The sequence below is a fragment of the Hibiscus syriacus genome, unplaced genomic scaffold (assembly GCF_006381635.1).
Source record: "Hibiscus syriacus cultivar Baekdansim isolate YM2019G1 unplaced genomic scaffold, ASM638163v2 tig00110788_pilon, whole genome shotgun sequence".
Classification (NCBI taxonomy): Eukaryota; Viridiplantae; Streptophyta; class Magnoliopsida; order Malvales; family Malvaceae; genus Hibiscus; species Hibiscus syriacus.
The window spans coordinates 2,392,627-2,534,307 of NW_024062863.1; the positions used below are offsets into that span (position 1 = coordinate 2,392,627).

The 141,681-nt window shown below is 35.5% G+C and overlaps 17 protein-coding genes, 2 long non-coding RNA genes and 3 pseudogenes across 24 annotated transcripts in view; 15 read left to right on the plus strand and 7 right to left on the minus strand.

Moving 5' to 3' along the window:
- Positions 1-5,687: 5,687 nt before the first annotated feature.
- On the plus strand, positions 5,688-7,445 carry LOC120140958 (annotated as a pseudogene).
- Positions 7,446-8,292: 847 nt separating this feature from the next.
- On the minus strand, positions 8,293-14,309 carry LOC120140901. Of its 2 annotated transcripts, none has more exons than XM_039155902.1 (10): positions 14,118-14,309; positions 12,880-13,236; positions 12,650-12,786; positions 12,271-12,384; positions 12,114-12,197; positions 11,608-11,784; positions 10,808-10,964; positions 10,335-10,495; positions 10,124-10,250; positions 8,293-9,940 (listed from the first exon to the last, which is right to left on the minus strand). In XM_039155902.1, the coding sequence occupies exons 2-10, from the start codon at positions 13,195-13,197 to the stop codon at positions 8,660-8,662; spliced, it is 2,556 nt and encodes an 851-aa protein (XP_039011833.1). In that variant the 5' UTR covers positions 13,198-13,236; positions 14,118-14,309; the 3' UTR covers positions 8,293-8,659. The 2 variants fall into 2 exon arrangements, with proteins under 2 accessions (XP_039011833.1, XP_039011832.1); XM_039155901.1 differs by having other exon boundaries at positions 8,293-9,973.
- Positions 14,310-18,206: 3,897 nt separating this feature from the next.
- Positions 18,207-19,824, plus strand: LOC120140959 (annotated as a pseudogene).
- Positions 19,825-20,198: 374 nt separating this feature from the next.
- Positions 20,199-21,007, minus strand: LOC120140960 (cytochrome b-c1 complex subunit Rieske-2, mitochondrial-like). The gene is made up of 3 exons (XM_039155936.1): positions 20,921-21,007; positions 20,518-20,688; positions 20,199-20,474 (listed from the first exon to the last, which is right to left on the minus strand). The coding sequence occupies exons 1-3, from the start codon at positions 21,005-21,007 to the stop codon at positions 20,199-20,201; spliced, it is 534 nt and encodes a 177-aa protein (XP_039011867.1).
- Positions 21,008-21,052: 45 nt separating this feature from the next.
- Positions 21,053-21,716, plus strand: LOC120140962 (annotated as a pseudogene).
- A 250-nt stretch (positions 21,717-21,966) lies between these two features.
- On the minus strand, positions 21,967-23,538 carry LOC120140687 (cysteine-rich and transmembrane domain-containing protein WIH1-like). Its single transcript, XM_039155659.1, has 3 exons — positions 23,428-23,538; positions 23,069-23,336; positions 21,967-22,142 (listed from the first exon to the last, which is right to left on the minus strand). Exons 1-3 carry the CDS (start codon positions 23,468-23,470, stop codon positions 22,088-22,090), a joined length of 366 nt encoding a protein of 121 aa, XP_039011590.1. The 5' UTR covers positions 23,471-23,538; the 3' UTR covers positions 21,967-22,087.
- Positions 23,539-27,322: 3,784 nt separating this feature from the next.
- Positions 27,323-29,851, plus strand: LOC120140963. The gene is made up of 6 exons (XM_039155938.1): positions 27,323-27,590; positions 27,869-28,670; positions 28,765-28,837; positions 28,970-29,107; positions 29,191-29,613; positions 29,694-29,851. The coding sequence occupies exons 2-6, from the start codon at positions 28,593-28,595 to the stop codon at positions 29,849-29,851; spliced, it is 870 nt and encodes a 289-aa protein (XP_039011869.1). The 5' UTR covers positions 27,323-27,590; positions 27,869-28,592.
- Positions 29,852-30,630: 779 nt separating this feature from the next.
- Positions 30,631-58,375, plus strand: LOC120140820. Its single transcript, XM_039155802.1, has 3 exons — positions 30,631-31,427; positions 56,602-57,832; positions 57,944-58,375. The coding sequence occupies exons 2-3, from the start codon at positions 56,647-56,649 to the stop codon at positions 58,300-58,302; spliced, it is 1,545 nt and encodes a 514-aa protein (XP_039011733.1). The 5' UTR covers positions 30,631-31,427; positions 56,602-56,646; the 3' UTR covers positions 58,303-58,375.
- On the plus strand, positions 32,409-33,517 carry LOC120140821. Its single transcript, XM_039155804.1, has 4 exons — positions 32,409-32,455; positions 32,528-32,627; positions 32,704-32,776; positions 32,976-33,517. The coding sequence occupies exons 3-4, from the start codon at positions 32,715-32,717 to the stop codon at positions 33,412-33,414; spliced, it is 501 nt and encodes a 166-aa protein (XP_039011735.1). The 5' UTR covers positions 32,409-32,455; positions 32,528-32,627; positions 32,704-32,714; the 3' UTR covers positions 33,415-33,517.
- Positions 52,584-56,633, plus strand: LOC120140964 (protein ESSENTIAL FOR POTEXVIRUS ACCUMULATION 1-like). The gene is made up of 8 exons (XM_039155939.1): positions 52,584-52,919; positions 53,057-53,154; positions 53,377-54,192; positions 54,287-54,311; positions 54,493-54,630; positions 54,714-55,490; positions 55,574-56,527; positions 56,608-56,633. Exons 1-8 carry the CDS (start codon positions 52,847-52,849, stop codon positions 56,631-56,633), a joined length of 2,907 nt encoding a protein of 968 aa, XP_039011870.1. The 5' UTR covers positions 52,584-52,846.
- Positions 58,376-59,706: 1,331 nt separating the features above from the next.
- Positions 59,707-60,767, plus strand: LOC120140614. The gene is made up of 3 exons (XM_039155578.1): positions 59,707-59,871; positions 59,982-60,119; positions 60,513-60,767. The coding sequence occupies exons 1-3, from the start codon at positions 59,781-59,783 to the stop codon at positions 60,524-60,526; spliced, it is 243 nt and encodes an 80-aa protein (XP_039011509.1). The 5' UTR covers positions 59,707-59,780; the 3' UTR covers positions 60,527-60,767.
- Positions 60,768-62,018: 1,251 nt separating this feature from the next.
- Positions 62,019-63,710, minus strand: LOC120140723. Its single transcript, XR_005517734.1, has 3 exons — positions 63,571-63,710; positions 62,198-62,299; positions 62,019-62,053 (listed from the first exon to the last, which is right to left on the minus strand). It is a non-coding gene; the product is annotated as an uncharacterized LOC120140723 (long non-coding RNA).
- A 437-nt stretch (positions 63,711-64,147) lies between these two features.
- On the minus strand, positions 64,148-64,645 carry LOC120140786. Its single transcript, XR_005517739.1, has 3 exons — positions 64,599-64,645; positions 64,309-64,376; positions 64,148-64,184 (listed from the first exon to the last, which is right to left on the minus strand). It is a non-coding gene; the product is annotated as an uncharacterized LOC120140786 (long non-coding RNA).
- A 12,096-nt stretch (positions 64,646-76,741) lies between these two features.
- On the plus strand, positions 76,742-77,775 carry LOC120140609. Its single transcript, XM_039155573.1, has one exon. The coding sequence runs from the start codon at positions 76,803-76,805 to the stop codon at positions 77,706-77,708; it is 906 nt and encodes a 301-aa protein (XP_039011504.1). The 5' UTR covers positions 76,742-76,802; the 3' UTR covers positions 77,709-77,775.
- A 5,544-nt stretch (positions 77,776-83,319) lies between these two features.
- On the plus strand, positions 83,320-87,714 carry LOC120140615 (probable magnesium transporter NIPA8). The gene is made up of 14 exons (XM_039155579.1): positions 83,320-83,466; positions 83,589-83,713; positions 84,204-84,291; positions 84,372-84,433; positions 85,030-85,115; positions 85,229-85,302; positions 85,597-85,699; positions 85,794-85,922; positions 86,009-86,108; positions 86,190-86,309; positions 86,740-86,830; positions 86,920-86,983; positions 87,116-87,212; positions 87,310-87,714. The coding sequence occupies exons 2-14, from the start codon at positions 83,621-83,623 to the stop codon at positions 87,529-87,531; spliced, it is 1,329 nt and encodes a 442-aa protein (XP_039011510.1). The 5' UTR covers positions 83,320-83,466; positions 83,589-83,620; the 3' UTR covers positions 87,532-87,714.
- A 5,232-nt stretch (positions 87,715-92,946) lies between these two features.
- On the plus strand, positions 92,947-95,629 carry LOC120140750 (ABC transporter B family member 25-like). Its single transcript, XM_039155732.1, has 8 exons — positions 92,947-93,324; positions 93,432-93,825; positions 93,943-94,018; positions 94,349-94,414; positions 94,524-94,631; positions 94,803-94,910; positions 94,993-95,190; positions 95,352-95,629. Exons 2-8 carry the CDS (start codon positions 93,737-93,739, stop codon positions 95,550-95,552), a joined length of 846 nt encoding a protein of 281 aa, XP_039011663.1. The 5' UTR covers positions 92,947-93,324; positions 93,432-93,736; the 3' UTR covers positions 95,553-95,629.
- Positions 95,630-101,857: 6,228 nt separating this feature from the next.
- LOC120140577 (AT-hook motif nuclear-localized protein 16-like) lies at positions 101,858-102,869 on the minus strand. The gene is made up of 2 exons (XM_039155543.1): positions 102,831-102,869; positions 101,858-102,733 (listed from the first exon to the last, which is right to left on the minus strand). Exon 2 carries the CDS (start codon positions 102,660-102,662, stop codon positions 101,907-101,909), a length of 756 nt encoding a protein of 251 aa, XP_039011474.1. The 5' UTR covers positions 102,663-102,733; positions 102,831-102,869; the 3' UTR covers positions 101,858-101,906.
- A 1,025-nt stretch (positions 102,870-103,894) lies between these two features.
- On the plus strand, positions 103,895-108,196 carry LOC120140575 (endoplasmic reticulum-Golgi intermediate compartment protein 3-like). Of its 2 annotated transcripts, none has more exons than XM_039155541.1 (12): positions 103,895-104,043; positions 104,268-104,381; positions 104,491-104,573; positions 105,357-105,432; positions 105,513-105,580; positions 105,751-105,835; positions 106,287-106,411; positions 106,559-106,642; positions 107,361-107,507; positions 107,629-107,737; positions 107,825-107,944; positions 108,044-108,196. In XM_039155541.1, the coding sequence occupies exons 2-12, from the start codon at positions 104,294-104,296 to the stop codon at positions 108,115-108,117; spliced, it is 1,059 nt and encodes a 352-aa protein (XP_039011472.1). In that variant the 5' UTR covers positions 103,895-104,043; positions 104,268-104,293; the 3' UTR covers positions 108,118-108,196. The 2 variants fall into 2 exon arrangements, with proteins under 2 accessions (XP_039011472.1, XP_039011473.1); XM_039155542.1 differs by having other exon boundaries at positions 104,274-104,381.
- Positions 108,197-131,411: 23,215 nt separating this feature from the next.
- On the plus strand, positions 131,412-132,010 carry LOC120140619 (transcription factor PAR2-like). Of its 2 annotated transcripts, XM_039155586.1 has the most exons (2): positions 131,412-131,636; positions 131,676-132,009. In XM_039155586.1, the coding sequence occupies exons 1-2, from the start codon at positions 131,474-131,476 to the stop codon at positions 131,876-131,878; spliced, it is 366 nt and encodes a 121-aa protein (XP_039011517.1). In that variant the 5' UTR covers positions 131,412-131,473; the 3' UTR covers positions 131,879-132,009. The 2 variants fall into 2 exon arrangements, with proteins under 2 accessions (XP_039011517.1, XP_039011516.1); XM_039155585.1 differs by having other exon boundaries at positions 131,412-132,010.
- Positions 132,011-132,509: 499 nt separating this feature from the next.
- LOC120140738 lies at positions 132,510-133,738 on the minus strand. The gene is made up of 2 exons (XM_039155720.1): positions 133,004-133,738; positions 132,510-132,913 (listed from the first exon to the last, which is right to left on the minus strand). Exons 1-2 carry the CDS (start codon positions 133,430-133,432, stop codon positions 132,821-132,823), a joined length of 522 nt encoding a protein of 173 aa, XP_039011651.1. The 5' UTR covers positions 133,433-133,738; the 3' UTR covers positions 132,510-132,820.
- Positions 133,739-135,768: 2,030 nt separating this feature from the next.
- Positions 135,769-140,667, plus strand: LOC120140628 (uncharacterized protein At1g03900-like). 3 transcript variants are annotated; one of them, XM_039155596.1, is made up of 8 exons: positions 135,772-135,974; positions 137,664-137,695; positions 138,215-138,315; positions 138,414-138,486; positions 138,588-138,619; positions 139,629-139,719; positions 139,873-139,984; positions 140,084-140,667. In XM_039155596.1, exons 1-8 carry the CDS (start codon positions 135,852-135,854, stop codon positions 140,459-140,461), a joined length of 942 nt encoding a protein of 313 aa, XP_039011527.1. In that variant the 5' UTR covers positions 135,772-135,851; the 3' UTR covers positions 140,462-140,667. The 3 variants fall into 3 exon arrangements, with proteins under 3 accessions (XP_039011528.1, XP_039011527.1, XP_039011529.1); XM_039155598.1 differs by lacking the exon at positions 137,664-137,695 and having other exon boundaries at positions 135,831-135,974; XM_039155597.1 differs by lacking the exons at positions 138,414-138,486; positions 138,588-138,619 and having other exon boundaries at positions 135,769-135,974.
- Positions 140,668-141,326: 659 nt separating this feature from the next.
- Positions 141,327-141,681, plus strand: part of LOC120140630 (seed biotin-containing protein SBP65-like) — a 1,243-nt gene continuing 888 nt past the window's right edge. Inside the window, exon 1 of the mRNA XM_039155599.1 lies at positions 141,327-141,681. This exon is cut by the window's right edge and continues 888 nt beyond it. Within this exon, the coding sequence (XP_039011530.1) occupies positions 141,543-141,681 (139 nt within the window). The 5' untranslated portion in view covers positions 141,327-141,542.

Below are 141,681 nucleotides of genomic sequence, written 5' to 3' on the forward strand. Positions count from 1 at the left end.
TGGGAGTCAGAGAACACTTCTAGCATAGAAGCATGCAAGCTACCCCATCAAACATTTGAACATCAAATGTCAAACCATTGAGCATCAAATGGACAAAAATGCCAAATCTTTGACCAAACACAATAACCTGAGACTTTTTATCCTTTCTTTGCTTGACCATTTCCCAAAGATAGCTTTGATCTTGGCACTTGTCAAATAGCTATAATTCATTGAAGGATTAACATTGTAATTAATTCTTTGATATCCGATGAACTCTAGTTTTATGATTCGTCTCAATTGTAAAATCGTGAAAGTGACAATATTTTCAAAATTTTGGACCAAACATCTTTCAGAACTCTTTTTTGATATTTTCAGAACTTTGAAAATAAAAGAAAAAGAAAAAAATATTTTCAAACAAGACAGTCTCTCTAAAGTGGATCTTGGTAAATGACATGTGACTCTTAGACACAAAACTCATGCTCATAATCAATGTTGAAGTAAGAAATGAGGAACATTCGGGGCATCTTTGAAGATTCAACATCAAATATTAGGGCATTTTTTATAGTGGGGTATCATTTGGGGATTCAACATCCTAATGTAAATTATCATACCTTTTTCAGGAGATAAAATATAACCAATTCATGTTACATGCATATTATGCATACATTTTAGAACATCATATTTATCATTTTTTCCCACATACATAATTTTTGCAGCTTTTACAGTCAAATTTCGACTTCAAGACGAATGATACTCGATTCAAAAGCACCTTTAAAGATTGATGTTGGTTGCTTAACTCAGCAGCAAGAAGCTACACTTCAACCAATTTGACATATTGAAAGATCAACAGATCTTAGAATCAACTTCAGGTGAGTTCGAGAGCTAATTCAGAACCAATCCAGTTCACATTTTCAAGTTGGATGTCAACTTCACGACGAAGGATATCCAATTCCTGGCTTAACTTCATGGCGAAGGGGCCACCCACGGTTTCAGCTTCACAACGAAGGGAATCGTGCTCACCATTGTCTCTCTTGAGACAGTTTCCCATGAAAAGAATCCTATCTCTTTCAAGACAACTTCTCTTGAAGCATCATCTGAATCGTTACACTCAGCTCAGGCACATACTTGGGATGGTCGAGAAGCATTTCTCAAATCAAAAATAGAATGTGCACATCAGATTTGAACATTTGAAGAATTTGAGATCAGGGATCAGAACTTGAAGATTCCAGAACTAAGATTTCAGAAAAGCAACCGGAGATTGAGATTTCTCTCATGTGCCCAAAAATAACATATGTTGCATATGCATTTGAGGCATACCTAAGAGCATTGCATCCATCTCATCACATATATGCATAACTTTTTCAGGTTTTAGCTAGAGTCAATTTCAACTTCGCAGCGAAGGAAATTGGACTCGAAGCGACACAATTTGCTCGAGAGTAGATTTCAACTTCACGACGAATGATATCTAGCTCGAAGCCAAACTTCATAATAAAGGGGTCTCCACGGTTTCAACTTCACGGCGAAGGGAATTATGTCTACCCGTAACATACAATACTTGGATTTCAACTTCACGACGAAGGATATTCAAGTCAAGGCTTAACTTCACGACGAAGGGGCTATCCGCGATTTCAACTCCACGACGAAGGGGCCATCCGCGATTTCAACTCCACGACGGAGGATATCGTACCACTCCAGACAACGCAAGTTCAACTTCACGACGAAGGGACCGCTGGTTGTCAATAAATAACTTTCCAATTGCAGAGCCAATTTCAACTTCACAGCGAAGGATATTGGACTCAAGACAACGCAAGTTCAACTTCACGACGAAGGGACCTCTGGTTGTCAATAAACAACTTCCCAACTTCACAACGAAGGATATTGGACTCAATACAACGCAAGTTCAACTTCACGACGAAGGGACCGCTGGTTGTCAAAAAACAACTTCCCAATTTCAAAGCCAATTTCAACTTCACAACGAAGGATATTGGACTCCAGACAACGCAAGTTCAACTTCACGACGAAGGGACCGCTGGTTGTCAACAAACAATTTCCTAATTTCAGAGCCAATTTTAACTTCACAGCGAAGGATATTGGACTCCAGACAACGCAAGTTCAACTTCACGACGAAGGGACCGCTGGTTGTCAACAAACAACTTCTCAATTTCAGAGCCAATTTCAACTTCACAGCGAAGGATATTGGACTCCAGACAACGCAAGTTCAACTTCACGACGAAGGGACCGCTGGTTGTCAATAAACAATTTCCCAATTTTAGAGCCAATTTCAACTTCACATCGAAGTATATTGGACTCCAGACAACACAAGTTCAACTTCAGGACGAAGGGACCGCTGGTTGTCAATAAACAACTTCCCAATTTCATAGCCAATTTTGACTTCTCAGCGAAGGATCTTGGACCCAAGACAACACAAGCTCAACTTCACGACGAAGGGGCGGCTGATTGTCAACAAAATTTCATTCAGAGTCAATTTCAACTTCACAGCGAAGTATATTGACATCGAAACATCACATTAGATTTTAACTTCACGACTCAACTTCATAACGAATGGGTCATCTACGACTTCGACTTCACGAAGAACGATATCGTACCCAAGGGATTGACTTAGTGTCACGGCAAACACTATTAAGTCTCAAGAGAACCGGACAAAAACTTGTTGTCTTTTTCATCTTTGTCATATTTTTGTTAACACAAAAATGTACAAAGAGGGGCAGCTGTAGACACCCGTTTTTGTCCGGATCTAAAAAACATTTTATCGTATAATTATTTTTTTATTTTTATTATTATTATTATTGTTAATAATATTTTTATTTTTTAATTTTACAGGCCCCATGTACAACCCCACTACCCCACCATTGTCTCAACCAAAAAACAACCCACTAAACCACCATCCAATTAGTTATTAACTCCACCCCACGTCTCAACTAAAACCACGCATGTTTCCTTCTTTTTCTTTCAAAAAATGAAAGTGGGAATCTTTATCAGGGGGCCTGTCTATTTATTTAAAGGATTTTTAGATTTGGAGGGGGGAGGAAGATGGAGATAAGTTTCGGACGCTCATACACAACATGGCAGTGATGTTATAGGCTTATAGCCTCCATCCTCGTTGCTAGAATCAATGCTGCGTAGCCCCGCCTTGTAGCCGTGAGATGCAAGCAATGAACTCGTTCTTAAACTCCATTCAACAAATCCATTTTCAAGGCCTTCAAATCAACGGCAACAGTGATCATCACCAGATGCAAGACCCACACTTGGAGCCCACATCATCACAAGATGACTTCTTGGAACAGATGCTCTCCGTTTTCCCTTCTTGCTCATGGTCGTCCGACCTCAAGTCACCTTGGGACCCTCTCAAGTGCGATGAAGCTGGAGCTTCTAATCGCGACGATAATGTCGGCTTCCACTACAATGAGATTCTGGCATCCAAGCTTAAACAACATCAACTCAACGGCGGTGGTGCCATGAAAATGATGATGCAACAGCAGATGATGTTACCTGAAAAAGGTGTTGCCGCTGCAGAAGGCGAGGTCGTATCCATGGCTGAGGAAGCAACGGAGAAAGAAAGGTTTGAAGTAATACGCTTTTGAATGGCGTGAATCTAACTCAAGGGTCTGATATGCTTTCCATTTCTTTTGTATTGGGAAAATTACTTGCTTGGTCACTTGGCATTTGATGAATTATGTTAGCTTTATTTTTCTTTTTAAGTTTGGCACTGTATTGTGCATACAATTCATTTTGATCCTAGAATTTTAAGTTTAAATTGAATCATTAGATTTAGATTTCAATTATTTTAGTCCTAATTTAGATTATCTTATTTAGTATCGTTTTCTTTATTATTATTATTTTTTTAAAAACCTTTTTTTCATGTTATATATATATATATATATATATATATATATTCTTCATGTTATTTTATTTTATTTTATTTTTATTTTTAACATTTTTACTTTATTATTTTTTTATTTTCTAACCTTTTTTATTCTTTTTGCTTCTCTTTAGTTTACTAAAATATTTAATTAATTAATTATTTTTATTTTACAATCTAACATTTTTTGACGTTTTCAGTAATAATTTCAATCGATCAAAGGTAAGCTATTCCAATTGAATTTTTAAATTTTAATTTTAATTTTAATTTTAATTTTTTCGCAATTAAGACAACTGACAAATTAATTGGTACCGAAAGGACACTACAAGGGTGCTAATCCTTCCTTGACCGTAACCGACTCCCGAACCCGACACGTTTCTGGTACAACGCAGATCCGTTTTAAAATAGTCGGTGGCGACTCTAACCCCAATTCACGTTTTTCCTAAGTCGAAGCCCGATTCCGGGGCCCTTACTGTTTTTATTACCATAATCACATTAATCCTATCATTGTGTTGGTGGAAATTAAATAAGCATGGAATATCACTTGTTTAAGAGCAGAGTACAACTTTTTTTTTTCTGGGGGGGGTTCCGTAGTAAGTAGGGGCGAATGTATATAGTATGGTGTCCTATTTATGCACTTACCACCTATGCAAAGATTCTCAATGTTGTAAAAATGGACCGAAATGGTGTTGATTTCAAGCATTCAAAAGTGGCACACACACACACACTGATGGAAGAAATGGGATTGTGAATAAAACATGTGATTGTGAAGTGTGAACCAACAAATTGCATAACCCTCAGACATCAAAGTCTATGTATTTTGTAAACATTGGAGCTTGTGGCGACAGACATTCAGCTCGGTTCCTGGCCCATGCCATGCCCCCTGAAGTTTCCAAGGGTATCATATTCATCGGGCTCTACCTAGTTTGTTTCTGGCAATTACCATTACTTATCTGTGTAGTGTAACATTAGTATGATATTACGAGGAGGAGAAAGAGGAAAATGAAATGGAATCAAGTTCATGGTCCATCCCATATAATGCATCTCAACATCTGATATGGATATGCTGCAGTGCAGAGCAGGCATGCACATGCTTCACTTGTCATCCCTTGTTATTTCTTCGCTGTTACATATATGATTTCCTTTTAAGTTTTAAATTTAAATTTTATAAACAAGATGAAATTGAAGGTTCGAATGATGATTGCTGCGAGTCTGCGACTTGTGTTGTGTGTGGTGGGTAATATTCTCCCACTAACAATAGTAATACTTTGCAACTAGAAAAAAAAACTATTTCCCAATCATACCTGAAAAGAGAAGTAACCTGTTGGTAAACATTTAGTTTAGGTTTCAATTTGATATCCTACCGTAAAAAAATTAACATAATTGTTAACGTGACATTTTTATTTTTTACTGATGATGTGCCATTACCTTATGATGACACATCAACATCACCATTAAGTTTTTAATGGTGGGATACCAAAATGAATATAAACTAAACGTTAAGTATGATTTTGAAAAAAAATAAAGTGTAGGTACCAAAAGAGAACAAAAGTAACGATTGAGGTACTAAATGTATAGTTTACCCTAGAAATATTATAAAAACAAAATTTATATATTTGATAAATTCAAAAATTCAATTTTATAAAAATAATGTCTAAATCCACATAATATATTATTAATTTGGTAAATTTTATAAAATTAATCTTAATTATTATTAATTTGATAAATTCAAAATATTCAATTTTATTAATATAATGTCTAAATCCACAGAATATATTATTAATTTGGTAAATTTTATAAAATTAATCTTAATTATTATTCAAAAGTAATGGTTTGTTATCAATTATTGGCAAGTAACAGTAAGTTTTCGTACAAGTTGCTACTGAATAATATGTTTAATGGTTCTTCTCATAGGGAGCTAATTTCTGATTGCGATCAGCTGCTGAGAGTCCGAGTTAACTTGAGTGAAAACAAAATCGTAGGTAGGATGGGGAAGGCATTTTTTCCTTGATTGTCTGCAGCTAATAGAGTATGAAGCAGCATTTAATCGGATCGAGGGATCCATAGATCCTGGTATATGCAACTTGACGATGCTTGAACGCCTCGACTTCAGAGGAAATAGACTCTCTGGATCTCTGCCAAATCAATTGGGGAAGTTGAAGAAACTGACATGGATATCTCTTGGAGAGAACAATTTAAGTGGAAAAATTCCACCTGAACTCAGTCAACTGCCGTTGTTTAAAGTTTATGATATTTTCCACAATGGTCTTACAGGATCGAACCCTGCTAGCCTAACAAACGCTACGAATCTTGAAACACTTTCTTTTAATGATCTTTCCGGTCCGATACCAAGTCTCGAACATCAGACTAATTGCAGTGCCTATAGAGGTAATGAACGTTTGCATGACAAATGTACATATACTGCACTGTCCCCGGAGAGGCCTGGCAGTCTGCCAAAATTTAAGAAAGGGGTGAATTTGAAACCTGTCATAATTGCAGCCATAACTTCCACTTTTGCTCTGCTTTGTATGGTTGCAGTGGCTGTAATCATCTGTCAACTTAGAAAGAAAAAGGTTAAAGACTTGCTGTGAAAGGAAAAGTGGTTGTGACTTTTGCAGATGCTCCTAATGAGCTGAAATATGATAATGTAGTTAGAGCTACAGGTAACTTTGGTCTCCGAAACCTTATTGGTACGGGTGGATTTGGTTCAACCTACAAAGAGGAGTTGGTCCCAGGATATCATGTAGCAGTAAAGAGGCTTTATATCGGTCGATTTCAAGGCATTCGGCAATCTGCTGCAGAGGTAAGAACGCTAGGAAGAATTCAACATAAGAACCTTGTAACTCTAATGGTATATTATGCTGGGTAAAATGAAATGTTTTTAATTTACAATTATCTTTCTGGCGGAAACCTTGAGACTTTCATTCATGACAAGTCCGGCAAAAATGAGCGGTGGCCCGTTATGTACAAGATAACCATGGACATTGCTCAGGCTCTTGCTTACCTTCATTATTCGTGTGTACCCCGAATAGTTCATCGAGACATCAAGCCAAGCAACATTTTTCTTGATGAGAATCTTAATGCCTTCCTTTCGGACTGGGTTAGCTACGCTTTTAGAAGTTTATGAGACCCATGCCACGACAGATGTTGCCGGCACATTTGGTTATGTAGCACCTGAAAATGCAACCACATGCAGGGTACCCGACAAGGCAGACGTGTACAGTTTTGGTGTTGTAATGTTAGAATTGCTGTTGGGGAAGTAGTCCCTCGATCCATCATTTTCCGATTATGGGAATGGATTCAACATTGTCGAATGGACCAATATGCTGATCAAGGAGGGCTGTCCCTCTGAGATTTTCTCAGCTGGATTGTGGGAAACTGGTCCTGGGGAGGATCTCTCGAGAATGCTATGGCTTGCATACGCCTGTACAGCGGAGACACTTTCGGCTAGGCCATCAATGAAGCAAGTTCTCGAAAAATTGAAGTAGTTGAAAACCTGAAAAAAGAGAAGCTGTGATACAACGCCGACAGGAAACACAAATTAGCTTTTCTCCTGCAGATTCTTTGGCTTCCATATGTTGAATTGAGATAATGCGGAATTCAAAGTATTGTAAATGCCAATTTGATATCCATTTCCGATACTGGGAAACTAAGGATTGAAGTTTTACATGGCGAAACACATTTTTAGGAAGGGAAATGAGAACATTATCTATTTTCATATTGCTACCTTTGACATGTAAAGGCATTGTGACTCTAATCCTTTCTTGGCTCGGATTGTTTGCAGATCGCATTGGAGTGGAGTACCATTGTCGGTCTTGCCCTGGCGTCATATTCATCAACGACCCTTTATCTCTTTGATTAAGGTTACATAACATTTCCATTATACTATTTCTTTTATTTCCTGGTGTTAAAAAAGGATAAAAACCTTCCATTTTGGGAGTAATTTGCTTTCATAAATTAATAAGTTCATATGTTTTTTTTTGCAGAATGCAGATTGTCATCATGAAAACATCTAATTGACATTGCAGTTAAAAAAAATTACCACTTGGCGTGTCACTAGAAATTTGATACAAAGTATATAGATGATTGGCTGATTGGCAGTACTAGAAGCATATGACATGCAAATGCAATGTTGGGGTTACAATCATTACTGCAAAGTTGTCAAATGTGGGAGCATCTCTATTGTTTCACTGAATTTTTTTTGTACATATTGCAAATGCCTTGTGGCATTTGAACTTTTGTATTTGCTGGTGTTACATTGTGTTCATGGCAATGTTCTCAAGTAGTAAATAGTCAACAGTTTTATTACCAAATTCCCAACATAAAAACTCATTATTCAACTAACACAGAGAAGAAGCATTTGCAGTTAGGGCCTCCAACATTATCGAATATACTTGATTGTCAATGACATCAAAAGAGTATTATGGAAAAAGAAAAAGAAAATAAAAAAGAAATCCAAACTGTGATGTGCAACACTACCAAATAAGAGATGCCATGCCAGGACATTTTCATCCTTCACACCTAACCTCCCATCATTCCACGTAATATCTACTTATATACAAAGAGTTTTTGTGCTGTGATGAGTTCAGTTGGCTCTTTGTATAGTATAGGTGTATGTACAGAAATCTATCTTGGAGTCTAGTAAGTCTCTTCTACCATTCCTCTATATATAATTATAAGAACGAACCTCGCATCAAATGAAGTGGTCATTCAGCATACCTCCAAATTATCTGAGAAAGCTCAAAAATGATAAACTTTAGTCCTTCCATTTCTCAGAAACAAATTAAAGAAAGAACCTCTTCATTGATTCCATGACCTCAAATATGGTTTTCCCATTGGATCATGCAAAGCAGAATTCTGATGTGTCAAGTTCATCCATCCTGTATCATCAGTGACCATCAGTGGGGTAGTTGTATCACACGAACCTAAAAAATCAAGCGGATGAGCAGCTTGCTGCATACTATTTCCAACTATTCCAGGAGTGCTCCCCCTCATCATTCCATTGTTCCTCTGCGGAATGAATTGCTCAGTAGAGCCCATTGTTTCATAAGGGATTCTTGAATGAAATTGGTTACTGTGAGATAGAACACTAAATAGGCTCTGATCTGCATTGCTTGCACTCAAAATATTCGGATTTTGGCCACTAAAACCTTCTGAACCAGCCCATCCACTACTAACTTGATGCTCTCCAGTAAACCAGTTTTGATTCAACATATCTCTACTATTCAACTGATGATGGAAAGGTGCCGGCATGGGGGCAGGAGGGATAGTCCAATCTTGCATATTTCCCAAAGGCAGGTGTTCTCGCCTTGGAGTCAAGGATCCGCCCCCAGCAGAGAAAATGTTTTGTGGCATATAAACCTCATTCTGCCTCTTTTGCCTCTGCTCTAACAGAAGTGATGACTGCAACTGCTCCGGAAATTGGCCGTTAAAATGATCATCTTCCATTAATAGATTCTTTGGGGGATGGAAATCTGCCCCTACCTGTTTCTGCTCACTATGATATGACGACACTCCCTGATCCTTGAAGAACAATTGAAGCAGCTCATTTCGGTCCTGATTTGTATAACTAAAGGGGCCATCTTCAGAATGACTATGCAACAATGCCTTCCCATTACTTCCTTTACGCAAGTCTGATTCTAGATCAGTCATTTGGTTCTGGTCTTCGGTGTCTTGATGAATGAATGGCAATCCACTGGTAGATGTGTATTTATGGTCAGCAGTGGAGTCATGGTAAGAGTGTGGCATGCTATCTGCTGACCAGACAATTTCTACAGAAGAGACAGGAACCTCCTGACTAACAGTTGCACCAGCAGTGTTCAAATCGTCCGAGTGTTCAGATTCATCCGAAGATGCAACATCTGGTTTTGAGATATTCTCGTTTTCAGACTCCACGTGATTGCACAGCTGGCCACTATCAATAGAAGAAATCTTCTGTGGGGACTGATTCAATGGTAAGGCCAGACCTGACTCCCCATCTTCCATGCTGGACTCACTTTCCGTGGCTTCAGTATCCTTCTCAGGATCCTCTTCCTCTACATCTAGAGCAGCCGAGTGTGTATCAACATCGTCTTCCTGATCCTGGAGCTTTAATTTATCTTCATCATCCTCATCCTAACACATTAGAAAAAAAATATCAAAATTACAGTAGCATAGAAAAATGTTCAAAGCTGCTAGCAATCCCACCCCAAAAACCAAATGCAAAAAAGAAGGGGAAAAAACCATACATATAAGAGGGGAGAGAGTTAAGAAAAAGAAACAAACCTCCAGCAGCGAATTTGGTTTTTCTTTCATCTCTTGCTCCAAAGACTTGGTCATTTTCCATTTCTGCAACTGTATTTCTCTCCAGTTTGCATATGATTCAGGGATATCTTCCTTTACCAGTTTCAACCTATTTAAACAACATTAATTTGAGAAGAGGTACAGAGAAAATTCTTATGAGTTTCAAGAAAGAATTGTCTGCTTCAACACTCACCAACGTTCATGCAACTTCCTCTGTTCTTCTTCTATGAATACTTCATACGGTTGCACATGTAAGGTATAAATGTCACCTAAAACACGGATGATAGACTTTGATTCAATGCTTCTACCAGATTGCTCCATATTCTTTAAAAGATCATGCTGCTTCTTGCTTATCTGAAACATATCAAAGGCAAATAAATAATCCCTTAATACCTTCACAAACATGAGAGAAAAGAGGACTGAACAGTAACAAACACTAAAAAAGACTCGGTTAAAGAATAAAACAGGACATGATACAAGATACTGGTAACTTGGAGTTCAAAATAAAGCTTCACCGCAGGCTTCTATCAGCCAATCCAAAGTTTAAATGATAATAAATCCTATATCCGAAAGGATATCTAATCCAAGGAGATATTTGAATAAGATGAAAGGCATCTACTCAATACAATCCTGGAATCTTTCAATTCAATTAAAGCCGCTTCTGACCTTAAAACATGACATGTATTTAGTACCATCACACTGCTGAATATTGCGCTTGCGTATCTTGTCACCTTTTTTGGGTCTTGCTTCCACAGTCGGCGCATAATCAGGAGTAGTAGAGAGCATTCGACCTTTTTCCTTGACTGTCCCTTTTTCATACAAACTATATCCATGACAATTAATAAGATTCATTCACCATGAAGTAAAATATACTGATTAAAACTAAAAGAAACGAGTCCAGCCACCATAAGACCTAACTGCTGCAAAAGTTTCTAGAACATATTTATGGTTCAAAATTTCTTATTCAGCAAAAATGACAAGATTGAGAACCACCTATACCACAGACAACGGTAAGAATGACGCAGTAAGCATCCTTGTAGCTCAAAATAACATTACGAACAGAGAAACTTCAACCAGGAAACTGCAATGTGATTCCCACAAACTCAACCAGCATGGAGCGTAAATTTTCTTGCATGGGATATAAACATTTTAATACTTGTAGCCAGAAAAGCAGAGTTTTTCCTTTAGTAGGCACGCAATTTACAGATAAGTATAATAATAATGAGATGCTATGTGCTACAAAAGAGGCCATTGATAAAAGTACTTTATAAGAGAATAAACAAGCTACAGTTTCTTAACTCAAAATCCAAACATATCACATATCATCTAAATAAATTAATATCAGGCAAAGCATACTTTAAGAAAGCAATATTCAAACTCCCATAACTCACTCTTGTGAACTTCAACAAGTCAAGCAACATGATAATTCGTGCAACATGGGTTTCACGATGGAAAAAATACATTACCTTCTTCGTATCTTTCCATCCTTCACAACAGAAGAATTCTGGTTATCACTACTGGATGCTTTCTCATCTGCAACCCAAGAGCAAGATTCAGAAGTCGCTGTAACATCCTGCTCAACATTGCCAAGCCTGGACTCACGTGAATGTGAGAAAACCCTTTTCTTACAAACCCTTTTTGACCTACCAAAGAAATCAATTGTAAACCAAAAATAAGATTTGATCTTAGAACATAAGAGAAGCCAAATATTCAATAAATAAATAAAATTGAAGAAAAAGGGTTCAGTTCTTCATTATTGTTTTGAACAACCAATTACAAGAGAAAAGCTCAAATAGAAAACAAATGCTATTGTATTCCATATTATGATGGTACGCAGTGAAGCTGATAAAAAAGTTATGAGACACCCTTGCCAATTATATGTTAGCTGTTAGCACCAGTTTCACAGGGAAGAACCTTAATCTGCTAAAATTGATAACTTTCCAGAAAACTGAAACATGTAACAAATACAAACCTCCATAACTTCTGCACAATTTCTTGTTCTGGGTATTTGCAGCTTTCCCATTTCTCCTTCAGTTTCTTCAAATTCTCTACGATACTGCCACAAAGCAACAAAAAAAATGTTGCAACCATATCATTAGGAACCAAATGCACCTTTTCCAAAAACTTACTCATTATGGTAGTCCTGTAACTCTGAGTAGTATGCTTTCTTCTCGGCCTTTAAACGCTGTTCCTCCTGAATAATTGTATCAGGGTGAAGATGACCCGAACAAAGTGATATACCCCTGTAAGCATAAATTCCAGTCAAATATAGCAGATTTGAACTCTACAGTAATAATCCAATATTATATCTCCTGAACATATAACTAGAGAAACAAAATACAACATACCTCAAGAACTATAACTTCTTTAAAAATAAAGCATAACTAATAAAGTTGCAAAATTTGGGTGTGGTTTAATAGGTAAATGTATTTTCCAACGGGAACAACAAGAAAAGATCCATTATTCACTGGATGAGAAAAGTGTCAAAAGTAAATAATATATACTTGCCATTGAAGAAAATGATTTCCAAAGTGAAAGTTATCTCCAGAAAATAACGCTTGCAGAACCTGCTCTTTATCTATCCCTTTGGGAAGAAACTGCATCAGAAAATTTCTCTCATTCTCAGACAGATGAGACTGCCAAACCTGTAACAATTTCAATGCAAATTCCAAAAGGCATGAGATTAGCGGACAGAAGAGATTAGAAGCAATTGTGACTATGGATAACAAGAATATTACCTCATAAGAAAGCACCTTTGTCAAGTCCTTTAGTTCAAAAACTTCATGAGGAAGAGTCAAAACATCTGCTAAGACTCTGTGGTAATGATCTGTCGAATCTGTAAATGACCTTGAATGCCTCCGACTTAAGCCGATTTGTTCCCTTTTGGCAACAACTTCTTTTTTGTTCCCATCCCACTCAAGGGAAATATAACATTTTGTTTTCAAATCATTTCTCGGAGGCTCTAGCCTTTTCTTTTTGGTTTTGTATCGGTCCAAAGAATTACATCCAGCAATACTAGCACCGTGCAGCCTCTTTCTCCGTTGATCAGCTGCCATTGCTATCAGATGTCAAAAGAACAGGCAGCCAACATTTTCCTGCATATGCAAGCAGAAAATCAGTACCATATCGTATGACACCAAGAAAAACACATTGAACCACTAAAAATAAAAGCAGTAACCTTTGAATCAGAACAAATCATAAGACAGTTTAATTAGGCAAAGCACAACACATGCACTGCGTTCAAATGCATACATACATATAAAATTTTACCAGAAAATAAATCTTAAGCGTGTTACAAAACTAAATGTTAAAGCGATGTTTTTAAAAAAAAGTTGCAAAATTCTAATGTGGGACCCCGGATACTTTCAACCAATGTATAATATGCCAGAAAAGGAGTTTTACAACCATAGCAGCAGGCACACCAACTCAAATAATCTAAAGAAATAACCTGTTTCCTGCAAATTAACTAAAATAGGCAAACTGATTCTATCGTTTTTCTTTTAGTCATGCTAGTTGAAACATAAGCCGAAGTAAAAACGGAAACAAAGCTAACTAAGTTGAAATTTTTCCATTTACACCAAGTATATTTACTCAACACAATATTTGGATTTGGATTTAACACAGCATTCAGTATGCAGCACATAGAAACTCTATCCACAATAAAAGTAACTAACAACTGCAATAATCCAACACAGGCAAAAAAAAACACCCCTTTTTAATAATAGAAACAAACACACTTTAAAATTAAAATAAGATAAAGTAGCGATCATCCAACAAAAAATGGGCCTCGAATCAGAAAGAACAAGGAAAACACACAAACAACAGAGAAGCATTGAAGATCAGTAAACGAAACAAGCAAACAAAAACCGCAGACTTCAAGGTATATCGGAATAAAGGAACCCCTTTAATAGATAAAAAGACAAACCCTAAAAAAACCCAGAAAATATTTCTTTTCGAAGAAGCAAACAGAAAGTACCTTGAAACAAGAATGAGCAGTGGATTCAGAAATAAGCAAAACCGGGGGGGGGAGCAAAAGGAGCAGATAAAAGGGTCGTAAGCAATTGGTATGGAAGGGACGCGAGAGGGAAATAAGAAAAGGGCTTGTGTTAAGTTATCCAATAAAACCAATAGAACTCACACAAAGAGGAAAAAGAGAGAGAGAAGAGTGTAATAGAATTACAAGGGGAAGAGAGATAGAAAGAGTGGGGACGGGTGCGGTTTCTCGGAGCCGTTATGTCAAGGCGTTGAATCGCTCATTCGCGCTTAAGAGGCTCGGCTCTTTCCCTCTCTCCATAGTCCAGCCGCTCTCTACTCCACGCCTTGCTTTTAGAATTTTTATTTAAAAATTTTCTTATCCTATGATTATAATTAGGATATGGTGTTATTATATCATGTAAAATTCTTTTAGTTTTATATATATTTAGGATTATGGACGGACATGAGTTAGATTTTCAACTAATTCGACTTAACCTAAAAATAAATATATCTTCCATATGAAACTCAACCTAATATGGGTTTAGGGTAATTTCAACTAATTCGAAACTCAACCTGTCTTTTGAGCTATAACTCGATTCAACCTGACTCGGAACAAATAATTTATAAAAAACATAATTTTATTTAATAAAATAAGGATCTAATTGAAAATAATATAAAGATGGGTATTATTACAATTATCCCTAAATATATAGGTATAACTACATTATTTTTCAGGTTAGGTCAGATCAGTTATTTTTTACCCTAAATCTAAAAACAACCCAACTCAAACTTATCCTCTAAAAATCTAACTTGATCTGACTTGAACCTGATTTTTTTAATAAAAAACTCGACCCAATTGAATCAGGTCGTAACTCATTTTGTACGGGTCTCGTGTCTATCCCTATTTAGTACTATTGAATGAGTGAAAGTAGATTGATCATATTAACATTGGGAAATGAGAGGATATTCGCTGAAAAATGAAATAGAGAGTTAATCCCAACTGTATATTTTCACTTATTCAATGGTCCTAATTTTATGTAAAATTAAGAATTTTACATTGTGTAAGTGGATCATAACCCTTATAATTATATTTATATATTTTCAATTTATTTTTGAATAGTATGGAGTGATTATAAGATAGTATATGTTCAAAAATATTTTTAGCCTATGACAATACATATCCTGCAGACACAACTACTTGAACTCGAAACCTCTAAGAAGAATAAAATTCTTTTTAACTACTAAAACTACTCAACATATTAAAATCTTTTTTCAATTTAAAATATTATATTATAAAAATACTTTTTAAAAATATTTTTTTATAACCACGGATATTCGATCTATTGATTGTAAGGGTGATCCTCCCAACTAAATTTGATCCATTTGCAAAGGTCAGGATTAGAACCCTGAAGTTTTAACTTATAATATTAAATTATTTCTAATTTTCTACATAGGAAAAATATTTATAACCTTTTTCAAATATCTAAATTAAGGATTATTATATATTTAAATAATTAAAATCACAATTTTCAACATATTATATTAAAATTGATATCATCTAAATTAAAATTCAAGAGACTAACATTTTAATAAAAAATTCAAAATTATTATTTAAAAATATTATAATTAAAAATGTTAATTAAATTAAAAAAATCAATTTTATTTATGAAAAAATGTTGATTTATATATGGTGTGATTTATCAACAATTATCGGCTCGGCTAATCAGCCTAGTAGGAGGGGCGAGGGGTTGACGGTAAATAGGAAACAAGTCAAAAAGTCATTGGATCACGTGGACTTTTGCTTATCAAAGTAAACGTTTATTAATATATTGTTATGCTCTCCCCTTCTCTTTCACATTATCATGTGGCTTAACCTCAACCTTTTCCTTTTTTGAATTCCATCCCTCAATTATTTTTTTCTTTCAATTTCACCCCTCACTCTTGTTGTCTATCTATCCTTTGATTTCATTTACAATATTTGATCTTTTAATAGGTGATAGAACATTATATCAAATATAAAGTTTTATCGTACTAAAATTGAAACATGGATATAATTATTTTAATATATTATTTCGTAGTATGTTTGAGACACGAGCATAGGCCTGTAAATGAACCGAACGCACACGAACAGAGGTATGTTCATGTTCTTTCATTTAATAAATAAACGAACATAAACGAACACGAACATAAAAAAACAAATTTTTTTTATTCATGTTCGTTCATTAAGGAATTTAGTTTGTTCATGTTCGTTCATTTAATAAATAAACGAACACGAACATAAACGTTGGAGACCATACCTTCCATTGTTCTTTCATGAAAAATATTCGACAATGCAAATCAACCAATTCTACAGTGATAAATAGCGTAAGAGAAGATTAGCAGTGATGAAATGTTTGAAGATATTAGATATTTCGATTGATCTTTTAAAGATATTAAATGATTCACAAGACTTTAATTTAACACTATAACATTTATCTTAATAGTCTATGATTACATATGAACAATCATTTTCCACTACGTTATTCTAATAAATTCGCCGGCTAAAAGTTTTGTGACATTAATGTTAGACTTTAGTGAGATTTGTTAATAATGGTCCTTTCCGTTGGCAGAGTATAAAATTTAACAGCATGAAGATTTCGAACGGTACAAATTGGACTACAATGCAATAACATAGATCCGTAATCCCTCCGATGCTACATATCGTAACTTATATTATTGTTAAACCACCATTCAAGATTTTAACGTACTTAAAGTCTACTCCACAACTAAAGGTCACACAAGAACTATGAAAACAAAAATTCATTGTCAAAGTGTATTTTCTACTTATTAATGTGTTCTTCTAGGAAAACTCATTATTTCCGCTATTAAAATCTTTTTCAGAAATTGCATAGAAACATTTGTTTTGTTTTCTGGCAAATTCTATATATTTTTCTCTTTACTGATGCTCATATACTTCCGATTATTACCTTTATCTTCTCATCTATTTATAGAAAGAAATATGATGTTTTCTTGAGTTTTAGATATGAAGATACCCGCAATAACTTTACATATCAACTATTAAGCCAAAATAAAACAGAGAAAGAGATGAAAACATACTTGTAAAACTTCAGATTGCACTATAATATAACTTTTATTGAAGCTTTCACCGATCGTCTCCACTCGCCAGTGAACACTAGGGTTTATGAAAAAAAAGGGAAAATGAATATAGGTTAGAAGTGCCTCACGGGTTAACATATTGGATTTAATCTCCAAATAAAATTGGATTAATTATGGAGTTGGTCATCATAATATCAGATCAATTAATATTTTTCAGATACTTACAAATTGGTCACCAAAATTGATTTAAGAAGATTGAGTTAAACATAAATGAACGGACATAAACGAACATAACCGAACGAACATAAACGAAAATAAATGAACGTTCACGAACGTAAATGAACGAACGAGACCTATGTTCGTGTTCGTTCATTTAATAAATAAAAGCACATAAACGAACTTTCCGCCGCACGGTTCATGAACGGTTCGCTGAACGTTTAGTTCATTTACAGGCCTAAGCATGCACCAAACATTTCTTGCGTCTTGAGTTTAATCATTTGACTATATTTATGTTAAAAGGCATCTCTCTATTGAAGTTTTCACTGCTTGTTCTCATTGCTAGAGTCACCTTGTGCATGCTCTCGTGTCTATGGTTGATCTATTCGTGTTCTCTTTTCTATTCGTCTTTTAATCGGAGATTATTTCTACAAGTTATGTTGAATTATTTTATCAATGAATATTTCATTGGTTCGAACAAAAATAGATTGTTACTTCATTAAAAAACACAAATTATACTATACTTTTTTTAATTTCTTTTTGGTACATAAATGTAATGTGTATATGCTTGTGCGTATAAGTTTAGAGTCAGCAATGGAACTTGTAAAACATAAAAGGACTTATATGGTATAATGCAAGAACAAACGGTTAATTGTGGCCCATTCAAGTGTCTGACCATTTCAGCGCACAAAGCTTGGCAAAAATAAACTGCTTAAACGGTTAAACCCAACTCAAGTGGCTGATAATCTATTTCTCTCTCTTTGTTCTTCTGAGGATAATGGCAACGAAGAATCGAAGATACCATCCCCACATCCACTACCTCTCCTCCCTTACTTCCAAATTCAGCAACAAAATTACCAACCACCTTCACCACCAGCCATGGCCGGTACGAGTTTCAAGCCCTTCGAGACCCCATATACAGCATGTTGCTCGACACTCCTTGCAGCAAACCATCGCGTCCTCATCTGCTTTCACGGATCATCTCCTTGTTCTTTCGTGGGGAGACTGCGGGTTATTCCTTGTCTAGCTACTACACTTCTCTTGGCCTCTTTGCCATCTCTGTTCCTGGCCTCTGGTCTCTCGTTAAAAGCTCTGCGACATCCAAGGTATCTTCGATTAGCATGAGTTTTCACTTTGTTTTATTGGCTGCAGTGTTGATTTCGTTGGAAAACTGCTTTCAGATAGTGCAGAAGACGCTCATAGGGGAAGGAGCTGAGAAGAAGGTACCGAATGAAGTTGCTGCGGAGATATTTTCTTCACTCGCTACAGTTTGCGGTCACTGACAGAGGAGAGTCTATCACGTAAGTTTTACCGGTTAACACAACTCATTCATCATCTTTTAGGAAAGAGTAAACTAAACTTGTAGTCGTTCAATTTTTAGGGTGTTTTTGCTTTGGACATCAAACTTTTAAAACCTGCATTGCAGTCACTAAATTTTCATTACGGTAACTACTGTTAGCTGCCATTGAGGAAAGTTAACGTGAGGAGTATTTTTTTCTCAAGAAAATCTTAAGGTTTCAAATTGATAGATAATAAGGTTAAGTTTTTAATGAATTGAGCAGTTGTCGGTCAATTTCAACGATAAAAAGATTTTGTTTATCCAAAAGATTAACATTCAATTTCAAACTGGTATATTACTATCAACCGTTGACAAGCGATTTTTTGATCGGAGAAATCACCGAATAACAATAAAAACAATGATACAAGGAACATCGATTACCATATTTTTAAAAAATATATTGTTAATGTGTCACATCAGCTGATATTAAAAGTTTAACCATCAATGACAGAAGAAAGTTTTTATTAACTACAATGACTAATGAAAGTTTTTTCAATTTCAGTGATCGAAGTGAAAATGATCTAAAAGTTAAGTGACTATTAGTGTAGTTTACCTTTTAGGATAAAAGAAGAAAAATTTTATGAAGTAATTAAAGATGTATTCAAGTTTTTTTTTTTTTTTTTTTTTTGAATTTTCAAGATTCGAGGGAATGATGGTTTGTAGCCGAGGACGAGCAGCACCTGTATGAGCCTTGCAAGCGTTGTCCTTGTGCTCACCATAACATTTCTGGATGTGGGGAATAACGGATTCTGGTTCACTCTCCCAAGTCCATTGGCGTAAGCACGCATGCTCACCCTCCACCTTTTTTCTTCACTTTTTTGTACCATCTTATATTGGATGGAATGACTGCAGAGGACCTTATTAATGGAAGAGGGCAAGGAGCAGATCAAAGTTAAAATGGTGGATGCCGATGATGGGACCGTGTCCGAGGTTGTTGTTCAAGGAGATGATCAGCAAGTATATCAAATGAGAAAAGAACTCAAGCTAAGCGAAAAAGGCATGGTCTATGTAAAGGGCTTATTCGAGAGATGAGGACATCTATGATATTGCAGCTTTTGACAGTTCATTGAGAATAGATATGCATGTTTTAAGTGACTTTGTCATCTGTGTTTACTGTCCTGCAAATTTTGTTCTCTGTTGTTTGTATACTGTAAATGTTAAAATGATACAATATTCAATTGTAGAGTGAATGGTAATCAAGCCCAAGAGCATCAATATTTGATTCTCCGGAAAATCCGGGAAAATTATTCAGAGTTCAGAGAAATATCAACTGGCAGCGGTTGCAATTATACCAGTACAAAAAACAACGCTAACGATGCCCCGAAAGTCCAGGGCAGCAGAAGCAAAAATCTGCTACAAACCTTCGGCATTATCGACTAAATTTAAAAAACTTATTGAGAAGGAACAAAACTATTTGTTTAGATTATACTGTTATTCTAAACCGATCAGCAACTTGTTCTCTTCCAAGAAGCTGTAGGTGGGCACTTCCAGGTTGTACGGTGCTGGACCCTTGCGAATCCTGCCAGAGACATCATAATGGGAACCATGGCAAGGGCAGAACCAGCCACCATAATCACCAGCATTCGGCAAGGGAATGCAACCAAGATGTGTGCAGAACCCAACAACAATTAACCACTCTGGATTCTTAACCCTTGCTGCATCCTCTTGTGGATCACGAAGAGACCCTACATCAACATTGTTTGCCACCTTGATATCCTCCTCAGTTCAGCGCCTGATGAAAGAATTGCACCTCAGCTTGAAACACATCTAGTGCAAATCCATTGAAACAGCTAATTACAGCTTGCTGTACATCCAATCCATGGTTGTCTAGAGCTGTCATAGTGGAGAGCAAGAGACCTGGCCTGCGAGCACAAAACATGTGAACGTTGACAGTCCTTCCTTCTCTTACCCTAGCCTCCACCTGCAAATTGTAGAAATATAAACGCAGACAGTAGGAGTTACTTCAGATACTGCGGAAAACATATATGAAAAACAAGTTACATCGACAAAACCCGGTGAAAGTTTTGGCAAGCATATGGCTGTCCAAAATCTAACTTAATTACCAATTATAATTTAGGTCAAAATATAACAATTTGAAAGTCTATCCGGTGAAAGTTAATTGCATCAACAATGGATATAAATGTCGCGGATACTGGATAGTATCGGAGATAAAGGACTAGCAGTTGTGGCTTCGACATGTAAAGAATTGCAGGAATTGAGGGTTTTCCCATCTGATCCATTTGGGCCAGGAAACAATGCGACGGAGAAAGGTTTGATCCTTGTAATCTGCAAGCTGTCCTAAGCTAAATTCACTGCTCTACTTCTGTCAGCAGATGACCAATGCTGCGCTCATAACTGTAGCTAAAAACTGTCCGAATTTTATCCGCTTTAGATTGTGCATCCTTGACCCCGTAAAACCCGACCCTGTAACCAATCAGCCATTTGATGAAGGTTTTGGGGCAATTGGTCAGTCGTGCGAGCGTCTCAAGAGGTTATCACTCTCCGGCCTTCTGTCGGATAAGGTTTTTCTTTACATAGGGATGTACGCTGAGCAGCTTGAAATGCTGTCCATCGCTTTTGCCGCCGACAGTGATAAAGGAATGCTCTACGTGTTGAACGGCTCCAAGAAACTCCGCAAGCTAGAGATCCGGGACTGCCCCTTTGGTAACACAACATCTTCTAGATGTGGGAAAGTATGAAACAATGCGATCCCTTTGGATGTCCTTTTGAGAAGTTACCCTTGGAGGCTCCAAGATTGTCGCCGAGAAGATGCTGAGGCTGAATGTGGAGATCATAAATGAAAGCGACCAAATGGAATTCAACCTTGATGATGGGCAGAAGGTAGACAAAATGTATCTGTATCGAGCGTTGGTCGGGCATAGGAAAGATGCACTGGAATTTGTGTGGATTTTGTAAGTGCATTGTATAGGTTCTGCCATGTTTCTGTTTTCCTGCTTATATTTAAGTAGTACTTTGTTAGGCCTACTGATTCCTATGTAATCTTAGCTCGTTGGTGACTTAGCTGTTTGGCTAGTGTTGTTTAATGTACAAGAGATTTGCATATTATAAATGAATCTGTTGAACCATGAGAAACACCAGCATGATGAAACCCAACACATGTAATACATATAAAATAATTTACAAGAACCGAGAGCAGCCTGTATCTATAATGCAAACTTGGGTTTATGTAGATAAACTATAATACAAGCATATGATTGTTTATAGAATGGAAAAAGACCAAATAAAGTGCAAAGCAGCAGGCATTTCCCCACTTCCCAAACGGTAGCAAATTAGTATAGGGAAACCAGAAATGTAAATGATTACAAGCAGAAGAAGCATTCCTCCAAGACGCAGCAGCAACATAAAGCAGCCAAACTGCACATATATAAACAATGCACTATGCCATCAATACCGGTTTCGAGCAAAACATCTGAAACATGTATGTCATCTGAATGATGGTCTATTGATGATAACTGACAAGAAGTAGCCAACAGACACCCTTGTTCAAGTTTAGTTGTTAGTCAAAGCCTAACAACACTTCAAACCACAAGGAAACTATACAATCTGACCGCCAAGTACATGTTAAAGCATGAATAACTAATCCTAATTACCATTAGCCATGTTATTCGAAATTGAGTGTGAGTTTCGGATTAAGGTATGTATCCTTGACGGACACGGGTATTTCAAGAAAAAAGAAGGGCCCAAACAATGTAGCCATAGGTTCTAACTTAAGTGTCCAAGAGAGGGTGTTTGTCCCTGACAAGTCTGCTAGTGTTGCACTTCTAAAGCACATCTTAAACTAATTATGAAAATCATTATGACAAATCATAGCCTCCTTAACTGTCACTTTTAACCTTCATCAATTCAAGGATTTGGTCTACACCTCTATGGAGAATCTACCACATAAAACTCATCATGATGAACTGGAAGAATACATGGATAATGGACTTCATGTGAGGGGGAAAAATCTTATTAATGATGCTTAACTAAACTAAGAAATGATGACATGGTAAGAGACAGAAGACCTAAGGATGAAATCAAAGAAATATAATCATGCAACATACACAAATGACAAAAATGTATCAAATCCTATGAACTTCTAAGAGAGTGATGATACAATTGAAATGGAACAATTGCTACTGTAGTTTATTTTGAGTTTCCTCGAAGAACTCTTTTAGCACAAGCCAGTTACAGCTTGAACTTTGGGATTGTAAAATTACCATGTTAAGGAACCAAAATCAGATCTTTTGGCACCAAACAGATCAATAAATAAATAAAGATAACACGAAAAAAACACAAACCAGCCTCTTAAGAAAGAGAAACAGCCATCATCATAATGATTCTGGTGATGGTGATGCTCATAGTGGTGGCAGTGTTGATATTGAGGATGACCCGGAGGTGGCGGCGGCGGATAACCTTCAGCAAAATAACCTTGGTAACCGTCGTACGGCGGGCGTTGCGTCTGAGGATAAGGTGGATAACCCGGAGGCGGGTAGCCTTCATAAGGTGGATGAGACGGCGGTGGTGGAGCAGAAGGATAGCTAGGTGGAGGATAAGGAGAGGCGTAGCCTGTTGTTTCAACAGTAAAAAAAATTGAAGGAAAAAAGGAAATACTTGATGATTAAATTAGGAAATTAAGAAAAGGGAAAGATCTGATTACCAGAAGGAGGATGAGGATCTTGAGGAACTCTCTGATAATTCATATTGTTCTGCTGCTGGTGCGGTGCTGTTGACGATGTTGTATGTCTTCCTCGTCGTAGTCGTGGTTTTTTCTTTCTTTTTTCCCGGGAGAATGAACAGTGGAAGATGGAACCGTTTTGGTATTTACAGAGGATTTTGTTTTTCTAAATGGTAAACTATGGAAATAGTATGCTATGTTTTAGGCCCGATCGATTTTGGTTATCCGTTTAAAAATTAAGTAGTTTTAACTGTTCAATTTTAATCCTTCGACTATTAATTTTCATTAACGTATTTCTCTCACACGAATTAAACTGTTTCAGTGATAAAATAAATTATTATTATCCATAAAATTTTTGAATTTAAACACATCATAACGTTTATTATCATATAATTAAGAGTCTTCGAACATATATTTCATCTTATAATGACTAACATACCAGCAAATTTTTTTTTGTCTCCCTCCTTTACCACAATAAGTGATTGATATTTAACTCGAATTCGATGAATTCTAATATGATCTTATCAAATTTGATCGTATTCAAATTTATAATGAACAATACTCTTCTCAACTAAATAATAATAATATAATTAATATTTATAACTTTAAGAGTATTTTTTATAAAACATTTCTATATATATGTATTTTTTTTATTTTTATCAAATAAAAAATGAGAATTTTTTTTAATATTCACTAGAGCTTTTACCTTACAAATTGAGTCAGATGATAAACGAAAGAGTGTCCGACCCAAGACTATTCCTAGCCTAAACTCAAAATTTTGCGTTGATATATAATTCTTAGCTCTAAGTTGATCTAATAAAATGAAGTGTTAGATCCTAGAATAAGGTCAAAGATTTTAATATTGATTATTATGAATAAAACAAACAAAATTAAGAGGGTTACTTCGAAATGAACTTTCGTAATATTATATTTAAATTAATAGATTAATAGATTATATAATAAAAAAACTAAACTATTTTTTTTAATAGTTCTATTTTTCGTATTAGTAATTTTTTTTAGATGAAAGTATTCGTTTGATCAAGTAGTATTTTAAATTATTTTATTTAATAATTAAAGGTCAATTATACTATTAGTCAATCAACTATTAAGGTATTTGCACTCTGGTCATCCAAATGAAAAAAAAATCATTTAAGTCACCTTTATTAAAGAAAACTTTCACCGAAAGAGAAGAACCTGTCGGCTAAGCCAAGGACGATTGCCTGGAACCCAAACAAATCTTCAAGGAAGAATTTGCAACTTCAGAGAAAAAAAAAACCCTTCTTGGAAGGAACAACAGACAAGTCATCCTTGGCTACCAAACAAGGTCTTATCCTCTCATGCATGGAAGAGTTCCGGATTTAAATAGTGTTTACAGCCGCGTTTTCGATTGCGTCGCGTTTATAGTGTTTGCGGACATAACGGATGTCATTGCGATCACTACAGGCGTCGAGGTAGTGATTTTTTTAAAATTTTATATAACTTATCCTAAAACATAATAATTATAATTATTATTATAAGGAAACATTTTTAATGATTTTTAGAATGCTTCAATTTCAATAAAATTTGAAATTTGTATATACGTAAAGTTAAAAAAAACTAATGTATTATTGAATTTGAATTATTATTTAATTACATTAGTAACATGATAATAAAATGTAATGAAATATGAAAAAATGAAACTTGAAATGTTGAATGAAATTTGAATAAACTTAAAGAACAAAAAATAACTAAATTAAATATAATTAAAATAAAAGTATAAAATTTTAAATTGTAGACATTTAAATTACTGAAATTAGGACTAAATTAAAAAACTAAAGTTTACATTCCAAAGTTAAGATTACATTATAAATTTTAAAAGGTGGGAGGATGACAAATTAATATATCCCTTGAAAATTTATTTTAGAATTTAATAAAAAAAATTAAAATGGGAGTGGAACGGCCCAATCTATATTTTCCTTGAATTGAAAATTATATTTTAATAGGTTAAGAAAAGCCTAAACGTGGACCATCTCTTTCAATTAAAAAGAAAAATCATATTAATAAAAAAATTAAAAAACATGAAATGGGAGTGGATAAAATGTCGTCTGAGATCATTACTACACAATTATAAAGACTGCAATAACACCAATTATTGCCACAGTTATAATAAACGCAAAACAATCGCAAAAACGACTTTAATTGTAATTAAAATCCCTGCTCTCAAAGGAGTTCGAAAGAAAACTGATGACCAAGGAAGGACCAAAGTGCATGCAAATGACATTAACTAGCTCAATAAATGGAACTTGAACTATCATCTCATCTTGGTTTACTTCAATAAGCCTTGACTTGACAAGGTTTAAATTTAGACAAAACATTCTTTTAGACGGTATTTTTTAGGTTGAAATCCAATTATATACTTTTTAATCTATTATTTTTTAATATAAATAATCAATGCCATTACAAATTTCAAATTCATATTTATAATTGATGTTTTCTAAGATAATAATTATAACCATACATGAAATTTGGATATAATAGAAATGAAAAGGAAGCAATTTTCTTCAAAGAAGATGCTCATTGGACCAAATATATAATTATATAACTTAAAAGATGAACGTGACGTCAAGGGTGGTTCCGTGGTGTAGTGGTTAGCATTCCGGACTTAGAATCCAGCGACCTGGGTTCGACTCCCGGTGTGACCTTTTTGTTGCATGCACATTGCAAACCTTTCTTTTTCCCAATCTTTATCTTTATGTGGATCTGGAAACATAATTGCAGATGTACTGTCTTCAAATATATAATGACTCAATTTTATTGAGAGAAAAACTTTATATGTATATTATTTTTATGCGTCTTATGAGGATAAATTATTTGAATAAACAGTTTAACTTGGATCACATAAAAAAGTCAATAAGAACGTTACATGTAGCATTGCCTGCAGTTCTAGCATCCTGGTGTTCTTGGCCACTTTCAAACTATCCCTTTCAGTTTCATCTGAATTATATGGACGAGAATTGAAATAATCCAGAGCAATCACTACATCATTAATAGAAGGTCTGGAATTTGCATTTTCATCTAAGTTGGTGATGTTCATTCCATCTTTAAACTTGTGTTGTGCCTACAAAAAAATTGAATATAGTATAGGTCATAAAGCACATTGCTGGAAAGTATCTTGAACAAGGAGAAAATTGAAATCCATGCAAGTACTGCAGAAACGTGCAAATATGTCGAGTAAAATGATATTTCTTTGAGAAGAGCCATGGAGAAACAGTTCCAGCCAAACTGGTAATGTACATGATGTGAAGTATTACCCGATCAACAAGGAGTTGTTCTTCACCAGCACGGGTATCGTCAAAAAGCTTTACGTCTTGTCCAGTTATCGTCAAAGCTCGGGTGGTACTCGGTAGCACAGTAGCCATAGATAGAACCAGTGCAAATAATTTACATCAAATGATTTGTTTGACAGAATTAAAGAAGGCATGAATTACATTGGAGGTGATCTTCCAAGGATCCCAACTGCATGTACTCGTAGACAAGAAGGAATAAAAAGGAATTTCATGATTTTTTTTATGTAGAATTGTATGAGCTCGAATCATTCCTTTCAAATGCACTGGAGGTTAGAGAAAAGTCTGATTTCTTATGAAAGAAAAATCACTTCAGTTACTTCTCATAAATCATAACTAGTGTCAAATTTTAACTGTTGACCCTGAAGTTGATATATGGTAGTAGAAGTGGAGTATGTTGTTCTCTAATTGTATGGGAAGATTATTATTGGTAGTTCAATATCAAAGCATTTGATCTTTTAGGGACTCCATGAAAACAAGCTTGAAGCATGAGGTTAGAAAGTTTCTGCCATTTTCATGTATGTATTATCTTAGTTTCTATTTTTGTCACGTGAAGGGTGGGATGGGAACTTGGAGGAGAAAGGATTCACCTGGTTACTGGATGATGCCAAAGGTAATAATTTTTGCCTTACGTTGAATCTTTGTATTTTAAAAATCCTGCGCAGCACTTTTCTTGTAAAGATTTTACTTTTACTCTCATTTTTTATACGTGTGACCAATAGATCAACCAACTTCCGAGAGCGGCATACCTCTGTCCCCAGTCCACTATGGCTTTACTCTAAAGTAGCTGATGCTAAGATGTTACCTGCTGGAGTGTCTGTGGTATGGAACTTTCGTTTCTCTCTAGTAAATGTTTTTAGGGTACTGGTCGCCATGTGAGTGTTTAATTTGGTCGTTTCTAGTTTCATTTACCTTTTGAAGTGGGAGTATGGGTAAATTGTGAATCTGATTACATTAAAATTAGTTTGATCAGTTTTGAAGAAATTAGTATCATTTTTGTCGTTTTTGTTCATCACAAATTGATACCTGGCTTTTATCTTTGGCTTTTTTCATTTTGATTTGTATTGTTTCTGTGCTATAATTTATGTACTCATTTACAGGATACAAGAGCGAATTTGCCCCATGGGGCCACTGGTGATCCCAATTTGAAAGATGGTTGTTGTTTAGATGGTTCTCAGGACAAGAAAGAATGGAGGAGGGCTGCACCCGATCTTGAAAGCAGTCGCTACTGGCATGAAGAGGAGAGAGAAACTAGCATACTTGGCCAAAGAGATTGCAGAAAAGATGACCGTCGCACTGATATTTCTTCAACAATGGATGTTCCTGGAAATAGGACCTTATTGTCTTCAGAGCGATGGCAAGATGTTAGTAGTAGTGGTTCAGGGCTTGAATTTCGAAGAGAAAACAAGTGGTCTTCAAGATGGGGTCTTGAAAAAAGGTTCTCGAAATGACAAGAGAACATATGCTAAGAAGGAAGATGCCCCTTCCGAGAAACAAACTCTTGCTAGTGGGGGTCGCTTAGCTTCTGAGCGTGAGAATGATTCTCGTGATAAATGGAGGCCACATCATCGTTTGGAAATTCATGCTGGTGGGTCTGCTTCTTACAGCAGTGCTCCATGATTCCGTTTGGAGAGGGGACAAGTGAAGAGATCAAATGTGGGTTTTACAGCAGGACGAGGGAAGCCACAATCTGTTTCTGTTATTGGAGCTCTTCCCGTGGATAAAAACAAGACCTTTAATGCATATTGCTATCCAAGAGGAAAACTACTTGACATTTACCGCAAGCAAAAGGCTGCTACAAATTTTGACACCCTACCTGATGAAATGGATCATTCATCAACTGTAACACAAAAAGAAATTGTTGAGCCTTTCGCTTTTGTTCCTCCTTTTGCAGAGGAAGAGGTATGAAGTTTCTAATCTGATTTATGGAAGGAATATCTACCCATTTTTATCCTTCTATATGGTTGCCTCAAATTTGCTTGCCTGATTCTTACAGGTTGTCCTTGGAGATATATGGAAAGGAAAAAGTACAAGCAGTGATGTGATCTGCGGCTCATTTAGGGACACAAGTAGGGATCAAATGAAAGCATTGCTGCTCATGTTTCATTTATGTTCCAAACTTACCTAGTAATTGATTAGATACCTTTGAGAAGCTAAGTTAGGTTCCCATCCTAATCCAGGTCTTATTGATGTGTTTTTAGGTGAAGAAAAACAATGTTTCTCGGTTAACAGGGACGGCAGTGTTGAATCTGGTGAGAAGGCTTCTGTAAACAATAATTATCAAGGGAATCACGCTGAGACATTATATGTGTCAGATTCACAGATGATTATGACAAAAGGTAGGGAGCTTTCAGCTTTAGTTGTTTGCTATCAGAAGTCCATTAAGGATAATATTCATGATTTGTTTTGCTTGTCGTTACAGAAATGAATGGTTCAAAAGGTGGGCAAAGATATATGACACCATCTTATATTTATGTAACGGATGCGTTGGGGTCAGGTAAGGAGATTGATGGTTCCAAAAATTACATGGATGGATTAAAATCTTTTGATAAGCGACAAGTAGCTGATATGAGAACGGAAAAGGACTCTAATGCGGAGGACAATGTATCATCCATGCAATTAGGAGTGGGTAGCGAGCTTCCTGAAGGCTCAAGCTCTCTATTTGGTTTTCAGTCACTACAGCCTACTCTTGGTTGTGACCAGATAAATGTTGAGGGCAATAAGGAAGCACATTCACAAGAAAGTATCACCGCTGCTGAGGAATTGAGTTTGTGCTATCTTGATCCTCAAGGGGTAATTCAGGGACCATATATGGGGATTGACATAATTTCATGGTTTGAGCAAGGTTATTTTGGTACAGACTTACCTGTTCGATTGGCAAATGCTCATGATGGATCGCCTTTCCGAGAACTTGGTTTGAGCAAGGTTATTTTGGTACAGACTTACCTGTTCGATTGGCAAATGCTCATGATGGATCGCCTTTCCGAGAACTTGGTTTGAGCAAGGTTATTTTGGTACAGACTTACCTGTTCGATTGGCAAATGCTCATGATGGATCGCCTTTCCGAGAACTTGGTGAAGTGATGCCTCACCTAAGGATGAATACTGGTTCATCCTCCAGTGTTAGTGCAGTTACAAGAATGCAGATACCTGATTGTTTTGAAGGGAGCTTGGAAGAAACTATATCTTCTACTGCTTTTGCATCAGAACTGAAGGGGTCTGCCATTGGACATGAGCAGCAGCAGTTTTTGTCTGCTTTTGGACTTCTGGCACTAATTTTCAGTTAAAAGGGTCTTTTCGAAGTTATCATTCTGAGCATCAGTTTCCTGAAGACCAAAAGCTCCATAAATTTGCTGCTTCTCATGCTGATGGTAAGTTTAATGGGTTGAACCTACTGTTGATTTTATTAGTTACTGTGTTTAATAATGATGCCTGTTATTCTTGTGTGATGAAGAAATCATCTTTCCTGGAAGGCCTGGAAGTGCTGATTCTGAACCTTTGAAAGTTTCTGCCGAAATTGAAGATCTTTTTGTAAGGTATGACTCACAAATATACTGGTAAAGAGGACATGGGATAGAGCGGAGTGAGCGAAGCGAACATCAACTGTTCTTATAAAGAAAGTCTCATAATGGGGGTTACGATTATGTGTGGATTAGGGGTGCGGGGCCGCGGTATGGTACAGGGTTAATTTTGTAATTATGTACCATAGTTTTCTATTATAAATAGAGATGTAACCTAAACCTATGAGACATTGAATAAAATTTTTAGTGCCACCTAGGCACCGAGGACGTAAGCACATTGTCGAACCTCATTAAAATTCTTGTGTTCTTTCGTTTACTTTTCCCAATTCTTCAACACTTTTGGCAATCCTACAAGCCATTTTCCCATTGCAAATGAATTTTCGAAAACCAATTTACCTACTCGTCAAGGTGATGAGTTGCATCCAGATGCTTGGCTCGATGATTATAGAAGAAATGTTGTGTTTAATCCTAACAGTCATACAGGGAGTACTGGTTCTTGGGCCTTATTTTACAGGGAGCAAGAACACAATGGTTTAGACCTGGTACAACACCTAATGTCCCAAAATTTGTCCAATGAACCACTTCAAGAGGAAAATCACTTCTTTCATCCCCTTCCACATTCAACTGAATTTGGTGTGGAGCGTAGTCATAGTTTCGATCTGATGCAGAGCAAGAATCTCCATCAGCAGCACTCAATCCATCATTCATTTCCGCACATGGACACCCTTTTGGAGCTTCAATTTGAACATCAGTGGCAGTTGGAACTTCAGCGATAGCATCAACATCAGTTGGAATTTCAGCTGCTGCAGCATCATCAGTTGGAACTTCAGCGGCGACAGCAGCAGCACTTGGAAATTCAGTGGCAGCAGCAACAGGTTCGACACCATCAAATTAAATTGTTGCAACATTTGGAAGAACAACATCTACAGCAGCAGCATTCTAAAGTTCAGCAGTTGCTACTTGATCAATTACTGCAGTATCAGATTTCTGATCCTGGTTATGGGCAGCGCATACTTGATGCTTCTAGAGACAACATACTCGATCAAGTTCAGCTACAAAGACATCTTCTAAATGAATTGCAGCAGAATTCTCATTCTTCAGGGCACCTGGATTCATCACTAGAGCAGATCATCCAAGCAAAGATCAATCAGAGTTCCGCCCAAAGTCAACAGGCTGCTTTTTTGGATTTCATGTCACAAGTGAAGTTTGGCAATATGCTCCCTTCGGAACATCAGCTTCATCTTCAACAAGAGCAGTTTCAAGCGCAACAATTATCTAGGGCACTAAGCCAACAACAATTGGGAATGGAGGGGGTAGACAACATGCTGGTTCTTATTCTGTAGATGAAGTTGATCCGTTTGTCAGGAATCCTAGCATTCATCCCCAAGCTCAATCAGTAGGGTTGAATGATTCAAATCCTCACCAGAAGAGGCTTTCATCTTTTGTAGAGCAATTAAGCAATCTTAAAATGAATCTTTCTTTGCTGGAGCAACAGCAGACAAGGACTTTTGAGCAAAGGTTTGCAGCATTTGCGAGGTCGACTCTTTCTGCAGCTACTCATGGGATGGAAGTAGACAATGTAAATTCTCTAGAACTATCTAACCATCTCTATATGCACTCTAACAACCAACTAGGTCCACTTTCTTCTGGTAACCACTCTATTGGCTGACAAAATTTGGGTGATGTGTATACTTCTCATCAGATTTCAGATAGAGCTACCAGTCTAGTCAAAATGGGCAGCTAGAAAATTGTTGGGCTGAAAGACAAATGCAACAATTAAGTCTTGAAGCAAATCTGCAAAGAAGGGAGTCTGAAGTTGATTCAAGCCCTTGGACATCAGCTGGAGGGATTCATGAAAATTCTAAGAAAACTTTAATGGACCTTATTCACCCAAAACTTGGTATTCTATACATGCGGTCATCAGAAGTAGATGATCAATTTTCTACTTCATCTTCCAGAGGGAGGGAAACCTTTCGGCCTGTTCCCGAGCCAACTTCGGATTTACCTTTTGATCATTTCACAGACCAGGAAATTCATGTGAACAACTAATTTTCAAAGGCATTCAAAATTCTGGCTCATTTGAAGAAGAACAGTCATTCATGTTGGTACTGGGGATCATTTTTCTAGTAGTTACGCAGGTGCTAGGTTGGAGGCAAAATCTGCTGTGGATAAAGAATTACTGGGGGGTAAGGAGAAGAGAAACGTATTGAAAGATGTGATTTCTCGGAGTGGTTCTGTGTCAGGGTATGAGGACAATGTTTTAGAGCTGGTAGAGACATCTTTGGACTGTGGTGACTTACAAAGTAGAACCCATTTCTGGCATGGCTCTCTTAGTTCTGGTAATCTGTCAAAAAGAATTTTTCACTAAATGCCATTTTTTTCTATTAACTGAATCATGAAAGTGAAATGGTGCAGGTGACAATGACATGTTGTGTAGTAATGAAATTGGATTAGGTAAACCAGTTGGAGAAGACCCCTCTAATGATAGGTGACTTTCGTTTATTTGTGACGTTGGAGATTTTTTTTTTTTTGCACAGCTACGACACCTCATAATGCCGATCCCCCCAATCCGCATTTGATAATCGACATTAGTGCACATCTATGCACGCACAGTCTCATTTTGGTTGTTAATAATGTTTTAAACTTTATTTGTAAAGCGTCCTAAACGTGCTTGTGTTTTTTTATAGGTTATTGTCACTGATGCCGAAACGGCATGATAAAGTTTCACAGGTTTCGTCATCCCAGACTATTTTTTCTGATCAAAACACAGTACTATTTGTGAAGCAGAAAAATTCTACAAGCCTGTCAACTCAGGCAAAGAGGAGCGTAGAAACCGAGGCAGCATCCAAGAAAGATGCAGTTTTGAGGACCTCATCTTTCAATGATGCTGCAGTGTCCGAGGCATCATCATTCATCGAGATTCTTAAGAAGCCTGCTCATCTTCAAGGAACTGAGGCAGCAGCGTACGGCTATGCTTTTGAGCCAACATCTGACGCCGCATCACAAGCTCCGCGAAATGGCAAGAAAAAGGGAAAGAAAGAAAGACAAATCGATCCTGCCCTGCTTGGTTTCAATGTTACGAGCAACCGCATTTTGATGGGTGAGATCCAACGTCTCGACGACTAATTTTTCTCGTCTACTCGTACCGTGTCATGTTGTACATTCCCTGTAAATTATTTCGGTTAGTTTTGTTAGGCTTATTTTAACGAACAATTTGGGTTTAAACGTTCCAAGGCAGTGAGCTAATCAGTGTGAATATCCGAAACTGATCAAATAAGTACAGTTTGGGTTATGAAAATCATTGTTTAATAGTTGAAATAGAGGAGTAAAATTGAAATTTTGAATTCAGATTTTAAATTTTCTTTTTGAAAGAGAGTACTTTATATTATACAAAGTACACCACCTCAAAGACCTCATTAAAAAATATCCATAATCCTAAATGGAGGAAAAAGAGTGTACCTTGAGGTGGGAAGAATCTCAAACAGTTAATGCTATTACATTTTACTAAACACCGAAAACCACAACCCAAACTCATTATAATCCCAATCCAGACCAAGCATCTGTTCGACAAAACCAGAAAACAGAAGGCATAACTGAACTAACACAAGCACAGCTTCAATGGGAAGCATCAACACAACAACAAAACTAGATACACCAAACCTGCTAACACATCATATAACACTGCACAACATAATAAAATATCACCAATCTGCTTCCCAATCCTTCATCAATCCACAACCCAAGCACACTAGTAATGGAGTATAACAGAAAAACAGTAACCAGAACAATCAAAACAGCTGATAATAATTCATTCAGAATGGATAGTAATAATGATCTAACTCATGCAGAAGAACGCTGGAATGCATCAGATCAGCACCAGTGTCTGGGTTGAATGAACAATTATACCTCAGCAATGAATTAATGCAAAACTCCAAAAAAATTACTATCAACACACTCCCAGATTGATGTAGTGAGTACATCCCTCAAGCTCTTGATCAACCGGCACAACGTTTACCATAAGGAGTTCGCCCACACCCCTACCTAGATCAAGACTCAAATAAAAAAAATTCCACTGAAATACACTCCCCTTGGTCATTACAATAATTCAATGTTCAATAAAGATGATAGATTATGGACTTCGAACAAAGTCTTCAACATTTGGAACTAACGATGGCCATAATATATTAGCCCAAAGCCCTGTCTACAGTAAAACATTGAATGTATTTGATCCACATTATAAGACATATTACTAAACCTTAACTTGTTTCTATACAACCACATTTGCCAAATCAAACCGAAAACCCTAATATGCCAAAGATTCCTTGCTTTTCTTCTAATTTTCTGAGAATCCCATATTGCTAATAAATCTTTGATATTCTTAGGTATAATAAACCGGAATTTCCAAAGAAAACACCACCGTTGCCACACTTTCCATACAAAATTACAATGACATAACACATGATTGACATCTTCCGGGTGACTTTTTCAAAACAAGCACAAGAGTTGGACATTACAATTGATGCCTCTCTTAACCAATTCCGTCGCAACTGGCAGCCTTTGATATACAACTTTCCATACAAACGCAACCACTTTAGGAGGGACATACTTATTCCAAACCTTTTTCCAGATTGGGTCTTTAATCTTACCTACAGTTGCCAATTTAATACAGAAATCTTTAGTAGAATAAATGCCATTGGGAGAACCTATCCACTTCAATCTATCATCACCTGGATTTGAACTAACACCACTTTCCAGAACTTGATAAAAATTATTCCAAATAACCTTTTCCCATTCAAACAATCCACGCCTCAACTCAATATTCCAAACCCATTTTCCATTCGCCCAATTCCCAAACTCACTAATAGAGCCAAATTTTTTCATTGCAATCCCATAAATTCTAGGAAAGGCTACTTTTAAGGACTGTAAATCTGTCCAATGATCATTCCAGAAGTAAATTCTATGACCAGCCCCCATAACGCACCTCATCTCCGAAAAAAATCTTCAGCATTCATCGTAGCTTGTTTCACTATATTGTGCCACACCCCTATCGAATATCGTGGACTAACCCCTTTTGGCATAATCGCATCCGAAGCATAGTTATACTTAGCGACAATGATCTTTTTCCATAGGCTTTCTTGATCCTCACTAAACCGCCAAAACTATTTATTCAACAAAGCACGATTCCTAAGCCTAACATCATAGATACTTAGACCACCATGAGATTTCGGACCACATACCATATCCCACTTAATCCAATGTATTCCTCTACCATCCTTCTCGTTCCAAAGAAAACTAGTTATACATTTATTTAAAGTCTTAGCAATGACGTTAGGAATAGAGAAAAGAGACATGTAATACACCGGAAGGTTCGCCAAAACAGATTTAATCAGAGTAATACGCCCCCCAAAAGATAAAAGTTTACCTTTTCAGCTTTGTAGTTACGATATGACTTTATCCACTATCAGTTGCCACATCGATTTATTATTTTTTTGCAACCTAACGATAACCCCAAATACATCGAAGAAAGTTTAGTCCAGTCATAGAAAACCATATCTGCCCACTCATGCACTCTGTTATCCACCACATTGATGTCATATAGTTTTGTCTTCCACAAATTTAACTTCAAGCCAATGGCCAGCTCGAAAATTTTGAGAACCCGAAACAGGTTTTTAATCATAAATTCTTTTGCTGTCGAGAATAAGATTAGATCGTCAACAAATTGGATATGAAAAACACTCGTTCTTCTTGATCCAATGTTAACCCCTCCACACAGACCATATGCAGCAGCTTTCTTTAGCATTCCGCTAAGCACCTCTCCCACCACATTAAATAAAAACGGCGACAACGAGCAGCCTTTTCGAATACCCCTTTTAATAGAAAACCATTTAGAAGGACATCCATTGACCAAAACCGCAATCATGGGAGTCGAAATACACATATTGATCCAAGTCCTCCACCTTTTACCAAATCCCATTTTTCTTCAGATTCAAAATCACCCAATCGACTGTGTCGTATACTTTACTGAAATCTGCCTTGACCAGTATTGCTTCACCCTTGCTTATGTTCAGGTTGTCAATGACTTCATTCGCAATCAGGGAATAATCTAAAATCTGTTTGCCAGCCATAAACGCAAACTGATTCTCTCCAATAACTTCATTAATGCAGAAAGACATTCTTTTCGCCAAAACACGCGCCATTATTTTATACATACTGCCCACCAGAGAAATAGGTTTGAAGTCTTCAGGATACTCAGCCTGATTTTTCTTCGGAATGAGAGCTATAAAAGATTTGTTAAACGAAAAATCAATAATTCTTTTCCAATAGAAATCGTCCATAAACTTCAACACATCAACTTTGATATCCTTCCAAAATTTCTTGAAAAAGTCCAAACTAAATCTATCCGGACCAGGCGCTCTTGAACCATTCGAAGAATTAATAGCTAACCATATCTCCTCCTCTGAGAACGGGCATTCAATAATCCTTCTAGTGGCAGCACTGATTCTCTTCATCGGAATATTGAAACGCTTGACAAGAATCGTCTTCACATCATTATAATTGTAACGAAAATGGTTGACGAATGCTTGCTGGATCCCTGACTGATTTTTATAAACAGAATTTTGAACCTTCAGTTTCAAAATCTGGTTCTTGGTGCCTCTAATTGCAACAATATGGTAAAAAAAATTGGTATTCTTATCGCCTTCTTTAAACCACATTAATCTCGATTTTTGCAGCCAATCTCTTTCTTTCTTTCTATACGCTGCCCATATTTTAACTTTCGCAGACAAAAGTTCAGAGTAAGATGTCGAGTTACTTTGATTCGAGAGGCATAATTTTTCTAAAGCGTCGATTTTTAGCTCCAAGTCCTCAATCGAATCGATCTTTGACTCCTTTCTTAACTTATCCCATTCCTTAATCACTGACTTCGCTGCCAGCAGAACATCGCTAATTCCTCTGCCTTTATTAACTCGACAAACTGCCCTAATTTTATCTGCAACATTTTGATCATCTGCCCAATGGTTGAACCATTTGAAGGGCCTACACTACTTTTTTAATTTTTTTTTTCGCGTAACAAAATTGAATTGTGATTGGACAAACTTCTAGGTAAAGTAGTTTGCAACAGATTCGGCCATAAGCAAACAATTGCGGGTGAAATTAAGAAACGATCGAGCCTACTAGCTGCTAAACTTGATTCGCCCCTAAACCATATAAACACACTACCAGAGAAAGGAACATCTACCAAATCCCATTTAGAAATAAAGTTTTCAAACAACAACATTGACATTGAATTGTCGTGATTTCCAGTTCTTTCAGAATTGTTCCTAACAATGTTAAAATCACCTCTCACTATAACTGGCAGCTTCAGAGAATCAATAATGTTATTCAGCTGATCGAAGAAGTTAACACGATCTCTATAGACATTCGGCCCATAGACATTTATAATGTCTATTTTCAACTTATGCAAAACAAGCAAACCTTCTAGCACTATAAATCTCCTAGAAACAATATGGATATTCGCAATGAAAGCGTTCCAATCCCACAAAGAAATTAATTCTCCTGAAAAACCTTCAGCGGGAGCAACAACTATCTCCCTATCTAATATGCCCTTTATCCTTCTCTCAACAGAAGCCGAAATAGCCATAGTTTTAGATTCCTGTAACAAAACCATGCTGGCCCTATTTGACTCAATTAACCGACTAACCGCTCTTACTTTTTCCTTTTTACCCAGACCTCTAATGTTCTACGATAATACAGAAAATTCAAATTCCATAAAAAATACTAGCACCCATACACGACCCCACCCTTAACACAAACACAGTTTATCTCTAACCTGATGACTGAAGATACTCCAATCGATCAAGAATCTTCTCTCTTGTGGCTGCAAACTGCACACCCAAAGAATCCGCCATAGCTAATGTATCCGCCACTTCATTACCTTTCCCCTAATGACTTCCCGGAATTGACCCTACTGGATAAAGCACCCCCAAATTAATCTTTTCCAGCTTGAAGTTTCACACTGTTCCTTTTCGCACTCTTCTTATTCCTTAAAGACAAACTTTTTGACCAAGATTTCCTACCATTCATCAACTTGGTACCCTTATTATCACTAAAGACAATATTGCCTTCGACAGCATTAGGATTACCTTCCAACTCAGCTAAAATATTTCCATTGTTAGCCACAGATGCTGCTACCCGAATACCCACTTCTCGAAATTGAAATGAATAGACTTCTTCAATAGGCACTTCTAATAATCTGGAGCTATTTGAAATAGATTGTGTAACACCCCCAACCCGTATCCGACCCGGATACGAGTCCGAAGTGTCACATTGACTTTTCAAACCTTGACTCTTAAGAAAAATCCCGGGAAATTTAAAACTTTATTTAAAACAAAATACAGACTTTATCAGAGTGCTCGTACTTAATGACTTATTACATGCCAACACTTTATACATAACCAAAAACATACTTTATCAAATATTTCTGATCTGATCTTTTGGTAAGGAAAACTGACCTGTCTTGCTCCGCATCACTCCTTACTCTTCTTGAAACCTACGTGTGAAACAATCACACGCTAAGTCGAAGACTTAGTGAGGCATAACCACTTATCATGCACTTTAAAACCTATATTGATACATGTATGGGTTGTTCTATCATGTTACAGCAAGTTCATGCATTTTTCATATCGTATAAAATCATATCAGATTAATTGCAGTAAATACATGCATACACATAATTCATCATTAACAGTTTATTATATAATCACATACTATTTCAATCAAACACTATACACACACAACATCATATCATTTCTATAGCATTTATCATACCACTAACTTATATTGGTTCATATCTCTGGATTAGCCCATGTACATATGTGAGAACTATCGATATGTGAGTCTATAGAGGTTGTGCACTATGCTGTCACCACAGCTCGTATAAATGCACCGAAGTGCCCCGTAGAATTGCACCGAAGTGTAACACCCCCAACCCGTATCCGACCCGGATACGAGTCCGAAGTGTCACATTGACTTTTTAAACATTCATTCGTATAAAATAGTGGGTAATTTAAAACTTTGATAACATTTAAATTATTTCAAAACGTTTACAACAGATATCAGAGTTCATACCATTTATATCTTTAGACTACATGCCAACTACACTCTGTAAACAGTACATACATTTTCTGATCTGACATTTGGTAAGGAAAACTGACTTGTCTTGCTCCGCATTACTCTTTCCTCTTCTCGAAACCTACGTGTGAAACAATCACACGCTAAGTCGAAGACTTAGTGAGGCATAACGACTTACAATGCACTTCATAACATATATCAATACATGCATGTTCTGTTCTATCATGTTATACCAATTCCAGGCATTCTTCGTATCATATAAAATCATATCAGATTAATTAAAGTAAATACATACAGACACATAATTCATCATTAACAGTTTATCATGTAATCACATACTTTTATTGTTAACCTTTTCAATCAAACACTATACACACACAACATCATATGGTTCACGTAACACATTTCAAACCACTTATAAACCCATCGTATACATATCACATTCAGTATGCTTGTTTAATCACTTTATTAGCCCATGTACACTAGTGAGAACTTAAGGTATGTGAGTACATTGAGGTTGTGCACACATATGCTGTCACCACAGCTCGATCAATGTCCCGAAGGACCAGTCCATAGATTCCGAAGAACCTAGGTAATCAGTCCATATGTCCCGAAGGACATAGGTAAACAGTCCATATGTTCCGAAGAACATAGGTAAACAGTCCATATGTTCCGAAGAACATAGGTAAACCCTCGACCCTTGGCATGCCAACTATACCCCTAGCTCTCATATCACATAACATGGGCATTATCATTTATAACAGTTCACATTACTTATTCATATTCTTTCTCTTATAACCACATATCTTTTCTTTTCAGTCACGTATCACATGTACGTGTAATCATTGATCTCATAACCACATGTTCCTTCTTTTCTGTCACATACCACATGTATGTGTAAACATATATTTAATATCATATGTTGCATGCAATCACATAGATCTTATCTCATAACATATACTTGTAGTCACATAGCTTCTTTTCATATTCTCATAGGATCACATAGTTCATATCTTATACTTTGTTTTCTCATGTTCACATATATCATGTCATATGGCTCATATCTTTCTCATGCAGTCACATAGTTCAGTTTCACATATGTTCATATATATACATTACATAGCACATACTTCTCATAACATTACATTCAAAAGCATGTTAACACATATAATCATGCATACATACAATTCATGTAATTCATATACGTATAATCATATATTCATGCATTCTAACAGAGGAAATAGACTTGTCGCAAGTCTTGTTTCCATTTAGCACCATAAACTAATGAATATGCACTCACCTGGCCTCACTAGTCAATTCCAATCTCTTATCTTTCCCCTTGATCGATCTTACTTGCCAAACGTTCCGGAATTCTTTATGCGTAGAATCTACATAAATGTACATTTCGAGGTAATCATTAGATACCTACACCTTGTAATTGAATACTAGCAACTTAAACGAACTTATTAAACCAATATTAACATTTTTCTTTAGGGGGAATCGGTTCCCTACCATGGGGTATCGATTCCCTCAAGACATTCTGGAATTCTGTCGTTTGAAGGGGTATCGGTTCCCCTTGAATGGGTACCGATTCCCCTTGCCCAGAAATCATATTTTCAACCCGAAAATTACTTCATTTTCACTCAAACACTTCATATAACATCCCCTTTTCATTCTTAACTCTAGTACACATACTTAAACCAATCTATATTCATTTATTTCATCTTAAACCTCAAAATCCTATCTTCCATATGAGATTCAAAAATCATACCAAATTTTCTATATGTTCTAAATCCAATTATATCACTCCAAATCTCTTAATTTAACTATTGACAAGTCAAATTTAACTTCAAATTCTACTTATCAATTCCTTTCCAAAATTTCATATGAAAACTCCAAATCTTTAATCTCTCTTAACCCCTCCATCCTTTGTTTTTAAGATGATTTAAGCTTTCCTTAAGCTTAGTTATCATCTAATAATCAAAACCCAACCTTAAAATCAACAATTCATTTACAAACAAAGAAAGTTACCTTTGGCTTGCTCCCCCACGTATGAAGAAGAAGAAAGGAGAAGAGCACTCTGGAGAGTTCTCTCCCCTTTTCACGTGTATATCATTCCTTGAATGATCAAATGACCATTTAACCCTTAATTTCCTTTAATAATTACTAAATAACCTTCAATATATATTCAAATAATCATTGAATTATTTCATTCTTCTACTTTAGTCATCAAATTCTGAAACTTTACAATTTGATCACTAACCCGGTATTGAGGATGTTACACGAAGTGCCCGTAGAATTGCACCGTAGTGCCCGTAGAATGATGTCCATAAGGACCACGTAGAATTCCTTAAGAATCATATACATATACTATGGATCAAGTATGTGTCTTTCAAGACTTCACACAGGTTCCAAAGGATATACATATGTCCTAAAGAACCGAATAAACCCTCGACTCTTGGCATGCCAACTATACCCCTAGTTCTCATGACACATAACATGGGCGTTATCATTTATTTCATTTCAAATATACACATAAACTTGTAATTCACTTTCACATATCACGTATCACATAGCTTCTTTTCATATGATCACATAGTCACGTAGTTCACTTACCCGTAGATCATTTCCATATAATTCACATGTCACATATGTCATGTTTTCATATAATTTCTATCATTTCTCACCCAATCACCTTTATTCATATAAACATACTTATCATATCTTGTTCACATAAGATCATATACTTCATATAATATATCGAAACACCTAGAACACTTTCACGTAGCTTATAGTCATAAGTTTTGTCTCGTATCATATACTTGTTTTCACATATATATTTCCTATCAATTCTTATACCATCACATAATTCCTTTAACATACATAACATATCATGTAACATTATAATAGAAATACTTATAAGTCATATCACTTAAAGCACATATACTTATAGTCACATTGCTTATACCTTAATCGTATGCCTTCTCTTAAACATATATATTCACATGTTCAGGTAATTCACCATTTCATCACATAATTGGGTATTCATATAACTCATTTCATTTCATTTCATATCTATCTATATATATATATCCTCAAGATTATCCTAATATAAATCATATAGCACTCTTATATTTCGTATTCATCTAGGGCAGACTTATAAACATATCTCACTTCTATTATTTCTATATATAATCTAATCTGTTACTTAATTCAATTTCTTATAGCTCTTATAATCTTCTCATATAACTTCACAAATTTCTATCATTCAACCCATGTTTATAGTTTTATTTAAACCTATGACTCTTTCCCATCTAGCTTATCTTATACGTTCATCTTATCATTTATGTTCAAATCCCCTAGTTGGTGTACTATTTTCACTTCATCCTATAGATCAATATTATCCAGTTTATTTCACTTATCATGTAAAAATATAATTATATTTTACTATGATCACATAGTTTATATCTCATACTTTGCTTTCTCATGTTCACCTATATCATGTCATATGGCTCATATCTTTCTCATGCAGTCACATAGTTCAGTTTCACATATGTATATATATATATATACCTTATATAGCACATACTTCTCATAACATTACATTCAAAAGCATGTCAACACATATATTCATGCATACATACAATTCATGTCATTCATATACGTATAATCATATATTCATGCATTCTAACATAGGAAATAGACTTGTCGCAAGTCTTGTTTCCATTTAGCACCATCAACTAACTAATATGCACTCACCTGGCCTCACTAGCCAATTCCAATCTCTTATCTTTCCCTTGATCGATCTTACTTCCCAAACGTTCCGGAATTTCTTTATGCGTAGAATCTACATAAATGTACATTTCGTGACAATCATTAGATACCTACACCTTCTAATTGGATACTAGCAACTTAAACGAACTTATTAAACCCATATTCCCAATTTTCCTTTAGGGGGAATCGGTTCCCCCCTATGGGGGTATCGGTTCCCCCATGACATACTGGAAATTCTTATTCGTTTGAAGGGGTATCGGTTCCCCTTGAATGGGTACCGATTCCCCTTGCCCAGAAATCATATTTTGAGCTCGAAAATCCTTCATTTTCAGCTCAACACATCATACTTCATTCCCTTTAATATTCCTAACTTTCATACACATACTTAAACTCATTTCTACTCCATAATCCCTTCTTTAAACTCAAAATTCTATCTTCCATATAAGATTCAAAAATCATACCAAATTTCCAATGTGTTCTAATTCCAATTCTAACACTTCCTACCTCTTAATTTAATCCTTGACAAGTCAAATTCAACTTCACAATCTATTAACTCCTTCCATATCAAAAATTCACTTAAAAACTCATTTTTCTTAATTTCTCATAACTTGTTAATCTTTGAGGTTTAAGCCCCCTAAAGCTTTCCTTAATCTTTCTTAATATCCCAAGAATCAAAACAAGCTTTAAAACGAAAGAATTAACCAACTAAAGACTCACTTACCTTATACCAAGCTTCACGGTGGAGAGGAGGAAGAAGAAGACTGAAGAATGCTCTGGACTCTTCTTCATACGTGCTTATTACCCTTAAAAAAAATTATAAAAATCTTTCTGGTCAAATGACCATAATACCCTTAATTTCCTTTAATAATTACCAAATAACCTTCAATATATATTCAAATAATCATTGAATTCTTTCATTCTTCTACTTTAGTCACCAAATTCTGAAACTTTACAATTTGATCACTAACCCGGTATTGCGGATGTTACAAATCTCCCCTCCTAAAAAAAATTCGTCCTCGAATTTTTCACTAAACAACTTAGTAAGAACATATCTTCTAATGTTCTTATGTTACTTCTTTTACTTAATCATTCTTTCTCTTAGTTCTTCAACTACCTTTTTCCTTTATACATCCTTATCATGTTACTTATCATATAACCAATAGCATCAGTTCTTATCACTCAAAATCCTTAATCAATCAAATTCTTTATCAATCTTTAATTACCTTATAACCATACCAAACTTGTATTTCGTCATCATTTGACCAAAACACAACTTTAAATCTTTTTCAATGTGTCTATATCAAAAATTGTCCTCTGTACCTCCATAGTAATCGTATCTGATCCTTTAAATCAATCCCTTCCATTTCTTTACTCCTTATTCCTTATACATAAATCATATATTTCCTTTCATATTCACATACTCTTGTCTTATCACTTATACTCATCTTTATGTACCAATCTTCATTGCATCCTCATTACTTTAATAACCCTTTTCTTATACATAACTTCATTCTTTATCATTCTTATACTTGTATTTTTCTTCCTGAAGATTCCATGCAAATACTTATCTCAGTTTCTACATCATAGCTATCTGCTCAGAATATACAATCATATTCGAATTCACATCATAATCAATTAACTCAACTTTACCTTTTCCTTCAATCTTATTATTCTATCACTTTTACTCTGACAGCTAGTCAATAATATATGTTCAATCTAGGGTACAAACCCTAATCCACCAAACACATACATCCTGTCAAATCGAAATTATCTTAAAAATTCACTTACTCAACTTATCAATTTCACCTCTATTCTCTTATATCCCGAAATTTCTTTTATTCAAACTCAACATTCTGACTTCCTGTGTCCTATAATTTGATCATCGATATACACATTCTCAAACTCTTCTTATCAATCCTCAGCTTTACTTAAATATACAAATTCTTACTTCCTTTTCCTTTACTATACCTCATTATTATGATCCAAATATGCAACTGTATCCAGATCCATTGCAGATCTGGTTATCATATCCAGACAATATCTTATAATCTTATAATTCCAGTACATTTTTATCGCATACTCTAGTTAGCCAATGCTAACTCTTTCCATCTTAACCGCAAACCCTTATCATAAACATACTCTTGTTTATGCGCAATATTATCACTTCGTTCCAACTCATAAGCTCTGACATATACATCTTATACGCTTGTCACTGATGCACTTATCCTTGAGTTCTTCTATACGTAATCATCACGTCATTAGATCTTTTTAACATTCTTATGGTGACACCCGTTCACCATATTCTATCTTATTCACATAATAGCAAAACTACTCTACATCATTTTTCCGATTCCAACCGATGAAAATTTTCTATCATCATTCAGATATGATTTCAGCTTTCTGAAATCAACTTTTGATCTTACTAGGCATTTCCTGAGGTGTCCGCTCTTCATCTTGCCTGGCCAGGGCAAGTGAATAGCTATCACCATCAGGAATATCACCTTTCACTTACTTCGAAATTATCACGATCGGATTTCTACTGTATTAAACTATTCTTATTTTATTAGCAAGACAACGTATTCCTTACACTATCAGATCAGAAATTTTTCAATCTATGTTGGCATGTACACCTTTTATGACCTTTCGGTTTATGCCGAGAATCGGCTAAACCATAGCTCTGATACCATTAAATGTAACACCCCCAACCCGTATCCGACCCGGATACGAGTCCGAAGTGTCACATTGACTTTTCAAACCTTGACTCTTAAGAAAAATCCCGGGAAATTTAAAACTTTATTTAAAACAAAATACAGACTTTATCAGAGTGCTCGTACTTAATGACTTATTACATGCCAACACTTTATACATAACCAAAAACATACTTTATCAAATATTTCTGATCTGATCTTTTGGTAAGGAAAACTGACCTGTCTTGCTCCGCATCACTCCTTACTCTTCTCGAAACCTACGTGTGAAACAATCACACGCTAAGTCGAAGACTTAGTGAGGCATAACCACTTATCATGCACTTTAAAACCTATATTGATACATGTATGGGTTGTTCTATCATGTTACAGCAAGTTCATGCATTTTTCATATCGTATAAAATCATATCAGATTAATTGCAGTAAATACATGCATACACATAATTCATCATTAACAGTTTATCATATAATCACATACTATTTCAATCAAACACTATACACACACAACATCATATCATTTCTATAGCATTTATCATACCACTAACTTATATTGGTTCATATCTATGGATTAGCCCATGTACATATGTGAGAACTATCGATATGTGAGTCTATAGAGGTTGTGCACTATGCTGTCACCACAGCTCGTATAAATGCACCGAAGTGCCCTGTAGAATTGCACCGAAGTGCCCGTAGAATTGCACCGTAGAGCCCATAGAATGATGTCCATAAGGACCACGTAGAATTCCTTAAGAATCATATACATATACTATGGATCAAGTATGTGTCTTTCAAGACTTCACACAGGTTCCAAAGGATATACATATGTCCTAAAGAACCGAATAAACCATCGACTCTTGGCATGCCAACTATACCCCTAGCTCTCATGACACATAACATGGGCGTTATCATTTATTTCATTTCAAATATACACATAAACTTGTAATTCACTTTCACATATCACGTATCACATAGCTTCTTTTCATATGATCACATAGTCACGTAGTTCACTAACCCGTAGATCATTTCCATATAATTCACATGTCACATATGTCATGTTTTCATATAATTTCTATCATTTCTCACCCAATCACCTTTATTCATATAAACATACTTATCATATCTTGTTCACATAAGATCATATACTTCATATAATATATCGAAACACCTAGAACACTTTCACGTAGCTTATAGTCATAAGTTTTGTCTCGTATCATATACTTGTTTTCACATATATATTTCCTATCAATTCTTATACCATCACATAATTCCTTTAACATACATAACATATCATGTAACATTATAATAGAAATACTTATAAGTCATATCACTTAAAGCACATATACTTATAGTCACATTGCTTATACCTTAATCGTATGCCTTCTCTTAAACATATATATTCACATGTTCAGGTAATTCACCATTTCATCACATAATTGGGTATTCATATAACTCATTTCATTTCATATCTATCTATATATATATATCCTCAAGATTATCCTAATATAAATCATATAGCACTCTTATATTTCGTATTCATCTAGGGCAGACTTATAAACATATCTCACTTCTATTATTTCTATATATAATCTAATCTGTTACTTAATTCAATTTCTTATAGCTCTTATAATCTTCTCATATAACTTCACAAATTTCTATCATTCAACCCATGTTTATAGTTTTATTTAAACCTATGACTCTTTCCCATCTAGCTTATCTTATACGTTCATCTTATCATTTATGTTCAAATCCCCTAGTTGGTGTACTATTTTCACTTCATCCTATAGATCAATATTATCCAGTTTATTTCACTTATCATGTAAAAATATAATTATATTTTACTATGATCACATAGTTTATATCTCATACTTTGCTTTCTCATGTTCACCTATATCATGTCATATGGCTCATATCTTTCTCATGCAGTCACATAGTTCAGTTTCACATATGTATATATATATATATATACCTTATATAGCACATACTTCTCATAACATTACATTCAAAAGCATGTCAACACATATATTCATGCATACATACAATTCATGTCATTCATATACGTATAATCATATATTCATGCATTCTAACATAGGAAATAGACTTGTCGCAAGTCTTGTTTCCATTTAGCACCATCAACTAACTAATATGCACTCACCTGGCCTCACTAGCCAATTCCAATCTCTTATCTTTCCCTTGATCGATCTTACTTCCCAAACGTTCCGGAATTTCTTTATGCGTAGAATCTACATAAATGTACATTTCGTGACAATCATTAGATACCTACACCTTCTAATTGGATACTAGCAACTTAAACGAACTTATTAAACCCATATTCCCAATTTTCCTTTAGGGGGAATCGGTTCCCCCCTATGGGGGTATCGGTTCCCCCATGACATACTGGAAATTCTTATTCGTTTGAAGGGGTATCGGTTCCCCTTGAATGGGTACCGATTCCCCTTGCCCAGAAATCATATTTTGAGCTCGAAAATCCTTCATTTTCAGCTCAACACATCATACTTCATTCCCTTTAATATTCCTAACTTTCATACACATACTTAAACTCATTTCTACTCCATAATCCCTTCTTTAAACTCAAAATTCTATCTTCCATATAAGATTCAAAAATCATACCAAATTTCCAATGTGTTCTAATTCCAATTCTAACACTTCCTACCTCTTAATTTAATCCTTGACAAGTCAAATTCAACTTCACAATCTATTAACTCCTTCCATATCAAAAATTCACTTAAAAACTCATTTTTCTTAATTTCTCATAACTTGTTAATCTTTGAGGTTTAAGCCCCCTAAAGCTTTCCTTAATCTTTCTTAATATCCCAAGAATCAAAACAAGCTTTAAAACGAAAGAATTAACCAACTAAAGACTCACTTACCTTATACCAAGCTTCACGGTGGAGAGGAGGAAGAAGAAGACTGAAGAATGCTCTGGACTCTTCTTCATACGTGCTTATTACCCTTAAAAAAAATTATAAAAATCTTTCTGGTCAAATGACCATAATACCCTTAATTTCCTTTAATAATTACCAAATAACCTTCAATATATATTCAAATAATCATTAAATTCTTTCATTCTTCTACTTTAGTCACCAAATTCTGAAACTTTACAATTTGATCACTAACCCGGTATTGCGGATGTTACAGATTGGGTCACTCCCAAAAGGGCCGACTCTTTGTTAATATCCACAGAGCCAATGCTTCGATCTTTCACCATAATAACAGGCCCATCAATAGAACATATGGGGATTTCATGTAAACCATTACCAACACCAGAAAAATTTTCCACGTTAAGGACTACTAACAGATTTCTATTTGTCAGAAAACTATTCTCACTCCTCTGGCTTATCGATTCATAAGACCTATCTACATTAATGCCTTCAACGAAAGCATCACCACCGACTAAAATGTCTTGCAACCTTGGAGCTATCTCCTCTCCTTCAATGTCTGATAGTCGCGCTCCTCCTCCGGCCAAGGAGACATTGATAAACAATCTTTGCTCTTCATGAGCCTCTGTTAGAATTTTGATAGTGTAAACCCGACCATTAATAACAATACGACATTTCTCATGAATATCCGAAACATACTGAACTTCAAGGAGGATCCTAGCTTCATCGAATCTTTCTCTCTTTCTGGTTTCTTCATGTATCAAAACTACTGAACCCCACAAGCTCCCTAAATCCTGAAAAAACTTATTACTCTATACTAGCAATGGAACATCTTTCAGAACAACCCAAGTTTTAATTTTTATTTTCTGTTCATAACCTTCTAAAAATTCCAGTTCATTAAACCATTTTCGGATCCATTCATTTCTTCTATTCCAACATGCTTGGCGCTCTGTTTCCCCCTTGAATTGTATGACCACCAGAAGCTCGTGCCATAAGCTGACCCTCACATCGAGCCCTTCTGCTAGAAAGGTTGTTTGAATAATGTCTTCGTTGTATATTCTTTTGATTTTACCAACTAAGCAGTACTCTCTCCACCGAACCTCATTTTTAGGAACATCAATGAGCGTGCTCCCTATTTGACTATTCAGAATTCGATTAGAAGAACATTTCTCCGAAACATTGACATGAACAACAACATCAGATTCCACTCTTCTATACGCCTGATTCTCTGAAACGTTTCCCTACAACAAACCATCATCTTTATTCCGAACACCCAACACGTCCTTGAAAGATCTTGTATCCCTAAATGCAGGTTTCCACATCTTTTTAACCAGTTTTCCAGACTCAGGTCTCTTGCTATTAATTTCCAATGCTCTATCATGAAAAACTCTGATCATGTAACCATCCAATAGCCTCTCATCCGCCCTCCGAACTGCTGAGATGGCTTCAATCTTTCTACTGAACTTGACAAAGGCAAAAGTATACCTAGCAAAAAGTCTCTTTCTGCTTCTGAACGTAATGAAAACATCCATAACTGTTCCATACTCCTGGAATGCTTCCCTTAACGATAGCGGATGAATCCTTTTACTCACATTATCGACAAAGACAGTGAAGAACTTGGACGACTGAACTGCTTTCACCGCTTCACCTCTCCTCCCTGCCATACTTCAAACTGCGTACAAATTCTTCCTTTTTTTAGAGAAATTAATTTCAAGACTATTGAGTCACGAACAATACAATCAAGATCTGAACCAAAGCCCACCGTTTATCATCTACCCCCGATAAAACCAGGTTGACTAAGGAAATTTCACAAACATCTTGCATGCATTAATGGATATCACATAAATTATCAATACCTAATTAAAATTTTAATCAGATTTTAAAATTACATTTAATTATATGTAAATCAATGGTCCGATCGTTTCTAAAATCTCTGGTTCCACCTTACACCATCTCAAATCTAACTGCTACTCAACGATTACCTTTAAATGACGTGTCACATCTTCCTCGACCATCTCTCATTATCAATTTAATTCATCAATTATTAAATGAATCAATTTAATCCTTTATTTAGTTTGGTTCAGATTAGCCCCCTATTAAATGATTTAGTAAAAGGAATCAAATAAGAGCATTTGTTTTTACAGATTTAACATTTATATGAAAGAGATGTTATAAACTAGGGTTCAAGTCTCATAGATCATATATCTTTAAAAAATTAGAAAGATGTTATAAACAAGCGTTCTAATTGATGTAAGATATCAAATCTTATATCTATTAGATATTTTTTTAAAATGTTTAAATGTATTCTTTAAACACATACTTGTGTTTAATTCTTATACTTTTGTTAACATATATTACGCTTTTTTTAATTTGATTTTCCAATGTTATTTAAGATAAAAACCAATGTTTTCAAAACCGGACCGGACATTGAACCGGTGAAGGTACTGGTTCACTGGTTCAACCGGATTCAACCGAGGTTGAACTAGATTTTATATAAAATAATATATTTTTTAATTTTACATAATATTCAAAGCAATATTAATATATATGTAACACTTTTTTTAAGTTTACAATATTAAAAGGTGTAAAAATATCACAAGTCATAACATGTATAAATAAAAAATCATAAAATTAAGTGAAACAAAATGATTCAAATCAACTACAACATAATATTTAAGGTAAAACATATTAAATAATAAATATAATTATATAAATATAATAAAAAAAATAAAATTGGGGTTTAAAAAAATCATAACAAATGATGTCATTTGGTTTAATTGTTTAAAAAAAACCAATCTCACATGGCTAAGAAACATAGAAGAGTATCCAAAAAGTTTAAAGAGTAAAAATATGAGAACAAAACAATCACACATGGCTAAGAAACATAGAAGAACATCCCAACTTACTTCTATAAATAATAGAGGTAATTTGACATTCAAAATCATGGAGTCTTTTGATGAGCACAAAGCGAACTATTCTTTCGCTTCAATTGAGCTCAAATTTTAGGCTTCAATCGAACTTCTAATTTTTTTTTTTGAGTTCGAGCCTTTTCGATTTTAAGCTTTAATATTATAGTTCGAGTTGATAATTTTTTAGCTCGTGAGTTTTTGAGTCGAGTTGAGCTTACTTTTAAAGTTTTCGAGTTCGAGTCGAGCTCAGCAATACTCGAATTTGACTCGGCTCGTTGAACAAACGACGTTGTTTGGTTTAATTTTTTTTAAAGAAAAAAAGTGAATCGGCGGTTCAAACCGGTTTTGCCGGTTTTCAGCCGGTTCTTCCGGTTCTGTGCTAATTCGGTTTTGGGAGTTAACTGGACCGGACAGGCCACCGGTTCACGGTTCAACCGGTCGAATCGGCCAATCCGATCCGATTTTAATAACATTGATAAAAACACAATTTACCAGACATATATATTTTTTAAAATACAATTAATATACATAAACAACGTAATATATCTTTATCTATATTGTACTAAAAATATTATTTTCATAGATAATAAAAAATTAAATATTATTTTATGAGTTAATTGCATCACATATGTCCTCAAACTAAATATTATTTTATTTAACCTCAGGAAATATATTAAGATAAATTAGCTTTAAATACACAAAGAATATTTAAAAGTCATGGTAGCTAATTATGTTTCTAACTGCATCCAATCTAATATAATCAATTAATTATAATGATTCAAAATGCCCTTAATTTTAAGCGAAATGTCATTGGGAATCAAGTGAATTTGTTATTTATTTAGTCATTTTCTTTCGTTAAAGCTTATGGTCTCTTCCTTCAATTTTTTTTAAAAAAAAATCAAGAAATTGTTCGTTATCAAGATCAGACCCAATCCTTCACTTATAGAAACCCTAGCCATCCCTCTCTCTTGCTCTCTGCAATTGCATAATCATTATCCTTTCTAAGCCTTATTTCTCTCCCTATCGAGCAATCTGATCCCTCTCTTTCTGCCTCTGCGTCGCCGTTTCTCGCAATCTTAGGCGCCGCCGTTTCGTCCGCTCCGATCTCCGCCTTTCAGATTCCATCAGCTTTTCATTTTCCCTGATGGAAGAAGGAAAATTCGATCTGCCAGATGATCTCCTATCCTCCAAAATCGACTCTGACCACTCCCCCAAAGGTATTATTACATTTCCTTTAAAAAAAAGTTGTGGTTTTCTTGTTTCTATACTCTTTGGATTTCAATCGTATTTGGTTTCCGATTTCAATTTAATATGCTGGTTTGTCTGAAGTTCTATTATATCTTGTTGTGACCAGTAGATCAACCAACTTCGGAGAGCGGCATACCTTTGTCCCCTCAATGGCTTTACACTAAAGTAACTGATCCTAAGATGTTACCTGCTGGAGTGTCTTCTGTATGTAACTTTTGTTTCTCTTTATCAAATTATTTTTAGGGCACTGATTGGAATATGACTTTTTGATTTTCTGGTTTCTGGTTTTATTTTCTATCATGTAGTGGAATTGTAATTTTCATTGTTTATTGCTGATCAGAAATATATATTGATTTGCATTTTGTGACTGTTTTTTCATCTCGATTTTGTATTGTTTTTGTGGTATAATTTGTTTACTATTAACAGGATATAAAATCACCAAATTTGTTGCCCCATGGGGCCTCTGGTGATCCCAATCTGAAAGATAGTTGGCGTCTAGATGGTTCTCAGGACAAGAAAGTATGGAGGAGGGCTGCACCTGATCTTGAAAGCAGTCGCCACTGGCTTGAAGAGGAGAGGGAAACTAGCTTACGTGGCCGAAGGGATCGCCGAAAAGAAGACTGGCGCCCTGATATTTCATCAACGATAGATGTTTCTGAAAATAGGAATGTGTCTTCTGAGCGAAGACAAGATGTTAGTAATCGTGGTTCAGGGCCTGAATCTCGAAGAGAGAATAAGTGGTATTCAAGACGGGCTCTTGAAGACAAAGAAAAGGATTCTCTAAATGAGAACAGGACAGATGCGAAGAAGGAAGATGCCCCTTCCGAGAAACAAGCTTTTGCTAGTGGGGGGCGCTTAGCTTCTGAGCGTGAGACTGATTCTCGTGAAAAATGGAGACCACGTCATCGTTTGGAAGTTCATGCAGGTGGGTCTGCTTCTTACCGCAGTGCTCCAGGATTCAGTTTGGAGAGGGGACGAGTGGAGAGATCAAATGTGGGGTTTTCTACAGTTGGACGAGGGAAGCCGCAATCTGTTTCTGTTACTGGAGCTCTTCCTGGGTATAAAAACAAGACTTCTAATGCATATTGCTACCCAAGAGGAAAACTCCTTGACATTTACCGCAAGCAAAAGACTGCTCTAAATTTTGACACCCTACCTGATGAGATGGATCATTCATCATCAATAGCACAAAATGATATTGTTGAGCCTCTGGCTTTTGTTACTCCTGTTGCAGAGGAAGAGGTATGGATCTTCTAATCTGATTTATAGAAGAAAAATCTACCCATTTTTATCCTTCTATATGGTTACCTCAAATTTTCTTGCCTGATTCTTACAGGATGCCCTTGGAGATATATGGAAAGGTAACACTACAAGCAGTGATGTGATCTGCGACTCATTTAGGGACACAAGTAGGGATCAAATGAAAGCTAATGCTGCTAGTGTTTCATTTATGTTCCAAACTTACCTAGTAAATGATTAGATACCATTGAGAAGCTAAGTTATGTTCCCATCCTAATCCAGGTCTTATTGATGTGATTTCAGGAGAAGAAAAACAATGTTTCTCAGTTAACAGGGAGGGCAGTGTTGAATCTGGTGAGAAGGCTTCCGTAAACAATAATTATCAAGGGAATCATGCCGAGACATTTTCTGTGTCAGATTCACAGATTATTATGACGAAGGGTAAGAAACTTTCAGTTTTAGTTGTTTGCAATCAGCAATCCATTAAGGATGACATTCTTGTTTTGTTTTGCTTGTCATTACAGAAATGAATAGTTCAAAAGGTGGACAAAAATATGTGACGCCGCCTGATATTGATGTAAACAATGCTTTGGGGTCAGATGAGGAGATTGATGGTTCTGCAAGATACATGGATGGATTAAAATATTTTAATAATCGACCGGTAGCTGATATGAAAATAGGAAAGGACTCATCCATGCAATTTGGAGTGGGTAGTAAGCTTCCTGAAGGCTCAAGCTCTCTATTTGGTTTTCAGTCACCACAGCCTACTCTTGGTCATGACCTGATAAATGTTGAGGGCAATAAGGAAGCACATTCACTTGAAAGTACTTCCCCACACGAGGAATTGAGTTTGTGCTATCTTGATCCTCAAGGGGTAGTTCAGGGACCATATATGGGGATCGACATAATTTCATGGTTTGAGCAAGGCTATTTTGGTACAGACTTACCTGTTCGATTGGCAAATGCTCCTGATGAATCTCCTTTCCGAGAACTTGGTGAAGTGATGCCTCACCTAAGGATGAATTCTAGTTCGGCCTACAGTGTTAGTGCTGTTACAAGAATGCAGATACCAGATCGTTTTGAAGGGAGCTTCGAAGAAACTATATCTTCTACTTGTAATCCTGCTTCTGCTCCAGAACTGAATGGATCTGCCATTGGACATAAGCAGCAGCAGTTTTTGTCTGTTTTTGAGGCTCCTGATGCTAATTTTCAGTTAAGAAGGCATTCTCAAAATTATCATTCTGAGTGCCAGTATTCTGAAGATCAAGAGCTCCATAAATTTGCTGCTGCTCATGCAGATGGTAAGTTTAACGTGTTGGATCTACTGTTGATTTTTTTAGTTATTGTGTTTGACCATGATGACTGTTTTTCTTGTGTGATGCAGAAATTATCTTTCCTGGAAGGCCTGGAAATGCTGGTGCCGAGCCTTTGAAAGTCTCTGCCGAAATTCAATATCATTTTGGCAATCCTTCAAGCCATCTGCCCATTGCAAATGAATTTTCAAAAACCGATGTACCTTCTCATCGTGGTGATGAGTTACTTCCAGATGCTTGGCCTGATGCTAATAGAAGAAATGCTGTGTTTAATCCTAACATCCGTCTAGGCAGTCCCTTATCTCACAGGGAACAAGAACACAATGGTTTGGACTTACAGCACCTAATGACTCAAAAGTTGCCCAGTGAATCACATCAAGAGGAAAATCATTTGTTTCATTCCCTTCCACATTCAACTGGATTTGGTGCTGAGCAAATTCATACTTTTGATCTAATGCAAAGCAAGAATCTCAATCAACAGCGGTCAATCCATCATTCAGCTGCACATATGGAACATCTTTTGGAACTTCAATTTGAACAGCAGCGGCAGCAGCAGCTCGAACTTCATCGGCAGCAGCAGCAGCAGCTGGAACTTCATCGGCAGCAGCAGCAGCAGCTGGAACTTCATCGGCAGCAGCAGCAGCAGCTGGAACTTCAGCGGCGGCAGCAGCAGCAGCTGGAACTTCAGCAGCGGCAGCAACAGCAGCTGGAACTTCAACGACAGCAGCAGCTTGAACTTCAGCTACGGAGGCAGCAGCAGCTTGAACTTCAGCGACGGCAGCAGCAGCAGCAGCAGCAACAGCAGCTTGAACTTCAGCGGCAGCAGCAGCTTCGTAACCATCGAATTAAGTTGTTGCACCAATTGCAACATCAACATCTACAGCAGCATCCTTCTCAAGCTCAGGAGTTGCTACTCGATCAACTGCTGCAGAATCAGCTTTCTGATCCTAGTTATGACCAGCACATATTTGATGCTGCTAGAGACAACCTGCTTGATCAGGCTCAGTTAAAAAGGAATCTTCTGAGTGAGTTGCAGCAAAACTTTCATGCTTCAAGGCAATTGGATTCATCTGTGGATCATCTTATCCAATCAAAAATTAACCAGAGTGCAGTCCAAGGGCAGCAGGCTGATATTTTGGATTTCATGTTACAAGCAAAGTATGGCAATATGCTTCCTTCAGAGCATCAGCTTCATCTTCAACGTGAGCAGTTTCAAGCAGAGTTGTTATCAAGGGCACTGAACCAACAATTAGTTATGGAGGGGGATAGACAGCATACTGGTTCTTGGTCAGTTGATGAAGTCGGTCGGTTTGTTAGAAATCCTAGCTTTCATCCCCAGGATCAACCAGTGGGATTGAATGGTTCAGATCTTCACCAGAAGAGGTTTTCATCTTTTGAAGAGCAGTTTAACAATCTTAAAAGGAGTCATGCTTTGCAGGAGAAACAGCAGCAAGGGGCCATTGACCCCAGTTCTACAGCATTTGCCTGGTCAACTCTTTCTGCACCTGGGATGGAAGTGGACGATGTAAATTGTCTAAATCTATCCGACCATCTCTATATGCACTCTAACAACCGACTGGATTCATTTTCTTCTGGTGACCATTCTCTTGGCCGACAAATTTCGGGTGATGTGTTTACTTCTCATCCAGATTTAACAGAGAGCTACCAGTCTAGGCAAAATGGGCAATTAGAAAATAGTTGGACGGAAAAACAAATGCAACAATTAAGTCTTGAAGCAGATCTGCAAAGAAGGGAGTCTGAAGTTGATTCAAGCACTTGGACATCAGCTGGAGGGATTCATGAGAACTCTAAGAAAGCTTTAATGGACCTTCTTCACCAAAAACTTGGTGTTCATTCCACACGGTCATCAGAAGTAGATTATCAATATTCTACCTCATCTTCGAATTTACCCCTCAATCATTTCACAGATCAGGAAGTTCATGTGAACAGCTCATTTTCAGAAGGCCCTCAAAATTCCGTCTCATTTGGAGAAGAACAGTCATTCATATCGGGCTCTGGAGATATGTTTCCTAGTAGTTATGAAGGTGCGAGGATGATGGAAAAATCTGCTGTGGACAAAGAATTAATAGAATTGGAGGGTAAGGAGAAGAGAAGTGGATTGAAAGGCATTATTTCTAGGAGCGGTTCTGTGTCGGGGTCAGAGGACTTCGACCAAGCAGAGACATATTTGAACTGTGGTGATCTACAAGGTAGAACCCATATCCGGCATGGTTCTTTTAGTGATAAAGCTTCTCAGGTTCCATCATCCCAGAATGTTTTTTCCGAACAAAATGCAGTGCTTATGAAGCAGAAAAGCCTTGCAACTTCTGGTACAATATCTTTTTTTTTAAAATATATTTAGAAAAGACTAACCGTAAAATAAATACATTTCCGTCCTTGTATTGATTACAAAATCATTTGTTTCATTTAATGTTGTGCAGAAGGAAGACATGAAGGCATGACAATGAATGCAGCAGCAGGTGCGAATAGGGGCACAGAAACTCAGGTATCGAGCAAGAACAATGCGGCAGGTATGAGAAGGGCCTCATCTTATAACGATGGTGCAGTGTCTGAGGCATCATCATTCATAGATATTCTTAGGAAGCCGGTTCATCTTCAAGGAACCGAGGCAGTTGCGTACGGCACTGCTTTTGAGCCATCATCTGATGCCGCTTCACAAGCTCCTCGAGCTGGCAAGAAGAAGGGAAAGAAGGGAAAACAGATTGATCCTGCCTTGCTGGGTTTCAAGGTTTCAAGCAATCGCATTTTGATGGGTGAGATCCAACGCCCTGATGATTAATTTTTCTCATCTGCGCGAACCGTATCATGTTGTACATTTCCCTGTAAATGTTTGTTATCATTTCGTTTTGCTGTCTTTAGATGATTTTCACTTGTACAGACGCATAGTTGATTGATTGATTTTCTCCCTTTAAAAATAATAAAGGAATTTGGTTTTTAAGAAAAGGAAAGGGTTAACGACACCATAATTATCCCAGGCATTGACTAAATAATTCAGCTCGTGTTATTTTAATTTCTTTCGATTCTACAACTGCTGTTTATTCAATCAACTGTACCGGGAACTGTTTCTTTCTTTATTTTAATTCCTCTGTTCATTTGAGTGAGCATGCACTCTGATCAACCAATTAACCAATCCATTACGGTCTTTAATGTTCTCTTTTTCATAGCCACTAGCATTTAATTGATTGATTTTATTCACAATATTAACATTTAGACTCTTGATCTTATGACATATTTGATCATATTAAATTGATTAATAATTTATGTTACTTTTTTGTATAAAGATAGAAAGGAGCATAAAATATATATTACCAGGAGCTTGAATTGTTTGTTATTCTTCTATTATTGTTCATGAAACTCATCATTTATCATTCAAACATCTATTTTTATCCAACTAAACGTAAGAATGATAATATGAAAATGATGATCCCATTAAATCAAAATTTCGATTTAATTTTAGAAATGTTCACTATTAAAAGCTCAGGTTGCGTAATTTTATTTTATTCATTTTATTTAAAAATTAAGCACTTTAATTAAAAGACCAACAATTTTATACATTGTTCTATTGTGAGTTCCAACTACATCAAAACTTCTTTGCATCAATATCTAAGCATAAAATATCAGCCTTCCAGGAATGACATGTATATCATGGTATTTACTCTTTAATTGACGACGTGTTATAGAGATAATTAAAAAAACATATTATAAAGGTAGATGCATAAAATATAAAAATAAAAATAAATATGAAATATGAAAAACTAAAAAAAAATAAAGAAAACTTTTATTTAATAAAAACAAAAAAATTAAGAAAACATAAAATCAGCCGATGAATGTATATTACTATTTAACGGTATGATCAAATTGATTTCACTTATTAACCGGATAATAATCCGGTTAAAAATGACTTAAAAATTACTTTTTTATAAAAGATAATTATATTTTATTTTTTATAATTCTATTTAAATTTTAATTAAATAATTAAAAATATTATCAAAATGAATACATATTTAATAAATTCTATAAATACTCTTGTATTTCACTTCTAACAATTGATTAAATAAATTTTATAATTATATTTAATTATTTTTAATATTTACCGCACCACGTGAATAATAAAATCTGATAATGTATTTAATAGTAATATAATATTTAGAAATAAATTCGAAACATAACCGAAGAAAAAAAATTGATCATCACCAATTTGAGAAAGAAAGGGAGAGGAACGCAAAGGTAAAGTCCAAAGGAGAATACGACGAAGCGATGGCAGTGAGCGCAACGGTGATCGGATCACTTCTGGGGCTTGGCACCCAAATGTACTCCAATGCTCTCCGCAAGCTCCCTTACATGCGACGTGCGGTTCATTCCCTTTTTCACCCCCCATTTCCTTATGTATTTGAACTCGTTCCTAATTTGAAACCCTAGGCTATAATTTGAACTTTAAATTGGAAACGCGAAATGCAGATCCGTGGGAGCACCTGTTGGGGATGGGTCTCGGAGCAGTGTTTGTGAACCAGCTAGTGAATTGGGACGCTCAGCTCCAAAAGGACCTTGACCAAATGCTCGAAAAAGCCAAGGCAGCCAACGAGCGCCGCTACTTTGGTCAGTGATCCTATTTCCTAAAACTAACGCTTAGATTTTATCAATTTACATGAAATCAGAACAACCATTATCATCTGCAGTCAATTTTATTTGAATCTTATTTCAGTATGATCCAGATCATGCAGCTTTGTCTTTGCTTGCTATGTTATAGTCTCGCTTTTTTTCCGGAATTCTCTCAGTGTTATATATGTATTATAAGTTCCTAAATAAAGAGGTAGTAAAAAATTGTTTCTTTATCCCACACTTTTGCAAATATCGAGTTGGAACCGGATATTTTGTTTCCATATTATATTTATGTTAGCTGATCAAGCTTAAGATTAAAGTTACATATCTTACCTGCTTGCATACCATTGTTTTGACATATAATTTCCTTCCTTTCTCTTTCAACTGCAGATGATGATGATTGATGCTTTAGCCCTATAATCATATAAGAAATTCATGCTCCGAGCAACCGTGATCATAAAACTAGTTCAGGTTATGGACGGATTATTTTGGACTGTTTTCTTGTTTTTGATCCTGTTGAACCTTTTCTTCTTTTTCTTATTTTGTTGTTGAATATAGGCTTCATTGCCTTGTGATTCTGGATGCAAAGTGCAAACTGGCTAGTGCAAGCTAATAAATGATTCAATGAAATCACCCTATTTTCAAGCTGCAGTGTTCTTAAATTTGAAACTATATCCAATTGCTGTCACTGTAGATTTCATTTTGATTTGTTAACTTATATACCAATATACCACTCCCTTTGCAATGTTTAGCATAGTAGTGCTTGATGCTTTGTTGTTTTCCTTTTTCAAAATAGTCGAGTAATCCATTAGTTGTTTGTTAAAAGCTGAAATGTGTATTTCTTTAGATAATCTGCGATTGTGGCTGTGGAGGATTGGTTTGTCATCCGCACAGCCTAATTTATTGGTGTATGATAACTACGAATCATCACATGGCAGCTTTGAAATAGTGAGTCAGTGCCTAGGGCTGCATGCATGCTTATAGATTGCAACGGGGCAGGGTGCCCCGACCCTGACCTGAAATATGGCATACTCCACCCGACCCCACCCCAGAATGTAGTGTTATTTTACCCATCCTGACCCAATTTGAGTAAATAAATTACCGAAAATCAAAACTAACCCTTTATTTGAAAATCAAAACAGAAAAAACCCTAAAAGTTCCAAATCCTAATTGAGAAAGGGGAAACCAAAAGTAACCGTTTATTTGAACTGCTTTATTGTAGGCCTTAATGCCTTGGAATCCACCCAATTTGGCACAATCTTCATTACCCAGATTTGGTTCCATGATCGTCGTCTTATGCCAAGGCTTCAACGGCAAGAAAACAGACCCAACAGAAGAAACAGCTTCCCTGTTAACTTTCAAATCGCCAAGACTCGAAAGACAAGAGCAAGTGCCACAGATTTCACAGTTGGTCCATCTAGTAGGCGAACGTGAGACAAATTTTGGGAATCAAAGACACAAAAAATGGGAAAAATTTTAGTACCTTAAATCTGACTCCATCTTACATATAACCCATATCTCTGAACCCTAAACCCTTTACAATCTACGTATGAGAATTCTCAACAAAAACTTTTCAAAACAAGCTGGATTTTCCAACCATGTAGGAGTAACTTGAACCGTTACATGATGTAAAACAAAGCTGATGTCAAATATTAAGGATACTTGTAGTCAATCAATCATTTCACTGGAGGTTGTTGAACAACAAATATACATGATGGTTTATACACCTAGTACATAATAGTATTGTTTGTTTCTATATTATTAAGTGCCAGTTACACATACAGCAATTTAGGACTTATGTTTCAAGGAACAAGTTTCCAAGCTAACTGCATAGTTTGATAGTCGATGTAAGGTTGCAATGTCCACGTCAGGGAATAGCTCTCTAGTTCTTCGGACGTTGAGTTGAGGTTTAGAGAATTAACGATCTTATCCTGCAACAGAAGGGTGATGTTTTGTCTCTGTTCTAGAGAAAACCAACGAAAGAGAAAACAGAAATTGTTCCGGGACTCCATCTTTGATGATCGATGGGCTACTTTCCGTATCAGATGCATGACAATGCACATTAAGATCAGTACCTGCATTGTACAATCCTGCTTCACCATACTATAAATGATTCCCATCAAGACGGCATAATCTGTAATTTCAGGTTCTCGAAGTCGAGATGGAGTCATTTCATCCTGGAGTGAGTGAAAAATGAATAGAGGTAAGGAAACAACAAACCACATTCTTTACAATAAACTGGAAGATGGTGTTTGTTTTTACTGTGTAAGGTCTGCAAAGCTCTTATGTCTGCGCCGCGCAGATCACGCGCAGACATTGGGCTTCGCAGACCGTTTGTTTTTTAGAAGACAGAAGCTCTTCTAACGTCTGCGCGTGGTCTGTGCGGCGCAGACGTGATCTTATGTATGCAGACGTCTTTTAACCTCTTCAAAGAGGTTTTATATTTAATTTTATATTATATTTGATTTTAATATTAATTTTTTAAATAAATAAAATATTAATTTTTTAATATTATATTATAGATATTAATTTTAATATTAATTTTTAAAATAAAATAAATATTAATTTTTTAATATTATATTATAGATATTAATTTTAATATTAATTTTTAAAATAAAAATTAATTTTTTAATATTATATTATAGATATTTAATTTTATATCATATAAATTATTTTATATATTATTAAAATTTTATATTTATTTTAATTATTTTGATTTAAGTTTAAATATAATATTTTTTTGGATTTGTTATTTTTAAATTATATTTAAACTTTTTATACAAAATGTAAGTATTTAAACCACATTGCTTAATAAAAAATGATTTCATTGTTTGATAATTAAGATTTTAAAATATAAAAAATTATAAATTATGTTTTTAAAATTTTAAATATAATCACAATTAAATAAAAATAATCAAAAAATAATTTGATAAATTAAAAAATATTTTCTAAAAATATCATATAATTATAAAAATAAATTATGAATATATATTTAAAAAAAATTAAAAGTATTACATAATTGCATATTTAAAAAATCATATAATTTAATGATCATTTATAAATTTTATTCTATAAAACTTATAAAACTAATAATACATGTGATTATGTGAGACTTATAATAGAATTAATAAGGTGGTGTTTGTTTTTCTAAAAAAATTATTATTGTAGTTGTATGAATTATTTAAATTTCAGTATTGTAAAACTAAAATTATTTAAATCTCAGTATTGTAAAACTCTTTTAAGTTTAAAAAATCAGTTTATTTATATTTCAGTTTATTTTAGCAATCTGCAGACTTTAAAAAACAAACAGTATTCTTCTTGCAGACTGCAGACTTTTGGTCCACCTCTTCTGCTGCAGATGCCTGCATATGTGGTCTGCAGACTGTAGACATTTTACTTCTGCAAAAACAAACACCTCCGAAGAGTCGAAGTGAAGCATAAAACCTACTTCACCACTACTACTTTCTCGTGGATGTAGTCCGATGCTAGATTCCATGTCCAACAGCGGAGATAAATGTTCATTTGCCATTTGCAGTGCAGCTGTGGCATCCCTCAAATGGCATTCGAGATCATTCAGTAAGCTTTTGACTGCACGCCATAAGTTGTCTATCCTTGAACAACATATTTACCGGATAAAAGTACAGGTGAAGATAATAAGACTGCAAATAGAGCGTTAACTTTAATCAAATGATCATACAGTCCATGTAGGCATGTGCATACTTCTGATATGAAAGATCACCACGTAAGTACAGAACTTATATGAAATGAGATGAATAAGGACCGTCCCTATAAGATAAATTACTACATAATCAAGAGTTTATCCGATAGGCGAAACTTTTAAGTAGCTTAGCTTACAATCATATACATAACGAATTATAGCTTACTACATAAATGCTTCTATGAAGGATGGAAGTACTTACATTTGCTTGTATTATGTACGCAGTCACGACTGTTAATACAATCGGGCTTCAAGGTACGAATTTAATCTCTCTGTTTCATTGGTTTTAAGGACGTTATCGATGGAGTTGGACCTGTCGTTAATTGGAGGGTGCCGAAGAAACTCTGAAAGAGGATTGGGAAAGAAACTATCACAAAGGAAAACTAACAAAGGAAAACTAGCAAGGGCACCATCCTATCAATTGCAACGGATGTAGAAAATATAATGCGGGATACAAAAAGCACCAACCTAGTCCTTGCTGAAAGCCAGTGAGTAGTCTGCCTCCAACAGCCACCAATTCATCAAGCTTTGCCACCCTGCAATGTCCGGAAACACCATTTCAGAATTCTGTAAAAACCCAGCACTTCATCACTTATATGTCAATTAAAAATGAAGATGCATCTAGAATATATGAATCCAACTCCATGCGAAGGTGCCGATATACGATATTCCAAAGCAATTAACACTTCTAAATCCGATGTATAGAAGCATTGGAATAAGTTCAACACTGTGAAAAATAAAATTCATGCCTTGATTACCTTGTTAAAAAATCTATATAAATTTGGAAAATCTTCCTCCTTTGTTTCTCCTTTTAATTTCTTCTCTTCTTCACGATCCATTCCTTAAAAAAAAAGTCTGCAGCCCAAAAACAGGTACAAACCATCATTTTTGGCAGAGAAAACAATCAAAAGATTAACGTAATTGTCGTAAAGGAAATTCCAACTTTCAGAAAAAGAAGAAAAAATTATTTCTAAGAATGCATATCATCGAATACACTCTTTGAAGCATATCACCGAACATCTTGCTTGTGTTGCATACTTACCCTTCTGTAAAATAGTGAGCCCTCGAAAATAAAATTGGTTTTCAGGAACGTAAGATATTGTTGCAATACTTCATATAGTTTTTTTGGGTTTAAATTATGATGAATTTTTTTTCCTTGAAAGAAAGTAAGAAGCCTAGCCCGTTAAAAGTACTACTTTAATCACTCAGCTTTCAACTTTAAAACATGCGTCTACTTTAATAAAACGATAATATATAGGGATGTACATGGGTCGGGTCGGGTTTTCAGTTAACCTGACTTGATCTGAAAGTTATATATCCTCTACTCGAATTTAACCTGACACGAAAAATATATACCCTCCACACAACTCAAACCGATCCTACTTTTTGAGATAAAACCCAAATCTGATCTGACCCGAAATAATATATATATATTAAAAAATATTATTTATATTCAATAAAATAGAGATTTAATTGAAAAAATATATATATATAGAGGGGCATTATTGAAATTATCCCTAAATATAAATGTAAAATTACATATTTTTCTCGGGCCGGGTCGGGTATACAACAACAAAACCCTATTCTCATATGCAATGGGATAAGGGGGAGGTAGGGTAGTAGGCTGCCCCTAACGTCAGGTTGAGAGTAACTTCCGTGGAAGACCTCCGGCAGTAAGAAAATTAAAAATAAAGATAAAATACAATTCATATTGTTGAAACATTTTGATATTTCGATATAACAAATTAAGTTAAATGGATTTTAAGATTTTCCAAATGATTTTCTAAGTATATTCGATATAACTATTCGAATATCAAAACATTACTCCAAATATTTCAAAAATCATTTTTAATCCTTACTTAAGTGTAAAATTAAGTTTTAATCATAAAACAATTTCAAAATAATCTTACAAAGTATTTCGAACCAATTCAAAGCCAAAAATTACAGATTGCTCAGAGGGAACCGATTCCCCCCCATAGGAGGAACCGATTCCCCCTAAATGGTTTTGGCCCCGAGATTTCCAGAATGCTCGGAGGGAACCGATTCCCCCATAGGAGGAACCGATTCCCCCCTAAACAGTTTTGCTCCGAGAATTCCAGTATGCTCGGAGGGAACCGATCCCCCCCAAGGGGGTACCGATTCCCCCCTTGTACAACGGTCGAAATATTTGAATTTTACACTTAGGAACCGATTCCCTTCAAGGGGGAACCGATTCCCCCCACGCTCCAAGCTGTTTTATTAAATGTTTTCACACTAAAACGGCTATAATATCTTCTCTAATCATCCCCAACGTTCAGAAGTGATCCAAGGTGTATTTAAGCAAGCTTAGAAGCCATTGATCAATAACAAGAAACATCAAGCAACTAGAATCAAGAGAGAATCAAAGAGAAAGCATCAAACCTCAAGTTTGAGCATTTCAAGCCTATTTTCATTCAATATTCATTTTGCTTTCAAGAACACTTTTTGTGCTCAATTGTATTCATCTTTGAGTGTTCTTTTCTTTGTTCTAGAATTGTGCAAACATCTTACCTTGTGAGGTTTTCTTGTAAGTTTGCAAATTTGTAATCTTCTTTTTGGGAAAAAGAGTGTTCTCAAGAGTTGGGGTATACTCTTGAGGGAATTGTAAGGTTATCTCTTTGGCCTCAAAAGAAAGAACAAATTAGTGAATTTGTTGGAAAATCCTTAGTGTGGATAGCTAAGGTAGTGGACGTAGACTTTATTTGAGAAAGTCAAACCACTGTAAATCGCTGTGCAATTACTTTCAATTTTCTGCAAAAGCTTCCACAAAAATTTTAATTGCCAATTCACCCCCCTCTTGGCCGATTCCGTCAATCGATTAACTCAACAATTGGTATCAGAGCCTAACTCATTTGAAGGTTTTATCGCCTCTTGAGTCGATTCGGGAAGAGTTATATCGATTATTAAAGTCATCAATGGCCTCCGCTTCAAACTTCGACTCCGGTCTTGATTCGATGCCCGTCAACAAGCCTCCTTTCTTCAATGGAGCTAATTACGCCTATTGGAAGAATAGAATGATGTACTTCATTCAAGCAAGTGACATGGGAGCATGGAATGCCGTAGAAGAAGGATACATCAAGCCTATCACTCATCCAAGGTTGTGGAGTGAAGGAGAGACAAGAATGTTCCAGCTCAACTCCAAAGCCATCCATATTATTTTTTGTGCTCTTGGACCAGATGAATACGGAAGAGTTTCATCGTGTACAACCGCCAAAGAAATATGGGACAAGCTTCAAGTCACACATGAAGGTACATACGAGGTAAAGAAATCAAAAATTAGTATTCTAACGCATAGCTATGAAAATTTCAGGATGAAACCAAATGAAGACATCAAAGCTATGACGGATAGATTTTCAACGATTGTCAATGGTCTCAAATCATATGGAGAGATCATCTCAAATGAAAAGCTTGTGAGGAAGTTAGTCTACTCCCTCCCAAAATCATGGCAATCAAAGAAGACGGCAATCATCGAGTCTAAGGACCTATCGTCCTTAACTCTTGAAGAACTTATCGGTTCACTCCTCACTCATGAGATGATGCTCGAAGATGAGGTGGACCTTGATAAAGTTGAAGAGACACCAAAGGAAAAGGAGAAGAAGAAAAATATTGGAGTTGCTCTCAAATCCACAAAAGATGAGAGTGATTCTAATAATGATGATGATGACGAGGAAATGGCATTGTTTGCCAAACGGTTCAGAAAAATGATGAGACCTTACCAAGGAAGAAAATTCAAACGAAACGAAGGCCTCAAAAATGAACCAAAAGAGAAGGACCCAATCATTTGCTATGAATGCAAAAAGCCGGGGCATGTCAAATATGATTGCCCACAATTGAAGAAAAATGGTCAATCAAAGAATAAGCACAAGGCTCATGTGGCTACATGGAGCGATGAAGAAGGTTCCGATGAAGAGGAACAAGAAGTAGCAAACTTGTGCTTGATGGCATTCGGGGAAGATTCTAAGGTAACCTCTAACTCATCCGATTTTGATGATTTATCTTATGATGAGTTATTTGAGGAATACAATGGGTTGGCTTCGGATTATGAGAACTTGTTTTTAAAATATAAAAATGATGTTTCAAAATTGAAAAATGAAAACAAACTCATATCCAAAACCAACAACGATCTTGAAAGTAAAATCAAAGATTTGCAAATCAAACTAGAAGAGTTTGAAAAGAAAAATTTAGATTTGCAAAAGTTACTTTCAAATATCAATGATGATCATCAAAAGAAAATTGATGATCTTAAAACTTCTTTTGATAAAGTTGGAACAAAACATTTTGAAAAAGGTGGAAATTCAAAATCCAACTTTGTTAGAAAAAGTTTTAGAAACTACAATCATAGAGGTCCCCAAAGAACCTCTAATGGAAAAATCATTAGAAGTATGTGGGTTCCTAAAGAACTCATTACTACTGAAGATAAAAATATCCTACACAAATGGATACCTAAGGGGACTAGGATTTTGGAAACTAATGAATATGGACCCAAAAGAATTTGGGTACCCAAAATCAAAAATTAATCTATGTTTGTAGGGAAAGGAGCATTGCTACAAGGCACGGGAAACAAATTCAAATTCATGGTACCTTGATAGTGGATGCTCAAGACATATGACTGGAGACAAAAGCCGGTTCATTGAGCTTAACGCCAAAAATGGAGGAGAAGTGACTTTTGGAGACAATTCAAAAGGTCACATTGAAGGTATTGGTACAATAGGTAATACCTCTTCCATACAAATTAAGAATGTTTTATATGTGAATGGATTAAAGCATAATCTATTGAGTATTAGTCAATTATGCGATAAAGGATTCAATGTCTTATTTGAAATTAATGGTTGTAAAGTCATTGACATTGCATCTAATCAGATTATGCTTGTTGGTCATAGAATAGGAAACATTTACATGGTGCATTTAGATTCTATTGATATGACTAATTTATGCCTAGTTGCTAAGGATGAGCATGATAGTTGGTTATGGCATAGGAGACTAGGTCATGCTAGTATGAGTGTTTTGCAACGGTTAATTCAAGGAGACTTAGTAAGAGGGTTGCCTAAGCTTAAATTTGATAATGATAAAATCTGTGATGCTTGTGCTAAAGGAAAACAAAAACGAGTTTCTTTTAAATCTATTAATGATGTATCAACTAGTAGAGTATTACAATTGATCCATTTAGATCTTTTTGGGCCAACTAGAACTACTAGCTTGGGAGGAAAACAATATGCATTTGTCTTGGTAGATGACTATTCTAGATACACTTGGGTTCTATTCTTAAGTACTAAAGATGAAGCATTAGAAAATTTCATCACATTTTCAAAAATAATCCAAAATGAAAAAGGTTACTCTATCACTAGTGTTAGAAGTGATCATGGAACTGAATTTGAAAATCTTGGATTTATTGAGTTTTGTAATTCTAATGGTATTAGCCATAATTTTTCAGCACCTAGAACCCCTCAACAAAATGGAGTTGTTGAGAGGAAAAATCGAACTTTAGAAGAAATGGCTAGAACCATGCTTTGTGAAAATAATTTGCCAAAATATTTTTGGGCGGAAGCCACAAATACCGCTTGTTATGTTGTAAATTGAGTAATGATTAGGCCAATTTTAAAGAAAACTCCATATGAAATTCTCAAAAATAAAAAGCCTAACATTAGTTATTTTCATCCTTTTGGATGTAAATGTTTTGTTTTAAACAACGGTAAAGAGAATCTTGGCAAATTTGATGCTAAAAGTGATGAAGGAATTTTTCTGGGTTATTCCTTAAATTCTAAAGCTTATCGTGTATTTAATAAAAGAACTTTAGTTGTAGAAGAGTCTATACATGTTGTTTTCGATGATAATCCCCTTCCAAGGAGGGATTCTTCTGTTAATGATGATGTAGGTATTGTACAAGCAAATGACGTTAGACATGACGTTGGAGAGTCATCATCAAAGGAAGAAACAAAAGATGAAGAAACTCATGATCCCCTCGAGAATCCAACCATTGAAGAAAGGGAAGTATCTTTTCCAAGAGAGTACAACCATGTCAAGGATGGTGAAATTATAGGTGATCCATCAAAAGGGGTAACTACTCGATCTTCTCTTAGAAATATCTGTAATTATGTTGCATTTATTTCATGCATAGAGCCTAAGAACATCAAAGAAGCATTAAAAGATGAACATTGGATTATGGCTATGCAAGAAGAATTAAATCAATTTGAGAGAAGTAAAGTATGGACATTAGTTGAAAGGCCTAGTAATAAATCTACTGTAGGTACTAGATGGGTTTTTAGAAATAAACTTGATGAAAGTGGTAATATAGTGAGGAACAAGGCTAGACTTGTTGCTCAAGGCTATACTCAAGAAGAAGGCATAGACTATGATGAAACATACGCTCCCGTAGCTAGGATGGAAGCAATTAGAATGTTATTGGCATTTGCATGTTTCAATGAATTTAAATTATATCAAATGGATGTTAAAAGTGCATTTTTAAATGGTTTTATAAAAGAAGAAGTGTACGTGGAACAACCTCCAGGTTTTGAAGATTCAAATTTTCTGGATCATGTTTTAAAATTGACAAAAGCTCTTTATGGTTTAAAACAAGCTCCTAGAGCTTGGTATGAAAGATTGTCAAATTTTTTAATTGAAAAAGATTTTTTAAAAGGAAAGGTTGACACTACATTGTTTTTAAAGAGAAAAGGTAAAGATTTATTAGTAGTTCAAATTTATGTTGATGATATAATATTTGGTTCTACTAATGATGTTCTTTGCCAAGAATTTTCTAAGCTAATGCAAAGTGAGTTTGAGATGAGCATGATGGGGGAGCTCTCATTTTTCTTGGGACTCCAAATCAAGCAAAGAAAAGATGGCATCTTCATTAATCAAGCTAAGTACGTCAAAGATATGCTCAAGAAATTTGGACTGGAAAATGGGAAACCTCATAACACTCCAATGAGCTCTTCAACAAAGCTTGACTTAGATGAAGGAGGTAAATGTGTAGATGTTAAATTATATAGGTCAATGATTGGCTCTTTGCTTTATCTAACTGCAAGTAGACCGGACATTATGTTTAGTGTTTGCTTATGTGCTAGATTTTAATCATGTCCTAAGGAATCACATTTACTAGCTGTTAAGAGAATCTTTAGATACCTTAAGGACACTCCTAGTTTAGGACTTTGGTATCCTAGAGACTCTAGCTTTAGCTTGCATGCCTTTTCTGATGCGGATTATGGAGGATGCAAATTAGATAGGAAAAGCACCTCCGGTACTTGTCAATTCCTTGGAAATATGTTGATTTCTTGGTTTTCAAAGAAACAAAATTGTGTTGCATTATCCACTACTGAAGCGGAATACATTTCAGCCGGTAGTTGCTGTGCACAAGTTTTATGGATGAAACAACAACTTTTTGATTATGGAATTGAAGTAGGTACCATTCCTATCAAGTGTGGCAATACTAGTGCTATTTGTCTCACTAAAAATCCCATCCAACACTCTAGAACTAAGCACATTGAAATAAGACATCACTTCATTAGAGACCATGTCACTAAGGAAGATGTAGTTCTAGAATTTGTTGATACTTTGCACCAATTAGCGGATATCTTTACAAAACCCTTAGACAAGGAAAGATTTTGGACACTTAGGAGAGAATTAGGTTTGACCAACCTATCTTCACTTAGTGTTTAAAATAATTTTAGCACTTTTAATAAATCTTGAAAAATGCTTATAATAATAATTTTTGATTGCATTCTTGCTATTAGTTAGGGGGAGTTTGTGATTCTTAGTGAAAATTAATTTTATGTTCAAAATCGATTAAAGATTAATTTAATTGTTTGAACATAATTAATTTTTGATATATGAGTTGCCAATCCCACTAGAAAAGATTAATTTAGCATTTTGTGCTTAAAAAATCGGATTTTAGCATTTTGGTGCAGAGGGAATCGATCCCCCCCTGAGGGAACCGATTCCCCCTTTGAAGGGGAACCGATCCCCCCCCCCTGAGGGAACCGATTCCCCCTTTGAAGGGGAACCGATTCCCCCCCACAGGGGAATCGATACCCCCCTGGGGTTCTGTTAAATCAGGCAGAACACCCCAAAAACCCCAAAATCCTCATTTTTCTTCTTCCGCCGTTTATCACCCTATAAGCACTCAAATCTTCATTCTTGCCTCAAATCATTGATTTCAATCGGAAATCACTTCAAATATCATCTCCTAAACTTGCAATCATCATTAAAATCGTGCAAACAACATCTAAATCCCCTCAATCTTCATCTTTCAAGGTAAATTTTTCTAAACTCTCTATTTCATTGATTTTGAACATAGGATTAGTTTTAATTAGTTCTAGGTTGAAATAGTGATCGGGCATTGATTATTTAGGGATTAGAAACTAGATGTTACAACTAATTTTATCAAAACACAAGAATTTTTCAAAATTTTTTAAATTTTCGAAATAAAAAAAAATGTTATTTTCAAATTATTGTGTTTTGATTAAATTATGTTGTTGTTATGAGAAACTATACATATATTGTTTCTCAAAACCATATTTTTCAAAAGTTTTTCAAAAACTTTGCCCATTAGGATTGATTTAGAGAATCTTGAAATATTGAGGACTCATTTGAGTTTTGGGATTAATTGAATTGCATACATTTGTTTTTAAAATTGCAGGTTATCAATTCTATTCCGATTTCCTAAACCATGTCAAATCCTAAACGTCCTAGGTCTTCATCTAGTCGTTCTAGTCGTCAACCAAATCCTCCTCCTATTCCTCAAAATCCTATTCCAAATCTTGATCCTAACTTGACTATCCAAAATTCTTGTTTCAATCAACCGGGTCCTAAAGATTATCGTTATTGGTTTTACCAATATTTTGACTCATATAAGATTAGGGAAGAACGTATCCCATCTCTTCAAACTATGGTTGATATTAACTTTAAATATCTCCCTATCTTGCACGAATGGAAATTTGATAAACTTTTCGAACTTGAACCCATTGTCTATCATCAACTTGTTCGTATCTTCTACTGTAATGCCGTTTGTATCAAAAATCGTGACAAAACCAAAACCATAGGAGTGCGTTCCTACCTCCTAGGTCAATATTTTCATCTTGATCCGGATTACATAGCCAATGCCTTAGGCTTGGACAATGAAGGTTTATCAAACGAAAAACAAGTTTTAGGCTCACGATATAAACGGAATGATAGTGCAAGTGTTTTAGATCTCCATGAGCGTTTCCTTCATCTCATGATCACTTGGTGGTTTCGACCATCCGGGGATCGATATTCAACTCTTAGAGATTTAGATCTTTGGTGGTTGCACTGTTTTGAAAACAATATAAAAATAAACCTCTCCGAGATTATCTTTGCTGAAATTGTTGAAACTGTTAACCTAGTGCCAAATAAGAAACTATGTTCTTCACTAGTTTACGGTTGTATCCTTAGTAATCTCTTTTCTAAAGCTAAACTCCGAGTTGGTCTAGATGCCTCATTTCCTCTTAAGAAACAAATCAATCTTCTTTCTTTAACAAGAGCGGGATGGGTCAAAAATAAGGAAACCGGTGCATGGGTTCGATCTTCTACTCCGGGAGCTAGTTCTTCACAAGCTCCACCCGAAGCTGACGAAGATCCCGAGTTTGAACTAAAAGAATATTGTTTCAACACTTTTGATATTTTGGATTGTTTGATTTTGTGGATTGTTGGATTTTGGATTTATGAATAGTGTGAACTTATATGTTTTATTCATTTTTGCATCATCATTAGCAATATGACCAATTTTGCCATATCACATTATTTATGAATATTGATTTATGAAACTAATGGCTAATCTCTCTTTTGATTGTGATCTTAGCAGCTTAAGCTTATAATTAATAAATCAATTGGCTAAATGATTTCAAAACCTTGTTTTACAATGTCTTTTTGATTTAACAAAAAGGGGGAGAAGAATAGGTGTTAAATGATTTACATAATAAATTGAAGAAGTGTTAAAGTAAGGGGGAGTAATTTCAAAACTTGATTTCAAAAATCTTAAAATTACTAAAAATGTTTTGTTATATCAAAAAGGGGGAGATTGTTGAAACATTTTGATATTTCGACATAACAAATTAAGTTAAATGGATTTTAAGATTTTCCAAATGATTTTCTAAGTATATTTGATATAACTATTCCAATATCAAAACATTACTCCAAATATTTCAAAAATCATTTTTAATCCTTACTTAAGTGTAAAATTAAGTTTTAATCATAAAACAATTTCAAAATAATCTTACAAAGTATTTCGAACCAATTCAAAGCCAAAAATTACAGATTGCTCAGAGGGAACCGATTCCCCCCCATAGGAGGAACCGATTCCCCCTAAATGGTTTTGGCCCCGAGATTTCCAGAATGCTCGGAGGGAACCGATTCCCCCATAGGAGGAACCGATTCCCCCCTAAACAGTTTTGCTCCGAGAATTCCAGTATGCTCGGAGGGAACCGATCCCCCCCAAGGGGGTACCGATTCCCCCCTTGTACAACGGTCGAAATATTTGAATTTTACACTTAGGAACCGATTCCCTTCAAGGGGGAACCGATTCCCCCCACGCTCCAAGCTGTTTTATTAAATGTTTTCACACTAAAACGGCTATAATATCTTCTCTAATCATCCCCAACGTTCAGAAGTGATCCAAGGTGTATTTAAGCAAGCTTAGAAGCCATTGATCAATAACAAGAAACATCAAGCAACTAGAATCAAGAGAGAATCAAAGAGAAAGCATCAAACCTCAAGTTTGAGCATTTCAAGCCTATTTTCATTCAATATTCATTTTGCTTTCAAGAACACTTTTTGTGCTCAATTGTATTCATCTTTGAGTGTTCTTTTCTTTGTTCTAGAATTGTGCAAACATCTTACCTTGTGAGGTTTTCTTGTAAGTTTGCAAATTTGTAATCTTCTCTTTGGGAAAAAGAGTGTTCTCAAGAGTTGGGGTATACTCTTGAGGGAATTGTAAGGTTATCTCTTTGGCCTCAAAAGAAAGAACAAATTAGTGAATTTGTTGGAAAATCCTTAGTGTGGATAGCTAAGGTAGTGGACGTAGACTTTATTTGAGAAAGTCAAACCACTGTAAATCGCTGTGCAATTACTTTCAATTTTCTGCAAAAGCTTCCACAAAAATTTTAATTGCCAATTCACCCCCCTCTTGGCCGATTCCGTCAATCGATTAACTCAACACATATGTAAATAAATAAATACATATTAGAACAGTCTTCATATGCGCGTCTGTACTGGAAAGTAATTCCTGCAAATAAATTCATGCGTAAAAATCTCTGTATACAGACAGAAACGTAAGTCCCGACTAAATTTAAAAAGAGAAAATATGAAGAGAAGGATAATCAGAAGTCAACGATAACAAGCGACAAGAAAGAATAAAGTCAAATGGGTTAAAAACCTAAACTTAGGCAATATTATTCCGCTACCCTAGTTCTAAGCCGTCATAAATTCTAATGACAGAAGCATATAAAAAGTAGAAGTCATGAAAATTACTACAAAGACATTAAAAAGATGACAGAGATGTTGCACCCTATGACTGTGACCCACACTACTCGGCTACCCTGGTCTTAAGTCTCCATACTTTCCTATCAGAGGTCATGTCTTCGGTAAGGGCTAAATCTTTCAAATCAGATCTTAAGCAATCTACCCACTTCTTCCTTGGTCGTCCTCTCCTTCTGGCACCGTCGACTGTAATCGACTTTACCTTCCTGACCGTATCCGACTTATACTCGGTAAGGGTATTTCCACCCTAAACCCGAATTCTACTCGATCTGAACACAACCTCTAAAAAATTCGACCGACTCAACCCGAACTCAAAATTTTAAAAAATTCCAACCTGATCGGGTCGGAACCTGTCGGATCCGAGTCCCATACCCATCCCTAATAATATATATTACCATTTTTTTATTAATAAAGGGTGAGTATAAGGTAATATACTAATATTTATTCAAAGATCCTCAACTATTTAATATTGAATGCTTTTACCCTTAGCATACATGGTGCTTAAACCTAAAATTTCAAATAATAATAACCTCAAAAAATAATATCACCATTTTATAAATAAATATATATCCATTATCTATAAATAACATTTGAATATACGTTGAATAATCGAAATTAAAAATTATTATTTTTGATTAATTTATTATTTGATAATGAACACTCAAATACTCTGTGGTATATAGTGTTCGAACCTGAAACCTCTAGAAATAACAACCATTAACGTAATGACAAACATGTTAAATGCATATATGTAGATTGGAGTCCAATAAACCCTCGAGCTTGGACAAGAAAGAAATGGAGTAGGTCTCGATTGCGATCTTCTAACTATCGAACAACATTAACACCATCACACTCAATAATTATAACAAAAGAGACGACTTCAAGCGTGAGACAGAACAAAAGAAATTGTGTGAGATTCAATAGCCTCGGCATCAGGAGTAAACAGTGGCCGGGCACGACTAGCCAATACAAGTCGTGGTTGTCCCGAGCAAGAATGCCAATGGCAGTTGGATTCAAGGCGGAAGGACATATACCATGGACGTTGATTTTAATACACCTGATGAAGACTTAGACCAACAAGCAACTAGTAGTAGTTGAAGGGACTCTTGCATAAAAAAAGTATTATTAAAAAATTTATACTGAGGTTAATATGTTATTATGAAATAATGTCATATTAATATTAAAAAATAATTAAAATATATTATATTAATATTATCGTTAAATTTTTTAACAATAAATGATCAAAATAAAAATAAAATATAATGTTAGACCAGAATTAAAAAAATAATAGATAAATTATTAAAATAGAAACCAAGTAGTAGGAATTTGAACAAATATTTAATTTACCCTAAACAGAAGTTCGGTCAACCCGCGAAAAAACAAACAATCAGCAAAAAATCCCACTCGCACTGCTGTTCATAATCACCGAGCTTCCCTTGTCGCTTTTTCCTTCTTCCATGGCGGGAATGATATACCAGCTCTTAGCCTCCTCCGCGCTTCTCTCTCTTGGTGTATACCACCTCATCTGCACTTCACGTAACTTCCTTAAATCCCCACAAAGCTACTCCGCCAAGCCCTTTTACCCTTTCCCTTTCTCCCCCAACCTCCGCCTCAAACACCTCCCTCTGTATCTCTTTATGCTTTTCCTTTTCATCGCTTTCCTCCACCAATCATTTACCTCCTCCGACCCCGACCCTCTCGTCAAAGGCCGCTCCCCCGTTTACCGCTTCCTCACGCTCAACTCCGCCGCCGTTTTGTTCCTATTCTTTTTTGTTTCCCTTTCTTTTCTCATCTCCGAAACCACCTCGCTTCTTCCGTTCCCTCCTGATCTCTTCTTCGCCTTTGGCTCCGCTCTGTTCTTTCTCCATTACTCCGTTTCCGAATCCGTTGCGTCTGTTCAGACGTCTGATCTCCAGGCGAAATGCGATTCCGTTTCCGCCCGCGTCTCGGCTTTGGCTTCCTTGATGTTTTTGATCCTAGCCTGTCAGCCGAAGCTTTTTATGGCGGAGGTGGGTCTGGGGGCGACGATTTGCTTGCAGGGGCTTTGGGTGTTGCAGACCGGGCTTTCGCTTTACGTTGATGCGTTTATACCCGAAGGGTGCCACAAGTTGCTTGATGTTGTGACTGGGGTCGAGGGATCAACTAAGTGCGACCTCGATGAGTCGCGGCTCAGGGCTGTGGCTATTCTTGATCTGGTGTTCGTGTTTCATGTTATTTTTGTTGTTATCATTGTGATGGTCACTTATGCTCTTGTTGCTAAGACTGTCGGGATGAAGAGACTGGGATCGTACGAGGCATTGCCTGCCAATTCTGCTGATAATAATCATATTCAAATGAAGGCTTTGACTGGCACCCAAGCTTGATCCATTTTCTATATTTCTTTTAATGATTTGTCAGTTTGATTTTTGTTGTTGTGGCATTCATTTCAAGGATTATTGGGTATATCCAAGTTTTGAACTATGTAATATGTGGCCATTTTTTGTGTATACAAGCTGTTTCCATCTTTCTCCTCTTTATGAGCTTGCTGGTACACATTTTCACTTCATTACTCATCTCTCTGTTGTTGAATTCTGCATTCATTGGCGAATGGAAATTCAAATTAGTCCAATGTTTAATAGGCATGAAGAGCAAAGACGCTGCTACTTAAAGTATTAAATCTTTCTCTGTTTATGTAAAGGATTAATTTTTTTTTTTTTGAGTTGCATCTTGTTATTGTTTGAGCTTCCAAGAGTATTGTAAAGTTGGTTTTTTATGAGGTTGTCTATGCTACCATTTGTTCAGAGTCTGTAATTCAATTCCATGGAATAATCTCATGTCTTTTAGGCTCGTTTTCGCATACCTGTCTGGCAGAGAAAAGGGTGCATTATCAACCTTGTCATTGATCTGTTTAAGCCTCGGATGATAGATTTTAGCTGGAAAAAGCTAAACCATTTACATGCGATGTGTATCGTATTAGTAAATCTTACTTTGGGTTTTCTATATAATTAACATGAATTGGTGGATTCGGTGGAATGTGTTGGAACATTGGAATTTTGTCTGTACTGTTAAAACAATATATAGACTACTAGACTTGTCTGCATTCATTTTGATGGCTTAGGGACCTTTACTTAAACTCTTAATTTAGGTCACTTGTCATAAAGATTATTTGTGTATGCCATCCTTCTCTTCTTCTGTTCCGTTTAATGTGAACAGCACCTCCGGTGGAGCTCCTATCAGAACCTGCCTTTCAGCGTTTCTTTAAGGAAAGTTCAGAGTATGAGCCAGACCATGGTGGCCAATTATACATATATTCCGCCTTGCATCTTGTTAAAGGTAATGCCTTGAACCGAAATTTCCTATTTTCTACGCTTATGAATTTTCTTGCCATCGTGTCGTTATCTAGATTGTTTTGTAACCGTGTGCCAGCAAGTTTATATAGTTTTTCTAGTTGCTCTTGTCAAGATTAATATTGATAACCATATCTACATCTACCTGTTGACTTTGGATTAGTGGAAAAATATGTACCTTCTTGCGAGTTCCAATCACGGAGCTGGTTTATTAGTTAGATGAATTTAGAAATCCCGTTTGCATGCCAAGAAGATGAAAGTGGGGAAACTGAGAAAATAAGGAAAACAAAACGGCTTAATGATTAATAACCAAGGGTGTTTCTTGTATATCTTTTCAATTATATAATTTAGCTCTCAACTTAGAACCAATAGGTAGTAGCTAAAAGGACCCAACATGAATATAAAATCATAGGAGACCTAAGACTTTGTGGGGGTTACACTTCTCTCACATGTAGCACACAACAAGGGATGGTCAACCAATTGAAGTGGAGAGTCAACTCGAATATAAACCACAGGAAACCCAAGGTTTAATATGTGAGATGAACATTTTATTGATGTACATTTCGTTCTTCTGTAACAGAACTGGAAGAAATGATGAATTCTCTTGAACAATCATTTCCATATGTTGATATTGCTATTTCACATCGAAAGGTATTTCGTGTCTGTGTTGGAGAAAAGTCAAAGAAAATGTCTAGCAGTCGACGGCTTAGACATTCAACATGGGGCGGCTGGAAAAACAATAAATGGGCAGCTATTTTTGAAATGGAAATGGGAATATTACAACTTTAGTCATTGCATTTTTAGGGTATTTACAAGATTAGTCCCTAAGCTTCAATTATAAATACCCTAGTTCATTTAGTTTCAAAATAATCCCAAAAATCATTTCTTTCTCCCATTACTAGAGAGTTTTCTAAGTGAGTGTTTTGTAAACACCTGTAAATTTTCTCTCTTATTAAAAGATCTGCAGCAGTCCGGAGACGTAAGCAAAATTGGCTGAACTCCGTTATCAATTTCGGGTATTATTTTTTCGCTTTTATTTCTCATTCTCACTAATCTAGTTATAGGGAAATTACTTGTTACTTGTTTATTTCCCCACAACTGGTATTAAAGCTTTTGGTTGTGAATTTTGTCAATTTTTCTGCGAGGCTACTATTTACGTGAATAGTGCATTTCGTTAATAGTGAAATTTGGTCGACGATACGAGTTTGTCGACGGAAGTGTTCTAATACACGGTGGTTCGCAGAAATTGTCAGAAACGATCCAAACGAAGCCATATTCGAGTGGGAGCGATGGCTACATACGAATGGAATGTGAAAATTGAGAAGTTGGATGGTACGCTCAAGACCTTCTTGGAAGGACTTAAACCAGGGGCAATGCTCGGGAGAGAGCAAGGTGATGTCCAAAGACTTTCGGAGGCCATAGCTGTAGCCGGAAAGCTGACTGAGCTTGTAGGTGTCAAGCCAAGTAGCGATGTGTCGTCCAGGCTCATGCCCAGAGATAGTGGCAACAGTGGTGGAGATCGAGAAAAGGTGCAGTAGGGAGATGGTAGAGAAAGCTCTTCGAATGGCCAAGGTGAGCCATCGACTGGTCGTAGCCAAGGAAAGCCATCGAGAAAGGATGACAAGGCTAAGTCCGGTGTAAAGAAGAAGGGGAGTAAGGAAAAATTGAAGTCCTACTTCTGTGCTGGTTGTCATTTGATTAGAGGATGTCAAGAGAAGCGTCGTCTTACAGCCATCATGAAGAGGATGGAAGAAGGAGAAGTAGCGGGAATTGGCGCGGTCGCAAGTGTTAAAGCTACCAAGCCAGGAAAAGACTTGGTCCGATTGAAGGGATCAATGCGGCCAAGCAAGGATCAAGACAAGACAAAGCTGTTGATGTTGAAGCAGCCGAACCCGGAAGAAAACGTGACGAGACTGCGGGTGTCAAAGTAGTCGAGCACAAGAAGGGACCCGGTGCGATAACAAGAGATAAAGCCGTCAAGCCGAGGGTGCAAAGTGAACAAGTTCGTTCACAGTATGCCAGGATGAAGGCGTGGTCCAAGTTGAGGTGTCTCAGGCATAAAGGGACACTTAAGGAGTATGTGAGCTGATTTAGAAAACTCATGCTCAAAGTCCCAAGTTTGACTGAAGAAGATGGGTTCTTCACCTTCATGTTCGGATTGAAGCCATGGGCGAAGAAAGTGTTGAAGCGAAAGAAAGTCAATGAGCTGTCTAAAGCTTTGACAACCGCCGATTCCATCAAAGAATTTGGAGTCAAGAAGAACAAGACCTCCAAAGCAAAGCCGAAAGCCGAGGGTAGCTGCAAGAGATTCCGTAATGAAGGCAAGTCAGAGGATGAGGAATGTTGTTACTCGAGTGGAAGAGAAAATCCACTCAATGATGAACCAGATGGTGAGTTTGGGGAAAATGTGTGCAGTCTTGGCACAAGTTCGAGTGTCAAAGATGCTAAGCCGAGGGTAAGAGTCGAGCAAACGAGAGGGCGCAGACTTAAGATGCCATAAGTGTTGCAAGATTACCCGAGGGGAGCCAAGTCATCCAAGGTGATGGATGATCCCAGGATCGAGTTGTCCAGAGAAGAGGATGAACCCAGGATCGAGAGGGCGTTGAGAGTTGGCTCAATAATGTTCATTTATGCCAAGGCGAGTAGAAGCCAAGTGCAAGAAGAGTTGTCCGTGTCCAAAGAGTTTGCCGAGCACGTTCGTGTAAAGAACATGACTTCAGAGACCATCATAAGAGAAGGGTCGAAGCAAGGGCTTGCCGAGGATGTTCAAGTGAGGAACAATCCTTCAAAGACTATTAGACAAGAGTCGAATGGAGTCAAGACGTTGAGGGACAAGGCAATCACGAAGAAACTGCCCAATAACAAGTGGGTTTACAGGGCGGTGACTACAGACAAACTGAAGTTGTGTTCAGCTTCAGTTGGCATGCTAGAGTAATAAGACCAGAAATACTGCTACATTGATTGAGGTGTGAAGACAGATTAAAATCAGTCTTCAAGTGGGAGATTGTTGGAGAAAAGTCAAAGAAAATGTCTAGCAGCCGGCGGCTTAGACATTCAACATGGGGCGGCTGGAAAAACAATAAATGGGCAGCTATTTTTGAAATGGGAATGGGAATATTGCAACTTTAATCATTGCATTTTTAGGGTATTTACAAGATTAGTCCCTAAGCTTCAATTATAAATACCCTAGCTCATTTAGCTTCAAAATAATCCCAAAAATCATTTCTCTCTCTCATTACTAGAGAGCTTTCTAAGTGAGTGTTTTGTAAACATCTGTAAATTTTCTCTCTTAGTAAAAGATCTGCAGCAGTCCGGAGACGTAAGCAAAATTGGCATAACTCCGTTATCAATTTCAGGTATTATTTTTCGCTTTTATTTCGCATTCTCACTAATCTGGTTATAGGAAAATTACTTGTTACTTGTTTATTTCCCAACAGTTTGGTGTGTGTTTTAGTTTCAACGAGCTAATGAAATCTAGCGGTACTTCCCGGTAAAGAGTAATCGACGTGTTATCAGAGTTGTTTTCTGTGAACCGAAATGTGTGTAATTTACATCAGTGCACACAAGCTTGGTATAAAGTTTTTTACCCACGTTTAGCTACTTGTGGTATTGCTTTTGGCCTGTCACACCTCATATGTTCCTCTTGCTGTAATATCACATCATGAGAGAGTTTGCATAAAGTTTAGTTCATTTGTTTTCGTATTAAGAAATATATGATGAAAATATCATTAAAAATGGTTTCTTACCCTCTTCAGCCGATTTTTTCGCGGTCTTTCTTTCTGGGGTTTTGGTTCATAACGGCTCATTTTATGCCAATTATGTTTTCTTTGCCTTCTTTTTTCTTCTCGTAGTAATATATTAATTACTAGTTGATTTATTGGGATGAAGTGTTAGATCCTTTAAGCAAAATCAAGTAGTTATTAACATTGTAAATGGATTAAATTGAGTTTAGACATGATCTAAATTAATTGATCAATGAAATTAATTTAATATAAACTACACAAAATTATAAATATTTAATATTTTTAATTTAAATGATTAAGAATAAATATTATTTTTATTTTAAACACATGCACACAATTTTCTCTTTTCTGAAGAAAGATGTTTCAAATTTTGGGTAAAACACACAAATGGTCATTAAATTATACCCAAATGAATTTTTGGTTATTAAATTTTTAAAACAATTATTAAATTTTTTAAATAATTATAAATAATAATTAAATTTAATAAACAATTATAAAACTTTTTAGGATTTAAAATTTAATAAAATGTATTAAAATTTTATAATAATATGATCAATTTAATTATTATTTTATAATTTTTAAGATTTCTATGATTAAAATTTTATTTTAATATAATTTGATGTATGTTTACGTACTTTACAGTAAAATTTACTAGTGGTAGGTATAATTCCTTTCATTTTTGTTGTTGGAATGAATCGCACATAAACATTGACACATGTGTATTTTCAGACAAAATTATAAACACAAATCTATTTTTTTTTCTTTATTTCGAGGAAAAAAAAGTTTTCGATTCTTCGATTTTAGATACACTGCGCCTCCAAAAACAACTGTAAATCGCAAATTGCTCATAAGTAAAGTCTGGTTCTCATTCTCCGTCAGGTAAAGTTTGTTGGTGTTACGTTTTATCAACAACAAGAAGATTGGCTGCCGGCATTGAATACGCTTGTAGATTCGGGAACCGGTCGAACTTCGATTAGATCGGATCATATCAGATCTCGTGTTCATAGACTTGACCCTCCGCTTCGTTTCTCTTTATCTACGCAGATGCTAGTGTATGGTTTTTTCCCTTTCATTTCTTCCTTTCGTATGACTTGAACGAATGATGCCGCATTTATTGTCAATATCAACTGTAGCTCTGCTGAAGATCTTTACTGGCTGTTGTTTTTTTTTCCAGCTTTTCTTGAGGGGGATTCAAGTTTCTAAATCATGGGAGATTGGGTCATTGGAGCATTCATTAACCTCTTTGGAAGCATTGCCATAAACTTTGGGACTAACCTTCTTAAATTAGGTCATAATGAGGTATGGAATTTGCTAGATTTTTGTTCCTTTTCAGTTTTCGCAACTCATGTTGATCAAATACTTTTTAGATAATATTAAGCGTTCTTGACAAGTCATAAAATCATCCATGTGCTTCTAGACATGATTATGTTGCTGCATTAGAGTTCAACAACGCTAGAAAAACATACATGAAAACACATGTACTCAGACTTTTGGTGTTACTAATAGGTCCGGTCCGTCTGAGCATTATCAAAACTCTTACCTTCATTTTTGGATTATATCTGAATCTCGTTGATCTGGTGGATTTTTCAGTCTTTACATCCGAAGTGAATATGTTTCTGCTTGTTTTTCCTAGCATATGGTGAAACATCATCAAATTTGGAAATAAATGTCCTTTCTTTTCCACACCTCATTACTTAGTAACTTGTCCATTCCTATTATAGTGTGACAGCTTTGATTTTCAATTTTAATGCCATTTTTCTTGTCTAATTGGGTCTACTTAAATTCACAGAGAGAAAGATATTCCACAATGGATGGGGAAGGAATGGCTGGAAAAGCTCCATTGAAACCTATCATATACTTTCAAACATGGAGAATTGGTACTAAATTCTATAAATGGGTGTTTATTTATGCTATTTGTAGAGTGAACTAATGTTAAAATGTAATTCTTCATTTGCAGGTATTCTAATTTTCATTATTGGAAATTGTCTGAACTTCATTTCCTTTGGTTATGCCGCTCAGGTTAGTATTCCCAGCCTTCTGATCTCAATAGGCTCAATTTCTACAACATTACACATTAATTCTCTTCCATGAGGAAGCTCTAAGGTTAAGAAACCAAGTTAAATTCTTTGCCTTAAATGTTGTGGGATTGATGCAAAGTTTTATCCTTAACCCTTTGTTATTGGTAAGTAGCTTTAGGAAGCTGGACGATCATTAATTGTTTACTCATTGTGAACAATTGTTAGTTTGGGACACTGCAAAATAACATGGTCATTTGTTTGTGTGCGTGTGTGTGTTTGGGGGGAGGGGGGTAGAATTTGGTATATGGAATCTAATGGCTATAAGACAACCCTTGTCTATCCTTTGAGGAATAATTCTAGAATCCAATAGGTGAATGGACTCGTGAAGGAAATGATCTTTACATGGAAATGGAAGAATCTGGAGCAATTAATGAACAAAATCTTGCCTTATCAAAAGTGGCTTTAATCTATGGTTAGATGAATGAACTCCCAGTTTGTTTGTTTTTTCCTTGTTATTACCATTGTACGAGGCTGTGTTGTTGTAACTCTGCTTATTTCATTTTCTTTCTCATGTTTTTCTTATTTCTTCCTCTGTAGTCTCTTCTTGCTGCCTTGGGATCTGTTCAGTTTGTATCCAACATTGCGTTTGCTTATTTCGTGCTAAACAAAATGGTTACTGTGAGGTATGTTTTAGCCTGAAGCAAGAGTTAAAGTTTGATAACTAGAAATGAGTCGATTTTATTTCGTTGAATGTTGTTTCTAACTCTTGTCTCATTGGCATTGCCATTACTGCCAGGGTACTAGCAGCTACTGCATTTATAATTCTTGGAAATTTTTTCCTTGTCGCCTTCGGCAACCATCTGTCTCCTGGTATCTGATCTCACTTGATTTTTAGACATGATTGCATTAGCTTTTGCATCCTGGTTGCATCCCTTCCTCCTGACCATCAGCTAGTTGATGAGAAGGGGAAAAGGAAGACATACAACAATACATGGACATAAATGTGTTGGGTCTCTCTCTCTCACCCAATATATATATTACTTATATATTCATTTATAAGCATTGAGAGAGAGAGAGACTTGTCCACATGCAGGCATGGAGACTGAGCTTTGGTTTCACTGGTTCTAAAATAAAATGCATGGGCCGTTTCTGTTTCTTTTTCAGTTTATACACCGGGACAGTTGGCAGAGAAATACAGCAATATAACTTTCCTTATTTACTGTCTGATTTTGATCATAGTTGTTGCATTTCATCACTATATCTACAGGTGAGATTTGGGAGTCAGCTGTTTTAATAATGCTGATGCTTTCATTCTAGACATATTTTAACTGATGGGCATGCCTTAATATGCAAGCATTCAGGAGAGGGGAAATGTTTCTTGCTTTCCCAGGACAAGAACTTAGACCGTATTGGAATATGCTGCTTCCTTTTTCATATGCTATAGTTTCAGGAGCTGTAGGATCATGCTCAGTGTTATTTGCAAAATCTCTGTAAGTTAATTGTTTTAGACGCCATTTATCTTTCAAGTAAAATTTGCATTTTGATTAAATCTAATCATGAATTTCATATTATATAGATCTAACCTTTTAAGGTTGACAATGTCCAATGGGTATCAGTTGCACAGCTGGTTCACATACTCCATGACACTTTTATTTCTGAGTACAGCTGGATTTTGGGTAAGGATCATGGCGTAATTTATATTTTATGCTTCTGTCTTGGAGAGTGATTTCAGAAGACTTGTACTAAACTTACTGCAGATGGCAAGGCTAAATGAAGGGTTGTCTCTCTTTGATGCAATCCTGATTGTTCCCATGTTTCAAATTGCTTGGACTTTCTTCTCCATCTGTACAGGATTTATATATTTCCAGGAATACCAGGTTCTCTCTCTCTCTCTCTCTCTCTCTCTCTCTCTCTCACACACACACACACACAAAATGTATACTATGTCAATATTCTTAGTTCAAATCACCTTGCTTGCATGAATTAATTTTCAGTGTAATATGTCTTCAGTACAGCAATATCATTTTGCTGGAATTATTTATTTATTTTTACTGCATTTTCTTTTTGCAGTTACTGGTTATTGAACAGCCTTATGTAATATTTTCTTTCAGTAAGGACTTATCATTCAATAAAAATAACTAAAGTGAAAATTGACGGCTTTTTCCATTTTACATGTACCAAAGCTGTAAGGCTAATCATGCAGTTAGTCTGAACAAGCCAGTATTCTTCAAGTCTACTCTAGCTCCTAACTTCTGGATAATGGAATCAGATGACCTCAAATGGTGTTTCATTTTTTGACGAAAACAGGTGTTTGACGGACTGAGAACAACTATGTTCATACTAGGAATGATATCTGTATTCATAGGAATTTCTTTACTGGCACCCGATGAGCCAAGAGGTTCTTAGATTGGAGACTTTATTTAATTTTCTGTATGGAGATCTTAAAGGTGTGAGCTTATTCTGACCTCTTTTTTTCCCCTTTCTTAGGTGTTGAACTAAAGGATAATTCACATATGAATTCTAATTTGTCTTCCAGCACTGAAACAGACAGGTAAAAGACAGATTTCTTAGTGCACACAAATAGTTATTTTTTTCTTTATTGTTGTCGAAACTGTAAGTGCCTCAATGTACTTGCATAATTGTCTAACTATACTTGACTGACTGTACTCATTATTCCTCATAGGTTTATCTTGGCATCCGAAGATGCGGATAATAAAGAGATGAAATCATTTACACATATAGTGGTGATGAAGGTCACAGATATACTTGCCAAGGCAAAGGTACTGCTAATTGGATATGGAGAATTATGATTTAGCAAAAACATTATTACACTCTAATTTCGGGTGCGCACATTGATATCGGTAAATATGTTTGCAGACAACATGTGCTCTATCACTATGCTTCGGGGAGGATTCCATCAATGCTTCGGCGGTTCTTGTAATGCCTATGATGTCATCAAAGATAACCGGCTTTAGAGGAAACGGTTTCGACCGAAGGAGGATATTCTCCATGAGAAATTCCAATTGGAGTAGGGTTGCGGTGGACGAAGAAAGTGCAAGGATATTAAAAGGAGATGGGGTGCTCCCTCAAATCCCCTGATAGGGATAGCAATGAGCATCGATCTTGATTCTTTGTTCTTTACATCATTGTTTTTTTAGTAACACGGTAGCTTAGGGTTGATTTGTTATTGTTGTGGCAACTTTTTTAGCATATCCTTGCTCATCGGAGCATTACACGGTCATACATGAAACATTTGTATAGTCGTGCATACTTCTGGATGCGGCCCTTTCCATGTTTCCAAGAGTGTTTGATAAAATGCCTCGGAGAAGTACACTATCAGTTTAAGCAGGTTAACAACTACGGCTATGGACCATTGTTAATATTCATTGTGCCGTTGGTCCTATCAGTTATGAACCTGACGTCGTTTTTTTAAAGATTATCAAGGGAACGAGGAAGACGTTAGCAAAGAGGCAGAGAAATGTACATCAGAAACCGACGTCGGTAAGCGAGATTGACAAAAAAAACCCATCGCTTTTAAGTTTAATGGTTATAAAATAACTATTAAATATTTATCAAAATATTATAAAATCAATTGACTAAAACGATTATTTTAATATAGTTGAGTAATCTGCGTAAACATAATTCAAAGAACGGAGTAGAGGAGAACGTGCATCGGGGATGCCAGAGAAATGTTTGAATTCATTGATTTTCTCATCAAGAGGTCCCTTTGTCAAAGAAAGTTTGGACATTGTAATTATTTAGATTTATTTAATTAATTAATGTATATTTTTAAACATCATATCCATGATATCATTTTCTTAATTGCCAGCCTCTTTTTGCACATAATTGTAATGATGACTTTTTAAATAGTAAAGCATTCTCATTATTCCACAAACCTCGAGTTGGAAAGCATGAAATGCCAAAATTCATGAGAACGCAGAATGAAATAAACAAACAAAGGGCTGATATATGTTTTGCTTTTCCTAAATTTGGATCTAAGATATAATTTAATATTTAATTCTTTTAATTAAATTAGATCGATAGACTCATCTTTAGAATAGTCATTTACAATATTCGATGTGAATTAATGGAATACTACAGATTTGATCCATTTTGTGAGTTTTTGGTTTGAGAATTTTAACTAAAAATAGAGATATAATCCCGATTATTTATTAATAATGTCGTTTAAAAAAATACAATATCTAATTGTTGAGATTGGACTTGCAATTTAAAATTTCCTCAAAAAGATTTAATTGTTTCGAATTAATCACGAGTTATAGGAAAAAGTAGCATCAATCACATTCAAATCATAATCAAAGGAAAATAAATAATCACATTAAAGTGGGGAAATCAAGACAATAAGATCCAAACATTTTCAAGAAACAAAGCATAGGAGAAGAACATCTAAATCAACAAACGCAATTTCTTTCCTTTATGTCATATTACTTCTCACCCCCTGCAACCACGATTGAACGTACCGCAATTCCCGGCATCCTTCTTGTCACCCAAGCATGAACCATACGGTTTGCCCTTGCCGCAGCTCAGAGTGCGTTTACGATTCTTGGTGACCGCAGTCTTCGATCTTCCGTTGCCGCCTTGGAGCACACGGTGGACGTAGCAATCCGTCAACACATCCAACTCCACGGCGTCGCCTATGAAGCTGCTTCCGTAGCCATCGTCGATCTGGCCACTGCAGCCGGAAGAGGTGTCGTTCTTCTCCACTAAGACAGCGGCTGCGCAACAATTGAAGTTGAAGATCAGCAGCATTGCCATTAGAAATAATAACGGTACAGAAATCGATCCTAAATCCCTCATCTTTGTTTCGGTTTGGCTTAATCTCCCTCCCTCTCTTTCTCTTGCAAAGAGAAAAAAAAAATGGTAACTAAAAGAAGAAAAGTTCACTCATGAGCTAAAGGGGGTTTCTGAAACTTGGATCTCTTTAGTATTCCATTATGTGTGTTAGGTGAAAATAAATTATTATTTTATCATTTTTTTAAATATTCATATATAATCTACATGCAATATATAAATATATATATTTTAAAAAATGTTATACATATTAAACTTGTATTTATATTCAACACCGTATATCGAGTAACATGTTATAATATGTTATATTTTGTATCAAAGTATTTTTTTAATATAAAATTTCAGTCTTATTAAATAATTAACTTTCTCCTTATCTGTGTTTTTCATTCATTCATCATTATTCATAACTTTATTATAAATTATTATAATTTTTCATATATTTAAAAGATTGTTTTTGAATAGTACTTAAAAGAATTTCAGAATATCATGTCTTTAATCGATGCTGGAGTATAGATTAAACACGTATTCTTTTTCCATGAAAATAAAGAAACCTTATCCAAGACGGTTTGATTCATGCTCAACACCATTTGACCTTACTTTGTCATCTAAAAAAAACAAGCATTAAACATGCACAATTCATTCAATACCTATCTTTTTAACGTAATCATTTGATAGAGTTTGGACGGACACGATTATGTAGACGATGAATTTATCAAATTTCAAAAGTAAATATACTTAAAAACTTTTAGAGGGTAAAAATATATTTTCAGTAGAAAATATAAAAAAATATATCTAAAATATATAGAGATTTGAAATTTTTAGACGGGCGATCACCCTCATCCGTCCCTCTTCGATCCATCTCTAGATAAAGCGATGATAGAAACTTTTTCAATATTATAAATAAGATTAAAAATTATTACGAATCCCTAATAAATATTTTATAAATAATAAATAAATACTATTTGTTTAATTTATTAATCATGTTGAAGATAGAAAACTCTATAATCAATGTATCAAATTAATAAGTTCCTTTCCTATGAAAGGGGTGAAGAATGAATTGTCCGGACTTTTATTTCTAGTTTATTGATGATATATAAAAGGTCTCATGAAACATGCCATAAAATTAACTGGAAATGAATAAAACATGCCATAATTTATAATTAGTTTAAAATTTTTAGAGTAATTATGTATTTAGTCATTTATCTATTATCGCGGTTTAGTTTTAGTCAATCAATTTTTTTTTTCAAAATCATACATAATATTATGTTTTGATTCCATTTTGATCATTTGCAGTTAAAAATAAACATAACGACTGATGTGGTAATTGTTTTTTCAATGGTGATGTGGAATTGCCTTATGGTGACACGTCAATTGTTTTATTTATTTTTTAACGACGGGTGACCAAAACGGAACGTTATGTATGAATTAAAAAATATATTTAGATGACCAAAACGAAATCACGAGAATAAATAGATGACTAAATATGTAGTTTGCTCAATTTTTTAATTCTACTTGATCGAATATTCACGCCTAATTCCTTCTACTTCTACTTTATCATTCATTTTTTACCAAATTTGAATCATATGCTCCTCTACCACTATATAATATCTATGTGATTTCAATTTCTATTTTTAACAAAAAGAATTACTTTTTTTTTAATTTAGTCTCTCAACATTATTTTTTATTCAATTTAATTCTTTAACTATAATTTTTTACAATTTTTTTCTTCATATCAATTCATTGACTCCTTTATATTATATCAATATTTTTTCTTCAAAATATCTTCTTAAAAAAATTAAATTATAAATATATTTTATAAACGTAGATGATGTTAATTTATTAAATAATATTATAATATGAAAAGAAATATGAAGAATGTATATGTATGTCTTATATGATTATAGAAAGATATTCAATTGGAATTCATTCATACCATAATTTTATAAATAATTATGATTAAATTTGAACAAAAAACTTAAACAACTAGACTCATTTGACACGTCAATTCGACTAACTTAAATTTTTTAACTCGTTTCGAATCGACTCGATAGAATACTTATTCCTAAAATAAACAATGTACGAAAATAACATTTTCCTGTTCTTTGTTTATAATACCATGAAGTCTTAAAATAGACACACTAGCAGCTAACTTGCAGAAACAATTTCCAACTTTACATTGTTGCATTTGTTTATCAAATTTTGTTGTTGTTCCCCCCCCCCCCCAAATGGGGAAGAAACAGAACATGAATTGGACCTCAAGTTCCATTTCTCATTCAGACAGTGAAAGAGTGCCCCTTTTGTACAAGGAAGTTATATATATATAGACATACATACATATGATCTTGTTTGGTTTTGTATCATGTTTTTCCCGTCTTTTAAGCACTGTATATGTATGTATATATAGTTTAAGGGGATCAATCCACTTCCATTTTTGCAGGTAAGTAAGCAGGCAAATGATAACCAGTCATCGAACCACCCCGTACCGGATTTTGAGCACGACGGTGCTTCTGAGGTGATGGATGGTCGACTTATTTGTTCTATATCTTTATCACTTGTGCAGCAGGCTTGATTTCTTTTATTTGGAACATTTTCAGGAATCTAATGTTGGATTGTCCAGATTATTTTCACTGGTCGGTACTTAAATTTTCATCAATCCCTTTGCATAGGACCAAAAATACAGATGGCCACACTATTGAATTGGACTAGTTTCTGCAATTTGTAGGCAAAACCAGATGCTGGGAAGCTTATCTTCGCCACCGCTGCGCTTTTCGTAGCATCTGCATCGAGTTTCTGGATTGTACGTTGCTCCTTCCTTTTTCTATGTTCTAGATTTTGTACACCTACATACTATATTACTCGGACTCGTGTGTGTCATACCAATATTATAGCAGCACCGCCTGCATAGGCTTTGCCCGGTTCATGCAGTCGCCATTAAACGAGAAAATTGAGTTGGTATACGATTCGAGTTTTGACCAAAATGCTTGTATTGCAGCCTAAATACGGTGGAATGATTATAGACACTGTGTCAAGAAAAACAAAGATCCCACAACAGCAATCAGAAGCTTTAGAAGCCATCAAACACACCATAACATATATTCTACTGATAATTGTAATAGGGTAACTTCCCATTCACTTTACTTGATTTGATCTTAAACTTTAAACGAAAATCGAGTCTATAGGTTCATGTTTTATTGATCTTATCAGGTCGATATGCAGAGCAGCTCAAGCATGGTTGTTTTCTTGTGCTGGTGAGAGGATTGTAGCTCGTCTAAGGCTAAACTTGTTCAGTCACCTTATCCATCAGGTAAGGCCTTTCATATCAGCAGCTTGTTGCTACCTATACCTTATTCCCGTATTTCTTCTGTGGGACTAAAATCCATGGATCATTGAATCCTCAAGTCTTGTAACGAACAAGATTTTTGGGAATCCTGTTCTCAAAAGTTGAGCGTCGGCCTCCACGATCTGCAAGTTATTGGATGTTGTTTCATTCTAAAATTGTTCAACAGGAGATAGCCTTCTTCGATGATACTTCAACCGGAGAGCTCCTCAACAGACTATCTGAGGATACACAGATCATCAAAACTGCAGCAATAACCAATCTTTCAGAGGCACTTCGGAATCTAACGAGTACCGTTTTCGGCATTTGTTTCATGTTTTCATCATCATGGAAACTAACTCGTATGCAGCCCTCTTTCCCCTGCTTGCATAAATCAGTTTTAACTAATGTTGAGAGTTTAGCAGCCCCAGACCCACAATAGCTGTTATTTGTGTTCAGTGTTATCCTTGGCGGTAGTTCCAGTTGTTGCAGTTGCCATGCGTAGATTCGGACGGTATCTCAAACAATTTTCTCACACCACACAAGCCGCCGCAGCAGTGGCTGCCTCAGTTGCCGAGGTTTGTAAGAACCACAACCTGTATTGAAAATCGAAAGCATTCAATTCTGTCCTCCTTGACAAACGTCTTGATGTTTAGGAATCTTTTGGAGCTATTAGAACAATTAGATCATTTGCTCAAGAAGACTATACAGTATGCAAATACTCTGAGAAAGTTGATGACAGACTAAATATTGGACTCAAACGAGCTGTGAGTGTCCTTTCCATCTCTCAATCACACACACCTTCACGTTCATCGGTACGAGAATTAAACGGCGGCCCGAACGTGATATCGCGGCTGTTAATTTTCTTCAACAGAAAGTAGTTGGTTTATACTTTGGAGGACTGAACGCTGCATCCAAACTGTCTATTTTCATAGTGGTGAGTTATGGAGCCTACTTGACAATTATGGGATTCATGACTGCAGGCTCTTTTATATCTTTCATCCTTTATAGTCTTACAGGTACTTTTACAATATTCATGTTCATTCTGCAACTTTGGTCGGAACAAATTAACTAAAATGTTTCTTTGCAATAAGTTTTTTCATTGAATTAAACCCTCTGTGCTCTGTGGCTGCAGTTGGATCCTCAATTTCCTCGTTATCGGGATCACATGTATCTGCCATGAAAGCTGCAGGGTCAAGTAGGAGGATTTTCCAGCTCTTAGATCGTGTCCCAAGCATGCCAAAATCAGGGGATAAGTGTCCAGTGGGGTTAGTTAAATTACAATCTCATTATGTTATGAAATTGAGCAAGATAACTGCAAGAAATCACGAATCAAGAATGCAGATTGCGTTTAAACCATGATGTTATATCCCTCTGAATGGCAGGAATCCAGATGTAGATGTAGAATTGGATGATGTCTGGTTTGCGTATCCTTCTCGGCCAAGTCATATGGTACTCAAGGTAATGGTTTCTATGCCTACACAAATGAATTCAAGCACATCACACCATTTAAAACACAGAAAACAGAAGTTTAACGGAACTTGTCATCCTCTAGTAAACTTATCCATGTTTTGCCTCAATAATGTGCATTGATTCAATGGTGTTGGGCACCCCCTTTTTTTGGAATGAATCGGGTTCACATGTTGAACAAGCAACACTTAGTTAAATGAGATTTCGGTGAGATCGTTGAGCGAGGTTTTCCGAGCATGATGGAGATGAACAGCACTGTTATATTCAAGTAATACCAATGCATGCATTCACTAGATAATGTAAATCTGATTGGAATTGCAGGGAATAACACTGAAACTGAAGGCAGGCTCAAAATTAGCCCTTGTAGGACCAAGTGGTGGTGGAAAGGTAAATGTCGCTACCCCTTTTCCCTGTGAGTTATTTCCCAGAAAGTTGATGCATTTTTCTTCACCATGGACTAACAAATTACTAAAGCTTGATCTCCAATCTGTTGCAGACGACCATAGCAAACTTACTCGAGAGGTTTTACGATCCTCTCAAGGGAAGTATTTTGTTAAATGGGATTCCTTTAGTTGAAATATCACATCAATATCTTCATACAAAGGTAGTCTTTATTGTTGATCTTTCTCAATGTTATGCGTAAGAATAGCTCGAGCGTATGATGTTAAACTTTGTAACAAGTATATTTGTGTCAGTTTTATGTTATGTTTACGTGTCGTAATCGCGTTTGAGGTGTTATATTCCGATGTTGTGCTCATGCTTTGTTCAAATACAGGTGAGTATGGTCAGCCAGGAACCAGTTCTATTCAATTGTTCCATAGGGGAGAACATTGGATATGGAATCAATGGCAAAGTCAGCAAAACTGAAATAGAATATGTAGCTGTAAGCTTATGATATTCATCTTTTTACTAATAATAAATAAAACAGTAGATTTTGCAATGTTTTTAATGTTGTGCGAGTGCAGAAAATGGTGAATGCCCATGAATTCATCGAAAATTTTCCCGAGAAATACGAAACAGTAGTCGGAGAAAGGGGCTTGAGGCTGTCGGGAGGTCAAAAACAAAGACTAGCAATTGCAAGATCACTGTTAATGAATCCCAAAGTGTTGCTTTTGGATGAAGCCACAAGTGCCCTTGATGCTGAGAGTGAATACCTAGTTCAGGTGAGACTCACTCATAGCTGCTTTTCATAATCCCGTCTCCCAGTCGGGTAGGTCGGAGTGTTTCTGAAAAGTAATCCGACCCTTGAACAAGTCTAGATATTCATCGGCATTCGACTTTAAGCAGGCATTAACTATATAATTTATGCCATGGTGTTTGATAGGATGCAATGGATTCATTGATGAGTGGTAGAAGTGTTCTAATCATAGCACATAGGCTTTCAACAGTAAAAAGTGCAGAGAAAGTGGGTGTTATTTGTGATGGTCAGATAGCTGAGAGTGGAACACATGAACAACTTCTCGCACAGGATGGCATCTACACTGCACTTGTCATGAGACAACTACAAGGATCCAACACTAATTAGTATCCTGTATTTCAATACCAGTACTTGTATTTCAACTACAAGGATCCAACAATCGTATTTCAACACTTATTTGTATTTCTGCCATAAACATGAATACCTCATTAAAGGAAACCTAAAAAAAAACGGACCGAGTAAAACGATATCAACATATTCCGTGCTCCAAGGAAAAATGTCTAAGTTATCTAGTGACGAGAACTAAAGATCATTTTTATTGGTATGGGCATGTGCATGTACAAGGTCACTGAATTTCAATAGAATGATTTCTCTATACCTCATTAAATGAAGCCCCAAGTGGGAGACTCCCATGAAATATTGAACAATTAGGTTCTCTCAAGGTGGAGGGAGTTTTGAGATCTCTACCAATTGTTTGTGCAAGGCTTGATTGAGGCTTTGAAAAAAATGGTGAGTAGTTATGATAGGGAAGCGGTGGTGGGTGAATGAACGTTGCTCTTGTTGAAGAATCAAACATAAAATGCTCTAGACTCGATGAAGAATAATAAGGATTGAATAGGGAAGGTGGCGGCAATATCTAGAGTTCTTTAGGGTTTTTTTTAGGTACTGGAAACAAGGTAAGAAACAAGATTAAAACAAGATAAACAAAATATAAAGGAATTAAAAGTAAAGTAAAATAACTAAGAAATCAAAAAATCTCCCTTATGAAAGTGAACGGTAAATATGATTGATGGTGTGGATGGATATGTGGAAAAAAAATGGATAATGTCCTATCGAGCCCTCCTAGTCGCAATGAAAAGGCAAACACGATAATATGGCTCTAACCAACCCTCCTAGTCGTAATGAAAATGCAAATTGGAGTGTGAAGATTAATCTCCCTTACAAAAACTTGAAATAACTCAAGGAGAAGAAGCTTCGAAGGCACAAGACAATCAACACTTGCAAAAACGAACTCTCGTTGTATTGTTAGTCAAAGAAATCTTGTTTACAAAATTGAATGAAGCCTCCTTTATATAGGGGCTAAGTTCTAAAGGTCCTAAATAACTAAAGAATAAAAATAATAAATCAAACATGTCTTAACTCTAATTCCTAATAAAATAATAATAACTAAAAATATTGTTTTAACCCAACCTTAATTCCTAATAAAATAATAAGTCTGATCCTAAAAGATAATTCATCATCTTATATTAAGTTATATTACAAATAATTAATATAAATATTAAAAATTCGAAATATTTACAAAATCACGTATTAATTCCGTATAGAATTTCCTGCATGCACCTTCTTCAGTAAAATGACCATATCTTGAGTTCCCGATATCGGATTGATGCGATTCAAGAACCGTTGAAAAGATAAAAGACAGACGGTTGTATCTCCAGAATATATGTTGACCAAATAAGATCATGATCTCATTCAAAAAGTCGTCGTAAGTCTGCTGCTATTCTGGTCTTCTTTTTCAAGGTTTGGACGAGTGGATCATTTGGAATAGTTATTACTTCTTCCTTTGATGTGAGCCTTGTGATGCATGTATCATGCACCTTTAAGATGGAATACTTTTTCCGGTGGGCTTGAGTTAATCATGCTCTCTTGAAGTTCCATCGGTATGGCATTATCCTCGGCAGTTTCTATGTAAAAACGCCTCACGGATCCATATTTCATTTCAGAAAGTGAAAGCTTCTCCAAAACCGGTGCAAAAGGGGTTGGCCTCATTGACACAGATGCTAATGCTACATCCTGGACCAGCGAAAAGTGGAATAAAATCAGCAGTTGTGATTGCACGTGGTCAGAGGCATTACAGGCACACAAACAAGAGAGAGTGAATCTAATTTGAACAGTAAAAATTAAAAGACTAAACTAACCAATTAATTTATGGACGATCAAGTTAGAGGGAGATTGTAACCCTCTAGACTCTGTCTATGCATTACGACTAAATCTAACATATTACTATAAATTTTTTCCAAAACATTTTTCAATAGTTTAAAACCATATTACAAATAAACATTTTTAAAAATATAGTTGATAATATTAAAGCTCAATTCTAAGAATTAAAGTCGTAAGGACTGAATAAAATATTCCATAATCAGTATCAAAGCAAATCTAACATTAGTAACAAAAGCAACAAACGTCGTAAAACAATTATTTTCAAAATATAGACACATGTCACCCAAAATAAATGTAACTCGGAAGATAAAAACATTACAACAAAATAATCATGTACGAATGCGTCAATCCAACAAATGTCAAGTCCAGATCGCTTATAAAAAAATATCTGAAAGGGGAAAGTTTGGGGGAGTGAGTTAGGGAGCTAAGTGTGTTCCAGCATGCAAAATAAAAACATACAATTAAGTTTCAAAATTGGTTCATTATCAAAGTTATGAAAACGATAGTAGAGTTGTAATTTAAAATACAGAACAATCCTCCAATCGTACACCATATGTAGTTATGGGAAACTACATCCATAAGTACTTACCATATGCCCAAAAGGCATAGATGTCAACCTAAGAGACCACTTTGGGTCTATAAGGTCTTAACTTAGCCGAAGCGTAGGTGCGCACCTGAGGGGTGTGCCCTCAGGATCATAAGGACTTACCTAATGCACATAGCAGAGGAATCACCCTAAAGAAGTACCTTAGGGTCCATAAGGTCTTATCACTATGCCCATTGGGCCTAAGAGCTCACCCAAAGGTCGTCTTAGGTCCATAAAGAATTATCAGCTTGATCGGTGTTGAACCTATATAAGTAATTACCAGTTTGATCGAAGTTGAACCTATATAAGTAATTAACAGTTTGATCGAAGTTGAACCTGTAGAAACTTCATACTAAATCCCAAAGTATCCCGAAGAGCATAGTTTTCAAACAATAAATAACAGTAGCAAGGAAATCAAAGTTCAAACAGATATCAATTCAATAAAAACAATAACTAGATAACATGAATCAAACAAGCATACTTAAAACTTCAGTAAATTAGAAATCAGTCTTAAAACAAATAAATCATGTGAATTTAAATCAAATCAGCTAGCCATATTACAAATCAGGTAAAACAGTCATGTGCACAAGATATTTCAAACATGTATATAAAACATATATATGTATATAGCACACAAGGAACACACCTCGTATCGAGCACCAGCTTCACTATGCTCTTCGACTGTATGAGAACCTAAATCATATCAGAACAAAATTATTATTGGAGTAGTACACTAAACTGAGTATTTAACAGTGTTGCAGAACTATATAAGTAATCATGGGCTCTCACAGATGAGCGGGTCAAGAGGAACCGGGCCGAGCAGGCAATCGGTTGGGAGAATCATGGGTACCTTAATTAAACGACAAAATAATTTAGTCATTGACCCTTAAATTAGATGCACTTAATTAAATCACTCAAATAAATACTTAAATTATATATGCATATTCGAGTTGCATGGGTCAATTTGAAGGGTTTCGAGTTCGAATTTGGCAAAGCAGACTTCAGATTTGGACTCAAGACGTCAAAAGACATAAAACATGACTTTTCAAAAATTTTGACTTCTTGGTCAAAGTCAATTGTCAAAGTCAAAGTCAATGATTCTGGTCAACGAGAAATCAACGATCATGTCAAAGACAACGAGTCAGATCGGTTCGGGTTGATTCAATTCGGTACGAGTTGACTTAGATCAGTTCTAGGTGGTTCCAAGATCGGGGAGGAGCAGCACGCGCACACGACAACATGTGGTGGCACGTGACGGTGATGGCGGGGTTGGGAGCGACAGCCGAGCACTCCAAGATCACCAAAACATCATTTCCAACATAAATCAGGCCCAAATCAGTTTGTTTCTATTTTTTTTCCATGAACTCCTCTGACTTTTTTTCTATTTTTTTCCTTTTGCATTTATAAACCCTACCCCTAAATTGCCTAACCTTACACACACATATATATATATATATAGTTTATTAATAATTACAATTAAAGTTAATCATTAAAATGTATGATTATATTAATAATGGAAATGCTATGTTTAGAAGAATTTTTTAATAGACTAAATATTATAACTTAAATTTAATGTTATTCATATATTGTATAAATTAATTATTGATAACTATTGAATGTAGTAATATATATTTTATATTTTATGAAAAATAGTCACGTACAGGGATGAAGGTAGAGTTTTATTTTAAAATTCTAACTTATAAAATTTTAGAGTGGTAAAAACAAGTTATCAACATAAAATACATAAAAAATTTAAATTATAAAAAATTTAAAATTTTCAGATAATGATTGTCTTCATCAGTCTCTCAATCCATCCGGATCACAAATTTTAAATAAAGATAGTAAATTTTATAAATATTTTGTGTTAGTATCATGGTTTATCTCATGATTTAATTATTATTTACTATACGTTTAATATTATCTTATTTTAAGTTTATGAAACTAATTTTCTTTCAGAATATTAAATACATTACCACCTCTAAAACAGTAAAATTATGTAAACATAATTATTTAATGAAATAATATCTAAAAAATTATTTAAAAATAATATTTTTTAGTCTAATTTTACTCTCCTTAAATATTTAATGTAAAAATTATAAAAAATTGTATTTCTGATATAAATCGATTTTTTGTACGATTTTAATAATTATTTAAATCAAAGATGTAAAGAAATTATATAATTTGAAAACATATAATTCGACTTGTTATCTTTGAATTTTATAAAAAAAAAATTATAATTCTATCCCTAATATCCATTAGTGTTACATGGAAATGTAGTAATGATCATTGAGCACAGAAACGGAGTTATTCATTGTCTCGGGTGTTGCTGCCTCCTAAGTTTTATATCATTAGAAAAATATAAGGATAAATATTTATTTGAACCTTTAAATTTTAATTTATTTTAATTTTACCTATTATTTTGTATTGTTAATTATACTTTGTCTCCCTTAAACGAGAATCGTCTCTGATTGAGACTGATTCAACATTAATTTATGCCTCGCTAAAGATTAGTTTATCAAATTAGTTTTTGCTCTTGCAATACATATGTAGCTGATAAAGTGAACTTCTCGCTTGCTTCCTTTCAAGTCTTGTGAAAGATGGTGTAAAAAGCTGGCGAGAGGCGCCTGATTCTTGAAGCTTTCTTTAATGGCTTTACTTTCTTGGTACCCAATTCCATGATTTAATGCCCCTTATATGCCATTGCCTTCGTTTTCACGTTTCTGTTATTTTCGGTAATTTGTGTGTGGTGTGCTACATTATATATTTTAAGATTATAATATTAGAAGTCTTCGAACTTTTGGAAAAGAAAATAATTAATTTTTTTATCAATTTATTTTTCGATCAACGTTAACCATTAAAGATAATATTTTTTTATTAATTAGAGTCACGTGTTACATCACGGTGTTGTCAAGTAACATTTACAGAAAATAATTTTTTAGTATTATTTTAGAATAATAATATTTTTAATATATATATATATATATATATATATATATGTAAATTTCATGTTAATAATATCTTGCAAAAAATATTAATACCGTTAAAATTGGTTAAAGAATTATTCTTCGATACATTAATGGTAGAGTGGTTTTTCTCCGTAGCAGTTAGCCTTGTGCTGGCATTCTCAGCATCTCCTGCAGGTGACATCAACTATGCTTGTTCCGTCTTCACTCGAATCAAAAACCTGAATTTCTTCGCTTGGAACATCGTCATTAGAGCCTTCTCTCGAAGCTCTAACCAGAGATTGCCATGTCCCTTGGTTCATTCCTCTGTTAAACCAGAAAGGCAAACTTATCCTTCGATGTTCAAGGCTGTGAATTCATAATTATATACTAAACCAGAACTTCGAGTTGAATCTGACTCTCGCTACTGCAATTATGGACATGTATTGCAAGTGTGGCAATGTCAAAATGGCTCGACAATAATGTTTTAGAACATCTCCCGATGAAGAATTGCCGTGATCTTAGGCCTAGCTATCAATGCATGCGAACGAGAAGCGATTCCATTATTTTCGATGCTAGAGTATTCAAGTCTCGAACAAGACTATGTCAGCTTCATTAGTGTTCTAATGGCTTGTAATCGTGCAAGGATTGTGGATAGAGCAATTTAATACTTTTCATCCGTTAAGCACTATAGTTGCATGGTTTATGTGCTAGGTAATGCCGGATTCCTCTAAGAACCAGAGTGTAGTCTGGTTGAAGTTAATGGCGAGGTTCATGATCAGTTTGTTTCTGGTGGAAGGAGATTTACTCTGCTTTGAGAAACTCGTTTTACGATACGATGGATCACAGTAACATGTGTTAGGTGTTCGTCCTACACCGGTATGCTCGATTTTATTTAATTTTTTGAAGAAAAATGAAGAGCCGATGATACAATATTCGAGGCTGTGAAGATACTGCAATGAGAAAAACTCAGTAAATAACACTAAATGAGGATTATTTGGACATAGTTCGTCCCGGTGCCCAAGAGTACATCTCGGGAGGTTTAGTGCCACTGGTGATCAAGTTTTGCAGCATCCCGTAATCTGAAATGTCAAGCTGATGATGCGGACCATTGCGATGGTCATATTGATTCTGCATAGCTGCTGCAACTTCGTCCTCGTCCAGTGGTAGACGATCAAAGGTGGCATTCATGAAGGATGCAGCCATGATGAGAACGGGACCGGAAGCAATGAGTGCACCAACTACTACTCCGCCAGCAACCTGGCCCTGAGCGCCTGCCAAGTAAATTGTTAGCCCCGTAATCCCAGGCGGGGCTGGAGGTGGCAGGATCGATCCAAGCAAAGAGAGGATCTCGCAGCAGCCGTGAAGAGTAAAGATCACGCCCGATGAAGCCGGTTGTCTAAGTGTAACATTGGTCACACATCCCCTCCCACTAAGCACACAAATGCCACGCTGCTTTTTCCTAGCAAAGTTAGCTAAACTCTCCTTTACATCACAACCCGAGCTAACCTCCATTGCATGAGCTCTTATTGCATTAGCATTGTCACGAGGGAGGATGATGGGCGGTTTCGGTTTGTTTTTGGACCCTTCCGGCCTCCCTCGAGGCCGCTTAACATTCTCACATCCGGCTGCAGTACTGATCGGTTTCACCACCTTTGGAATTTTGGGAGACATTAGTATATGGAGATTCCCCTTGTCTTGTTCTTGGTTACGTTCCATGAGCACTCTCGAATCGTCGGCTTCTCCCATTCAAACACACTGAGAATTCCGAACTGGATAGCGATTTTGCAGAAACTGGTTCGGCAAGTCGGTTTAAGTAGTTGGTTTCAATCATTAATTTTATTATTTGTTAGGAGATGATTAAGTAATACCAACCTTGTCTCCATGTAAATGTAGCTTTATCCTACTGCCTACCTGCAGCTCACCATTCGATCATGTTAATTGCCTTTCCCGACAAATACCCTGCAATATTTAAAGACATTGGAGATGGGGAAAAACAACAACAAACAGAACATAACTCGACATCAATTTACATGCAAGAGAATAAACTACCTATTTATATCCCACCAATTATTCCTAAAACAGAAATTAGGTATGGTTTTGAAGAAAAAATAATTTATTAATCAAAATAAAAATGTGAGATTAGGTGGGTGACCAAACAAATAATTATCCTAATATTTTAAAGAATATTTTCAATATTTTTCAAAAGTTTTTAAATATATACTATTTTTAAACTTTTTAGTTATTTTAATATTTTTTTAGTTTTCCAAATTATTTAATATTTTAATTTTAAGGATCAATTCAAATTTTTTTAAATTAATTAAATCTTTACACTTTCTAAAAAATAATTAAATCCTATACCACGTTAATAATCATTCATCTACTCTATTACGTTAGTAGTGTAACAATTAAAACCTTGAATTATTGGGTTTAGACATTACTTTAGTGATATTTGATAATTTTAAAAATGACAGCAACATGCCCTTATTTTTCTTTCTATCAAAGAATCATATGAACGATTAATTCCCGCACGATACAACTTTTGATCGAAAGAGTTTTACCAATTCCAACAATTTATATTTTTTATATAAAAATACACTTATCAAAAATAAATCTATGAAGATTATTACAAAGTAGTATTTAAGTTAAATATTCTCAACTATTTGACATTAAACTTTCAATCACTCTTGCAGTCATTGGTTTTCGAACCCGTAATCTCTAGGAACAATAACGATTCTTTTAACTACTAATATAAATTGATTCGTGCTTGAAGATTTATATTATAAATATTATAAATATAATTAAATTTAATAACGGTATCATAAAAAATCATATTCATAATTAATTTGATCTTTTTTCCTCATAATTTTATTTATATAATTATTATTATACAAATTTTATTGATAATAAATTATTAATGTGATAATTTAAGTATAATTATTATAGTAGAAAATATAAAAAAAAGTATTTTACTTTTAGATTTCGTTTCCTCCACCGGATATATAGTAGAAATTAATAAGTACAAATCCAGGCGGCTACTGCTGTCGGAGTTGACTGCCTACGATAATCCATCGCACCCCCTTAACGAAGATTTCGAAGCTGCTCTCTCCTTAACAAATCTCCTTATTAGGTAATTTCATTGTTCCTCATCTGCTGCTATAACTCTATTTCAATTATTATTGCTTTGGAGACCCCGATTCTAACAGCAAATCCGATTCGATTTCTGTTATGGTTCTAACGAACCCTAATTCTTCGTTCCCTTTTAATCTGTATTAGGTTAGAATACTGGAGATTGATTTCAATGTTTAAGGCCTCCGATTAATTCATTTTAATTTTTGCTTGGGTTCTTGGTAGAAATAGATTCTTTTTTTAAAAGAAAGATGGGCTTGAAGCAAGCTATTAAAAGTCTGGATGCATTTCCTCGCGCGGAGGAACATTTGTTGCAGAAGACGCAATCGGGAGCGCTAGGTGAGTTGTTAATTTCTAATTTATATTCAACTAAAAAAATGATGTTATTTGTTCATTTGAATCGCAGCTAATTGTTTTCTTTTTTCAATGGTAAAATTCATTGTTATAGTGTCCGTCGTTGGCTTAGTGATAATGGCTGTGCTGTTCTTTCACGAGCTCACATATTATCTTTCAACGTATACAGTTCATCAGGTTTGTTTTTTTCTCCCTTTTGTAGTTTAAATTATGGCTGCCACCTATTTTATGTGGTTGAATTTGTTTGGATGAAGTAATGGCATTGCCTTTCTTTAAATTTCTTAGAATGTTATGGAAGCAACTCGAATTCAAATGTTTACATTTAGATTTTGCGTGTCATTAGCTTCTCTTTCTTTCCAATGGTTTTCATAGAGGGTGGTGAAAACAAGTTTGAAACAAACTTGTCTACTTCCTTAAACATGCTTGTATTATATCGTGTGTGTCTTTCAGTAGGTTGTTGGATACTCTTTGTCTGGCTTCTAATTCAAGACAACGAATGCTTTAATCCTGTGCTTTATTTTTTATGTAATAATCTTCTTCAATCACATCTATATCTTCCCCAAACTGCTTAAATCTACTGACCTTCCATATACTAGTCACGATAAAGTCAATTTACAACAATACCCACATCTTTGCATACAATTACCATGTATAAGATTTTAACCGATCCTTGTAACTCAGCAGCCACTTATTTGAACCTTATTTAAAGACCATGAATCCTTCTTCTGTTCTACAACGTTAATTCTACAAGCCTAACTTACCTCAAGTGTCATTGAGGCAGCTTTTCTGAAATCTTTTACAGTAAGCACCCAAGCATAAGTTCTCTAACAGTCTTTCCTCTTCGACCTTTCTGTCTGATTTAACCCATTGATGGAATTTTCTTATCGGATGTGATGTCATTAGTAGTTTGAGATCATTTAAGGTTAGGTGAGTTGATCTAACTGCTCAGGTATTTGGCAGATGTCTGTAGACTTGAAACGTGGAGAAACACTTCCAATTCACATTAATATGACATTTCCTTCATTACCTTGTGATGGTTAGTTCATCTCTTTTCTGATCATCTCATTCAGAAACCGACTGTTGGCTGATTTATCATTTATCATATTATTTTTGCAGTATTAAGTGTAGATGCCGTTGACATGTCAGGCAAGCACGAGGTGGATCTTGATACCAACATATGGAAAGTAAGACAACCTTTTTATTGTCAGAAAGACTTTATTGTTTTAACGATCATTGTGTTAATGAATGGGACATTCTCTTCAGAATTCATTTCTTACTGTTTAGAAATGAATGTAGGATTTATGGGAAGATTTCCATGTTTGGTATATGGCTAACAAGGCTAAACCTTCTGCAGCTTCGCCTGAACAGTCATGGCCATATCATTGGCACTGAATATTTATCTGACCTTGTGGAAAAGGAACATGCTGCTCACAAGCATGGTTTGTGCATCTACCTCATGGTTTTAATTTACCTCTTTTGGAGATTTATCCATGTTCACAGTGTGTGGTTATGTTATCTGGACATTATTATATGTGTCAATTAAACAAACATCATTTGCACGATGTTGCTTATGGTCAATACTTTGCCTTTCTCTCGTAAAGATGGCATGAAATTCTAAAACAACCGTGCTTTCCTCATTTGATAAAAGATTAGTCACTTTGAAAAAGAGTCATAAGCATTGTGCTTTGACCACTTTTACAAGTTTTAGATTATTTATTATTAACTTTTGTCAAAATGGCCCAATCTCTCAGCAGATTTTATTTAGATAGATTTTTACAACTTCGTTTAGGTCATTTATGGTTCACGTGAGGTACATATAGAAATGAAAAATGGTTGTAATCTGATATTTTAAGGCTTAAATGATTAATTTCTTGTAGCGAATATGAACAGATGGTGAGAAGGAACATCATGATGATGATGCTGAGAAGAAGCTTCATGCACTGGGCTTCAATCAAGATGCTGAAAATATGATCAAGAAAGTGAAAAGTGCATTGGACAATGGAGAGGGATGCCGGGTATTTATCCAATATAGTTTCCTTAAGTATTAAATTTATAACCTTTTTGGACTAATCAATGAGATTTTATTTTTGGGCCCCCCAAATGGGTCGAAAATGAAAAGAGTATGAAGTCAACTGATCTATAAATGTAAACATTTTGTGCAGGTTTATGGCGTATTAGATGTTCAAAGAGTGGCTGGAAACTTTCACATTTCAGTTCATGGGTTAAACATTTATGTTGCTCAAATGGTGATTAGTTTTATCTTAACAATCTAATTTGACGTCATATCCTAAATTATGCTATGTTCAGCTTTGTCTTGGTTAGAGTGCATCTGTGTGCGTAGTTATGCACGTGGGAGGTTCTTGTTTTGGGGGTTTGATCTGTGGTGATTTGCATGACATCGATCAAACCCCCCAAAATGTTTGATTTATTTCCCCTGTAGGCCATGATCTCTAGTATTAGAGCTTTTTCAAACCATTGTCATCGATATTTTAGGCAATATAGGTGCTTTTGGTATTCAGCAGGCATTTTATTTTATTTTATTCCTTCAATTTATAATGTACTGCTTTGTGTGAATTAGAATATGCTCATATGCCGAATTCTGAATAGGTTTTAGCGTAATAAAATTTTTAGTAGTACAGGAGGAAAAAGGCTGCAAATGACTTTAATTAGAGATTTTGGTATCTTCTTTCAAATTTAAGTACTTTGTTCTAATCTCAAGACCTGTCAAAGCTTGAAGTGAAAGCCTAGGTCTTCGGATTTAGGCTAAGATTTGAAACTTTGGTTAGAGTATAAAATTCTAAATTTAGTTGCAAGAATGAGGTTTACATACAATATTTTCTCTATTAGTTGCTTGGTTCTTGCAGTGTTGAGGATATCTGGATTATTGTCATATTTAGTTTCTTTTTGACATGGCTTTTCCTTTATCTGCAAATTAAGCTGACGCCTCTTCTTCTTTGTTCACAGATATTTGGAGGAGCAACACATGTCAATGTAAGTCATATGATTCATGATTTATCATTCGGGCCAAAATATCCGGGACTTCACAACCCGCTTGATGGTACAGTGCGGATCTTGCATGAAACAAGTGGAACATTCAAGTATTACATAAAGGTTGCTATTCCTAAAAGCTTGCCTCTCCTAAAACTATGCCATTCATTTTAGAACTGCTTCCGGTCCTGTAAAATAGCTACGCATCTCTATTCATCCAAGCGTTGTCTTCACTGTATTGCAGATTGTCCCTACCGAGTACAGATATATCTCAAAGGAAGTTTTGCCAACAAACCAATTTTCTGTCACGGAATATTTTTCCCCTATGAAGGAGTTCGATAGGTCTTGGCCAGGTTAGTTGTATGTGTGGCTTTGTAAACACCACAACTTGTTTTGCACCTTTTGTTAGCAGTTGCTAATCACTTTCCCGTTCTGTTCAGCTGTTTACTTTCTGTATGATCTGTCACCGATCACCGTGACAATAAAAGAAGAGCGCCGAAGCTTTCTCCATTTCATCACTCGACTTTGTGCAGTGCTGGGAGGGACATTCGCTTTAACAGGTTTGCAACCTATGGTGACTATTAAATGATCCGAAGTTGCTTGGTGTAGGCCGATTTCTCCACGTTTTGAACCGACACTTATATGTGATGCTAAAACAGGACTGCTAGATCGTTGGATGTATAGGCTTCTCGAAGAAGTGAATAAAGCAAGCGGTGGCCGCGCTTATCGGTAGGACAGTTTGGGTTCGGTTTGGAGATCAAGAACAGCATCAACCCACACCAAATGTGCACTGGAATTCTCAATTGATCAAAAATCAGTATGAATGCAGAAGCGTTATTTAAAATCCTAATTTGGTGTTACGGGGTTAATCGGGTACTAATTCAGTTAGAAGTAGATTGAAATACTTATTTTTTAAGGGATGAAATATTATTGTAATAGTGTTTTTATTATTTTATATTCTATATAATTTTTAAACAAAACTATCATATGGAACACAAGATTAATATATTTATAAATAAATTTTTGGGTAAAAAACATTAGAGATAATTGAATTATGTCAACATTTTTTTAATTAGTGAATTTTCAAATATTATAAAATCATTCAAAACTTCTTAAAAAATTATAAAATAGTTATAAAAATATATTAAATTATTATAAACAATTATGGGACTTATAAAAATATTATAAATTTTTTTAAAATTTTTTATTATAATTTGATAAATTTAATAATATTTTTAAAAAATATCAGTTAAAAAACTATTCGAACATAATTAAATTACTTGTATATGTTTATCCATAGATTTTTAACTACTACACTTATAACTTTTTGTTGAATAGTTTTTACTTTTAATAAAATGTTTCTTTTTTCTGTGAATATGAGAAATTTATATATACTATAATACCTTTAATATTTGTGTAGACCCCAGTTTTTATCCGGGCCCAGCATCCAACACCCATTAAAGCCAAAGTAAAAAATCAAATAAACCCACACCACATTTCCACGTTTCTCACAACCCACTACCCCACTAACTAAAAAAAATCAGAAAATGAGGGGAAAATGATCAATCTCGGCTGAAATAAACTCCTATTCCTATTCTCCAAAAAAATCCACTTTGATACACAGAGAGAGGAAGTTACGACAACAGCTCTTGGTTCTTACATGGCAAACATCAAGCCTTGTTTTTTCTTCTTCTCGTGAAATGCTTGTTTCGGGTATGGTGAACATCAGAACTGATCACAAAGAAGCATCTTGGACAAGGCTTGTGAGCTTCTCTAACATCTCCTCAGCGCCATGTGAGCTTCTCTAACATCTCCTCAGCGCCATCGCCTCAACTTGAAACGCCAAAGTAATTCTCCTACTTTCTCCACTTCTTACAACCACCCATTATAAGACCATTTTCACCTCTAATACCAACATCTGCCCATGCCTGTTGCTGTGCATGTGAATAACGAGCATCAAAATTGTCCTTCACGAATGAGGAGGGCGAAGCTTGCCACCACATAGGATGAATTACCAAGGGAGACCTGATTCTAACGTTAGCAGCAGTGAAGTCTCTGCACTGAAATCGAATTAAGGTTGGGCGTTTTGACTCCGGTTCATTACGCCGTCGATCCTGTGCTCCATACCCTGACTTACGAGTACGTAGAAGGGCCTTTCGTCAAAGATGTTTTCCTCGGATTCGGGTCAAACGGCGTTGTTCAAGAATGTTTAGCCGATATAGCCACCCAAATTGGCGACGCAATAGGCAAACTCCACGACTGTGGACTTGTTCACGGTGACCTCACCATGTCAAACATGTTAATCAGAGATGGAACTAATAAGCTCGTCCTTATCGACTTCGGTCTTAGCTTTACACCAACGCTCTCAGAAGACAAAGCAATCGACTTGTACGTGCTGGAGCGAGCTTTGATTTCAATGCATTCTTCGTGTGGGAACGTGGAAACCAAATAAGCCCCAAGTGGGTTTAAACTTTGGGTAAATTCACCATATGGTCCTTCATCTATTATGGTTTTTATATATATATTTATTTCATTTATTTTATTACTTTTCAAATTTTATTTTATTTATTTTATTTTGTTGTTTTTTGTTGTTTTGGTCTATTTAATATTTATTTATTATTTATTATCTAACATTTTCGGCTCTTTTAGAAGAATTCCAATCGATCAAAGGTAATGAATTTGAATCGAATGTTTTAAATTTCAATTTAAATTTTAATTTTCGCAATTAAGACAATCGATAAATTAATTGGTACCGAAAGGGCGGTTCAAGGGTGCTAATCCTTCCTTGACCGTAACCGACTCCCGAACCCGACACGTTTCTGGTACAACGCAGATCAGGTAAGATGGTGTCCGATCCACCTAAATTCATTTTAAAGTGGTCGGTGGCGACTCCAATCCATATTTTCCAAGTCGAAGCCCAATTCCGGGGCCCAACCGAAAGACGGTTGCGACAGCTTGGCGACTCTGCTGGGGACAGGTAAGTGAGTCAGGCCAGAATTAATTTTCAGTTGTCTTTTTATGCGAAAATAGTAAATTTAAATTTAAATTTATTTATTCGATTCCAATTATTTACCTTTGATTATTTTTGAAATAAATAGTTGTACTGACATTTTTTCAATGATTTTAGATTTTTAAAGTTTTCCATTTAAGGCTCTATACCCGAGCTCCGAACCCTATTTAAGTGGGGGTGAAAGCGACGCCTTCGTGTGAATTTATTCACCGTGCGGGCCTAGCAAGTAGCCTTCGGGATTCATATACCTTATGTCTTCGTGTGAATTTATTCACCGTGCGGGCATAAGGGAATGTTTCCTCTCGAGTTTAACTTAGTCTACACAAGCCTGTGATGGGTTTAGGACTAAGGGTCTGGTAAGCCCAAGGGGCACCAGCAAGGAGAACTCGAGTACCTTTTTAGAACCTAAACCGGGAGAGTGCAAGGAGTTAGAGCCCACCCCAAAACCTCATTTCAAACCCTAGGATGCTGGAATTATTTCTTGCTTTACTTTCTGTTCAAAGCATGTGAACTAGAAATTTATGCGGTTAGGACTTGTTCAAAATCAACATGCGGGATAGAGATCATGTCCAGGTAGGAATAATAAGCATGTGGGGTAGATATCATGTGGGGTAGGACTTTTCATTTTCATTTTCATTTTTTTATTATCCTTATCTCACTAACTTTTTTTTCTCCTTTCATTTTCTGTTCTTTTGCATTTTTTTTTATCATTCGCATCATTAAAACGAGGTGTTGATCCACCAAAAATGTGTTTGTTAAACGTAAATAGTCTACATTAATGGACAAAGGGATTATAATACGAATAGATAAAAAGCTCAGAAGCCCAGCCGTGGTCAAAGAATACTCGGAGGCAAAGGGTGCAGGGGCAAGACGAGGAAAATGTTACTGACCCGGAGAGTCCTTTCGAAAACTGCGAGATCAAGATGGTGAAACCCTAGCTAAGCTGGAGATCATTATTGATAAATTCTAGAAACAAGCCGATAAACTTTGGGTGGAGGGCTCCGATGGCACTTTCGTTTGGAACAAGCCGACGATGCAGTCCTTCGAGACCTTTTGGGGGCAAGCAGCTCGTTATTTGCACATTTTAGCCAAAGGAGCCGGAACGGTTTGACAGGGTATTCAACCGGTGACAGACGAAGGCAGAAGACTAGTCAACCTATCAGAAGCTGTTCGGGGTCTATGCCTTCAAAATATTTTTGTCTCTTAAGACGTAACACTTTTGCCCCAATAAGGATTATTTATAATAACAGGTACATTTTTTGGATCAATGCCTCGAACATTTCATGCATCATGCATTTAGACATGTTGTGCATTTTGTTTACATTCGCATTATTTTTCCTTTTTTTTTTACATTCACATGTCTCATCAAAAATGAGAACATTTTGATCCTATGACATATAAGGAGCTTTACCAACAGTTGTTTAACGCACACGTGGTGTCACCATATCCAGAGAAATCCATGAAGCCCCGTACCCCAGGTAGTATGATGAGAACGCTCATTGCGAAAATCATAGTGGAGTCCCAGGGCGCACTATCGAGAATTACTCCACAATCAAGAGAATCATACATAAAATATGTAACAAGAATCGGATCGACTTCAACAACTTGGGGGCATCCAAGTGAGGAAGACCATTTCATCATTTGAGACATTTTGTTTGAATTTGTTTTTTCATTTTTTTCCTCAAGTTTTTGTAAGGACTTTTAAATAAATTTATGTTACTTTAAAGATGTTAAACAATGAATCACATTTGCAAACTTGCAATTCTTTGAATATCATCTGAATTAAGAAACTCTGAAATGGTTCAAAGTTACATATCTTTGACGAAGTAACATGATTTAAAACAAGGAATTTGACTTTACCCAGAATATACACTCAAACACCGTACCCTGCTCTTGTAATTAACCAATATAACATTTTCCTTTCATAAGGTGCAGACAACATGGGGCATCCTTTTGCATATGACATTATTATACTTTTTATTTAAGACGTTCAGTGATGATAATGATCTTCACAGATGGAATAGTCGAGTAAGTGAATCTAGTTTAGGTCAGTTGCTTGAAAATTGAACTCTAAAGATGAAATTTTTTACTTTCAACAAACACCTAGACTATAACAGGTTCTTCTTGACAATCTTAAGAAATTAAATCCGTAAACTGAGCTATTCCACTAAGGCAATTGGTTACAGAGGAAACTCGAAAGCCCTGGCTTTATGAATAGATTGTATTCAAACCATGACATTGCTCGGACACTTGGCAATTCGGTGTTTGCTCCACTGCTTTTGTCAGGCCGAAGACTTTGTGATGAGATGAACCCTTCAGTTAAACCTGATAAAAGTGATTATAATGTTAAGATGTCCCTCTAAAGTAATTGGTTAAACGCCCCGACTTTATGGATTCAGCTAACCAGACAATGGAAAATTAAATCAAATTTATCTGAGCAAGAAATTTTCGGTAATGTTGGACTAAGGGAGTTAAGGAACACCCGTTATAGTCGACTACACACGAGCACTCAAGAATTTCATTTTTAGACCGATATTTTTCGCACTGCCTTTGTTGGAAGAGCCTACAAAGCTTGAACAAATGGAAGATTTCAGAGGACCGAAATAAAATGTCTAGTAATTGGTCATTCTAGTTGCATCATTATGTCCGCACTCAAATGAAATGCCAAAGCATATTTCGATATTTAAAAAAAATGACATTTTGGGTTACCAAAACCTTAGAAATGAGGCTAACCTAAAGCCAACTCATCCATTTGAACATTTGTCAAAGATTTGTAACTCTGAAAGCATTAAAAGAGCTCTTGATTCCTTTGATATTTTTTGAACTCACATTTATAATTTGATTCAATTGCGAACAATATTTTACAACATTTTTATCATGTCTCTCTCCTAAAACAAGAAAAAGGAGAAAAACATTTTCAAACAGAACAATCTCAGATATGAAAGGTCTGTAAAGCCAAAGCTCGGGAAGCAAATGGGGCACGATCCATTCCAAGGACCTGATTGACAGACAAAGCACGATACTCCATCCAAAAGATAACACATAATTCATTCATATTGCATGCATCTTAAACATACTTAGGTGCATCACATTCATCATTTTAGCATACACGTTTTTGCAGCTTCTAGAGTCAAGTTTTGACTTCAGGATGAAGGATACTCGATTCTCAAGTGCCTTCAAAGAAGGATGGTGGTTGCTTAACTCGGCAGTAAGGAGCTACACCTCAACCGACTTGATATCTCAGAACCAATTTCAGATAGGTTCGAGAACCAGTTCAAAACAAATCCAGTTCGACTCAAACTCATCCATGAGCATCATGTTTCCAGTTAAAACTTTCAAGCCAGATTTCAATTCCACGACGGAAGATATCCGACTCAAAATTTGGCGAAAAGGCCATCATTCATTTAAAGGAAATGTTCAGCACAGCTTAAGTCAAGAAAAGTTGTCTGTCAACAGACAATTTCCCAATTTCGGAGCCAATTTCAAACTTCCCAGCGAAGGATATTGGACTCCAGACAACGCAAGTTCAACTTCACGACGAAGGGACCGCTGGTTGTCAATAAACAATTTCCCAATTTCAGAGCCAATTTCAACTTCACAACGAAGGATATTGGACTCCAGACAACGCATGTTCAACTTCACAACGAAGGGACCGCTGGTTGTCAACAAACAACTTCTCAATATTAGAGCCAATTTCAACTTCACAACGAAGGGACCGCTGGTTGTCAACAAACAACTTCTCAATATTAGAGCCAATTTCAACTTCACAACGAAGGATATTGGACTCCTGACAACGCATGTTCAACTTCACGACGAAGGGACCGCTGGTTGTCAACAAACAACTTCTCAATTTCAGAGCCAATTTCAACTTCACAACGAAGGATATTGGACTCCAGACAACGCAAGTTCAACTTCACGACGAAGGGACCGCTGGTTATCAACAAACAATTTCCCAATTTCAGAGCCAATTTCAACTTCACAGCGAAGGATATTGGACTCCAGACAACGCAAGTTCAACTTCACGATGAAGGGACCGCTGGTTGTCAACAAACAACTTCTCAATTTCAGAGCCAATTTCAACTTCACAACGAAGGATATTGGACTCCAGACAACGCAAGTTCAACTTCACGATGAAGGGACCGCTGGTTTTCAATAAACAATTTCCCAATTTCAGAGCCAATTTCAACTTCACAACGAATGATATTGGACTCCAGACAACGCAAGTTCAACTTCACGACGAAGGGACCGCTGGTTGTCAACAAACAATTTCCCAGTTCCAGAGCCAATTTCAACTTCACGGCGGAGGATATTGGACTTAGAACAATACAACTTACTTGGATTTCAACTTCACGACGAAGGATATCCAACTCCAGGCTCAGCTTAACGACGAAGGGTCACTCACGGTTTCAACTTCATGACGAAGGGAATCGTGCACACAAGCAGCATCAATCTCTAGATTGGATTTCAACTTCACGACGAGGGATATCCAACTCAAAGAATGAGTGTCTGCTAACAAAATACCTTTGAGTTCGACTACGCTCAGCTCAATGGCACATCATTTGCAGCATAGCTTAAGTCGAGAAGGGCTATCTGCCAAAGACCCCCGAGTTCGATTACACTCAGCTTCGAGGGTATATCATTTACAGCATAACTCAAGGCTACAAGGGTTATCTGTGACCAAAGACCTTCGAGTTCGACTACGCTCAGCTCCAAGGCACATCATTTGAAGCATAGCTGAAGTCGAAAAGGGCTATCTGCCAACCGAAGACCTTCGAGTTCAATTACACTCGGCTCAGAGGCAAACCAAGTTTACAGAATAGCTCAAGGCCAGAAGGGCTATCTGTCAATAAAACTGAAGAGTTCGATTTCATTCAACTCGATGACAGCGAGGAACTACTTTCTGGAAGAATTTTCAAGCCAGAATCTTTAAACCGAGAAGAAGACAAAGGCCCAATTCTAGGAAGCCCAATTACATCAGAGAGATCTGGACAAAAACTTGTTGTCTTTTTAGTCTTTGCCCTATCCTTGTTAACACAAGAATGCGCAAAGAGGGGCAGCTGTAGACACCCGTTTTTGTCCGGATTTTAAAAAATATTTATTTATTTATTATTAATATTATTAATAATAATATTTTTTAATTTTTTTTTCAGGCCCCATTAGTAACAACCCCCACTATCCCATTAACCCCACACCACCACCTTACACGTCTCTCCTCAAAAAATGCAAGTGGGGACCTGCTTATTGATTCAAAGGAACTTTAAATTCAAGAGAATGCATCCAGGAAAATGGGGGGGAAACCAAAATCAGAAGGCGCATCAAAAAGAAAGAGAGAAAGAGGTGCTGTGGCCTCTCGGCCATAGCACGAAACCACCCAATCATATTTTCCCTTTGACTTCAACATTTCCAGGATCTTTTCTCTTCCTCCGAAACAACCCAGCGTCAATTCCAAGCAATGCAAGCAGAAACTACAGGAATTACAAGGACGTAAAATTTATTAACATGAAGACAGGGATTGTGCATGGGTGTTTGTTTCCAGTGGATCCATGGACACCAAATATTGACTCACAAAGCATTGCCTCTCAACTCTTCGCAGTTTCTTTATTTTCGTACATTGGGTTATTGTAATTCATCACCAAGTCTGAGTCTGCTCCCAAGCTCACACTTGTTGGATTCTACTTCTTGCTTGCTTTTGCGGGTGCCACCAGGGGAAATACATGTTCGGCATAATGATGTGGCGCATTTGGAAACAACGTTGTGCTCTAATCTTAATCAAGAGAGCTAGTCAACAATGGCGATCATCCAAAACGCACGAGCCTGGGCTACCTCCATCGCTGCTAGATCGTTGAACCACGACCCAATATCGTATCGGCAAAGGAGACGCAATACTTGGTGTCTTTCTTCCCCGGTGAGCTCAAGTTAAATTTTGATGGTGTTGTGAATCCAAGATCGAGGGAAGCTGCTGGTGGGAGCATTCTTCGGGACCATGACGGTTATTGACATCGGAGGTGGACTTGGAATCGATTACGACGGTTCGAAATTTGGGAATATCCGAGGATTACTCTTTCATTTGTGCGCAAATGGGTCTGATCTTGTTAATGCTCGTAAGGTTCTGGGTTCCCATGCAAAGTAGATTCCAGATGCTTGAATCCATGACCAAGTCTCCAAGGCCAACCCGGTCACTACGACCACCATACACACGAGCCCGTCGCACACGACCAAAAACAATGGCGAACGGCGACGCAATTTACTTACCGATGGGAGACTAACAAAGACTGCACGGCCAAGCGAAGAACTAAATAACACTAAACGTGATGGTGACTAACTCCGACGACCCCGATATGATACGGAAGATGGAGGTGCGGCGAGAATGAGAGAAGAGATAAAAGGAAATGGCACTACGTGGAAAGAAAAAGAAAAACAAAAGCATTCTGTTCAATGATACAAGGCTGGAGCAAGGGTTTGTGTGTTTTAAAAAAGAAAAGGGTAAACCAAAACAGAAATCCTTATATTTGCTAGAGTTTTCGAAAATGGACAAAGGTTTGCGTCTTTTGCATTTTTTTCCTTTTCATTTTGATTTATTATTTTATTATTTTCATTTTTTGTACGTTTTTTTTATTTATTTAATATATTTTTTTCTAACATTTTCGACTCTTTTATAAGAATTTCAACCAATCAAAGGTAAGTAATTTGAATCGAGTTTTTTTTTAATTTAAATTTAAATTTAATTTTTTTTTCGCAATTAAAGACAACCGATAAATTAATTGGTACCGAAAGGGCGGTTCAAGGGTGCTAATCCTTCCTTGATCGTAACCGACTCCCGAACCCGATACGTTTCTGGTACAACGCAGATCAGGTAAGATGGTGTCCGACCTACCTAAATATTTTTAAAATGGTCGGTGGCGACTCTAACCCAATTATTCACGTCGAAGCCCAATTCCGAGGCCCACAACCGAAAGACGGTTCCGACAATTTGATATTATTGTATTACATATGATGATCAGATGGTATGGAACCTATAGTTAAGTCTTACAAGCGGTATGCATTTGCATAAACATGATGTCTGCTTTAAGGTCGCATCATATGTGAGTTGATTGATTAAGATGGGCTTGGAATATTTATACATCATTTCTTTTACCATTATTTTGTCACATTTGTTTGTCTTGACATGTGTAGACATCCCTTGTCAATCTTTCATTGGTTCTTTTTTTTTAGCATATGTTATCTATGAGGGCCAAAACTATAAAATAACAATAATTCAAGGGAAAATAAAAAAATATATAATATTCTAATTTTATCCTTAAGTTATTGGTCCTCCTATTAACAATTAACTATAAAATTTGTTCTGATGCATATTATCTAATGATACTATACGATATAAACAATAATTAATATTCAGTTTAAATAAAATAAAATTTTAATTTTAAAATATAAAAGGAATTATAAATAAATTAAGAGAATCAAATCAAATAAAACAATCTTTCCACTAATTAGTCAAATGGCAGCCCCCTCCCCTGGGTTGCTTATGTCTCAGCTGCGATGGGGCTGTTTCAAATGTCTCTGCTTTAGGAGGCGCAGGTGGTGTTTTTCGCGGCTAAATTACATAACTGACATCGTTTGTTTTTAATTTTACTTTTCTAACACCGTTCGACCAATATTTTCAAAACTAGCACCCTTTCTGCTGAGTTGGTAAAGGCGCGTCCCCGGGGACGCGCTTTACCCGTGTTTTCGCTGAGTTGGATGCCACGTGTGAAAGGCGCGTCCCCGGGGACGCGCCTTTGCCATATCAGCAGACACGTGTGGAAGGCGCATCCCCGGGGACGCGCCTTCCATTAAATGTCATAAATGCCCCCATCCGTTTTTCCTAACTACCCCTCCTCCTCCCCTATATAAACCCCCTCAACCCTCACTCATTCTTCACACCAAAATCATCTTCTCCTCTCTTATAACTCAAATTCTCCAACTATTTGAGTTTTAAATTTGTTATTAGTGGTAAGAAATTTATTTTTATGTTAGTATTTTTTTAAATAGTTATTATTTTTTATTAATATATTTATGTAAATATTAATTTTTTATTAAAATAATATTATATAATTATTATTTATTTAGAATTATTAATTTTTTTGCTAATTATATTGTTTTGTCTACAGTTATAATGGAAAACGAAATGCTGTTGCGATTGGATATTGATCATATCTCCAGACATTTTAGCGATATGGTAATATTTTTTATAATTAATGTTAATATTTAAATTTATTTTATTTTAAAGTTATTATGAATTTATATTAATTTTTACTTTTTATAATATATATTATTTAGGATGTTGATCGTATTTTAGAAACTTTTATTAAAAATCCACGTATACCGACACCGGAACGTATTTTGCCATATTTGGCTTCTGTTGGGTTCGGGTATATTGCAACAATTATAGGCGGTTGCAAACTCGAACCTGTCCTAATTTCTGCACTGATTGAGAGGTGGAGGCCCGAGACACACACTTTTCACCTTCCATGTGGAGAGGCAACAATTACATTGGAGGATGTCTCTATGCATTTGGGGCTTCCCGTCGACGGAAATATGATGTGTGGTATGGCGGATGGTGATTGGCAATCAATGTGCATTGATTATCTTGGAGCTGCTCCGCCAGAGTTTAATGGAGGTAGAATAGCTTTATCTTGGTTGAAAGCTAATTTTGAGGTTTTAAATGAAAATGCTTCAGAGGATCAAGCAAAGGCATGTGCTCGGGCATATATTCTACGAATAATTGGAGGAATATTGATGCCCGACAAATCTCGCAACCAGGTGCATTGTATGTGGTTGCGGTATCTGATCGATTTTGATGAAGCTGGAAGATATAGTTGGGGTGCTGCAGTTTTGGCATTTCTCTTTAGAGAAATGTGTCGGGCGATGAATTATAAGAAAACTGATATCGGTGGATATCTTCTGCTTCTACAATCATGGGCGTGGTTCCGCATGCCTTTCTTATGCCCGATCGTGAATGAACCATACGTATTCCCCTTATTGTTGAGGTAATTTTCGAACTAAATTTTGATTTAAATATTTTCAATTAAATAGGGTGATATTTAGTTTATATTATATTTCATAGGTGGTCGATGAAAAGAAAGGACCATAAAAGTATACCTACTGGGTTAGAGGAAATTCGTTTACTTATTGATACGAAAGCTGGGTCTGAGGTATGTTTTTAAATTTGTTTAATTATTAATATTTTAATTTAAAATATTAGATATAATTAGAATATTTTATTTATTTGAATTGTATATTTATATTTCAGTTTCAGTGGATACCTTATGCGAGCGATGAAGTGAAAGCTTGCATCCCACCCCACCTTAGTGGGTCATTAGAGGTATGGATATCGGTTATACCTCTTATATGTTATGCTATTATTGAGTGGCATCCAGTTGATCGCGTGCTCCGTCAGTATGGTTGTACGCAATATATTCCTGGAGCTCCTAGAAATTTAGACGACGTGCATAACATAGATAGACGGGGAAAGAAAGATGTTAACTGGGTGGTGAGACACAGAGATTGGATTGCGCTTTAGGAGAACCGATATACACTGTTGGCCCATCGACAATATTACGCTGAAACTGGTCATATGGTTACGGATAACTATATGGACTGGTTTAATGAAAATGGGAAGCCGTTTCTACTTTCGGCGGAAGCACGAGGGGTTAACATTCCTAGGCGCCGAGAAAGACGTCAACCGTCTCAATATCATCGTCCCCCGACGCGTGGACGGAGAGAATGCGCTACCGGTTCTGCATCAGTCCCACCACAACATCCTTATTCGTCGATGCCGTAGGGGTACATGCCCAGCCCTCTACTTCATATGCCAAGCCCACCAGTTTATATGCCATCTCCACAGGGTTACATTCCGAGCCCGCAGGGTTACATTCCTAGCCCGCCAGGTTACATGCCTAGCCCGCAGGGTTTTATACCATATGGAGGTGCATATACGACTATGTTTAATGATCCAGCATATGCTTCATATGCATCTTATTTGCCTGGTGGTGCTTCTCCGCAGAGACCTCAATCTTCATCTGGATCACATACATCGATGCCAATGTTTCCACAGTTTCCACAGTTCCCGGGGAGCGGTGGGATTGTTACTAGCACTCCTCCAGGGTCGTTATTTTATACAGGCCCTTCAGCCCCTTCAGCGTCATCTACACCAAATGAAGAAAATGCTGCTGATGATGATAGTGAAGATGAGGAGACTGAAGAACAAGTTCCACGAAGAAATCCTCCACGAAATAGGCAACCACCGCCATGTGGAACTCATTCGAGAAGACGACATCGGTGATCCAGTTATATTTAATGTTATTTAAATAATTAAATTTCAGAATTTTATGTAATTTGGTTATGTTATTTAAATGTTTCATGGTTGTTACATACATATTTTTTAATGTTATTTTTCATTCACATTTAACATTAAATGTTTGATAAATGTTTTTAAAATACAAATTATATTATTCGAAATTTAAAATAAAAATAAAAATAATATTATTCAAATTTAAATTTAAAATATAAATTATAGTATTCGAAATTTAACATTAAATTTCAACTTAATATTCCAATTGTATTCGAAATTAAAAGTTATATTCCAATTATAGTTCACAATACTTAAATTGAAATTAAATTTATCCATACATATGATTTTATCATTAACATATATATTAAAACGTATACATTAAAATCAACTTATGTTGAGTTCATCGATCGACGTAATCAACCAAGAGGGGGGTGAATTGGCAATTTATTCAATGTCACATTTCAATGCTCATTCCATACAATTTCAATGTCACAATCAACTTATCACTTCACATTTATTCAATTTATCCATAACATTTTATCTAATTTATTCAAACTTCACATAACGTTTTAATTTAAGTTATTCTTAACTTGTTGAACTTTCAAAAGAAGTTAAATTTAAGTTATTCCCCGAGGGACATGAGTGACATAATAGGGCAATGATAATATTCTCTGACGAAATAATGGAAGGCGCGCCCCCGGGAACGCGCCTTCATGTGAATAGTGAAATAATAGGTACTGATATATCTAGTGTCCCCGAGGGACATGAGTGACATAATAGGGCAATGATAATATTCTCTGACGAAATAATGGAAGGCGCGCCCCCGGGAACGCGCCTTCATGTGAATAGTGAAATAATAGGTACTGATATATCTAGTGTCCCCGAGGGACATGAGTGACATAATAGGGCAATGATAATATTCTCTGACGAAATAATGGAAGGCGCGCCCCCGGGAACGCGCCTTCATGTGAATAGTGAAATAATAGGTACTAATATATCTAGTGTCCCCGAGGGACATGAGTGACATAATAGGGCAATGATAATATTCTCTGACGAAATAATGGAAGGCGCGCCCCCGGGAACGCGCCTTCATGTGAATAGTGAAATAATAGGTACTGATATATCTAGTGTCCCCGAGGGACATGAGTGACATAATAGGGCAATGATAATATTCTCTGACGAAATAATGGAAGGCGCGCCCCCGGGAACGCGCCTTCATGTGAATAGTGAAATAATAGGTACTGATATATCTAGTGTCCCCGAGGGACATGAGTGACATAATAGGGCAATGATAATATTCTCTGACGAAATAATGGAAGGCGCGCCCCCGGGAACGCGCCTTCATGTGAATAGTGAAATAATATGTACTAATATATCTAGTGTCCCCGAGGGAGATGAATGACATAATAGGGCAATGATAATATTCTCTGACGAAATAATGGAAGGTGTGCCCCCGGGAACGCGCCTTCATGTGAATAGTGAACCGATTATAGACACTATTATATGCAACGTATTATAAACTTTCAAAACAAACTTCAGTTCACAATCTTTCAAATTCTCAAATTCCCAAACTCTAAATTCTCAAATTCTCTGAAAATGAGTCGTCTTTTTGCTGTTGTTTTGTATGATGGAGAAATTAAAGAAGCTGAAGAGGGGGTTATTTTTGAGTCAGATCATTATATCCCCTTAACCTTGAAGAGAAACATCACAATTGAGGAGTTAATCACAAAAATTTCGTTAAAGATTCGTGTAGCAGGCCAGAGAAGACTATCTTCACTTCAATACAGATTTCCTACTGAACTTTTTCCGCTCACGTATACATCATTTCAGCTTTCAAACGATGATGATGTTTCTATGATGGTTGATGCTCATATGGGGAGTTCACAATCTCTTATTGAAATGTATGCCACTTTTATTGAGGTTCGTGTAACTCGTGGTCTCTCATATTCCTCTCACTTTGGCATTGCATATCAAACTGATCAAGTTGATAGCCCGACACAACTTATCTGTAATGATTTCACATCATTAATGGCGGATCCAACGCCATATACCATGCCATCAAGTTCAATAGGAAGGCATTCATCTGCAACTGCTTATGATCTCAACCCACGTGGCTTCACCAATAATCCATATGGCAACATCTCTTCTACTTCAAGGGGCAGACATTCATCTGCCAATGTTTTCGACTTACATATGGAAATGCCAACGAGACGACAGTCTATTCACATCCCACATGATACAATGGCCTCAAGTTCAAGGGGAGGACACGCAAGCGGGAACTTATTTGACCTCAACATTGGATTATCGGAGGAACCCTCATCTCCACCAGAAGAACCTCTTCGGGAGCCAGGTGCAGATGGTGCTGAAACGGGATTATTCGTTGAACCTGACTCACCACAGTTTAACGTACATTCTGATGATGACGAGGATGACGTTCCGATAAATACAACACCAGCCGAACTTCCTGCACATATGTATGAGGCTGATTATGATGCAATGTATGAGCCTGAATTTCCAGATCTTCCTGATGTTGGCAACTATGGACTTCAATCATCAGTCAATGACGGTAATTTACATATTGGAATGGAGTTCGCATCGAAGGAGGAAGCAATGATGGCAATAAAGAGTTACAATATTCGTAACTCAGTTCAGTCCCGAGTTGATCGATCTAACACGGAGAAATATGTCTGCTACTGCGTCCAACGTCACAACGGATGTCAATGGATGGTCCGTGTATCAAAGAGGAAGAGGAAGAACAACTTATGGGAACTAACCAGATACAACGGTCCTCATACATGTTGTGCAACAGGTATAAACCAGGATCATCCCAACTTGGACTCCAACATTATTTGTCAAGCAATCATGCCCATTGTGAAGCAAAGCTCTCATATAGCTGTTGCAGTGTTGATTTCTGCTATACAGTCACAATATGGGTACACTGTCTCATATAAAAAAACATGGTTGGCAAAACAGAATGCCATTTGCAAACTTCATGGCGAATGGGATTCCTCTTACAACGAGCTGCCCAGTTGGTTTCATGTTGTGCAAAGACTTAATCCCGGGACAATTGTTGAGTTCGAAACTCAACATCATTACGTGAATGATCGAATGGTTCGCGATCGCTGCCAATTTTACCGAGTCTTTTGGACTTACCCTCAGTGTATTAATGCAGTCAAGTACTGTAAACCAATTGTCCAAATTGATGGTACTTTCTTGTATGGGAAATACAAGCAAGTTTTATTATTGGCTGTGGTCCAAGATGGAAACCGCAATATTCTTCCTGTTGCGTTTGCCCTCGTTCAAGGAGAAGACACTGAGTCTTGGGCTTTTTTCCTTAAAAATTTACGTTTACATGTTATCACCAGGGAACGACTATGCATTATTTCAGACCGAGGAGCCGGGATAAAAGCAGCAATGGACTCTTTGGGTACAATGTATAGACCTCCACATGTTCAACATCGTTATTGTGTCCGTCATATTGCTGCAAACTATTACGGAAAATACAAGAAGAACGATGAACGTCAGTTAGTCGTGCGGATGGGTATGTTACTTTTTCCCAATTTTTCTATCAATTTCTTATTACTTATTTATACTTCATATTAACTATTACATATTCCTAATGGCTTAGGTTACGAACTCTTACCTCAAAGGTTTGAGTCGATGCTACAAGAGCTGTTTGGCAAAAATAAGAAGGGGTGCGAGTACATTATGGACATCAGCAAAGAAATGTGGACAAATACATATGACGGGGGGTATCGCTATGGTCATATGACAACAAACTTGGCTGAAGCAATAAATTCAACCTTAAAGGGGGCGCGTCATTTACCAGTCACGGCGTTGGTCAAAACGACTTATTTTCGTTTGGGTTAACTCTTTGCAAAACTCGGTGGACAAGCTCTTACTTGGATGCAAAACGGACATATTTACCACCCAAGACTAGTAGCCGATTTACAGAAAAAAGTGGCTACATCAAATGGGATGTTAGTTACAAATTTTTCTCGCACCCGTGAATTGTTTCGTGTAACTGAAATGCCACGTCCGCTGCAAGGGATTGAAGCTAACTCTTTCAAAGTTAATCTGCAAGAGAGGTGGTGCGATTGTGGTTTCTTTCAAGCACTCAAATATACATGCTCTCATGTCATTGCTGCTTGCTCACATTCGCATTTGGACTACAAAAATTATGTTGATCCCGTATACCAACTTTCACAAGTTTTCAAGGTATATGAATTTGAGTTTCCGCCCATAGGAAACGAAAGAGACCCAAATGAGATTCAAACTTGGCTTACAATTGTACCAGATCCATTGCTATTGAGGGACTCAGGTCGTCCAAAATCTACTAGAATACATTGTGATATGGATATTCGGGAGAAGTCGACAGAACAAAAACGATGTGGGCATTGTAGAAACATCGGGCACAATAGAAAAAAATGTCCAGCTCTGTTATCATCATATAACCGTTAACTCTTATGTAATTAAAGTTTTTAAATGAATGTTTTTATTTCTAATAATTTAATGTTATTGCATTTATATAATTTGTCAATGTATGTACACCTAAATAATTTTTTTAACTTTTAAATACATAAATATATTTAATATATTTATTTAATATAATATTTAATATTATTAGTTATAATTTTTTTTAAAATATAATAATAATTCCACCTTCTAAGTAGAGAAAAATATTAAATTAAACAAATTAAAAGTTATTAAAAAATTTATGTATACGATGACACATTTCATGTTCTGATTAGAGGATTAAATTTATTAAATTAAATTTTCAATAAGACTAATTTTATAAAATATGTAAGTCTTGAAGATTAAATATGTAATTATACTAATTTATTAACTTATGCATCAATATTTTCGTTAAATATTGATATGAGATGACTATATTGATTGATAACATTTAAATAATTAACTGATAAAATTAATAGATCGATAATCAAAATCAAAAATACTCGAAACTTGATAATTCTTACATTATAATCGAAACATTTTACATAATATATTATTAATTTATAATAATAATAAAAATAAACTATTTATTATATAATAAAATACGTGTCTGCTGAGTTGGCAAAGGCGCGTCCCCGGGGACGCGCCTTTCACACGTGGCATCCAACTCAGCGAAAAACACGGGTAAAGCGCGCCCCCGGGGACGCGTCTTTGCCAACTCAGCAGAAAGGGTGATAGTTCTGGAAATATTGGTCAAACGGTGTCAGAAAAGTAAAATTATAATCAAACGGTGTCAGTTATGTAAAAACCCCATTTTTCGCGACCACAATGGTGACTTCATTCTGACTTTTCATAAAAGTATTGGTGCTTCGTCAGTACTCCACGCTGAACTCTGGAGCATTTATAAAGGTCTGCGTGGTTAAAGGGGTTTGAGCGCGCTATAGTTTAATATGATATTGCCTTAGATCTCCTTTCTTCACCGCCTATGGAGAGCCCCTTCGTCCTTGTTCGCCTAATTAGGCCTGTAAATGAACTGAACGTTCAGCGAACCGTTCATGAACCGTGCGACGGGAAGTTCGTTTATGTGCGTTTATTTATTAAATGAACGAACATGAATAAGATTTTGTGTTCGTTTAATTAAATGAACGAACATGAACATAGGTCTCGTTCGTTCATTTAAGTTCGTGAATGTTCGGTTATGTTCGTTTATATGCGTTTAGTTATGTTCGTTTATGTGCGTTCATTTATGTTTAACCTAATATTCTTAAATCAATTTTGGTGACCAATTTGTATGTATCCTAAAAATATTAATTAATATGATATTTTGATGACCAACTTCATAATTAACCCAAATTTACAGCCTGATTAAGCGGTAATACAAAAAACCCTAAATCTAAAAACAATATTTTCTCAACTCTTCTCCAACCCGTCATTCAGCTGTTCTTGATTCTCAACTCTCCCCACCCTCCACAATTTTCATTTATGCAACGATTCGACGGAGCTTCAAGTCTTCAACTGCAACGATTCGACAGAGCTTCATCTCTTTTCCTTCTTGAACATGATTTCATAAGGTAAATAATTTGAAATTTTTTTTGTCTGTTAATTTTGGGGTGTGAATTTAGGGATTTTTTTTGGCATCTTAAACGATGTGGAACCCCTTGTACGCCGCTATGAACGGTGCATTCGACCAGTCGGTCTTCTCCAGTCTACCCCTCATTGCCCAGTCATCCACGTTAGAGTTGCCCTTAGGGAGTCCTAGTCAAATTTGCGCTTATATCCTCTAGTGGGGGAAGAAAGTGGCGAGGTCAGTGGAGCGCTACTGGATATGGCTGTAATGTTGCGAAGGAATGGAAAGAGGTGAGTCGAGGTATTTGAATTGAAACGAGTCAGACTCGGGCATAAGGAAGATGAGGGACTCGTATGGTAGGAAGGTTCGGGGCTTGGGAAAGATGAAGACTGTGGACTGGGATGGTGGAAGGAGAACAATATTAAATTTAACATTTTGTCAAAAATAGCTGCTGACATATTGACAATTCCGGTCACTACTGTTGCTTCTGAATCTGCTTTCAGTGCTGGTGGGAGGGTTATTGATCCGCATCGATCCTCTTTAGGAACTAAGATGGTTGATATGATTGTTTGTGGAGCTGATTGGTATAGTCAATACTATGGGTTGGAGAAAAATAAAAACAAGGTATTTTTATGTTTTAAGTTTTATTGAATTTGGTTTTACAATGACTAATATATTTTTGGTTTTTTGATTTGTTGTAGCAAAGCGAAGATATCATACATGTTGAGATTCCTTGAAAATGAGGATGAATGAATTAGTATAACCTCGCTAATTTAGTATATTTTTCATCTTTTGTTATAACTCTTTTAATTTAATATAATTTTATTTGTTTGATTTTGATCAGGATGGATGATGAATTAACGACTGATCATGAATGCAAGTTGAATATGTTACGAATATTATTGAAGTTGTTTGGATTTCAAGAAGATTGTTTTGTTGAACAAATTAACTTTAAGACTTTATTATATTCATATAGCTTACTTATGATTTATGTATGTTTTTGTCGTGTTCGAACAAATTAACTCTAAAGTCGTGTGAATCATTTAATATCTTTAAAAGATTGATTGAAATATCTGATTTCTTCAAACATTTCATCACTGCTAATCAGCTCTTAGGCTATTGTCACTGTAGATTTGGTTGATTTGCATTGTCGACTATTTTTCATGAAAGAACAATGGAAGGTAGGGTCTCCAACGTTTATGTTCGTTTATGTTCGTGTTCATTTATGTTCGTATTCGTTTATGTTTGTGTTCGTTTATGTTCGTTTATTTATTAAATGAACGAACATGAACAATCTATATTCCTTAATGAACGAACATGAACAAAAAAAAATTTGTTCGTTTATGTTCGTGTTCGTTTATGTTCACTTATTTATTAAATGAACGAACATGAACATACATCCGTTCATGTGCGTTCGGTTCGTTTACAGGCCTACGCCTAATTGCTTCTCTTTATAATAAGGCTTGGTTCGTCGAATTCCTTCTTGTTCTTCGCGAAGCTAACGCATCTGCCCAACATGATGGAGGTCTCAAGACTTTTGTTTCACCCCCCACGGGTCTCATTGATATTCTTTTGAGAGACGTTCTTGGTCCCCCTACCTATAGAGCAAGGATTTGATGTTACTGGTTACGGCCTCTCTTTTATTCAAAAAAAAAAAATCTTTCCACTTTATTCTAAATAATGATTTTAATGCACGATACGGTATTAACATCGTTTATGTCACATTATATTATTATATAATGCACATCAATATTTACATAGTAATTAATATTTTATAATAATTTTGTTAACAAGAAACATAATTAATATATATTAATAGTTTGGGGAGGTATAATAATATTCAAATGTTTAAGAATTAATTTTAAATTATAACTTAATGATAAAATTAAAATATTTAAAATTTTAGAAATTAATTTAAAAAGAGATGGGTAAAAAGTAGTTAGTTTTGACGTAATATATGCATACGGTCACATGGATATCAGACCCATATGCCCAACACTCTCTCAATCCCAATGCCCTCAACTACCCACTGGTTTGGCGTTCGGAAACATCACCCACCCTCCCCCATTCTTTTCCACTTAAACAATTTAGGGTTCTATATTTAAAGGGTAAAGTATATTAAAAGTCACTGAATTATATTTAAATGATTATTTTTTACTATTTAATTTTTAAAAGTTATGAAATGATCATTGAATTTATTAATATGTTATAAAATAATAATTGCGACATTATAATATGTATAAAAATTAGATAAATTTAATAATTACTTTATAATATTTTGATAAAATTTAATAATTTTTTATAATAACTTATGTAATTATATGTAATTTTTTTAAAAAAATAAAAAAAATTGGAGGTATCGTTGAAATTATTGAGATCTCATGTTCAATTCCTACTTTGTGCATGTGTTAAAGCTTAAAATGTAATTATTTTTTAGAATTATTATAGTGATTTGGAATATATATATAATTCCTAATTTGATTGTGCTTTATAGGCATTAATTTTAATTTGTGATTGTCAATCGGTTTTAAATTTGATTAATAACATCAGTTTAAGTATTAATTCATTAAGTGGTTTTAATGGTAAAAAAATATTAATCTCTTTAGAAGTATTAAATTCAAAAAACGAGGTCTATATAATATGTGTACATTATTAATAAATTACGAAAATTCTAAATAGATATTATCTTAAATAATAATATTAACATTTTTTATATAAAATTATAATGAAAGAAAAAATATGAATCAATCAAGTGTTGTCTTTTCTGCAGGAAGATTACACGTTTTTATTTAATTAGTTATGCTTTCGTGTTTCAAAAAAAAAACATAAAATACATTCCTAACTTTAATCTAACACATGATAATTTAAATAATCATATCCATATAAAAGGCTAATTTACATTAAATTATTTAATTTAACCTAATTCCCTAAATAATTATTAAGTATCCTTCTTTCTTTGTTTTTTTTTAATTCTTAATAAGTCTAATTCTCATAAAATTAATTTTAAAGAAAAATCCACAAATAAAATTAAAGCTAATTATAATATACGTCTCCAAACTATGATATCTAGTTTAAATTAGTCCCCAAAGTTTTAAATGTTCTAATTTCATCTTTAAACTATAACTCTCATTTTAAATTGGTCCCAAAAATTTTAAATATTTTAAATTCATGCTCAAACTATGACCTTCATTCTATGTTGATCCCTAAACTTTTAAATATTCTAATTTCATCCTCTAACTTTTGAATGATTTCGGGGATGTTATTGGCACGTTGAAAAGTGTAGGGACTAATTAGGGTCATATTTTAGGGATAAATTTGGAATATTCAAAAGTTTGTGATCAATTTAAAATATGAATCATAATTTCAGGATGGAATTGGAATATATAAAAGTTAAGGAACCAAATTAAAATGAGAGTTATAGTTTGAGGATGTATGATGTAATTAACTCATAAAAATTCTGAAAGGGTCATAAACATCCAAAAGAATAAAAAATTTAAAGAAGAGGAGATTTCGAGTAGATTTTTTCAAGGGGTCTAGGGGTGGGTCTAATTGAAAATAGCCACGTGTCGTTAATGGGGTAGTGATATTGATCATAGGAGAGAGGGGGTTGGGGAGAGGCACATGGCGGTGTTTGGTTCAAGAAAACCACGTGATCACATGGGCTTTCCGTGGGTCCCCTCTCTTTCTCTGGACCTATCCGCAGGTGATCCCAGATGATCCGTTTCGATCTCCACTCACTCGCCCAAACTGTGTCTGGGGATTTACGTAAATTTGTTCCCCAGACAGCTTTGCACCCGCTGCATGTGCCCTGTTGTACATTTTGCCTGCCCTTAACCCCTTTACCATGGCACATGCAAGCACTACACGACAAGTCTCCTCACCCGCTTTTGTATCGGGCGTGTTTCTTACCGTCCCAACTCATATCCTAAACGCCGTACGACTGGGGAAACCCCAAAACCCCCGTGGGGCCTACTACCTTCGTTGGATTCTTCCCCGGTCCTTATACCCTTTGGTCTTTTGAAATTTACCCCTTCTATTTTTAATTGTAGGAACTTAATCCTCAATTTGTCTTATTTAGAAATTAAAGTTCTTTTTTAATACATGTGACTGTCACATGTGCTTAAACTATATCTGAACTTGAGTTTATCGGGATCCTAATTAGGCTTTCAATGCCATACTTTTTATCTATAATACTCGAATTTAAGACTTTCTTTAAAGACGTAGAGATTAAAGATGATAAAGGATCGAATCAAAGTATATTTTTGAACTGACCAAATCATATCCGACATTATTCGTTAAATATAAGTATTTTACCATCCCTAATCGAGATTAATATCATTCTATCCAACAAGCATTGGCAAAATCAAATTGATAACATTGTTAAATATAAATATTTGTTAAAAATTAAAAAAAATTAAATCAGATATTTGAATATTAAATCCAATATATTCATATTCAACAAAAATCCATTAGTAGGTTCAAATTATTCAAGTAGAAATAGTAAAAGCAGATAGACTAAATTCAAAATCTAAACACTACAAGCACAGGAATCGTAATTAAACCAAATGTCCCGGACCTACCACCATCGTTGGCATTGACAAATCTGACTCGGAGAGAGCTTTTAAATATAATATAACGCCCCCTCATGTCCCTCTCATCTCCTCTCATACTCTCATGCACTCACTCCATTCCCTTCACTTTCCTTTCCGTTTTCTCCTCTTTGATCAATGGAGATCAATGCCATGAACCAGACAAAAATACCCACATTTTACACCAAACAAACCCCATTGAAAAGAAACGCATTGCATGAAGAAGTTTTACCCACTTTCCGAAGAACCACCCGGCCGGGCACCACCAGGAAAAGGAGAGAGTACTCGAACAAGGATTCTTCGAGCGAAACGCAAAATGATGACGGTGTTGCCGATGAAGACGACGACGAGAAGGTCGAAGTGAAGAGAAAGATCGTGGCATTGCAAAGGATAGTTCCGGGAGGCGAGGATTTGGGTGTGGACAAGCTGTTCGAAGAAACTGCTGGGTACATATTGGCTTTGCAGTGCCAGATTAGGGCTATGAAAGCTCTTACTAGCTTCATTGAAGGCGCGGATAAGGAGAAAAGAAAGCTTGGAGGTTGATCGATTAAAGCAGACCGGTTGTTTCTCATCAACTGTAATTGGTTTTATTCCCCCTTTGCCATTTCCTTTTGTGTGATTAGAAAATGCAGAGATATGTTAATGGGATGATTGAAGAATGAAGATAAGACCACTTCAAAGGAAATTCATTAATTTTTTCATAAATTAATATTTCAACTGCTAAACTTACATAAATGATCTAATATTTTGTCTCAATAAATCTATTAACAGATGAAAACTTCATTAAGTTTTCATTGATTAATTAAGTACATTTAGAGTTATACAATGAGGATTAATTTTTTTCTCTTTTATGCATGTATAATTTAACATATTTTTTAACGTGCACATTATAATTATATAAACCTAATTTTTATGCGATATAAATTATGTAGCATATGAAAATAAATAAAATATAGTATTATATTATAAGAGTGAGTCCTTAGATGTCAAATTTTAAACTTTTTCTTGTTCAATTATTTTCCAAATTTCATATTTTTATCTAATACTTCAACAAATCTATAGTAGCATGTATAAAATATAAAATTCATGAAATAAATTGGGTTGAGACGATCATATTCTTAATAGACATTTGCAAAATTTAATTTAAATTAATCGATTAATAGATCAGATAGAGTTTTAGAACTGAAATCACAGTATGAATAACATAAATCATCAGTATGCACTTATCGTACACAATACAGAAGGTTTAGAGCTACAAAGGCGACTGATGAAAACACTCCACACATGGCAGATCCCAACATTCAAGCCCTGATACGTTCCCCCAATGAACTTTTTCAGTTCTCAACAACTATTTTGCAGAAAAATGCTAGAAGAAAAAACAAAACAACATATGAACTCCACCATGAACTTGAGATTCTGCGTTAGCTATTTTCCGAGACTGCAAACCAAAGAATTTAGCATGACTTGCCGGAGAGTGCTTGGATTTCATCTATCGGAGCGCCGAAGAACTTCGAAAAGTCCACAGCAGCTTCTCCAAGAAATCACTTGCACCAGACGGTGACGCATGGAAGGAATAGGCTGTCAAGGAATCAAACCCAGATTTTAGTTTAGGTTTAACATAAATTGTAGAAAATGATGGAAATAAAAACTGGGTTTTATGTTATTGACCTGAGTTTCCATGGTTTCGTCAATGTCAGGCTTGTCTGCTGCAACTTCACCACCACCATCTCTGGTCTCGACTATAGGAACGGTTTCTGCTAGCGAGGAATCTTCGACATTTTGCTCCAATGCCGATTCTGGGAAACCTGACGAATTCCCAGCATTGTTGTCAGAAGCAACAAGCACTCCATCGACCGTGGAGCCATCGGCCGGCGGTACCGTTGTTTCCTTTGGTTCTACATTGGTTAAGACTACTTCAGAGTCTCCAGTGGTTTCGGACTCGGTAGCATCTAACTCTGCAGCATCAGAGTCTCCCGGTTCGGTCTCTCGAGCCGACTCAGAAACCACTTTCTCCTCTTTGTCACTATCACTTGAACTGGAATCTTCAGTACCAGGCGTTTCATGTGCTTCTGCTTCTACTTTCGAATAATCTTCCATTTTCCGTAACGATTTGTCGAAGAAGAATCTCTTTCCCTGTGCCTTTTTTTTTTTTTTATAGTTTTTCGATATCAAATGATCAACTTAGCCTGGTTTTCCGTCCATGAATTGCTCTGCATGTTCGTTAAAGAATAAAAAAGCAAACTTAAGGTTCACGGCATACAGAGAAACTTTACAGGGAAACAATTAATACAGTAGAAGTTGAAAGGCAGATGAAGAAGGAGAAGAAAGGAGGATATGGCATTTTTCCTAACCATTCAAGCCCATGACCGATCGTTAAGCTTGAGTTTCGCGAAGAATGGTTGGTCAAATGACCCACATCTCTTTCTTTGTATTTCTCTACTAAATATTAATATAACCATATGACTATATGGATTCCAATTGTAATGGTGACGGGTGAAATTTTCCAAGCATAGCTAACTCCTAGATTACAAGATCTCAATTTTTAGTTGTGAACATCTGCCTGCAACTCACCTACCAATTAATACATTTGCCCATGTCAAAAGTTAGAAAAAAAATATCAATTCACTTTACTCAGATTCAAGCAGTCTGTTTGTAAAATGTGCATACTATCAATAATTAAGATTTTTTTTTTAAATAAATGTAATCTTATAATTACTCCAAACTATTAAAAAAATCAATTCACTCCATTAAATTTATTCGATCAATAATCACACGTAAATAAAATCAAAATACATTCAAAATTGTGTATACTTAATATTAATACATTATGAGAGAGTGTCAAAATTTTATTTAATATTTAAATTTTAATATAATTATTTATAAATATTTATAATTAATAAGTTAATAGATTCATTAGTGCACTATAAGTCCATATCTAAACCTATCAAGCCCAATCACCGCATACCTAAAACTTTGACCATTAAACTCTATTTCTTTTTGAAGTCACAAAATTTTTATGATTCTAAATCATTGATTGTTTCTTTCCTTTTTCATCTTTGGTTCATAAGTGATGAAATCAGTTTTGGTGTTAATTATTATTGTCTATATATATTTATTTTTTATTTCATATTTTTCTTTTTTTCAATTAACTATGTCTTTATGACACGATTTTCTCTATCTTTATGACATATTTATCTGACTTTTGGCACTTTTTCATATTCTTCTTTGGTCATTTTACCGTTCACGTCATTTTTTTTTCAAGGTTAGATTTAACTTCGTCATCGATCAAGATGATGCTCATTTGTTATCATGATAATCTTTCATATTTTGGAACATCAAATTATATTTGAATACGTAATACATGTTCGTAGATAGTTTTATCACTATGTTTGGTTCTGATTTGTGTTTATGATGATCTTTCAGCAATTAAACTCCCTATTGTGGTTCGTTTGTCGTAGCAGACAGATCTATTTGTATTTACATATTGTTTGAGGTTTTTGGATGAATTTTTCCATATTTTCATTGTATGACACTTATATATTCTTAAGTGACTAGATTTGTGTATTAATGATTATAGAATAATAGTCTAATTATATATTTAATTTATGAATCTAATTATAAATCCTCATTATAGTTTTAAATTTTTTTCTTAATAAAATTATTATGATTTTTTTTAAACGAGGAATAAGAACAATTATACTTTTATTTTGATCATTGTTATTAACAATAATTAATGTGACATTAACGATAACTAAATTCACTTATTTCATTAAGGATTCAAGTATATAAATAATATAAAGTTTTATAATTATCTTTTACTTAGAATTTTTTTATCGAATTAGATATTTAAAATTTCATCCTATTTCCATTCTCAAATAATGTCTGTTAACGGGAAAAAAAAACCCTATAACAAGTTGATAAGAAAATTTAAACATCTAAACTAATAATAAAAAATTACAGTTTAAGCACTTATTTTTCAAACTTAATCCCTCAATTATAGATTGGTTCAAATTAGTCACTTAGTTATAGATATTGGTACAAATTAATCTCTTATTTATTACTAAATGTATCAAAATTATTGTATTAGTAAAAAATCAAATAAAATTATTTTTAAAATGTCAATTACTATTTAACAAAATTGATATTTTAACTTTTTTATGGATATAGAAACGATTTTTTTTTGTTTGGAGTTGCACTGTAAATAAATAATAATAATTTCAATATTATTTTCTAAAAATAAAATGTTAAACTTGTAAAATTTGGTAATTAAATTGGTCCATTTAATAATATGAGATAATTTAAATTAATTTTTATAACAAATGTATTAAATTAATCTATTTAATGGTTGAGGGACTAAATTGATACAGCATATATAAAAGACGTATCTAGCAAGCACTTTCACCCAAAACGGGGAGAGACAAAATTTATGAATATACCCATAAGGTCCGAAACTGAGGGGTGAAGTTTTCTGCTCGCACGCCTGTTGTTGGTAGCCAAACTGAGTGTGAGATCGCCGATGATGGAGAAAGGAAAAGAGCCCACCGCACCCAACGAGGAAGCCAAAGTTGGTGAGATTGAGGAGAATGAGGAACCTTTAGAAATTGTCCTCTTTCAAGTTTCTGAATGTTATGTTTATTTGGTCAGTTTCCCCTCTCCCTTTCCCTCTCTTTATTCTTAACTCTTTATATATACTACGAATCTCAATCTGATGCTTGTCTACTCCGAATCTCTACTGTTTCTATTGTTGAGGTTTCCCCCCCTTGGATCACACTGAATTCATTCAATTTTAGCTGACTTGTATTTAGTTTGATAGTCGATCAAGATTAAGATTCAATATGTATGGCTGGTTGAATGATTAGATCGCCGGTTATACACTTTTAAAATGGAATTCTGTTTTGCAACGGGCAATGTAATCAATTAATTTTAAGAATGGAATTCGACGTAGTTGTGATCCTTCCGTGTTCCGTCCCCTTAAAACATTATGGTGGGGCTTCTATAATGTTGGATTTCTGTTCTCAATTTTAATTGAAATGGATAGTTTGATTTTGGATATTTTAGGTTTGGAACATTTTTTATATTAAAAGTGATAAGCGGATCATACCATTGTTTGCTTTGGTTTTATTTTCAAATTCATAATGTTGTGCTAAATGGATTATAATTATACTTGTGCCAGAAACCGCTAGTGAAATAGTCACAGTCATAGTTATAGTTATAGATATGGTAATTTATAAATGTTTTTTATGGAATATGGTATGGTAGGGTTCCAACTCTCTATTCTGCAGTATTTTCATTTTCTCAATCTATTTGTTTAACAGTTATTCATCTTTTTCCTTCGTTACTTTTTATGATTTAAACAAAACCGTCTGAAGCTGATAAATTTACCTTGCATGAGTTTATGATACTGAGTTTAAATCATATACCAAAACTGATTATACCACGATCTTTGACACGAGCATTTGGGCGTTTGATTCAATAAGGTTCGTGTTTTTCCGGGTTGAAAAAGCTGGGCCTGCCATGATTCCATGAATCCCTGTTCCTGAAATGGTACTTTTGTAGAATAAAGAGTGTGAAGTTGAACTTGATGCTAGCTTGTAAAAGATAAGTCCTAACATTAGGAGTAAATAAATAAGCCCTACACTTTAGGGATCTAATTTTTCTTTACCACCCTTGAGATAATGAACTATACTTCAGTTAAAGTTAAAAGAACCGAAAAGTTAAAAGAACCAACAAGAGCTATATAGAGTTAAAGGAAGATATTTTCGTCTCAAAAACAATTTTAGCTAATCCATTATTCTCTAGGAATTGGTAATTGTTGAAATAAATTTACCGTAACAACTAACAGTGAAAGTCTGATCAAATGGTAAAGTACAACTTACTCTAGGAATAGAGAATGTGAACAATGCGTAGGTAACTGATATATGCTATTTCGGAATACCTTTAGGTCAAACAGCCTAAATTCTTCCTAAAAAGATCCAATTACCAGACAACTTGAATCATCAGAACTTGACTTAACTAACTTTCCAACCATATATGGCTTGTGCCTTTTGACATTCAGATTAGCATATTTTCTTCATGTATGATGCCATCAACCTTAGTTATTACATCTAAAGAAACCTAGGTTGAAGTCTAGGGATTGCTTTACTTTTTTTTCTTTATCCGATGTTCCCCATTTCCTCAGAATTTCATATCAGAATACGACAGCAAATGCTAATTACTTAGGTGTCCTACCTTAGTGAAATCCAACCTTGTGTGATATTTTCTCGCTTATGTTCTCTTTCCCTGTTGCGCTGCTATGCTATCTTGCTGATTTAACACATTACTTCTGCAGATACCTCCAAGGAAAACTGCAGGCTCGTACAGGTAGTTGTCCAACTTGTCAGGATATGATACCCAACATGCAAGAATATTAATAATAAATAAATAAAAACACGCCGATCATATCTTTTGTATTATGTTGTGTTTATGGTGGGCTGTTCACAATGATGATATTGAAAACCTTATCTATCATGCTTTTTCTATTTGTGTGGCCACAAGTCTCTGTTATGTTTGTCATCAGGTTAGGTGAACCTTTGTTCATTTCCTTTTGTTTGTTTTTCTGTCTTGGTGTTAATTTGCATGAAATCGGATGAATTGCTGAAGGGAATAATTCATTATGCTATAAAACAGATAGTGAAATATTTTATGCATAACATTTCCCCAAAGTTAGAAACTAATTTCTTTTACCATGAAAAATATTGTTTTTAATAGCCAAGAGGCTATTGGATAAGAGTGGGGAGTGCGTAAAAGATCTGATCGAACAACTCTATGGTGTATGCTAAAGTGGTTTCTCTTTTTCTTTGATGGAGAAATACATACTTGTTCTTCTGAAATTTATTTCAGGGCTGATGAATGGAATGTCAATAAATGGGCATGGGAGGGAATTTTGAAAGTCATTAACAAGGGAGAAGAGTGCATTATCAGGCTTGAAGACAAGAATACAGGTAAACTTAGTTTTGTGCTTTGTAGGGCAATATGTCTATTGTGCTTATCTTTAGTTATTAGATGATTGATTATTGCAAGAACTCACGCTTCTTCATAGGTGAATTGTATGCTCGAGCATTTCTGAGAAATGGAGAACCACATCCAGTGGAATCTGTAGTTGATAGCAGTAGGTATGTACACATAAGTAATCCTAAGCTTTATATGTGTTTGCAGTGCTATATTGCTTTTAATTTTGACGCAACCCTTTATCTCAAGTGTGTGTGTTCTGCAGATATTTTGTTCTTCGAATTGAGGAGAATATTGGTGCGTAATTTTTTCCTTCAACTCTTTCAAATTCACTTTTGAATATAACTCAATTTAGAATTTCTGTTTTCTTTCAATGTATTCTTGCAATTGTTTTATGGCATTACTATATGAAATTCTTGCCACTCCTCGTACTTCCCTGTTGTGAATATTCCTTTCCTCCCCATTTCTTCAACCTGAAAGGATGTTTATAGATGAATTGTGAGCACATCTCTTAAGAAATAATTTGCAGACTACAAAATTTCCCAATTCAATTCTTCTTCATTCTCATTCCAAAAGTCGGTTTCTCTCTTGTATAAAATTTTGAACACTCATTGGCTCGACATTTCACTTTATCTTTCTTTGTTTTCTTTTCCATACAAAAGCAACCCAAAATCTACTGATTTGGGAGTCTATCCAAATTACTGACCTTTCTAGAATATCTTGACATTTTGATTAATAATTAAACTGTTGAAAGGTCTTATTATTAGCTGATTCAGTAGCCAAGAGAAGGTGCTTCACTTATGCTTTTAAGTCTTCTTTCCCATTTGGAGTATCCCCTGTGGTATGAAGTTATTTTCTGCATCAAGCATCTAGGAAAATCAAACATTGTCTGGTTTTACGTAAGAAAAAGAAACAATCCATCTTTTATAATGCAGCATCCCAAAGAAAGATATACCTTACATGTGATTCTAGCTTTTCTCGACTTCTTTGAGCTATGGTCACTTCATTTGATTCTCTGGGATTATGTTCTGTGACATTCTTTTGCTCAACTTTTGTGGGGGTATAACTGTCTCAAGATACTTATTTACCCCAAGCCATTTTAACTTCTGTTGCACTCTAAATTTTAAATCAATGTGTTGTTCTCTGTCATTAAATCAGTTTCCACATCTGCTTTGAGTTAAATGTCAAAACATAGCAGTTCCCTTACGATCAAGTATCTGTAGCAATGATGATTGATGTGCTTTGCTTGTTTGTCATTGGTATTTAGTTTTTAAGCTTGTTATTTATTACTTCAGAACTCATGCAGGTGGTCGCCAACGGCATGCTTTCATTGGCATTGGATTTCGAGAAAGAACAGAGGCTTATGATTTCCAAGCAGCCCTGCATGACCATATAAAGTAGGCTTCTCATATATCTTTATGCAGTTTATGTTATTTAATTTGCTTCCTGTATTGTGATTTCCTAAGTTCATACTGCTCCGATTTTTCAAAGAATACGAATGAGTACTATACTTATACTAAAAAAATGCACTCTTTAAATCGGACTTGAAGATACTTGAACAAAAAGAAAACTGCGGAAGAGATGGAGCAGCAATTCCAGAGCACTTCCTCGGTTGATTACAGTTTAAAGGAGGGGGAGACCATTGTACTTCAATTAAAGAACGTATGCCTTTCTTCATCCTTTTAACACTACACAATAACTTCATTCCGTATTCAAGTACTTCTAAAAGGTCTGTCTCCCTTTTTGATGCTGATCTCCCAGACTCAGAGAGGCAGTTCCACTGTGAAATCAAAAGCTTCGGAGCTTGGCATCGACAAGCTGTCTTTGGCAGACAAAGGTAACCAGAAAGATCCCATGCTTAGCATCATGCTACCACCACCACCACCACCTGGACCACTTTCACCTGTAGGTAGCACTCCTAAATCATCCCGACCGCCTCCACCATCACCACTTTCACCTGTAGATACAACAGGGGATTCTCCGACAAGCTCACCCTCAAAACTCCAATTAGAGGGTACTTCAGAAAAGAAGGCTCCGATATCCTCAGAGGAACATACAGACGAACAACACCAGGGTGAAGGTCAGAGCACAGAAGACGTAGAGGATGATGATTTTGGGGATTTTCAAGCTGCGGGGTAGAGGCTTTGCAATAAGACTGTCCATGTTTGTAGTTGAATGCACAAATTGGTTTGTTTGTTTGTTTGTATTTTATGGGTTTGGATACTCTGATGATGGGAATTAGGTGTTGCTGTTAAATTTACCATTACTCGGGTAATTTACTTGGTTAAATACACCAATTACTTGGGACATACTCAACAAGAGAATTCTGTCCTTTTCTTTTTTCAGTATACTATAAACATGACCTTTTTTATTTATTGACCGCTGAGTGTTTTGATTTGCCTGTTAGAATGAATATTACAGTGACAGATTTTTATACTGAGTTATGTTTATCGAATAAAACAGTACGTAGAAGACGTAAATTCAACCTTAAGAAAAGAATAACAAGTTAAAAGAATAAACAAAATCATTTACTATTTTCGCATATGAAAAAATAAACAAAATAAAATAATGTAACCCATATAACAATAGGTTTTGTTTAAACAATAACTTAATACTACAGTAGGTTTTGTTTTGATCGTTTAAACATTAATGTTTGATATATTAATTGTGTATAACTTTATCTTATTAATAAATTAAATATGAATATTAATATAACATAAAATCTTAAAGGATTTGATTTTGGTGTACTAAAAATATATAATTTAATAAGATTATAACATGTTATTAAAAATAAATTAAACAAACCAACATAGTTGGTCAAAGTGGTAAATAACTTGATGTTACTTAAGTAAGATTCTGAATTTAAATTATTATATATATAAAAAAATTCTTATTGAATGACATATCTAAAATAAGATGTGCGAGGTGGGTTGGTCCAATTAAGCTTTGAATCAGGAAAGGAGAGGTTCACTTTGAGGAAAACCGACTCATTTCGATTCCCTTGCTGAGAAATCGAAACAGTCAGATGCCGGCGTTGCGAGACAAATCCCTCACAGGGAGTGCCATGAACTCGGAGGGAAAGTTGGTGACATTAATGTTTCCGCCACGATTGTGGCGCAAACGGAGGGAGATGATGTCGGAATCGGAAGAGAAAAACAGGCTGAAGAGAGGACGAGAGAGCCTAATTACACCATAGGGAAATTCGAAGTTAGTGGTGGGCATGGACAAGATATCAGAGGTGCTTCAATGGAGTCTCAGGGCCGTAAACACGAGACAAGTGCTGGAAATAGACGAGAGAGGTGCTTCGATGGAGTCCAAGGCCAAACACGAGCAGAGTGCAGGTGCTTCAATGGAGTCTA

Excerpts from the sequence above, each read along its gene's own strand:
- LOC120140901 (XM_039155901.1), bottom strand. The coding sequence starts at position 13,197 with ATGGCAGCTGATCAACGGAGAAAGAGGCTGCACGGTGCTAGTATTGCT. Across the intron at positions 11,785-12,113 it reads ATTGTGCAGAAGTTATGGAG|GTCAAAAAGGGTTTGTAAGA; the intron begins GTTTGTATTTGT and ends TTTCTTTGGTAG. Across the intron at positions 10,496-10,807 it reads AATACATGTCATGTTTTAAG|ATAAGCAAGAAGCAGCATGA; the intron begins GTCAGAAGCGGC and ends GATATGTTTCAG.
- LOC120140960 (XM_039155936.1), bottom strand. The coding sequence starts at position 21,007 with ATGGATCAGATGGGAAAACCCTCAATTCCTGCAATTCTTTACATGTCG. Across the intron at positions 20,689-20,920 it reads TTTATCTCCGATACTATCCA|GTGGAGGCTAGGGTAAGAGA; the intron begins GTATCCGCGACA and ends TACAATTTGCAG. Across the intron at positions 20,475-20,517 it reads TAGATGTGTTTCAAGCTGAG|GTGGCAAACAATGTTGATGT; the intron begins GTGCAATTCTTT and ends GAGGATATCAAG.
- LOC120140687 (XM_039155659.1), bottom strand. The coding sequence starts at position 23,470 with ATGAATTATCAGAGAGTTCCTCAAGATCCTCATCCTCCTTCTG. Across the intron at positions 23,337-23,427 it reads AGATCCTCATCCTCCTTCTG|GCTACGCCTCTCCTTATCCT; the intron begins GTAATCAGATCT and ends TTGAAACAACAG. Across the intron at positions 22,143-23,068 it reads TTCTCTTTCTTAAGAGGCTG|TTTGGCTGCTTTATGTTGCT; the intron begins GTTTGTGTTTTT and ends ATATATGTGCAG.
- LOC120140963 (XM_039155938.1), top strand. The coding sequence starts at position 28,593 with ATGGATCATTCATCAACTGTAACACAAAAAGAAATTGTTGAGCCTTTC. Across the intron at positions 28,671-28,764 it reads CTCCTTTTGCAGAGGAAGAG|GTTGTCCTTGGAGATATATG; the intron begins GTATGAAGTTTC and ends TGATTCTTACAG. Across the intron at positions 28,838-28,969 it reads CGGCTCATTTAGGGACACAA|GTGAAGAAAAACAATGTTTC; the intron begins GTAGGGATCAAA and ends ATGTGTTTTTAG.
- LOC120140821 (XM_039155804.1), top strand. The coding sequence starts at position 32,715 with ATGTTGTGTAGTAATGAAATTGGATTAGGTAAACCAGTTGGAGAAGAC. Across the intron at positions 32,777-32,975 it reads GAAGACCCCTCTAATGATAG|GTTATTGTCACTGATGCCGA; the intron begins GTGACTTTCGTT and ends GTTTTTTTATAG.
- LOC120140964 (XM_039155939.1), top strand. The coding sequence starts at position 52,847 with ATGGAAGAAGGAAAATTCGATCTGCCAGATGATCTCCTATCCTCCAAA. Across the intron at positions 55,491-55,573 it reads TGCTGCTGCTCATGCAGATG|AAATTATCTTTCCTGGAAGG; the intron begins GTAAGTTTAACG and ends TGTGTGATGCAG. Across the intron at positions 56,528-56,607 it reads GTTAAAAAGGAATCTTCTGA|AGTGCAGTCCAAGGGCAGCA; the intron begins GTGAGTTGCAGC and ends AAAATTAACCAG.
- LOC120140820 (XM_039155802.1), top strand. The coding sequence starts at position 56,647 with ATGTTACAAGCAAAGTATGGCAATATGCTTCCTTCAGAGCATCAGCTT. Across the intron at positions 57,833-57,943 it reads GAAAAGCCTTGCAACTTCTG|AAGGAAGACATGAAGGCATG; the intron begins GTACAATATCTT and ends AATGTTGTGCAG.
- LOC120140614 (XM_039155578.1), top strand. The coding sequence starts at position 59,781 with ATGGCAGTGAGCGCAACGGTGATCGGATCACTTCTGGGGCTTGGCACC. Across the intron at positions 59,872-59,981 it reads CAAGCTCCCTTACATGCGAC|ATCCGTGGGAGCACCTGTTG; the intron begins GTGCGGTTCATT and ends CGCGAAATGCAG.
- LOC120140609 (XM_039155573.1), top strand. The coding sequence starts at position 76,803 with ATGGCGGGAATGATATACCAGCTCTTAGCCTCCTCCGCGCTTCTCTCT.
- LOC120140615 (XM_039155579.1), top strand. The coding sequence starts at position 83,621 with ATGGGAGATTGGGTCATTGGAGCATTCATTAACCTCTTTGGAAGCATT. Across the intron at positions 83,714-84,203 it reads TTAAATTAGGTCATAATGAG|AGAGAAAGATATTCCACAAT; the intron begins GTATGGAATTTG and ends TTAAATTCACAG. Across the intron at positions 87,213-87,309 it reads ATATACTTGCCAAGGCAAAG|ACAACATGTGCTCTATCACT; the intron begins GTACTGCTAATT and ends ATATGTTTGCAG.
- LOC120140750 (XM_039155732.1), top strand. The coding sequence starts at position 93,737 with ATGAAAGCTGCAGGGTCAAGTAGGAGGATTTTCCAGCTCTTAGATCGT. Across the intron at positions 94,911-94,992 it reads CTGAAATAGAATATGTAGCT|AAAATGGTGAATGCCCATGA; the intron begins GTAAGCTTATGA and ends GTGCGAGTGCAG. Across the intron at positions 95,191-95,351 it reads AGAGTGAATACCTAGTTCAG|GATGCAATGGATTCATTGAT; the intron begins GTGAGACTCACT and ends GGTGTTTGATAG.
- LOC120140577 (XM_039155543.1), bottom strand. The coding sequence starts at position 102,662 with ATGGGAGAAGCCGACGATTCGAGAGTGCTCATGGAACGTAACCAAGAA.
- LOC120140575 (XM_039155541.1), top strand. The coding sequence starts at position 104,294 with ATGGGCTTGAAGCAAGCTATTAAAAGTCTGGATGCATTTCCTCGCGCG. Across the intron at positions 106,412-106,558 it reads ACAATGGAGAGGGATGCCGG|GTTTATGGCGTATTAGATGT; the intron begins GTATTTATCCAA and ends CATTTTGTGCAG. Across the intron at positions 107,945-108,043 it reads AGGGACATTCGCTTTAACAG|GACTGCTAGATCGTTGGATG; the intron begins GTTTGCAACCTA and ends ATGCTAAAACAG.
- LOC120140619 (XM_039155585.1), top strand. The coding sequence starts at position 131,474 with ATGGAGATCAATGCCATGAACCAGACAAAAATACCCACATTTTACACC.
- LOC120140738 (XM_039155720.1), bottom strand. The coding sequence starts at position 133,432 with ATGGAAGATTATTCGAAAGTAGAAGCAGAAGCACATGAAACGCCTGGT. Across the intron at positions 132,914-133,003 it reads ACGAAACCATGGAAACTCAG|CCTATTCCTTCCATGCGTCA; the intron begins GTCAATAACATA and ends ATTCCTTGACAG.
- LOC120140628 (XM_039155596.1), top strand. The coding sequence starts at position 135,852 with ATGATGGAGAAAGGAAAAGAGCCCACCGCACCCAACGAGGAAGCCAAA. Across the intron at positions 139,720-139,872 it reads GCCCTGCATGACCATATAAA|ATACTTGAACAAAAAGAAAA; the intron begins GTAGGCTTCTCA and ends TCGGACTTGAAG. Across the intron at positions 139,985-140,083 it reads TTGTACTTCAATTAAAGAAC|ACTCAGAGAGGCAGTTCCAC; the intron begins GTATGCCTTTCT and ends CTGATCTCCCAG.